This window comes from Botryllus schlosseri, chromosome 15, assembly GCF_051294905.1.
Source record: "Botryllus schlosseri isolate E-star chromosome 15, Bs_hap1, whole genome shotgun sequence".
NCBI classification, from domain to species: Eukaryota; Metazoa; Chordata; class Ascidiacea; order Stolidobranchia; family Styelidae; genus Botryllus; species Botryllus schlosseri.
Window position 1 is genome coordinate 15450471 of NC_137250.1, and position 102534 is coordinate 15553004.

At 40.7% G+C, this 102534-nt stretch overlaps 6 protein-coding genes and 2 long non-coding RNA genes across 13 annotated transcripts; 6 read left to right on the plus strand and 2 right to left on the minus strand.

Moving 5' to 3' along the window:
- Positions 1-17887: 17887 nt before the first annotated feature.
- On the plus strand, positions 17888-43339 carry LOC145457306 (uncharacterized). Of its 3 annotated transcripts, none has more exons than XR_013920832.1 (13): positions 17888-18191; positions 18541-18762; positions 20840-21085; positions 25212-25257; positions 25319-25404; positions 25463-25601; positions 35717-35795; positions 36235-36406; positions 38808-38948; positions 39031-39128; positions 39195-39310; positions 40238-42906; positions 43094-43339. XR_013920832.1 is itself a non-coding variant. In XM_080335499.1 (12 exons), exons 1-12 carry the CDS (start codon positions 18095-18097, stop codon positions 40338-40340), a joined length of 1545 nt encoding a protein of 514 aa, XP_080191625.1. In that variant the 5' UTR covers positions 17888-18094; the 3' UTR covers positions 40341-43339. The 3 variants fall into 3 exon arrangements, 1 of the variants encoding a protein (XP_080191625.1); XR_013920833.1 differs by having other exon boundaries at positions 40238-40509; positions 41512-43339; XM_080335499.1 differs by having other exon boundaries at positions 40238-43339.
- Positions 22195-24760, minus strand: LOC145457309 (uncharacterized). The gene is made up of 6 exons (XR_013920834.1): positions 24042-24760; positions 23637-23714; positions 23167-23253; positions 22916-23004; positions 22792-22855; positions 22195-22664 (listed from the first exon to the last, which is right to left on the minus strand). It is a non-coding gene; the product is annotated as an uncharacterized LOC145457309 (long non-coding RNA).
- LOC145457311 (uncharacterized) lies at positions 27556-28005 on the minus strand. Its single transcript, XR_013920835.1, has 2 exons — positions 27723-28005; positions 27556-27674 (listed from the first exon to the last, which is right to left on the minus strand). It is a non-coding gene; the product is annotated as an uncharacterized LOC145457311 (long non-coding RNA).
- Positions 43340-62935: 19596 nt separating the features above from the next.
- On the plus strand, positions 62936-64615 carry LOC145457307 (interleukin-1 receptor-associated kinase 1-binding protein 1 homolog). The gene has a single exon (XM_080335500.1). It carries the CDS (start codon positions 63058-63060, stop codon positions 63820-63822), a length of 765 nt encoding a protein of 254 aa, XP_080191626.1. The 5' UTR covers positions 62936-63057; the 3' UTR covers positions 63823-64615.
- A 54-nt stretch (positions 64616-64669) lies between these two features.
- Positions 64670-78099, plus strand: LOC145457304 (MFS-type transporter SLC18B1-like). 2 transcript variants are annotated; one of them, XM_080335494.1, is made up of 11 exons: positions 64670-65005; positions 65146-65274; positions 65648-65743; positions 66081-66154; positions 66974-67187; positions 67252-67342; positions 67887-68026; positions 73252-73349; positions 74848-75051; positions 75648-75819; positions 75926-78099. In XM_080335494.1, exons 1-11 carry the CDS (start codon positions 64670-64672, stop codon positions 76061-76063), a joined length of 1692 nt encoding a protein of 563 aa, XP_080191620.1. In that variant the 3' UTR covers positions 76064-78099. The 2 variants fall into 2 exon arrangements, with proteins under 2 accessions (XP_080191620.1, XP_080191621.1); XM_080335495.1 differs by having other exon boundaries at positions 75648-75744.
- Positions 78100-78246: 147 nt separating this feature from the next.
- On the plus strand, positions 78247-86053 carry LOC145457305 (MFS-type transporter SLC18B1-like). 2 transcript variants are annotated; one of them, XM_080335498.1, is made up of 11 exons: positions 78247-79220; positions 79986-80114; positions 80476-80571; positions 81160-81233; positions 81288-81501; positions 81562-81652; positions 82283-82422; positions 82487-82584; positions 83123-83326; positions 83852-84023; positions 85935-86053. In XM_080335498.1, exons 1-11 carry the CDS (start codon positions 78906-78908, stop codon positions 85980-85982), a joined length of 1581 nt encoding a protein of 526 aa, XP_080191624.1. In that variant the 5' UTR covers positions 78247-78905; the 3' UTR covers positions 85983-86053. The 2 variants fall into 2 exon arrangements, with proteins under 2 accessions (XP_080191624.1, XP_080191623.1); XM_080335497.1 differs by lacking the exon at positions 85935-86053 and adding an exon at positions 84760-85865.
- On the plus strand, positions 84916-91713 carry LOC145457301 (MFS-type transporter SLC18B1-like). Its single transcript, XM_080335491.1, has 11 exons — positions 84916-86256; positions 86544-86672; positions 86892-86987; positions 87075-87148; positions 87857-88070; positions 88151-88241; positions 88895-89034; positions 89104-89201; positions 90134-90337; positions 90593-90764; positions 91484-91713. The coding sequence occupies exons 1-11, from the start codon at positions 85777-85779 to the stop codon at positions 91625-91627; spliced, it is 1842 nt and encodes a 613-aa protein (XP_080191617.1). The 5' UTR covers positions 84916-85776; the 3' UTR covers positions 91628-91713.
- Positions 91714-91866: 153 nt separating this feature from the next.
- On the plus strand, positions 91867-101173 carry LOC145457303 (MFS-type transporter SLC18B1-like). 2 transcript variants are annotated; one of them, XM_080335492.1, is made up of 12 exons: positions 91867-92096; positions 94687-95043; positions 95537-95665; positions 95912-96007; positions 96095-96168; positions 96644-96857; positions 96915-97005; positions 97603-97742; positions 97808-97905; positions 98376-98579; positions 99455-99626; positions 100925-101173. In XM_080335492.1, exons 2-12 carry the CDS (start codon positions 94708-94710, stop codon positions 101060-101062), a joined length of 1692 nt encoding a protein of 563 aa, XP_080191618.1. In that variant the 5' UTR covers positions 91867-92096; positions 94687-94707; the 3' UTR covers positions 101063-101173. The 2 variants fall into 2 exon arrangements, with proteins under 2 accessions (XP_080191618.1, XP_080191619.1); XM_080335493.1 differs by lacking the exon at positions 91867-92096 and having other exon boundaries at positions 92115-95043; positions 100872-101026.
- The last annotated feature ends 1361 nt before the right edge of the window (positions 101174-102534 follow it).

The following is a 102534-nucleotide window of genomic DNA, read 5'->3' on the forward strand; positions in this document are numbered from 1 at the left end:
AGGATGTTGGCGGTTCATGCCATCAGTGTCATTAGATTTTTGTCAGCTGATGTTGCTGGTAGATGGGTTGCCATAAATATTCCCCATCTGTGTTGGGATCAAGTCACTATACCTTCGAGTCACAAGCCATCTCGAGTTATTGGACAATTTGACTCGAGTCAAGTCAAGTCGATCAATTTTTGAAGATGACTCGAGTCAAGTCAAGTTTCTCGATTTTTGGATGTGACTCGAGTCCAGCCGAGTCAAGTCAAGTCAAGTCACGATTCAAGTCAAGTTGTCTTTTTGAAGTACGAGAGGTGATTGAGTTATTGAGTTTTGAAAGATGTTTGATGTGCAGATTGAGTCGTCGTTTATTTTTAATCGGGGAGCGAAAAAAGAGTTAAATACACATACAAAAAACAGTTGTATACTCATTACTCACGCTAAACTACGTACGTAACTGTATAGCCTTAGTATATAATTATCAGTTAAAATAGAGAATAGAGTAGGCTACAAAACCTCAGAAAGTTGAATATTTCTTAGCCCTCAAATTTACCGGACCACGACCTGATATATCGATTTCGCCTTCCGTCGCGTGCCACCTCATTTAGTCGCGTGTTCTTTTATTTATCTTTTTTTACTTTCAATTCTGTGTGCACGCAGCCTCTTTATATCGCCCAGGCCCAGATGGTTGTCTGATTTCAAATATTACTCCAAGTCGTTTCGACACCTTCCTATCGTTTTCTTGTATCGCAGTCTTGTGATGTTTTTAAATGATGAAATTATTAATAAACTGATGCTACGAATTGACATGATGCTATAGACAGTGTTCTTCAACCTTTCTCGTCGTGGTACACCCTTTTAACATTTACTCGAAACTCGTACATCCCTAACAACATAACTCACTGATTCCGCATAGTAAGCCTAGTCAGGGGAGTGTTCAACCTCCTTGCTACTCACGGCCGTGCTTCGATTCCATATATATCATACAGCCGCATTCCGGCGGTGAGTCGTCACTGGTCATGGTCCAGATGGGCGTCATATACTAATGTTAAATTGGCTACTGGAAACTTAGCACCGCGGAGAGACCTGGTGGTGCCCTCTGCCACCACCGATATCTTGAGATATCCCTTGCGTATAATTTGTTTTAATTGTAGCAGCACAACACCCCCGCAGGCTTACTATCTATTCACCAAAATCGTGAGTAGAAATGTTAGAGAAAGCTAACCGGAAAGCCTTTCGAGTTGCGCAGGGCGCAAAAAGTTCATATGGAAAATTGAGTTGGTTGTTTCATATATTACTGCCAAATATTTATCCATTCTTAGCCCATATGAACAGGTTAACCGATGGAGCTGATGGAGGGGGTGTGTTCGAAATTTTGGTCACAAAATTATTGATGATGAATTTTCCAGTTTTTATTAATCACTTTGTTGCATGTTATTATTTTTTTTACCTCCACTCAGGATTGTATAGGCATAGTTGAAATAAATATTGGCATACTCCAAACGTACGAGAAAAACCTTCATTCATGAGACGCACACGATTCCAACTTAGTATTTCTTTATGGCAGGGGCGGGCAACGTCTACTGTCGGCGGGGCCGGATATAGGAAAATTAAGTAGGGCCTACTTGGCGGGCCGGATTTGCTGAATCGATACATTATTCGCCCATTTATCCACATATACAAGGAATAAATCGTATATAATGCATGTATTTGAACGATAGCAATGTCAGCTCAAAGCCATATCTCGCCGATAATGACGAAAACAATGTGGATTTGAGAACAGCATTGTCATACAGGCGCCGCCATATCTTCTTCTCTCTGATCAATTAACACACGGTGCAATCCTTAATTAAGATTTCAAGGCGTTCGATAAGCGCGGTACCCCAAATTTACCAATATATCAATTCGTTAGGGTTCAGTACATGGTAAATGTCGATAATGCAAGTCTTTTCGCTTCGACGAACTTACACGTAAGCTCTACTCTCGCACGCTGCGCACACATACGTATATAATGACATACAGTCAATGTTCCCTATAATTTTTGACGAGTCTGCGCACGCTCACCAACTCACTGCGCAGACCCTTGGAAAACAGTGCGTAACGACCAAAAAAGGGTCACCACTTCGGATTCTTTGTGCGCAACTTGGATTTTCTGTGCGCAGAGACCGAGAAAACACTGCGCATTTGCGCACGTGCGCAGCTTAGAGGGAACATTGCATACAGTCACTAAAATTTGACGTTTAAGCAAGTAGCGGGGAATCTCCACGGACTAGGGCCGCGGGCCACATGATCATGTAAGACGGGAAACTATCCGCGGGCCGAATGCGGCCCGCTGACGTATATTGCCCGTCCCTGCTTTATGGGGTGTTTCACTTTTCTCTGCAGTTCGCGTTTGTATGGCGGGACTCAGATGACACTGCTATATTAAAAACGAAAAATCCAAGTCACCCTGAATCACGCCAAGCGTGAATGAAAAGTTCAAAATCCTTTGAAGAGATGAGAACCAATTCGTTGATTCAAGTTGCATATTGACGGTCGCCAACACACGCTAATTTAATTATGTGTAGGTAGGGTTACCATATTTTTGTGAAGCAAATTCCGGACACTTTTTAGCGCCCACTAGCGGGTTTAAAAATGAGGTATAACACATTGAATGACAATATGACGTCACACTAGCAAAGCGTTGTCAAACGACTGTATACAGGAATGGAGTGAAACATAGGTCATGAATTGGGCCCTCTGTAATGTGAGCTCTGGTGATTGCTACTTGCTATGGCGTGCAATAGATTTCTCCACTGGTCTGGCGGGCCGTGTTTGGCCTGTCGGGATTGTGTTTGACAGCCCTGCTATACTGTTAGTTTGGCGCGGCTATCTCATTGTGTCCAAAAAAAGCACTGATATCTAACACACCACAAGGTAATCGATGTAACTTCTTGCGCAATTACTATATGCTTTTGGCTGTGAAAGTTTATGAATGAATTCTTCAATAATATTGATTCTTCCATTAGGCCACTATAAAATGCACCAGCAGGTTGCACATCCGGTGATTTCCAACCTTTAATAGTGGCGACCTCATTTCAAACTTGAAAATATTCCGTGGCCCAGCTAAAAACTTGATAAGCTGATTACTAAAAAAAATCAACTTTCCCAAACTTACTCCCGGCATAGGACGGTGATTACGTCCAACATCATCGCGATCCCCAGATAAAGGTAAACGACCCCAAGATTTGGAACCACTATCTGTGACTAAGCATCCAATCGGCCTTGACCAACTCTATTATTATACCGTTTGCATATAATTTCGATTACCATTAGACTTATTTCAGTAAATGATGGTAATTTATTTTGATTGCATTTTTTGGCGAATGTGGTGCCTGGTGCCTATACTAATATCAATATACATTACATAACCTCGCGCGCGGCGCGAAGAAGAATTTCGAATATCATAAATCTGCTTGGAAAAAATATTGTTTATGTTGATTTACGAAAAACTTTTGAGCCTACTTCAACCCTTCAAAATTCTGGACATTTAGGCATATTTTAGAAATTCCTTCCGGACGCAGATTTTTCAGTGAAATTCCGGACTAGTCCGGGAAATTCCGGACGTATGGCAACCCTAAGAGCAGAGGTCTCAAACTCAAATGCGCTCGCGGGCCAGTTTTCCAGTTTTGACAACGCCACGGGCCGCAGCATTTATAGGGGTATTATATGTCTTTCCAAGTAGGCCTTATTTGGCGGGAGTGAATTGTCCTATTGAAAGTGAGCCGATCCAGCAGACTGACAGTAAACACACATCGTCAAAATGTGATTTACTCTTGTATCAATTCAGGCCTGGCACAAAAAGAATCATCGCATTTTTAACTATTTGAATAGAATTGTTGTTGTACTTGATATATATTAATTATAAGATATAGACACCATATGGGCGGACAAATGTATGATGCCATCATAAAAGCTATCGGGTTATAATTTTGAAGCTAGTATGAATATTTTGAATTTACCAGATTGATTATAGAGACTATGATCTGATAGCAAATTTTTTTTAGGTTGAGCATTTTAATTCCAATCCAGGAATTGGGTATGCTTCTGAAAAGTAAGCTATTATTCTCATGGCCAAATATCTTCAAATAGGAGCAGAAAAAAAACATAAATATATTAATGAATGTGTCCTAGTGATTGAAATGTCGGAACGCCGAACGGCCCATTTTTGTTACATCGTTGGTGCGTACCACTACGGTACTTGGTACCTTTAAATGGCCTTAATAACATGGTTTAGCGACCAAAGATGTAACTAACAGATTGCCAATGGTTGTCATAACTACTTGCTTAGTTCGCGAAATACCAAGCTGCGACTTTCTCATCTATTACTATTCCCCTGATACGCGTTTATTTTGTTGCGTTCTTGGTTCTAACAAATTCACGGTATCCTGCGAGTCACTCTGAGTCCACTCGAGTCATTTCATTTTGCCATCGAGTTATCCCGAGTGTGAGTAATTCTAAAAAAGGTCGCGTCCAAGTCCAACTAACAAATATCAGTCACGAATCGTCTAAGGGTCAGGTTTTGTCATCATGATGTGGAAATGTGGCGAAATAGTGAATCTTCCACTGGATGGTAGCGTCTGCAATTGATGTGATAGTGAAGTTTGATGAATAATTTCAGGCTTTCGGAGCAATTTAAGAGGGAATTTTCACTTTATAACCTGAAAAGATATATGTGACACTGATATATTGTCAAATTAACAAAAATCTAAAATGTCGTCGCGGGCCGCACAAAATGCTCTGGCGGACCGCGTGTTTGAGACCTCTGGTGTAGAGGGACCCATAATTATCGCTTAACGGCTGCATGCGACCGTATGGCCACCTCTTGCCTGTTTAAATAAGGATGAACAAGCCTGCAACGTACTTGAAATGCTAAATACTAATCAGAGCTTTAGGTTACCGGACCACCATCTAGCACAGTGGTTCTCAAACTCGACCCAGTGAGACGTTCTGGCTATGCCCCTGCAATTATGCACACTGCGCTATTTATAAGCATCTCGCAGACAGCACCAATTCAACTCGATCCTGTGCTACACCAAAGGGAACCAAAAAAAAGTTCATTACCAACTTTAAATTATGAAAAGCATTTGCTTATGACATCACAAAAGGAATGTGACTTACAAGCAATGTACAGTCGATAAGAACATTGTACGATATTGCACACCCGGTCAACATGTTCTGAAGAATAAACTTGCAGGTTTATTGTAATAGCTAGTCATTGGTCCATGGTAATGCGGATCACCCTGGGGTGTACGATACATCCGGTTGAGAAGCCCTGCGATAGACAACCCACCTACATAACCATGAGATACAATTTAATTATACACCAATGGTTGACAAGTAATATAGACTTGTATACTATATTAGAATTCGATTGAAATCATGCATGAGTTTGGGTTAAGGTGCGCAGCGATCACAATGTGTGGTCTATAGAACAGACATAGATACTTTGCTATTATCATATTTTAGTTTGCGACAACGTATGCTGTATGCTCTGATCACCTCGTTTGCGGTCACTTTATTTGTGATAGGACAACGGAGACTCAGTAAAACGCAAAATTATTGAATGACTCAGCAACAGCATATCGCGAACAATCCGACCATATGCAAAATATAGCGATTTTTATCGACTCCGATTACATGGTGACTCGTAAGTTTGCTCCGAGTCACGAGTCAAACCACATTTCTGAGACGCCGAGTCAAGTCAAGTCTGGTCATTTTTGCAAAGTGACTCGAGTCAAGTCAAGTCATACGAAAAAGGTGACTCGAGTGATCCCAACACCGCCATATATATATATATATATATATATGAGATTTTCGAAATTGCAAATTCTCGCTTATTATAACGTACCTACTGGCTTTCTATTTGTGACACACTACTATCCATTTTCTAAACCTGACATCTACCGGATCAAGCAGACTTGGACAACTAGATAATTCTAGTTGCCTAATTTCACTAAATTAGAACGAAATGCCAGTAATCTAATTCTAATGTAATTTGGAAAAGCTGAAAATTTTCTAGTTGTCCAAGTCTGGATACAAGGCGAATGGATTAAGGCCGCAGAGTGATTTTGTTCGCTCCATGCATATGTTCAACTGACTCGGTATTCGTTTTATTCGAGCTATTATGTCTGACGCTATATTTTGCTATATCTATCTTGCGATGCCACTCACAACGCTGACAGATAAGTTCCTCTTTAATCAGTTCGGTAACTGATATGGCTCCATACACTCTACATAAAATAAGTAGCGGCGCTGTCATATTCCGTCCGCATTTGGGCAGTGGCTATTGACTAATTCGAAATGATGCTGATATACCGTGCTCCAGAAGATCATTGTGATTGAATACTAACACATCAGCCGTCACCATCGTTTGTCTTGTGTATGCCCAAACAACCCATCCTGAAATAAGAGCAACGGAGAGGTCTCAACCCAAATCATATAATTGTAGCATGTAATCATTGGCTGAACACTGAACAGCTTGACAAACATCAACATTCACTAAACTTGAATTAGATGATTGTTTGTATTCTAAAATGGCATTTTATCGGTTAAGTATAAGAAATCTTTTCTAAATTTGACTTTGGGTTGTCGTGGCATTAGACCTGAACAGCATATCATATGTTAGATTTACGTCATTATGAGGCAATACAAATCGGCTCACATCATATCATATCGAATCTCGCGGTCTTTACCATATGCAATGTATGTTAGGCAATTATAAATAATTATCTCATTGATGGATCGAATGGTTGTGAATATTGCATATTGTATTTCATGCGAATAAAAGAAATCTCTCTCAATTAGTGAATAATATTATTATGCTGAGTTTTCTATATCGTATATACAAGGCGATAGTCCTGTTGCGCATGTTCAAAGTACTGCTGGGCTTAAAAGCGTACATTCGAAATCAATTTATTTGCAAAACCATATGTATAGTTGTAGTTGTATATTCCACAGCTACAACACGAATGGGTTGCGGGTTCGAGTCCGACCGAGGTCGACTCCAGAATTTCTACCTAAGTGTTGGAGGTTTATCCAAGCTCCTCCTCGCCATCTCACCCGCGCAAGCGGTGTCTTACAAAATGTCTAGAAGTGGGCCGTGCTACAAGTCGGCAGATACGGAATCAAAAATAAGGAATATCGGCCTGGTGTAAATGACCATTGTAGTCGACAAACACCATGAATACCACAAACACCAGCAACAACAACAACAACAACAACAAAACCTTAAATTGGTGATTCGCATCTGACCTTTAACAATACAGACCAGGACACGCCATACATGAGCTTACTGGTAGAATCGCATCCGACGTAGGGCGTGTGATATCGTGGGTCTCCAAGGTAAGAGGATGTCCCCCATTCATTCCCAGCAACTGTGAAAATGATTTATATTGTTAAATTGGGTTTCACTTTGCTCTGATGCAATCGAAATTCCAACGTACATTTCGCAATCGCTTTTGCGTCGATTCTCCCATATTGATCTTGAGTTACGGCTACGATTTCGCCTCCTTTTTCATAAATATAATGAGATACTATTAGAAAGAAATAATTTAGTAAATGAAATATCACAGTTATTGATTGCATTTATTCATATCACATATCACAAATCGGGTGGAATGGAGTCGTTGCCGATCGAAAATATAAGGGACACGTGACAGTTAATCAGTGGTCTGAGTCGCAGTGGTTTGATTATTGCTATTGGCAACCATTAAGTTCCTCGAGTATACACTATAGTGAGTCAATATGCACTTGCTTGGCATAGGGGAAGAAGGCCTCGTTCGTAACCAGACGCCCTCCGGACAAGTGCGAAATAATAAAGATCCCGAAACCAATCACTTTACCTTCGATCACCAATATAGTACCAGGTCTTTCATGATATGACCACGATAAACGGAGCGGACGCGAAAAAACAGCTGCATGGTAACCCTGGCTGAATGATGGAAAGGGATCGCGATTGTGTGTTCGTCGGTTCAAAGGCAGAGCGAACTGGTGACGATTAAACTACGAATAGATGGAATAGTATTATTTTAACAGTGATTTTATTTTAATTTGTTCGGAGCACTATACCTCAGTTCTCCCTAATCAGTTGACTAAAGATGAAATCCAACCGGATGATTAGGACTCGCTTGAAATTTCATTTCGACTGTTTAAGATGAGACAGACATTGGATGAAGTAATGTTTGATCCGTGAACGTGACTGCTGTTGCCATAAATCACAACTTGAAATGGGTACGTAAACATTTTAGAAAGTGGTCAACAGATTAATGGTCCAAAAGTATTTATTGGAGTGTAAACCAGCCTGGATTCCCAGCCAAAATTTCGTCACTGAATTCCATATACGTTCCACATATCCCTGTTGATAATAGACATCGTCGACGTGGCTAACATGTCCGTCGTAAGAAGTCTTTTACCCACTAAATAGAAATGCACCAGCTTTACTCATCTCATAAATCTCCGACAGGGGATGAACAATCAAAATGAAAATATGAATCGACGAGTTTTCATGTTGAAATGAAACTGACGTACTTCTATCTTTCGTTGTGAAAATAAACTGACCGATGTTATATCGGCGTTTAACAAAGTCCAACGCAAGCGCGCAGGTCTGCACACTCTGCGGTACGCGAGTCATAGTAAATCGGAAAATTAGGGAAAATCAAATTCTAAAGAAACTATGATGGTTTCTTTCTCAAGCAACTGTGGGACTGGTCCCTTAAACAATAGCAAAGGCGTCACATACTACGTTGCTGGGCGAATTTAAGCAATATCTAAGATATGAGAGTAAGATCTGTCATCTGAGCGTGAATGTGTGGTTAGGGAATAATAATAATAGGGACATTATAGCGCGTTACTGCTCCAAACTTCTGCAAAAAAGCTACCCAAGAGCCCTGAGCGATCTAGGGTATCTTCAGAAATAAAAAGTAAGCAGAAAAATCATAAATCGCTCTTCGGCAAGTTCACGCCTAACACGGGGCTTGAACGAAACTTCAAAACTATACTTCCTGTTACGGTGCACTACGTTACTACACACTACATTTCTAGATGCAGCGGTCGAACAATGGACGGCGGGTAATTTCTAATTTCAGCGTCCTGAGTTACCAACAACGCTGTATCGCGGGGAAGTTTGAAAAGCAATACCGTTTTTAAAAAGTTTGCTGACAATTTCGAAATCTAGCACGCCTAGAATTATTTTGTCAACGCCTCCAAAATGTCCTGGAACATGTCGGCATTCAAAAACAATCACGTTTAAATTTGAATTATCGGCGCCAGCGGAAATTTCAGTGTTTCCTGTTTGCGACATGCATGCACAGTTGCATACGTCGCGTTCGTTATTGTGGGCAGGGCATGGTATGATATGGTTTGGAAGTATGGAATGCTATGGAACGAAATTTCGGTATGGAATATGGAAATGTGCAAGTATGGTATGGAAATTTCCAAATATAGTGCGGACATTTTTTTCCAAACTTCCATACTTTTTCCATATTTGACAGTTTTTCCAGAACCCCGACAATGATCCTACTTTTGATTTGTCAAATTGATTGCATACCTCAGAAATCGCTCACAGTCTATGTTCATGTCTCAAATTGCGATTCATGACTCACCCTCCACGATCGACATGTATTTGCAGGCAACAAAGTTGCGCGTCGCGCATATGAAGGAAAATAATATTTATGATTATTTTTCCAATCGGAATATCATAAACACGAATGATATTCGATTGCTGTCGCGTTACAACCTGCATTTCGCTTATCGTCACTTCCACTCCGTAAACTACCGAGGGAGTTTTAGAATTGCATACTCTGAGAATGTTGCAGGCACATGAATGCTGGCGTACACAATTGCATCTGCAATAGGCCTGGTCTGAAAGATATCACTAGGGCAATTTTTTTTTGACCTAAAAAACGGAAGATTTTGACCTAAAAAATCTAAATTTTGACTTTTTTTGACCTAAAAATACTGAAATTTGACCAAATTTTGACCTCACGTATGCAAATTAGGTGTTTTCGCATATAATGTTAAAATTGTACTACTTATCTTCATTTCTGGTTGGAGCTGTCTGTCCTTACAAAGTAGATTGGCCTGAAAAAACTTTTTGGCTCAAAAACTGACAGATTTTTACATGAAAAACTAGTATTTTAACGAAATCTGGCCCTATGAAGAATTCCAGTAGTTACATTACGTATTCTGGTAGAAATAATTAAAATTTGTTGTAGTACAACGAAAGATCCTTTCCTACATTCTCGGGTAGAAAGTGTCTGTCCTTACTACGTAGCTTGCCAAGAACGGAGAAAGAACGTTCAACAGCAGCATTTGTTGGCTGACAACACTCAAGTTGTGTGCACACTGCTGGTGACAAACCGTGTTGCTTCATTCTGACAATGTTGTCTATATATCACAATTTTTCAGCTTGCGCTTCTTGATATAAGAACCATGCAATGTCCAAGCAGTCTTGCTTCAGCTAGGATATTGCGGTACGTTGACCATAAAACCATGTCACTATTTGTTTCATTTGACCATTTATGATTCACAATGAGCAGACGATGGTCCGTTTACAACGGTAGGCCTATAAAGTAGGCTACAAGCTGTAAAATATCAAATGATAAGTTCACCGACAGCGCAAAATCTACGATACAAACGAAATGCAGAGGTCAAAAAATGTTTGACTTTGTAAACAATTTTGACAAATTTTGACCTAACGCTACAATTTTGACCTAATTTTGACTTTTTTTGACATGTCAAAAAAAAATTGCCCTAGATATCACTATTGGCCACTTATATCAATTTGGTGAACTCAAGAAATAATTTCCTCCGCCGGCCTCCAACACGAATTGTAACTTCCTGAAATGTGGTTATCTGATGAAGGTTGGTTGGCTAACGAAGCTAATGAATGCGACCCACAGATTGACGGGGAAATTGAACATTTAATCCACTGTCGGAAAAATGATTGAAGCGATGTAAAAATTATATTCTAAGATATTTTCTAATACAATGGTTTACAACCGGTGTGAAATTCCCCACACATTATTAACCTCGTTTATTAAATGCCTGACAATCGTATGTATAATATTGATGCTATCTCGCTTCGTTTTGAAAAATTCCAAAACCTTACCATTTTTCTGACGGCTTACATATACAATTATACATTTACGGTGGCGCAAGATTGCGTTTGCGGTTACCAGTTCACTGCGTGCTATTCAAGTCTGGGGGTCTTAACTTTCACCAATAGCAAGTCTTTGCAAAACAAAACGTCAGAAAATGTCAAATTATCACCAACTGGCGTGCAAAACATTTTTAATTTTGTCATATTTACCGTTTCAAGCAAGGAATTCCACCAACCTCTTATTTGCAACTGGCATGGATTACGCCTGTCATTCTTAAGGTGTTGGTCGCGAGGGGCATGAACTTTGGTCGCTACCGCATCATACCTATCGTTTAAAGTACGTAATATCTGCATCATTTATTTCTAGTCGCGCTATGATCGATCTTCTCTCGTAACTTTTGTCGTTTCCAATTTTGTTACAATGATATGGCATGATGATCAAAAATGTGCCTAGCCCTGTGTCATACAAATCGGTTTGATGTCACATTAAAGTAGGTCTGACACTAGATTGATCTGCAAAGCGGTAAAGTGGTAAAGGTTTTCGTTGTTGCAAACGTATTGGAATCGCTTATACACGTACCAGACGAAACTGAAAGAATATATCTCATTTCCTGACACGAACACGATTTCAAATTCGCATTTGGAAATGGACACGGGGCTCATTATTTCCCTCGGTTGGTCTCATTTGATTCGTGCGGGTGAAGCAGCGGGCACTGGATAGCTCGGCGTTGGTCATTTTGCCGTCTGAACACTGAACAGAGGACATATCAATGTCGAACATTGTGTCCAACATGCGGCGGTTATTTTATTTCAAAGTGTTATCACCGCCAATAATTTTGGCTACGCCTAAACCGCACGGAATCGCATGGCCTCATGTTGCTAAGAAACTTTATGCCTAGGTCGTATGTCTCCTAGCATGAAAACGCCCAACGCCGAAATACCGGTTCATACAATAGTCGCGCTCCCCCAGGCTGCACACTCCACACGCCTAGACTAAAGCATCCAAACGGTTTCATACGATATTAAGTCGCCGTTCTTTCATAATTGGTAACACGGTTGGGCTCATTCTGTACATCAGTGGTTCTTAACCTCGCCCCCAGCGCCCCCCAGGGGGCGCTGGCGATTTTGAAGGGGGCGGAAACGCTCAGGGGCGATATGGGGGGCACTGGGCTCAGGGGGGCGGTATGAGGGGCGCTGGAGAAAAATGGCTTCATAATAGATGATGTGGTGGTAGGACATATCCTTGATCAGTATTCAGAGCAAATCAACACCGAAAACTTCGTTAGATATAGCCTACAAAAGACATGTAGCTTGAATTGTCCATCGGCGCCTAAATGACTGGCACCGAATGTTCCTGTCTTGGCAATATGAACTCCAGAAGATTAATTCCACCTGGCAGGGAAAAATTATATGCCAGTGAAGAAATACCAATTTGAAATCGTGTGCGTCTTTTAGTTTAGTACGATTGGGCAAGAGGGATATCTAAAACTAGATATTCCTGTTAGGCGATATCCCTGTTGAGCGATTCTATATTTTTTGATATAGCAGACAGGAGGTCACGAAATAACATCATACAATGAAGTCATGCCAACGCGTTCGCCCGCTCGAATATGTTGAATTATTAGTTACGGGCCCTGCAGGGCCAAAACACCTCACAATGTTCGCTCTAAGTTTTGATGAGTCTGCGCACACTCAACAACTCACTACGCTGACCCTTGGACATTGCGTAACGACTAAAAAAGGTCATAACTTCGGATTTGTTATGCGCAACGTAGATGTTCCGTGCGCAGAGACCGTGTCATCACTGCGCACGTTCGCAGCTTAGAGGGAACGTTGCACCTCACTCAGCTCTACCGGTAAATCTGGTAACGTGAGCAGAGAGGACAAGAAATTGATAGCAATATATATGCAGTTCCCGATCTTACTGACCGATTTTTATCATGAATTATCGAAAGTTTTCGCGCTTCGCACTGTCTCGCTAAACAGTACAGCTGATTCCGTGGCAAAAGCGAACAACGTGATGGGGGCGGTCGGTTAATCACCCTATGAGAGCCCAAGACCCAAGTTGTTGTTTTTTGGGGGGTGGGGCTGACGAAGTGCCGTTCAGTTCCTGCCAACGGGTATACGCCCGAAAATGTATAATTATTATTGAAGGGTCCTACCTTTACAATCACACATCACTCAGCTCTACCGGTAAATCTGTTTACGTGAGCTGGGAGAGGATAAAATTTGATCTCAATATGCATGCAATTCCCGATCATATTGACCAATTCAATCATTAATAAGTGAAATTTTTAGCGCTTCGCGCGTCTAGGCGAGTATAGCTATCTTTGGTAATGGACACCCAATGTAGATGACCAGTATCAGCAAATATCGCGGATAGCCGAGGGGGGGTGTGGGGGCGAAGCCCAGCGGAAGTTTGGTTTATCACCCGATGGGGGGCCCAAGACCAACGTTGTTTTGGGGGGCTGACGAAGTGCTGTAACGAATTAATTGTACCTACGGGCTCGCCCGAAAATGTTTAATTATTAATTACGTGCCCTTTATTTTCCCATACAACAGCTCACTCAGCGCTACTGGTAAATCTGATTACGTGGGCTGAGAGGATAAAAAGTTTATAGCGACTTATATATGAAATTACCACCTATCCATTCATGCATTATAGAAAATGTTGGTACCTAGCGCGACCAGGCCACACAAACTTTGCTGACCATCGAAATCACGCTACGGGGTTCCTGGGGAGAAGCCCGTAGAAGTTTGGCTTATCACGCTATGGGTGCGCAAGGCAATCGTTTTTAGGGGGGTGGACGAAGTGCTGTTACGGTCCTCCCTCTTACTCATTGTCTTTATTACATTCCTTACAATATGAGGTTGGGGGGCGCTAGAGCACGATAGTTTTTGAAAGGGGGCGCTGGAGGAAAAAAGGTTAAGAACCACTGCTGCACATTATGAATATATTTTTAAAAATATTATCATTCTCTATATATTTGAGAATCCCACATCATAATCAAAGAACCAGGTTCCAGTAAATCACGCAAAGCGCAGAAAAATTATTCAATATCAATAAAATTGACGAAATAATTTTGACCTATGAGCTTGTAGATTTTAAAAACTTTTGTTTCACTTTTTGCAAAACATGGTTATAATATGTACTTCAAGTCGTTTGGCGTGGCGTGGAAAATCATCTCGCGTGCCACCGTATCGGGGTTTGCCTACCCCCATCATAGATTCTCTCGAACCATGGCGTTTTATACTAGAAGTAAATTACGCCAGGATGTAATCATCGATTGCCAGAGTATGGCGCGATAAATATTATACGAGATATAAATTTCATGGCAGGACGATAACAGGAATCCCCTGCACTATAGTCACCACCATCAGAATCTGTGACTGAACAGAACACTGTGACGTTGGTTATGATGACCTCTTTTCAGTCGTTAGCTCCCTAACCACTCAGCACTCAGCATACGCGGAGGGCCATAGGGTGCCGTGAACGATTTTACCCTTTCAGAGGGTGCCGCGAGCTCGAAAAATTGAGAACCACTGGCGTAGGAAGACGTTACCTATTTTGATTCTCAGGTCGTTTCATAGGCAGTCGTTTCACAGTCGTAGATAAATGAATGCGTCAATCATAACCAATGACTAGATTATGATAGGCATGGTCACGGCAAGAAGCAGATGCGATTACGTAAACTTTGGCGGCAAGGATATGGGAGTTCCATATTTGTCGAGATAGTCGCCATTCCTTTTACATACTGCATTTACCTGAGCAAAATCCGCAGATTATAAAACTCCTTGCCATTGTCACGTTACCAGCAGATGACTGTCAATGCGCACTGCGCTCGAGACTTTTAAGAAGGAACCGTCGCCACGAACAGATAACAAAGTGAATCACAATGTCAACGTCGATTAGCGGCGCGGTTTCAGAGGCCTCATGTGATATGGTTTAGAAAGAAATGGATTGTTAAGTTACGTTATAGAAGTATAAGCCTCACCGTCGCATGGATATTGCATCTTTCATGAGGAGGCCAAGGTGCTTGGCGAGAGACGAGCTATTCACTATATTTATAGTGATTATGAGTTGCAGCTGAAGTCAAACGGATATGTAGCCCACCAGATTAACTGAATTAGTCGGGTGCAGTGAAATTTGGTGGGAATAAAAAGGGCGCGAAAATATTTTCAATCTTTTACATTTGGACTGGTCAGCCTCTATCAGATCACGATATAGACCAGCAGTCGTTCATTCCACGGTTAGTCTATATTCAGAAAGAAATCCGGGTTCTGCAGTTCAAAGAAATTATCTAGGTTAAGGCCACAAAAGTGTGTCTACGCAACTACCCATGAATAATTTTGTGGTTTAAAAAGGTTACACACCCTTAAAGTGAACAAATAACAAAAATTACGGATACCGGAAGCACCAGTAGCATTTGGGAGGCTGAGTTTCATAAATTGTTATAGCTGCCGAATGTGACACGGTTAAATTCAGATACTGGCCACTAGTTTGTATAGTGCAGGATAATTCTTGGATCTCAGTTGAAAACGCAAGATTAGGCATCCGATTCGGAAATATGGGTATATGAGCTCTGCATAGCCTATAATAATATTATGTTAGTAATTGGTACATAATTGCATACTGTGGATTGTGCGACAAGTAATAAGATTCTGCAATGCCATGTCGCGTTGATGAATGTAATCGTAACGGCAACACCCGTAGTTATACTTGTCGACAGTTCTGTGAATAACGCTACTTGTGTGTTTATGTCATTAGATTTCGTATCGACCAATTAGATTACTCTGAAATCGAACATTACACGGAACGTAAAACTCGAATTGATATGATGCGTAGATAACCATGCGTCATAAAAGCGATATTGTTGGAATGATTTCATACTCATGGTCGTTGTTTTTATGGAATGACAGAAGATATCGCAAAAGCGCACCCATCAACGACAACCATACCGGAACTCTTTATTCGTAGTTCGCGGCATATTTGAGTCTTATCTGGCGAGGATTCAGTTATCAACGAACAATATCTTCGAACAATTTTGATATTCGTTGCAATCGAAAAATATCATTAGGCTTTCTGTTTGGTCTATCTATTTCAAAAAAAAAGCGAAGGCAATCGAAATTATTGGTCGGGCCTGCAATAGTGACTTGCAAGTCAGATGCATACAAGAAAACTTTCGAAACTTCGGCAGAGTTAGATTGCATTTCACGGTTTCACAAAGTCATGACCACCAATACCACTGCGAATTGTGACTCAAATGTCTGTGACAGCGTAGAGTTCTTTGCTCTCAAGAGACACCCACAGGCTGGTACGACTTCCTCCTTAGTCCTACTTACTAATAGACATCGTTTTGAGTGTGTGTATTGTGCATTCGTGTCAGTACGGTTCAAACTTGACATTCCTACGTGATAGCGTAACACAAGTGCTCTTGTCAACATTAGGTTAATACTGTCTCGATAAACGTCAGACACCGAGCGAATGATGGAAAAGCCTATTGCTATCTGTACCTATACAGTCAATATATGTCGACATTGTACCATCGCTGAATAATGTGACACTGTGACAGACTGATATAATCTATAGCGTACTTGAATTACAAGGATTCTGGAAAAGTAATATTTGCTCGCGATTTATATCCGTGACGTCAAGTGTAGGCTATTGTTTCAATAGCGGCAAGCCTCTGCGACATTTGCCGGCTAAACTTGGGCAGCGTCATTAAATCAAAATTACGGACGCCGAAATGTCAAGACGAGTTGCTAGAATATGTAGTTACGCCTGCGTGGATCTTGAAATGTACTTTACGAGCGTATAAGTGGTCTATTGTTAGACGATGTAAGAGTGTATTCATAAGCGTTTCCCTGATATGAGACCTCGATATAAAGCATCAGGGTCTCGCCGTCTATATTTGCAGATTGCTGCATTTCGACCATATCGGCGTAATTTTAGCAAGAGCATTCATATCAACAACGACGTGATATCCACTTGGAATTCTTTGCAGTAGCACTTGTCAACTGAGTGATACGGAGGACTAATCATAATTGCAATCACCAGTAATAGTCGCTGTAATGATTATAGCGCAGTACGGTGATTTGTAACTATCCTGAATCATTGAATATTATGAGAGAAATATCGTATATACTGTATGCGTATTTATAAATGCATGTGGCCGTGCCCGCATATTTTTAAGTCAGAAAATTGTTTTTATAGTGTACACTGCGCAGTTACCTTCAGCCCGGTTCCACAGATACATAAAAACGCGTCTAGTAATGTTTGGGGATAATCTACGAAATGCGTACTGCTTAATGTAGGAGAGCCCCCGCCAGTCAGTGTTAAAGACTAATCCAATGAAATGCTAGCAAAGATACCAATACTTTTGATGTGATATTTATGAACTATATGCATGGGTTTATTGATCATAAAATCGTGCTAAGCGGGCGGTATAATTTAATCGTAATTGCATTTTAGAGTTTTTTAGTTAACGAATCTATTTTCCATGTTTAGAGTTTCCTTCGATATAAATTCCCCGATTCCCATATGTACGGGTATGCATACCGAACATAATATTATAACCAGGGCTTTCATACCGTCATTAATTTCAAGATTTGTTCTATATTTGCAGGACATCAACTTATGAACACTAATCCTGCGTATTTATTTATGCGGTTCGTCTATATTTTACCGCGACTCTTTATTTTGTATATTTATATATATATTTTGTATATATATTAGCCACAGGGTAGACTGTAAGTGTAAGGCCACTGCAAGTCATGTTAATACCCGAGACCACAAGAAATACGCCATATTTATTATAAAAATTAAATTTTTCGGTGGTCCGATTTAGGATCCATGTCTATTGTAATCCTGATTGTAATTAAAATGCAAAGCTCTTCACTGTGTTCAGTATATTGTAATTGAGACATAAAGTGGGAACTTCAATTCGCCGATATTGGCCGAGACAAATTATCATGGGAACTATCAGTGCAACCCTCCTAACAGCAAAATTGACCTTGTTACTCTGGAACCTAGCCGACAATAGTGATGCCACAGGATTGACATCGAAAGGTAATGGTGTAAGATTCGTGTTTGTGACAAATATATATTTGGTATTTTCAGTGTAAACCCAAATTCCAAACTTCATTGTAATTCGTCACGTTTAAATATGTGGATTGTACGCCTATAGTCCATTGAAAGTTTAAGCACATATTGTGAAGCTTCGGTACGTAATGCTCAGTGAATGACTTTAGTCAGTCGTCACGAGCAAGAGCAATGAGTCTATGTCATTTCATAAATATGGCCTAATTGCCGGGGATTCTGTTCGGATGGGTAATAATTTACCACTGGTGACATGCACTGTACAGTACATGCATTGGCATGCAACATAGTTTATATTCAATTTTAACTTTTTCGACAGGGACGCAAACGTGTGCCACATTATCGTGCTTCTTCAATGCCATGTGTGTGGAGGACCCCGACACCGGAGAAGCTTATTGCCACTGTCCTACTGATGAGTGCGATTCCGCCCAATACAGCCCAATATGTTCCGAAGGGATCACCTTCAAATCACCGTGCCACTTTCACATGCATAAGTGCAAACTGCAGAGAAAAATCGAAGGACCACACCTGGGAGTTTGTGGTTAGTTATATGAGAAACGCAATTGACTTTTAAGATCCAAAAAGATCACAAAGTGACAAAGATACATTGATATGATCAGCCCAATGCGAACTGGTTGAATAGATTGACCACAGTCTGGATAAATAGTATATATAATGATATCTCTCAGTAGCAGTGGTCAATGTGGAAATATTCAAGGATATAGGTAGGAAGTTAGCAAGGTCAAAGCGGGGTTCAGCAATCAAAACCTCGCATCCGAATTTGAGTTTGCTTTGCGTATTACGTGATACCGAATCGATAAATTTCGTATTTGGACGTAAAATAGTGATAATGTAGTTTGGTTACGGAAATATACTTAAACACAGACGTTTAAAACAAGAACCTTGTTTGTAACATGTTTTTATGGTGTTTGTGGGTTTGGTTTTGAACCATGACAACGTGTATATGGAAAATAACATATAAAATCACACATGTGGCCCATATCGTATAGATGTGAACGACATCTAATTATCGAAAGATATGGTACGGCAGACTGCATTGAGCAGCAATTGCTCGACCTTAGCAAATTATCTTTATCGTTCTGCATAAACAGGTCATCTTGCGCCATGACCGGATTTTGCAACTGCAAGCATAATATGAAAAATGAAAAATGTGTTATAATAACATAACAATAATACATTTGCCCGAGATCACAGGTGCATCAGAAATGGGCCGAGTCTAATTCTGCGCAATTTATTACAAATCGGTGCGTGTCTTAGGTTTGAGTGATACGGGCCCAATTCTAATGCGACTATAATTGAATCCGATGATCAAACTCAATGTCAGGGAATAGATTCCGTCACATTAACAGATGGTTGTGTTTAACCAGCTCCTCAAATACCGTAAACGTTTTTAAACGGCTTTTGTTATTAAACAGGCGTGTCTTAAATGGAACCCTAGTTACGCCACTGCGTGTAACTGGAAATTATCTGAACTATTACATTTCAATGAAAAATAAAACGGTTTATTTCCAATTCCACGCAACATGCTAAAGCATTGGTTGACTGAATTTCGGCGAAGAAGGGTAAATAGGTCGGGTGGCCCCCATATCAGAACGAACAGTATATATACTAACTATTTGACGTTGAAGTCAAGCGGCACGGCGAACCCAGCTTAACCCGAGAGTACGTTCTCATCCCTGAGAGATTTGTAATGACGTACAGATCTTTCATTACGCGATTCAATGGATACCGAATAGATCACGGTAGCATGTCTCCTGGAAATTATGTGTGTTAGTTATTCCACGGAAATGTCTCGAAGTTCTAGGTAAATCTTTAGTTCCTACTGACAATTTACTTCTATGAGCATTGAGCATTGGCATAAGGGGCGGCGAATTATGACCACTGCGCCACGCCCACAAATTATAATAATGAATATTGTATACTGGTGTGGAATGGTAAATCCGTATATGCACCGGGCAAACTGCTAAGTGCAAAAACTTGAATATTGAATGTATGAAAGAATACAAATGTCCATCTCCACATACCAGATGTGAGCACTGCATGTCGCTGTGTCGTCAAATAAGTTCAATGGCACCATTCCCAATGTTAATGAAGTATATTTTGGGTATTCATGGTACTTTTGTCTACTACTATGGTCATTTACACCAGGCCGATATTCTTCATTTTTATTCTGTAACGGCCGACTTATAGCACGGGCCGCTTCTAGGCATTTTGTAAGACACCGCTTACGTGGAGGAGGTGGCGAGGAGCCTAGATACACCTCCAAGGAATTCTCAACTCGACCTCGGTCGGACTCGAACCCGTAACCCATTGGTATTGCAGCCGCGGATTATAGCCTACCATTGCGCTATCTCGCCACCGTGTTAATGAAGTATTTTCTCGGTTGCACTTTCATCATTAGATATAGGCATAGGAACATAGGTAGCATGAAATAGTTAATAAAATAGGAATTTACTGAATGTTCAAATTGGCGAATCGTTTTCAATTTCCTTGCAATTCGGACACGGGTATGGCCTTACTTCCGGAATTCGTGTCATGCCATGCACAATTGACTTACATCACACAGACTTACATTACAGTACAGTTACATTCAACAGACGACACTGACTGTGGACCGACCGTCCCATGTCCGTTCTACGGATCATGCGAAAGTGGGAAATGTGTCTGCAAGCACTGCGACAACTCCACCACAACAGCCTACGACGTCGACAGTGTATTAGAGCCTACGAAGCCGGTTTGCGGCTCAAATGGCGTTCGTTATGAGTCGGAATGTTTGATGAAATACGAGTCATGCTCAACGAAAACAAAGTTAACGGTCAATGCGGACAGAGACTGCTCCGGAGGTAAACGTGACTTAGGGTGGATTGCACAGATGCCGATTGAAAAGTAATCACCGATTGCCTTAATCGGCGATAATTTAATCAGCGAGCAAGGTCACCTGGTGACTCTGTGGTACAGATACGGATTCGCCTGTGAGTTATCTTATCGCGGATTACTGACGCAAATCGACGCAAACGACGTACGTTAGCAATCAGCTGTTTTCGGTCGGTGGCGATATGAACTGTGTCGTCATAAGGGAGAGATGCGCTCTTCATAGATATGAATGTTTAGTTGATGTCATGTGCGTAAAGCAGCTAACTAAACTGTTGCTACTGCACAGTGTAAGGTTATGAACGTCAGAACAAACGTTTTGAGGTTATGAAAAGAGGTATTGTAGGAATAGCGTACCAAAATCATCGCCTTATACCGGTATTGCTATGCCAGAAACTCTACTACAAATTTCGTATATTGCAGGACATTTATCTCATTACTCAGGGATATCTAGAACTAGATAGATACTTTCAGATATAATTTTATTTTCCGTTTATTGGTGCATTAGTCATGATAGCCGCTTCACCAATGTGATTATATACAAATTGAGCTCATACACAAACATTTGCATACGATTTTGATTTCTCCAAACCTATGACAATTGGCTCTGCAGGAGTGTAGAAGTAAATTTCAGCCATTGCAAGGATCTAACTGTTGTGCAATGTGACGATGTTATCATATAATAAGTCATATGCATACATGTGCTCAAGTGCTGTACAAACAGTTATGCATTTATGTTACAATTTTGCAATGCAAAGTTATCTGCTGTTACCCAGTTGAGTAATCTTGTTTGTTGACAGCCAAACCCCACTTCAGTTTATCAAGTATTTGGTCAACCATAAAATTCAATACAACCTGTTTTATAGAGAGCTACATGAATATAGTGCAATATCGACTGAGAATACCAATGGATCCATACCTCGATGTTCTTGCTACCCTCCAGATGTTAGAGAGCCTAGCAGAAGAGAGAGTGCCAAGAAGATTGGTCAAAGACAGAGCAAATCCATTGAAATAACCGAGCACGACTTCAGCGCTGACAGATTATTCAAAATCACTTCTCTGGAATGTCTTGAGTATTTATTTCACCACGTGTTTGAACACAATAACCACACATTCAATTCCTCGTCAATTATTTTTATTACGAGATCCAGTAACCTATGCTGCAGTCAGAATTGGACAACTAGAAAATCAGCTTTTCAAAATTAGACTATGATGATAATTATGGCTGCATATTTTTACAAATTAGAATAGAATTATAGACACGGTAGTTATTTTTCAATTAAATCAGAATAGGGATTACTGAATATGTGAAAATTTGGAAATTGAATCTGCACAACTCGCTTAGTATTGTAGAGTGCTACTGTAGAATCTTCAGCAAAACCAGAAATTAAGTTAGAAATATATTACTGGCATTTTGCACTTACTATTCTAATTATACAGCCAATTAACTAGTTGTCCAAGTCTGGTTTTTGTGCTATTTCGATTCGTTGCTGTATCTTCTCAATTTTGCAGTTCTTTTTCCATTTCCAGTTTCTGGTACTTGATATGCATCTGTAAGTCAAAATATTTCATTCTGATATCATGCTGCTCCTTTGCCATTTCCAGGACGCTCATTTCTGAACACCACATTTTGACCACCAACATTATAGTTAAAATATGATTTTTTTCATCAACACACCTGGCTCTCTTTTTTGAGACAATTGGCGTTGAGCTTTTTGTGTTCTCTGTTTCATCTTGCATATCTGAATGTAGTAATGAATAAACTGTGGGTTGCATCACCATCATTGTATGCTAACACTTACCGGTCTGGTGTTTCATCCTGAAGTCTGTCGAGGGAACTGAAGGAAGCGTCACATCCCCATCAACAACGAAAAGGCAGCAATTTCATTTGCTGCAAGAAAACTATGGTTAACAACAGTGGTATTGATTCAATAGAGTTCAAATTCTGTTAATGTCAATCAAAACAACCCGCAATGTTCTATTTGAAGTATTCGTGTGGCTATGTTAGTACCAACACGATTCATATGGATTTCAAATTAGTACCTCAACTTACCATCGCTGTTGTGACATGAAGAACCAGCCTCTGTGTTCACATCCTCGTCGATGATGAAGGTGCAAACTGAATCTTCGGAATATGCATCTGAATAAACATTTTATTTAAAAATTTTAGTTAGAAATACATTAGAAAAGTTACTTTCAAATTATTTTTTCACGGTTTATCTTAACCTCGTGAAACATGGGAAGGATGGATGACTAAAATCATGACTTGACTCGAGTTGGAATAGGATGAATGGATTCGACTCGAGTCACTGCTTCAATATGACATACGGTATGAGAAATCCTGACTCGAAGTCAAATCTTCAAGTCAAGTTGCAAGCCTAACAATAATATGGCCAACGATACTTCTCAGGCACCTGCACTGCACAGTAGCAAAGCCAGACTGTTGGAAGTTAAAATTGGATGCAAGTTCCTCTGCCGTTGGTTGTAACATATTAAAAAAGTTTATGTTCTAAATGCACTCACCATTGTTCGTGTGACTATCGAATACGCAATCGTAGTCATACCGATGTTTCAAACATTCAATTTGAGATGGAATAAGGTCTGAAAAGTGATAATAAATATACCAGTGTTATGAAAAACAATTGCAGATTAATCAAGGAGCGGTTCACAGTCGAATATGCCGAACAGTGTTCCCCATGTGTCGTTTTCGTATAGCTGATGACGTGCAGCAGTCTCTGGATATGGTTAGTTTGTTGGGCATTACAAAAAGACAATAAATCCATGTTTTTCATGATCATCAAAATTTGTCTATTCAGTTCAAAACGAGCGTGAAAACGTGAGTATGAAGCACGCAGAGAGTCACGATAAACACAGATGGAAATAATACATCTCCTACTGCGAATTTTAAAGAATTGCCAGTAAAATTACCTATCGAAAACCTTTTCCAAGGAGTTCGTCAACTGGAGGTCCGGGCCAGTTTTGGCCCGTTCAACGCGTCGTGATGCATATATCTTTTTTGCTTTTCGTTTCAAATTTTTCGATACATTCTGGATTTGGCCAGTTGTACGGCTGCACGCGCAGGACCAGTATTCATAGCTGCATATTTCTTACTGATTACATCTCAGGCCGCTTCTTTTTGTTTTGCCATCAGTCTTTTTGTCTTCCTTGGTTTCAATATATTCTTCTATCAATTCAATAATTCTAAACTTTTCCTGTCTGTTGCAATTTTCCGTCCTCGTATTTTATTTCCAAAGTATACTATCGTACAGTGTACAGTCTGTAAAAAATGTCATACCGGTAATCATAGCATAAGGTACTATCGGCTGTGGTAGGCCTACGCCCATAATATGCGCCAACAGTTGTAGTAGTGTCTGAGTACAATATTTTCAGCTAATACTGCAACTGCGCGTCAGAACATCCAGTTAACATCATCTCAATACCAAATACTAGTATACCTGTAGCCAGCCCGGACCGCAGTCAACGCGAAGCACACAGCCGATTAACTTTCTAGACACCTCGCTCGGCGGATAACATTTGGCCGATTAAAATTCACCGATTAGTGGCAGATCGGTATCTGTGCCACGGAAGCCCGCCGATTACTGACGTTTAATCGGCGATTAGGGATTAATCGACATCTGTGCAATCCACCCTTAATGGGCCAATCGTGCGATCACGCTTGTGTAACTTTCCACGTCAATTACACAAAAGCAACATAATCTGCAGTTGAATTACACGCAACGCTGATAAGCTTGCGGATAACAAGGCGCTTTATGACGTGTGTGTGAGGTTTTTGTTGTGGATAACACCTGTGCCACACGCGTATCTTTATATGCTGTATTGAATGCGAACATGGTATATCTATCACTATGACATTTACAGTCACTCCATAGGCTGCATAACACTTTGTCATAACATGATATGTCTAAAACTGCATATTTCTAGACCCGGAAGAAAGCTGTTTGTACTGGAAACGGAAAGATGTATGTATTAGCGATGCTAAAAACCTATTGAAAGATACAATATGACCTTTAACAGAATAAAAGCCGATTTGCGGATCTATTTTTAAGTTTATGCTTCAATGCAGTTAAATATTTCCAGGGCCTTCGGATCTTATAGACTCCGCCCAAACGGAAGACCACTTAAGGTAGTAATGGAAACTTGACCTTCACGGTTATGTATGATAACGGTCTATCTGCAATCTACAGACATTGGATACGTGATATCGAGTCGAAAGATAAGCAGAAACTGACAGCCAGTGAAGGGATATCATCGCGGCAGACGAGAGGAACAGGTGAACAACTTTGACGACGCGGAACCCTCCCGTGTGTTAGCAAGATGAAAATTCCTAGAGCAAACCTGTCAAATCTTGGAAGTACTTGGCTGTCTCTCATCGAACCATCCGCGTGCGCGATATCTGGGAACCTACTTCATAGATTCTACTTTGACCGAATTTGATTCTCCAGTGTATCGGATGATAAACAATGTCAGGTACAATATACATAGTCCTTTTAACTAGGGATGGTGCGAACCCTGGAAAGGTTCTGGTTCGTGTGTACGCGAACCTTTGTGAAAGGTTCTGTATCACGGGTCGACAACCTTTTGCTAGTCACGGGCCAAATTTCGAGTGCACAACATTTTGGCGGGCCGGAATTTTTCTTAATACTATATTTATCGATCACGTCGGTATATTACCCTACAATGCTGCAGTCTCAATCATACAAATCACAAAAATAGCAAAACACACGCATTTACACTTCAACAACGCAGGATAAATGTGACACTTGGCGCAGCTTGCTTTGTGAAAAGTTTTCAACTTCTGGTAACAAGTCAGATGATTCAAGAATCAGACCATATTCCAAATGGGCGTTGGAATACGTGATCTTAGCTTGCTCTTCGTGAATTTCATTGTTGAAAACAAACGTCGATGCCATTTCTTTTGCATTGTTTGTTGGTCAAGTTGGGATGAAGACCGATTTCAAGAACGTACTCTTTGTCAAAGTCATTCAGCGATATGCTCTTTGTATGAAATTTGTCATTCAATTCAACTGCATCTCATTTCAAATGGGTCCATTTGAAATTTTCTGGCAATGGTTTTGGCGTTCACATCAAACGGGGTACTGAGTAGTCAGAATTTATTTTGTACAGAATGAATGTCGGAAAAGCGGGTGGAAATTCAGTAATTAAATTTCGTATATCACCGTTACAAATGTATCGTGCTGGTACTAGGTTTACTCTCCTCCAGAGGAAAGTGAGCATAATTTTCTTTGTACTGTTGGCATTCCCAGAGTCGCAGTTTTGTTTCGAATGCGTCTCAACATGTCATGTATTTAGTTTTTTTTCCCTGAAGTTGCAAATTCAATTTGTTTAGATGTGACGTTAAATGTACTACGAAAGCTAGATTAGATAGGCTACCCATTTTCGATGACAAGATTATGAGTCGGCGATGTTTGTATTTTCAAGGAAAGTTGCTATTTCATTTCTCAGTTTATACACTCGTGCAAGCATAGCTTCTCGACTTAATGCGCGAACATGGCAGATATACAAGACATCGCCATATTGATGCTCTGCTTCTAGTAATATCAGAGGTAGGCTAACTGTCGGTCATTCAGTTTGTGAGACAAAATCAGCTTTCACCATTGTGTCCAAAACACTATTCAGGTTTGTTGTCTTGGCGTAAAATGTCATCCGGTGAATTAAACTACAGATGACTAACCTACGGATGCTATTTATCTATAATGAAACAGGGAAAGTTTGAGATTTTGTCATTGCGTCTGAGCAGAGGAACGGCACCTTTATTGTCGCACCCTATCTGAGAGGCAAACCCTTAAAAAAGTATGGTATACCCTCGGTTGCGCGATACACCCCCTTGATAAGCACTGGTCTAGTCTACTCCACAAACATTATCCATCTCGTAATTTCAGTACGAGATAGGCTACTAGAGCAGTGCTCTTCAACCTTTTTCGACGTGGTACACCCTTTTAACGTTTGCTCAAAACTCGTATACCCCTGTTCATTAGGGGTCTTCAAAAATGACTTTTTTCTCAAATCATACTGGCTACTTGATAAAATTGTTAGGTTACCTAACTTAAGCCTACACACCAAATTTGGTTTAATTCCAACCAGTAGCTGCATTGCTACGGGAGAAGAAAGTTTCTATTTATTATATAAAATAAATAACGAAAAATTTGAAATTTTCTGTTCACCCATGAAAGTATTAGGTTGTCTGTAAAAACGATGTTCTTCAAATTTGATTCAATTCCAACCAGTAGAAGCGGAGTTATTGCCGACAAAAAATTTGGATTTGAATAAAATAGTATTTGGTCACAGAGTCTATTCGCAGCCTGTTGAGCCGCCCGCCACGCAAATTGGAATTTATTTCGTGTCAGCCCCATAACAGCATGACATTACGAACGATAATCAACCTAAATGTAACAGTATTGGGGAGAGAGTATAGGTAAAGTTACTACTGCAGAAGCGGTAATTCAGATCAGCGGTGATAGCAGGCGCACCAGCCTATTGCGTATCAGGCCTGCCCCACACCACACACAGTCGATAGTAGAACTTGGGCTGCAAGAGATGTCAGTAACGTCAGATCATATGCCGCTATACACAGTCTATTGTCGCTAATTTGCATCACTAATAACACAATACTGAATTGCAAATGTATGGCGAAATATTGGACATAAAATCGGCATTTTAAAACAAAAGGGTTTCGATTTCAACATGGAAGCTGTTTCGACCCTGGCTGGCTACGTCACTTCATTTATGTGCATTGCGGTATTTATTAACGTCGGGTAGGAAGTACCGATTCAGGAAGTCTGAGCTATCGCGGCGGTTCCCTAAAAAATAACTAAAAGACAAATGACTAGCTGAACACATGTTTGTTAACTGCATACTTCCAACACCAAACTAAACCATTGGTCTATTGCCGACGGCTAATTAAATGAATAGGAGAAATATTTGCTTATGACATCACAATCAAGCGGTGTACAGTATTACACTTGAGATAACATCGTACCAAACTGCTCATTAACCTGTGCGTCAACCTGTACTGGCCCATAAACCTGCCTTTGTGATAGCTAGCCATCGGCTCATTGTAATTCGGATCTGGTACACCCCTGTACACCCCATCCGAGTGGTACACCCTTTTCAAATTCTGGTACACCCTAGGGTGTACTACAACCCCGGTTGAAGAGCACTGTACTAGAGTACTAGTCGATCGCCTTCGCAACAGTTTTATGGCGTAACAATAGACTAATACGGCGTAGGATACTTTATATCGGAGCAATGCCGCATTCTTTCCAAGCAGTGCTACACTGCAGATTGGAACTCATTACGAAACGGCGGGCCGTATTCTCGTGGGAACTAGTTATTTCGTCGCGGGCCGGACGATTTCGCTTGGCGGGCCGTAGGTTGCCGACCCTTGTTCTATATGAACGTGAACGTGAATACGAACCTATAACGTCATGTGACGTAATATTGCTAATTCCAACCTTACATTTCCGTAAAGAGATATAGGCCTATTATTGTACATTGTAATGTACATATGTAGCCTACATGTACAATTGCACCTGTACACGTACATAGTGGAAAGATATTGGAATCGCCCAAACGTATGAAACAAATTTCTTTCTTGAGGAGCACACGATTCCAAGTTGATATTTCCATATGGTATGGCATTTCTATACGGGGCGCAAAGAAAATTTCAGGAGTCAATTCATAAATTCAATTTACATGCCGACGGTCGCCAATACATACTAATTGAATTATTTGTCGATAGCCGCACAAATAATTTCCTTCTATGGCCGCAAGTTGGCTATATCCGATCTATGATATAACTTGGATTTCCACTTGATATCCACGAGGAAAATAGTGTTGTCATATATTCTGCTGATATTGATGATTTTGCTTGAAATAATACGCTATTCATTTCTGAATATGACTATACTGTGATTGGCATTGGCAGATATTGCTTTATATATACATTAGTGGCTTAGTTATTCATGCCCATGTTATCTAACCCTGCCCATTGCACATTGTACCTGGTTAACACCCGTGTATCTGGTATTGAGGACATTAATATGTCAGGATTGCTTAGCACATGTTCCATATCGCACTATATAATGGCTACCTGATACTACTTACACCAGTGATTCCCAGTCGCGGCTCTCAGAGCCGCATGCGGCTCCGAGGTAGCCTTCTTGCGGCTCTGATTTACCTCTACATACGAAAATATAATAGACGACAGTTGTTGTTGTTTGTTTCTATGAATATTGAATAGTTATAGTCAATTTCTGCAGATTGATGCTAAAATTAGGGATTTAGTTATGTCTAAAGCCGTCCTAGGCCGATTCTGAAAACCGGGACAGAGAATTATTGCAGACTAGCATCAACCGCATGGACGAATACCCGTCACACAAGGATAGATCTTGAGTTCTGCTGGTCATAGGTCATCATAGCTGGTCATCGTCTATGTCAGGGGCGGGCATCATACGGCCCGCGAAGGGATTTTGACCGGCCCGCCGTGAGTTTTTACTCTGAAAGTGAAATTTTATTCTCAAAGTATTGACAATAAATTAGATTCGTCGCGTAATGAATCCAAGTTTGCCAACCTGCGAAAGATGAACATTAAACTACTTGCTATGTTCGGGTCTACATTTTCGATCACGAACCAATGTTGGGATGACTCGAGCCACCTTGGGGATATGACTTAACTTGACTTGACTCGACGCTTCAGAAATGCAGTTGACTCGTCACTCGAAGCAAAATTTACGAGTCAATTTCAAGTCATCAAGTAATTGATGTCGACTAAATCGTTGTGTCTTATATAAGTTCGGATTGCCAACCAATGAATCAATGATTGTACGTTTTACCGAACCTCCATTGATATATCACAAATAAATTGATCGAAAACGCAGTGATCGGAGCTTATACAGCAGCTTTCGTTCTCGTAAACTTGCTCACCTCAACCAACCCTCTTGTATATAATTTAAATCAAACGAATATCGCTCATACGTTTATAATTGTATATCATGGATATGTAGGTGGGTACGGTATTGAACTATAACATTTTTAAACTTTCTGAATTCTGAGGTTTCGTATGTTATCCTGTATTTTGGCTGATATTTAAAGACTTGAGGCTGTACCGCTATACTGGCGAAGTTGAGCAGATCTACGTATGCGTGAGCGATAAAGCGCCTTTCGCGCGCATAATCAACTCTTTATTCGTTCATCGATTCAGAATAAATGGGTACTTCATCTGTATTTAAAACAGTCAGCAAAATGTAATGACTTTGAAACAATGTTTGTTTGTTCGTTTTGGGGTATTCGTGGTGTTTGTCGACTACAATGGTCATTTACACCAGGCCGATATTCTTATTTTCCGTAACTGCCGACTTATAGCACGGCCCATGACCTCTATAGGCTTTTGTAAGACACCGTTGACGCGGATTAGGTGGCGAGGAGGAGCCTAGGTAAACCTCCAACACTTAGGTATCGGAATTCGGAAGTCGACCTCGGTCGGACTCGAACCAGCGCCCCTTGGTGTAGCAGACGCGGATTATACCACTGCGCTATCCCGCCACACTTTGAAGCATGTGTGGTACTTTGAAATTTCAACTTGACTTGACTCGTGACTTCACTTGACTTTGACTCGAATTGACTCGAGTCACCTCCAAAAATCGAGTGACTTGACTTGACTCGACTCGAGTCAAAATGTGGAATGACTCGAGATGACTTGTGACTCGAAGGTAGTGACGTGATCCCAACACTGCCACGAACATTAACGAGGAAGGCTGCGTTCCAATATAACTGATGTTCGCGTGCAGTCTTTACCAAGGGTTTCCGCATACGACATGCAACCAGAGTTCAAAAAACTGGTTGACAATATTCAACGACCACAGATGTCTGATTGACTTCTGATGTAAAAAAAATCATTATATACTGTTTTTGGTCTCTATGCTTTAACCGTGAAGTTTACATTAAATGCAATTGATTCCTTGTATAGGTGGATCAATACGCGAATAAGGTATAATGTTTATATTCTGCAATCCGACCCGCCAAGTGCTTCATTTTCCCATATCCGGCCCGCCGACGGGAGAAGTTGTCCGCCCCTGACGTACACGATACCTTAGCGACGACTCGGGCCATATTCTGCCACAATGCTGAAGTATAGGCTGACTTTCTAAGCATCACCAAATGTATCACCTGGAACAATCAAATGCTATAATTATTCCCTAAAGTAATTATCATCCGTCACTTTTCCAACAATTTCGCCGAGGACTTGCAAGGGGATAGGATATAAGCTTCCACCAAAGTGAAAACCGGTTGCTATACTTGCTACGCAAATAGTACCCCATTAACTAGTTATACAGTAGCCAACACCCCAATCGGGCGGATTTGTTTTTTACCATACACTAAAGATATCAAATCAACATATCCCGTACGCTTGCTAGATAATTTGCATTAGACAACGATGCATTCTTCATACCAATTTCGTTGATGTCAATAATATAGTAATTGATTGGTTGAATAAGCACAATTCGCTGACTACCTACAGTCCTTCATGTAGTCTATTTCATTCTTGATGTTGTGTGATGCAGAGAGTATATTCCGAAGTTTCGGTGGATAGAACTTCAACCAAATATGTTACAATGACGTGAAAAATTGTAATGAATGAAAAAGATTCACAGCGCAGAGCCTACCAAGGCTCGTATGCAAACGCGAACCCTCCAAATTTCTGCGGTTCACACACCGAAAGCGAATGTTAACCTCACGGTCACACCATCCCTATTTTTTACTCGATATAGTCCAGGGCTGGCCAACCTTTTTGGCCTAAGGGCCACATTTGATTTACGAACTTTTGCGCGGGCCACTAACCGCGCGAAGCGCGAAAATTTTTTGAAGTTCAATGGTCAATAATATTGTCACTTGACTGTATTGCGGGCCTGCTGTATATCGCTGGGCTAAGTTTGCAAGGACTGGGCTATTCGGCGCATGGACATATCGATATCGAAAGCTGTGACCAACATGCGCCAACCATTTCCTGCCTAGGTTACATGGTCGACGGTCTTACTGCGAGCGCAAACGCAAGGTCGCATATGTTGAACGACACTTTGTCTCGTAATCGCGAGTATAGTTATACTCAATCTGATACATTAGGTGTTCTTCCATTTTCACAAAAGGGCAACAATATTAAAAACAAGAAATCGAGTGACAACATATTGCGCTAAGCTTGTAGGAATTTTCACCTTTGATAAGTCTATCGCAAATTATTCTGCTTTATTGTAGTGTACGAAGATATACCAATATGTGAATGGCTGATGGATCTGTCAATGCGTCGGAACTGATATTCTAGTCATCACATCTCAAGTATTGCGGCCAGACTAATCAAATTTTTGGTTGGCCTTGCAAGCTCAAAATCTGTGCAATCCATTTTTGATAATATTAGAAATTTCGGAAATTACCTCGCGGGCCACTCAAAACCTTCTCGCGGGCCACATGTGGCCCGTGGGCCACGGGTTGGCCGGCCCTGATATAGTCAGTGATTTTCAGAGTTTGCAGAGTTGTTCATAAGTTATATTCACTGTTGGATTATGGTTGATTCTTGCCCAGACTTGCGCCAACAAACTGTGGGTTTGTACGTGCGTTATTGTTAGATCCTTTTCTTTATGACACGAATTATAGATCCGACCTCCTCGCTTCGTCATATTAGGTTTGAGTTTTGATAAGAACAATATAATTCTGAAATCTCCAGCCTCCACGTACCGTGCTGTCAAGTCGGTTTCTGTTGAGAGAGTCAGAAACTTTGTCACGGCACTGAAAACACGTCCTATCAAATATGAGCGAGGAGGGGCAACGACGAAAAAGTCAACCCGACTCTAGTGGGAGTATTTTTAGTTGATTTAATTATGTGTCCAGAACGATTGATTGGAGATATTGAACTTTGGTTTGAACTTAAAATTGTTCTATAATGTATCCTGGTCCTTAATCATTTCATGCTCCGAAACTTTACGGAATGGATTGATTATCCGGTAAGGAAATATATCCTGGAATCAAATCATCAGGGTTGTAATGACTCGAGTCATGACTCGACTCGAGTTTCAATTGTCTGATGACTCAACTTGACTCGTGTCTTTTTCTCAAAATAAGGAAATGACTTGACTCTATACTCGGGTCAATCCGTGCATTGACTCGACTTCGACTCGAGTCATTGCGCATGACTCGAGACTCAGATGGCCAAAACCGACATTTCATTGTAATTTCGACGAATAGTAAAGTAACCACACCATTGGGATTTAGTCTATTGCTACTGGTACTTGAAAATGCGACCAGAAACTGCTGAAATTGAGCAAAATTCGTATATTATAAATGCGAACCATTCGATATCACCAAACAGAGTTATGAAACGTGGGTTTAACAAGACTTTAATTGGAAACTGAGCAGTCAACACAACGTCTTGGACTCGGACTCGGACTCGAGTCATAATACCATGACTCGGACTCGAACCTCTGATCGCTGACTTGGACTCGGTGGTGAATTGAAAATGACCCGACTTGACTTGAGTCAAAACTACAAAAGGGAGATTGACTTGTGGCTCGGAGCCTTGTGACTTGGTTACAACCCTGCAAATCATCATTGTGTAGTTTTCCGAGATGATTGATTTATGCTTCTCCATCAAAATCGGATGTGCGAGCTGGACATGGACAGGTAGCTCGGGCAAGCTTGATAATTTTCACAGTTCACGTCTCGCAAACTTTCGGTGATATATCACTGGCTTATCACTGAATGCGAACAGTGCCATTTTCACTTTGCTCAGGTTTCATCATTACTGAGAACGGATATATCTTCTACCAATAAAATTTGGAGAATATGCCCGTCAAGTATATCGTTTCTCGCAACCAGAACGCCGTGTCGCAGCACTGTGGAAAATTCACGATCGTTTGAAACAGAGAATAAAGTCACACAAGACAGTTTATCTTAAAAAGCCATCACACCTCGCATTGAGCAATAACTGCTCAAATACTTCGTAATTCTCACTGCACACACTGAAGCACGCTTTCTAGGATTCAGTCGACTGTTGTATTGATGGGCAGGATCAACATTGTCGAGTAACAATGGACCTTTCTGATACAGCTGATTAAATAGACGGAATACGCTAAATTGCCCTGACCGAATCGGTTTTGCATTTTTAGTTTGTATTTAGCTGCTTTATTCATCAATCGTTTCAACACTACACAGCATCAGTTGCCTTCTAAACCTACACCACCCCATTTGCTCTCAGCGCTCCCATACCGTCCAATTTTTGAGCCACCGCCACTAATCGCCCATTTCATAACCAGCGCCCCTTCGCGCTCGCGAACGCCCCCAGGGAGGGGTGGCGACCACTTCGGGAACCACTGTTCTAGTGTGTAGCCAACGGTTCACTGGAAGATAATATTCTGTTCAAGAAGGCTTACTCATACTCAATGAATGCGTGATCAATGTTTGAATCAGCGAGGCCCATTTTGGAGCTACAACGAGACATCGTAGAACGCAAAATACATAGATCATAGCAACTTCTCGCCGGGAGTACACGTATCAAACAATCAAAATAGCAAAATATGATCCTACATTCTTAGCGAAAAGAGTACGTATTTCCACCCGTGTACCACCCTGATATTCGGGTGTGAATATACACCCGTGACACATGAGTCAGTGCCTACCTTAGACTTATGCCGCGTGTATATTAGGGTAACCATATTTTTGTGACCAAAATTCCGGACACTCGTTAGCGCCCACTAGTGGATTTCAAAAGGAGTTATGACGTCACGCTAGCAAATCTTTGCTCATAAACCAGAGGCGGTCACGATCTGGTTCCGGAGTATGTGGCTGTGTGTTGTGTAACCGGGGCCGGGAGGACGATGAGTTCGAAAATACAGGGAGCGTAATTGTACACCGCTAAGTCGTGTTCATGTCCCATCGATAAGATTGTTTATCAGCCTTATGCTGGTGCGCACCATTGAGCTTTATAAACACCCCACATCCAGTGGTTTCCAACCTTTTATGGTCGCCACTCCATATCCAATTTGAAAATGTTCCGCGACCCAGATCAAAATTTGACGAGCTGATTACTAAAAGAAGTCAGCACCTTTGCCCAGACTTACTCACGGGCTATTTTGGACGCTGATTACGTTCAACATATTCGCGAACCCCAGAATAAAGGCAAACGACCGCCACGTTTGGAACCATCATCTTTGAATAAAGCATTTAAGCGGCCTTAACGATCTCTAGGGAAATATCGTTCTCCTATAATTGCGATTACGGTTAGGCTTATTCCAGTGAATGAAGGTTGTTTTTATTTGTGTTTTATTGCAGTTTTTTCGAGGGGGGTAGTCAACTTATTAAAAAATCAATAAATGTGATAGTAAATCGCGCGCATCGCGAAGAAAAATATCATGCATCAGCATAAATATTCCCAAAAATAATGTTGGATAATTTGGATTGGATTGGATAATTTGAAATCTTTTTCAGATTACAAATAATGGGATGGCTCTTTGCTTAGAAACCCTATGACTTTTGACGATCACGCAACGTTATGCCAATCTAATTACTCTATTGTTCAGAGCTGGACAGAAATCAGTTTTTCTCTCCCGTTTCAAGTCACCGAAAGTTTACAACGGCAGCTGGATTATCGGATCGCAGGTTGGTAAGCACTTTTAGATATGAATTTTAATATTGGTTTAGTGAGATAGGGTATATTCAAACAAAAGAGGATAATATTCTATGAAGTGTGATATTAACATAAATTATGACTATCAGCATACGGCTGGTCGGCTACGCCATTATTCACCGCGGAGCAAACATACGCACGCACACCTATGGTACGCCTACTATATTTAAAAAGTATGATACGAGTTGTCAGTATATGCTAACAGTTATGGTTATGCGGGTATTTGCTCACTATGTATATGCTGATTTGTATGTTTTTGAACATGTAATGATATGTCACAAACGCTCAGCTAAAATAATTTCAAATATGGCAGTGGACAAATATTTATTTGGGTCGTAATTGCTGAGCGGAGCATTCTGTCTCTGCTTGATAATACATCGACCCGATAACATTTGATTGATTTCTACCAAGGTTGGAAGCGGGCGCGGCTGGTTTGGAGTGTACGACCCTGCGTCTGATCCGAGAAATATTTCATCCACCTGGTATTCGACGACAGGCACTAGCAAGCGTCCTTGGCGAATGGAGCCCACGATCACTTTGCATTGCATTGGGGAAAAGCAAAAACGGAGATACCCTTTACATGGTATATATATTTTTACAATTTTTAACGACAAAAGCGCTATATCCACTAAACTTTATACGCCACTATTTACCCTTATGGGATGTATCTGGATTGGTGTGTTTGACTCATTTTCACCTGTTGGAAAGGTGTGAAAGCATAAATTCGGTACCTGAAAGTGTTGTTCGCTTGATTTATACCTGATGATCTATATCTGATGAATGCACCTATGTTTACACTCAGTATATACTACCTATACCACCTTGCAGTATAGCGTATCCAGCCTATGCTAAAGTCAACTTCAACTTTGGAAAATTGCGAAATTCTGAGTTGAATTTGATCTGAATAGAAAAAAAGCAGCCAAGTTTGCGAGAATGCGGAAATGTGGATATAGCGCGTCCAGTTCCAGTGAATTACAAACTGTTTCGAAATTATCAAAACTGACCAACTGATAAGGTCAAAAGAAGCTCTATTAAGAATATATATAGTATATACTTCCCTCTGTTGTTATCAGGCCTACGCGATTAGTTCATGTCATTATCTACATTCCATTTGCCTGCGTAACGTGTCACGACTCTTTTCGAGGTGTGTATTCCATAATTTTACTCTAATTTCCACTTGAGTCATCTTCGCTCGGAGCACTTCCATGTGCGCCAGCAGCGTGAACTCTTATAGACAGCATCCTGTGAATCTACTTATCCCAATCCATAAAGTATTCAAACATATCATTGATATAGTTTTATATGTTGCTCATCACGGTAAAGTTTGACTACAACAAGTGAGTATGGCCATGAGTGATGAATATGGTTCGCGCAAACTCCCATTTTGGAGGATAAAAAGTAGTAATAAGCCTGAAGCGAGAAGAGCACGAATCGCATAAAATTTAGGGTTATAATAAATTTAGAATCAAAATAATCGGAACACTTTTAAAGTTTTGGATATCGAAACTTCGAATTTCTACGATACATATTGAATGTAGCTGATGTCTATGTCTTATTTTATCGTGCGATGGGCCGGCGCGGGGCGGATCGACAAATTATCTGGTCCGACTCCAACCCTGTTTCTTCGATTCTCTGGTCCAACTCTGATTCGAAGGACCGTAACTGCCGCACCTCAAACATCCCAATTTAGAGGGGGCTGAGATCGAGTGGGTCCAAAATTATTTCCAGAATGAACATAAATTATAGAGTATTTTTTGAAAATTTGCGCAACGTTGTTAGAATTTCTTTTAGCGCTACGCGCGATTTAGTACTTAAGGATTTGTAGAAATAGGCATTTCGACGTCGGTAATTACCGCGCCACGACGCACCAAGACATATACAGTTTAGGCCAACACGGGGCACCCAGAAGTGTGCCAGAAAGTTCTGCAGCGAAAAACCCTTGGCCGTAAAAGACTGCCCTTATGTTTACCGAAAACTTCGATGTATGCATGTCTATTGGCGCCTAAATGGCTGGTGCCGAATCTTCCTGTCCTGGCAATCCGAACCCCACAGGACAAATGCCATCCCACGGAGAAAAGTTTGCAGTGAAGAAATACCAATTTGGAATCGTGTTCGTCTTTTAGTTTAGTACGTAAGGACGATTTAAATATCTTTTTCACATAGCAGACAGGAGGTCATGAAATAACAACATGTAAAGAAGTATTTATGCCAACGGGCCTTAAAGTTTCCGAGACAACACCGCATAGTCAACTCTGCGGTTAATCTGACTACGTGGGCTGAGAGAGAATAAAAAAAGTTCTAGCAAAATACATTTGCAAATACCAATATTGTTGACCGCTTTAATCACGCTTTATTGATTTTTTTCGTGTTTCACGCGATTAGGCCAGATAAAGTAACGAACTACTTGATATAATAAATCCCGCTGACCAGAACTGTATAGCGAAGCCACCCAGAATTTTGGCTGGACACCCTATATGGGGGTCCCAAGAGCAATGTTGAGGGGGGGGGCTGACGAACTGCTGTTACGGTACTGATCCGAATCCATGGCCTAATTCTTGAAATGACCGAGATCCGATCAGAAAAAAATCCTATAATAATCATCTACGAGTATACCTATCTATAGTAAACTACAAAAACGTTAGGTCCTATACGGTAAGGGTTTCGGGCTATTTATTGAATATTGCAACAAAAGAAGTATCACAATAAAAAGTCACAGGTTTGTAATGGCGGCTACTGGCGTGTGGTTGGTCGTTACAACAGTCATGCTCATCACAGCCCTCAATGGCGATTCTGACCTACGAAAAAGTACGAATCCGGCCCCTAGCTGACTCCGGCCGTATCAGAACGAATATGAATCAGGCTCCGATGGCGGCTCCGGCAAAAAGTTAATGTAAAAATCAGCCGGCTATATCCAGTCCGGTTCCGGTCCATGCTCCATCACTATAGTGACCCACCCGGAAGTAACAGATACACTTACAATTTAGAATGCATAGACACGGCAGTACCTGGTAGATACGAGCTGAACACGCGTAATAACACCGGCGACATGCCTTTGTTCGCAATGAATGTGACGGACATGTGGGACAGAAATCTGACATCGTACCAACCTGGACAACGTATAAAAGGTTTCCTTGACCACTTCTATATTGCTTACGTATGTTTCGCGTCAGCGCAATTGTAATAGTAAAATGGGTTGAAATTCTCTAGTGAAGGTACAGAACTACGCACGGATCGACCGATTCGACACTATTTATCTCGTAATGCAAAATGAAGTTGACGAATGCGGAGTACCGCATCTTAAGAGGGTAAGCGATTATTTTGCAATTCGATGTTCTAGTTTTACAGTAGTTTAGAAGAATATGATTTCGCAGGGCATGAAAAAATATCAATCCAAATGTCACAGTCAGATGTTGTCCCGTAATGCCCGAAGAATGGGCAAAACGAAACTACATTTCACCATGCCAACGAGAGGATGCGTCACATTTTAGTGAGTATCTTACTATCTTATATATGTCAGGTGTTGCTATTATGTAAGCACCGATACCCAACTCCACGTCTGCTGAATGCTGCCATCGCGTGATCAACAACTCGATTAAGAGCTGAATTAGTGACAGAGAATCTAGATAAGAAGGCATGTAATGTCTCCTTATACGGCTATGATTCCTTTAATGCAGAGGTGGCCAACCTTTTCGGCTAAAGGGCCACATAAAACTGACTAGCCAGGGCGCGGGCCTTTAGCCGCGCGGAACGCGATTTTTTTTAAAGATGAGCTAGGTAAATAATATTATTACTTGAGTATATGGAGGGTCCACTGTATACCACCCGATGGGCTCAGTTTGCGAGGACTGGACTATTCGGCACTGGGACATAACGATATCGAAGGTTTCCGCTAACATACGCCAATCCTTTTGTGCCTATAGGTTTCATCGTCGACGGTCTTTCTGCGAGCGTAAACGCGAGGAGACTCTCTCTCGTAATTGCGAACAGAGTTAGACAGAATCGGATAAATTAGGCGTTTTTTTCATTTTCAGAAGGGGGCACCAACACTGAAAGCAAGAAATGGAGTGACAATTAAATCACGCAAAGCGTGAAGAAAAATTTTACTACTATTCTACTTTATTGTATTGCACGACGATTTACTAAAAATGTAACTGGACCCTGGACCTGCTTCGGAACTGATATTTTAGTCATCAACATGCCAAGTGTCGCGGCCAGACTAATCAATTTTTGGTTGGCCTGGCAAGTTCACAATTGGAGCAATTCATTTTCGATAATATAACTACTTTCGAAAATTACCTCGCGGGCCACTCATAACCTTTTCTCGGGCCACGGGTTGGTCGCCTCTGCTTTAATGTCTTTAATGCCAGAAATATTATTATAAATTATCTCATTTTGTCAAATTCTACAATTTCAGTGTCCTCCTGAAATCACCCAGAGACGAAGTATACTACGATTTCAGCTCCAACGAATATGTGATTTCAAGACATTTGACGAAAACAATATGCCACCGGAGCTAGGAATTGGAATTAGAAACTTGACTTGAAGTTTCCGCTTCACTCGCTCGTGTTACTGTGTATCCGGATTCAATCCAAGTTCCAAATTCATATAAGCGCATCACGGGCATCTCATTGACCAAGACAATGAACTTCTTTCCGCCAGCCTTGCAATCAGCACGGCTCTGAACCAGTGTTGGGATGACTCGAGTCATGACTTGACTCGAGTCAGACTCGAGTCACCTTTTTCGTATGACTTGACTTGACTCGAGTCACTTTGCTAAAATGACTTGACTTGACTTGACTCGGCGCATCAGAAATGTGGATTGACTCGTGATTCGGAGCAAAATTCACGAGTCAATTTCAAGTCATCAAGTAAAAATCACCTTATCTTGCATCATTGCATCTTGTTCGGATTGTTCGCCAAACTTTTGTGTAACCCATGAGAACAACCGATCATTAAATGATCGTGCGTTTTACTGAGCCCCCAATATTCTCTCACAAATATATTGACCACAAACGAAGTGATCGAAGCTACAGCTTACGTTGTCGTAAACTAGTAGTAAAGTAATTTAATAGCAAAATATAAATTTGTGTTCTCTGTTCTTACCTTAACCGAACCTTTATTGTTTTATTGAAATTGTAATCAAATATAGTTTATATACTCAATGAGTATTACTCATCAACCATTGGCGCAGACTCGAATTGTATCATAATATGTATAAATGATGGGTACTGTATTGCATCTTCTCAATTCGTTTTTCGATTCTCTATCTTGGCTGGTAACTATATAAAATGAGGCTATGCAACTACTTACGTAGTTCAACAGTTCTACGTTTATGTGAGCGATACAGCCCCTTATTGCATGTATATTCAACTCTATATTCGTTTATCAGCTCAGAATCAATGACCAATCAATCTGTTATTCAGACACCTAGCGAATTGCAATGACGTAATCATGCTTCATACTTCTAAAAGGCAACTTGACTTGAATTTTGACTTGACTCGTGACTTGACTTGACTTGACTCGACTTGACTCGAGTCACCTCCAAAAATTGACTGACTTGACTTGACTCGAGTCACCATCGAAAATCGATTGACTTGACTTGACTCGAGTCAAAATGTGCAATGACTCGAAATGACTCGTGACTCGGAGGTAGTGACTTGATCCCAACACTGCTCTGAACGCCGATAGTGAACATGAACAATAAACATGCATCGCGCATGTCTATTCCGTTGGACGTATACATATATGTGGTAGATGCATGAACATTAACACCCACGCATAATGCTGTTTTACCCTTTTGAGTTTTATCAAGCAATTGCGTAGACTATGGTTGACCTTTTGTTAAACAATAATATTTCCCGACCTTCTTATAAGAGACTATAAGTGTGCAACTGTGCATGCCTCTACTCTACTTCGCCTACAGGCCACGGTGGGTGTCTGATTTCGAAGACTACTCGAAGTCCTTTCGACACCTTCCTATCTTTTCATTGTATATCGCAGTTTTGTGGTGCTTTTAAACGATGAAAATAGTAATAAACTGATACTGATACCACATATACAATACAAAACTTACATTATTTTGATGCAATAGCCTACACCCTGCATCGCTGGAGTAGGCCTAACCAGTACATAGAGTTTGCTACAGCATTGAAAGTAAATGTTTCAAATAATCCCTTACTGACCACAGTAACGTGGGGAAGGTAATCGTACAGACTGTGTAAACCAGTGGCTCTCAACCTTTTTTAGCCACGCCCCCCTTTATGATTGTTAAAAATTTCGCGCCCCCTTATCGTCATATCACAAAATCCAACCAGGATGCTAGCAACCCCAACTGATTGTTTGATGGGATGGAAGGTTATAACTGTTGATGAGAGAATTCAAAAAATATGAAAATCGGTCCATATAGAGAGGAACACGCGTGAACTGGATATAAATCCCGCAGAGCGCGAATTTTTTTTCAGTTGACCGTTTCTTCGCGCCCCCTTCAGATGCTTTCACGCCCCCCGCCGCCAGGTTGAGAACCACTGGTGTTAACAGATTTTGCTATATGTTCTGTTCGTGCAGTGCTCGTCATCCTTTCCATGGTCGCAACGCAATTTCCGATTTGAAAATGCTCGGCAACCATCTCTATATTTGGAAAAAACGGTTGGGACCTTCGCCCGGACCTTACTTACGGCCTTTTGGTGATCTGATTACATAATAAATAACAACAAAAACAGATCAGCATCTTCGCCTAGACCTTCCAGATCTCCTCATGTGGGTCTCTATGGTTACTCACAAAATATGCGGGAGGCTTTTCGACCCCCCAGGAAAAATGGCAAATGAATCCGTCACAAACCCAGGTTGAAAATCACTGTTCCAGAGTTCAAGGCAGGGGTTCTATAAGTATGGGTCGGGAAGGGTATAAATGTGGGTCGTGGCCGTTCAAGAGCGATCCTTTATGTAAATAGTAATTTAAGAATTTCTTTTACAAAAACTTTCGAAAACTTTCAAACTTTCAAAAACGTTGTCTTCGCGAACACTGGCGTACATGATACAGGAATAAGACGTATTGGCAGACGTATATATCAATTAACAACGAGGGTGAACTCACAGTGGTCGGTACCCCGTCCGATAAGTTGGCATTCAAGTGACCGATGCCATGCTTTAAACACAGGAAATAGCCAGCATAGCTGTTATTTACGATTATTTTCTGGAATTTCAATCGTCGTACGAGAGATAACCCGTTCATTGACGTAGCCAGGGGGTGAAAGGGGACATGCCCCCCGAGAAAACTTTTCGTGAAATCTTAAAAATCAATATAAAATAGGATATTTGTGGGTAGATGAATTCAACCTTAATTTTTTTTACTGTTACTATACATATTTTCTAATTATATTATGGGAACCCCTCCCGAATCAAAATATTTTCAAAAGTATTCGCAGAATTTTGTTTAGCTGTATTCGCAATGGTTTGTTTGTTTTATTCGTATAATTGGCGCTTATCAACACTTGGGTCATTTGCGCCCGCACAATAATTTCATACGTTCGTGTCTTTTGAGGTCGTGCCGCTTTGTTGCGTACTTTTTCTGGTCTCTGCCGCCAACTTTCTTGAGTTCGGCTCTCTCTTCCTCCGTGCTGTTGAAGGCGATGTATTTACAGCGGGATCGGCGATGAGGAGTATTCGCAATTATGAGAGAACGAAGAATCTTCCTAATATCGCCAGAGGCAGTTGAGATTCTTTGGTATAGCTAGCTAGGGTGTTGCAGTCGTCGTGGACTATTAGGTCCCGCGTGGCCATTAGGGTTGTTCAGAATTGACCGACTTTCAAAAAGTCCAGGTTTTCAGTCCGATTCCCTTAAAAACATATTCTGGCTACTTTTTTTTGTAACTCGTCCCCTGCATCCGTGTGCACATTGAGCTGGAAGAATATCAGCTGAAAATAGGGGATTCCGCTAAAATCTGAGTGTCACGATTTTACCTAGCCTAGTTAAAGTGACATATAACATGGATTTATGCAGCTGTTGCGGTTTGGAGTGCTACAAAACCCCACTATATAAGGCATTCCTAGTTCAGGATATCATTTCCACTGCCTTAGAACTGCTCAAAACTACCTAAAACTGATAGTCATTTTGTTGGATCACATATCCTACACCCCTCAAACCTACCCGGCACTGTTCATTAATTTCCTGGATCCCCATGTGCAAGAATACAACTGTAAATGTAACATCCACTCACAGCCACATAATAAACATCACAGGAAACGAAAAAATAAGACAAAGAAAGAGATCAACTTGGCATAATATTACATAAATCAGGTGGATGAAATGGTTGATTTCGAGAAATCTGCATATCTGTTCCGGTGATCTTCCATAGCTTGTAGGAGGCTCGCTCGCTGTTTTTTTTGTCATCCGTTACGAACGCAGCATAGTCGGTATTCAATTTTACCATACGCTCTGCTGCATCATTAAAGTGCTACAGGAAAAGCACAGGCTGATGCATCATTTGAACTGCTGGAACTTTGGAATTTAACAAAATCTGTTAGAGCTCTTGTGTTTGACACAACATCCTCAAACACTGGTAAAAACAAAGGTGCGGTTCCGTTACTTGAAGAATTGATTAACAGGAAAGTTTTCTACAATGCCTGTCGCCATCATATTTATGAACTGGTCATTCGAGAGGTTTGGAAGTGTTTGTTTGGATCGACAACCACAGGCCCTGAAAACACGGATTTTAATACCTTCAAGAAGAAGTGGAAACATATTGATAAATCAAGAAGCTATAAAACGCTGCAGTTTATTGATTGCAGCTGGTTGGCGATGAAAGCTGATGAAGCAAAGCAAGAAGTAATTCCACTGATGAAACCCAATGATGGAAAGCAGAAAGAAGTCTTGATAAGAGATGGCTACAGAGAATGTGCAACAGGCACCTTGGCGATTTTGGATGACAAATATGTTGATCATCGTTTTCGCAAGCCTGGTGATACTCATAGCGCTAGATGGATGAGTCAAGTCCTGTACTGTCAAAAAATGTTCATGTGGAGTGAGCAAATGGACTATTCTGAATAGTTCATTGAAAAGTTGATCGAATCAATACATTCATTGCTTTGTTTTATGTTCCAGCTTGGTTGAAAACTGGTATTGCATGTGACGCACCTTGGAATGATCTCAAATTCCTTCATGACATGAAAAACTTTTCATTATGCGGTATTTACCGTGTTCTCGGCTAATCCAAAGATTCCTGACAAACTGAAGGAAGCGATGGCTGCTAAGTTGCCGAAAATGCCAATCCCAGAAAAATTTCGCAGAGGTAGCCCATGCCTCTCAGTCTGATCTCTTACTCTGTCTCTGAGTCAATGAGTATGGTCGATTTGATTGGGCCAGAATCGTGGTTTCTAATTGATGCTAGACATGTGGAACATGATTGGTTGAGTCTTCCAGTTTCGGAATGGCATACTGGTCCGGATTTCGTGACTATTCAAGAATTTGTGAATACTGGTTGAAGTAGTTAATGATGCAGCAGAGCGTATGGTAAAATTGAATACCGACTATGCTGCGTTCATAACGGATGACAAAAAACAGCGAGCGAGCCTCCTACAAGCTGTGGAAGATCACCGGAACAGATATGCAGATTTCTCGAAATCAACCATTTCATCCACCTGATTTATGTAATATTTAGCCAAGTTGATCTCTTTCTTTGCCTTATTTTTTCGTTTCCTGTGATGCTTATTATGTGGCTGTGAGTGGATGTCACATTTACAGTTGTATTCTTGCACATGGGGATCCAGGAAATTGATGAACAGTGCCGGGTAGGTTTGAGGGGTGTAGGATATGTGATCCAACAAAATGACTATCAGTTTTGGGTAGTTTTGAGCAGTTCTAAGGCAGTGTGGGACATGGAAATGATATCCTGAACTAGGAATGCCTTATATAGTGGGGTTTTGTAGCACTCCAAACCGCAACAGCTGCATAAATCCATGTTATATGTCACTTTAACTAGGCTAGGTTAAATCGTGACACTCAGATTTTAGGGGAATCCCCTATTTTCAGCTGCTATTCTTCCAGCTCGATGTGCACACGGATGCGGGGGACGAGTTAAAAAAGGTATAAGGCATGGGAATCGGACTGAAAACCTGGACTTTTTGAAAGTCGGTCAATTCTGAACCGTCGAAATTCGACTCCAAGACGTGCGCCTCCAGAATGATTGGCAGAGATAAGTCCGACGCATGTATGCCGAAGTCTCTCATAAAAATTTAGACACCTCAATTTTTTTTCTGGCTACGCCCTCGAATTTGTTATCGCACTATAGTGACTCTACCATCTGATAGACATGATCCTGCGTGATTACTGCGAGGACCGTAACACTTCGAAATGATCCAAAGTTATTCAATTCTTAGAATGGGAGGGTTTTCTTGACTTTCCAATCAGGCGAATAAATATCCTCATTCTCAAGCATCTATTCCGAGCTGTAGTCTAAATCAGGAAATGCTATTGTCAACACTCAAGAAAGCTAGGAGAAAGTTCGTAGCGAGTTCATAGTCTTTTCCATCATGTTTCATCGTTAATTCAAAATGTCAACAATACCACATGGCCGTAATAGAAAGAAACTGTAGCATCGATGTCATGCGTCGGGTACATGCTGCGTTACGGTGTTTGCTATAGACATAGATAACTCCACATCGGAAATGATGGCTCTTGCAGTCATAATTGATATAATGCGCGGCATACAATGGACATGCATTTGGTAGTATGGCAGAATGTTGTATAATTGTCTTATGCTGAGTGTATCCCGAAATCGCAATTTTAGTGTGTGGCAGTGAGATGCATAACATACCGCCTTATGTAATTTGGAGAGTTTATTGCTATGAAAGACCAAGGATATCTCGAAACGACTGAAACAGACGTATATTAGGCTATTACTCAGTCTACGAAGATACGCTGGAAATAAAGGTATGCGCAATTAATGTTGAATGAGGAATATAATCATAGTCAGCGGTTCTCAACCGGGGGTACGCGGACCCCTGGGGGTCCGCGAAGCCTCTAAATTTACAAAATGGGTGATAACCTCAATTTTATTTATTTTTCAGTAAGGAAATCACGAGAGACTGTTTCGCTTCATCACTAGTAGAACTCACATAAGCAGAATGACCGTCTGAGATGAAATATCCTACTGTGCAAGACTCATTTAAATTGCCAATAGCTTACTGATACGAATATTTTGCTGCATGTAGGTGTTTTGTTGGGGATTGTGTAAAAATAAAAAGTTGGATTTGTCAATCACGGTGACTTCAAAATGTTTATAAAAATCCGTTTCGTCTGTGATATACATAACCGTTTTTCCATAATAACTTCAACATGAGCTGCGAGATAAAAATGACAAGACTTAACGTTATATGTTCAATAACAAAATTAGTCTGTCAATTTTGGTGACGTATTTGTTGCGATCACACCCAGATGTGTCATCGGAAGCGTTACGCGTTATTATTACATTCGCCACAACCTCTCTTTGTGAAAACGGATTTTCAACACTCGTTTGTAGCAAATCGAAGACGCGTATTTTCAAGACACGACCACATATTCCAAAACATTCAGCTTCAGAATTTGGTTTGAATTAATAAAACTCTTCCCAATTTCTTCATGATGTTATGATGTTATTCTCAAGAATGGTCAGTGGTCACTTCGTTGCTGTTTATTACCATCCTACAGTTGTTATTTGCACAAGACAGAAAACGGTCGCACGATAAAAGAGCTAAATTTTATGTGAGACTTTGGGGCAGTTGCAGAATTCGCTCTCAAATATTAAAAGTCAACCCAATTCTTACAGTATTCGTAATCCTTATAGTATTCCTATGATTTATTTTTAAGAAAAGTCATTTTGTTACTATGTTTATCACTAGCGTGCCGTTATCATTTGCATAAGACATGATGACGATTGCACGATAATTGAGCTAAATTTGAACGAACACTTCGGGGGTCCGCGGGGGTCCGTGACGGTCCAAAAGGTGTCCGCGAAGACAAAAAGGCTGAGAACCACTGCTCTAAGTTATGCTTTGTAGAGGGCAGACGAATCCCAGATATCAGATATCAGGCACGTTATCGGTTAACGTATGCCTGTATCTATCCAGTATAGCGCGTACTTAGATTTCGTTTTGTTATTGACTGCATGCTCGAAGTCCGCGTGGCCACATGAAGAAGTTTGTTATATGTAATTCATATGAATAACACGAATTTAATTCAATGTATTGTTCTCCCGCCATTTCCGTTAATCGGGGTACAAGGATCGATTAGGAAGTATTTAGTGATATTAGTCACATTACCTATCTAGAACGGGATATTTCTTGAATATGGAGGCAATGTTAGCGGATTTCTTCGAATTGCATCCAGGCAATCGTAAAGCTGTCTCGTGGTATGTTCGTTAATTGGATTCTGCGGAGCATTGTTCGCACAACCGAATCTCCGGAAGTTTCTTACAATTCGGCGCAAGACAATCGGGGGTTTTATTTTTATTCTCATCCGCTCAAGACACACAATCTACAATGCGATGTATTGAATACCTAGAAATATGTCTAGAGCAGGGGTGGCCAACCATTTATTGCTATTCACGGCCGTATTTCGAATAGGTCTACTCATGAAGCCAACAGCTGCATTCCAGGGCATAGTTGTGATGAGCTGACTGGACGCCAAATACCGATGGCAAACTGTCCACATTTATTTCCGACTAATCTGTTTATTAATATCAGCTTACGATACGCACCGATAAATGGCGAGTGGTCGCTGGTCATGATCATGAATATAGTTGCTGGGGTTAGTCACGGTCGCACGAGGCGCGAAAAATTTTTAGATTCACGAATGAATTTCGTCATTAGTAGTAGTAGTTTCACATATTCCTATCAAAAATTTATCATTTCTTAGCCCATCTGATTAGATTCCCCGGCAGAGTTGATGGAGGAGGGGGGGGAGGTGTTTTCGAAAATTTAGGCCAAGTTATAAAAGATGATGGATTTTCGCGTGGACCAATTGTTATTAGTCACTTTGTTGCATGTTGTTATTTCTTGAGATCTCATCAGGATTTTTGGTAAAGTGTAAAGATCTTGGAATTTGTAATCGCCCAAATGTAGAAACAAATTTCTTTCGTGAGGAACACACACTTCCAATTTGGTATTTCTATATGGGGCGCATCATTTTATTCTTTTGTTCACATCTGTAGGCCTACTGTGGTGTTCAGATTTGTAAGGGCGCTACTCTAACAAAATCGAAAAATTAATTAGCATAAAATCGGTTCCAGCGCGAAGAAAATTTCAAGATTAATGAAAATCTCTCAAAAATTCGGGAGTCGATTCGTAAATTCAATTTGCATGTCGCACCGGTCGTCAACACATACTAAAGGAATTAGTAGTCCACGGCCTCAGGCTGGCTACCCCTGGTCTAGATGACCAAGTGTGGTCAATAACATCCATCTGGAACATGGAAAAATATTTATGATTGCTTACGTGAACGCATATTCGAAAACAATGTAGCGATTGAGCCATCATGTACCAATATATTGGAAATTTTGACGTCATCCACTTAGTTTCGTCACATGGAAAAATCATCATCGCCCATCATCGCGATTTATCAACCCATCTCTACGAATAACAGCTTGCTGGGCAGTAGATAAAATCAATGCGCATTGCTATATACTAGAAGTATGGACCGATGAGCAGTGAAGTTCACAAATCCGACGTTTCTACCATCATATAAAAAGGCCTACCATTCAGCGTCCGAGATTACAGGACCACGATCTGATATATCGATCTTGCCTTCCGACACAGCACTTCATCTTTCTGCGGGTGTGATCAGACTAGTTGAACTTCACGATCGTATCGATCATTCCTATATTACCGAATACTATGTGCAACGTGCATACATATCTTCTGTACCCCCATCATTGCCGACTGTTTTTCATGTATTTTGGTTGGATGAAAATAAATAAGACGCTCTCTATATATATGCCAATCACATCTTTGAAACCGCGTCATTACCACATTGTTCGCTAAGTTACAATCATTGAGCTATATAAACCCAATACGCATTTCGTTGCCGATGTGCTGCCTGCTAGATTTAAATTGACACTGCAAAACAGCTTCTTGGAGGTAGAGAACTTCAATATACAATTGAATAGTATATTCATATATTGAAATGAACCCGAATATTTTCGGCTGACACTCGTCAGGGGTAGTCGTCAGCAACTAGTAGAGAATTCAAAAGAACAGCGTATATTATAGCGTGCTCTGTCGTGGGCGCGCGTTCTTCTAGGTCCGCGGCTCGGTAAGACAAAAGTAGACACGTCAACATTACCTTTTTATTAAAACAACTAAAACACGACGATGCTCGTCCGACGGAGACTATAAGACGACTGCACCTCCGGCGGTGACTAAAAGCCGACTGCACCCCCGACGGTGACTAAAAGCCGACTGACACGACATAGGTTCGCAAACAGCAACAAATAGCAGCATGATTGATGATCAGTGCGGTCGGTAATCAACGTAATCAGGGAACGGTTACGCTACAATATCAATAATCGTAACACAAAATATCACGTCACCAGCACGAAATGTCGAATACGAGAGCGTTCAATGTACTATTTTTAGATGATACTCGAACTCTTTTTGTTGACACAGCCTTGGATCGTGTATTTTGATAAAAATGCACCACTGCAAAACTATAACATCGGATTCTCCGTATCATTACCAAGACCCCCATGGGCCTGGGATGTGCAACTGATTAATCTGCCCTGTGAAGACAGTGCGAGGTACACTTTCCACTGGCGCCTGAGTGGTTCCGATATTGAAAGTATGACCGCGTGGTCGCGCTATATACCTTTGTATTAAACTGTGCTGTCACTCAAGTTCGCGAATGAGAGAGAATTTGATTTGTTTATGTACATTGTACAATCTCTCGTTTTCTCAGTTATGAAATGGGTATTTTCCTACAGGGTTGGTTCGATTGGTTTGAAATAAGGACAAATATGTTAGAAATGAGGTGAGTCTCATGTCAGAAATGAGGATAGTCATGTCAGAAATGAGGATAGTCATGTCAGAAATAAGGATAGTCGCTATATTCACTATAAAGTCAGTTACAGTACCAGGCACGACTTTCTAGTGCTGCTAACCCAGTCCGAACACATCCCAGACATGATGTCCAAACACGCCCCAGACACGATGTCCGGGTATCAACACAGGCCGAACACGCCCAAGACACCATGTCCGAATGGCAACACAGGCCGAAAACACCCCAGACATGATGTCTGAACACGCCCCAGATACGATGTCCGGGTATCAACACGGGCCGAACACGCCCAAAAGACACCATGTCCGAATGGCAACACAGACCGAACACGCCCCAGACACGATGTCCGAGTGTCAACTCAGATCCGAAAACAACCCAGACACCATGCTTGAATGGCCGAACATGTCCCAGACACGATGTCCGATTGGCAGCACAGGCCGAACACACCACAGACATGATGTCCAAACACGCCCCAGATACGATGTCCGGGTATCAACACAGGCCGAACACGCCCTAGACATCATGTGTGAATGGCAGTACAGGCCGAACACCCCCCCCCCAGACATGATGTCCGAACACGCCCCAGATACGTTGTCCGGGTATCAACACGGCCGAACACACCCAAGACACCATGTCCGAATGGCAGCTCAGATCCGAAAACAACCCAGACACCATGCTTGAATGGCCGAACATGCCCCAGACACGATGTCCGATTGGCAGCACAGGCCGAACACACCACAGACATGATGTCCAAACACGCCCCAGATACGATGTCCGGGTATCAACACAGGCCGAACACGCCCTAGACATCATGTGTGAATGGCAGTACAGGCCGAACACCCCCCCCCCACCCAGACATGATGTCCGAACACGCCCCAGATACGTTGTCCGGGTATCAACACGGCCGAACACACCCAAGACACCATGTCCGAATGGCAGCACAGGCCGAACACACCCCAGACATAATGTGTGAATGGCATCATAGGCCGCAGACACAATGTCCGAACACAGCCGAGACACCATGTTTGAATGGCCGAACATGCCCCAGACACGATGTCCGATTGGCAGCACAGGCCGAACACACCCCAGACATGATGTCCAAACACGCCCCAGATACGATGCCCGGGTATCAACACAGGCCGAACACGCCCAAGACACCATGTCCGAATGGCAACACAGGCCGATAACACCCCAGACATGATGTCCGAATACGCCCCAGATACGAAGTCCGGGTATCAACACGGGCCGAACACGCCCAAGACACCATGTCCGAATGGCAACACAGGCCGAACACACCCCAGACACGATGTCCAAGTATCAACACAGGCCGAACACGCCCAAGACACCATGTCCGAATGGCAACACGGACCGAACACGCCCCAGACACGATGTCCGAGTGTCAACTCAGATCCGAAAACAACCCAGACACCATGCTTGAATGGCCGAGCATGCCCCAGACACGATGTCCGATTGGCAGCACAGGCCGAACACAACCCATACATGGTGTCGGAACGCCCCAGACACGATGTGCTATTGGCAACACAGTCCCAACACCCCCCAGACACGATGTTAATAAGGTTGGTCGTGTTTGAAATAAGGTCAGTCTAGTGTTTGAAATAAGGATAGTCATGTTAGAAATAAGGATAGCCATGTTTGATATAGGGATAGTCATGTTTGAAATAAGGATAGTCTCATGTCAGAAATGAGGATAGTCATGTCAGAAATGAGGATAGTCATGTCAGAAATAAGGATAGTCGCTATATTCACTATAAAGTCAGTTACAGTACCAGGCACGACTTTCTAGTGCTGCTAACCCAGTCCGAACACATCCCAGACATGATGTCCGAACACGCCCCAGATACGATGTCCGGGTATCAATACAGGCCGAACACGCCCGAGACATCATGTCCGAATGGCATCACAGGCCGAACACACCCCAGACATAATGTGTGAATGGCATCATAGGCCGACCACATCCCAGACATGATGTCCGAAGTCGCCGCAGACACAATGTCCGAACACAGCCGAGACACCATGTTTGAATGGCCGAACATGCCCCAGACACGATGTCCGATTGGCAGCACAGGCCGAACACACCCCAGACATGATGTCCGAACTCGCCGCAGACACGATGTCTGAGTGTCAACTCAGGCCGACACGCCCCAGATATAATGTCTGAATGGCATCATAGGCCGAACACGCCCAAATAACTTCGCTATCTCGTGTCGCAAATTTATAAGGTTGAACTTACTTAATACAGCCATAATGCACATTTTACCTCATTTTGACGTGTCGCAAGCAATAAAGCACAAGTATGTTTTGGAATGTAATCAAATGTATTGCAAACAAGAATATTCATGAATGCTAGCTAGGAGAAATCTCAAGATCATGCGTTGTCATGCAAATATTTGTGTAGTCCAGTGGTTCCCAACGTGGGCGATATCGCCCCCCGGGGGGCGATTTGTCGGTCCAGGGGGGCGAAAATAGCCAAGGGGGCGATAGGGGGCGAAAACGGACGAAGAGGGCGATAGGGGGCGATGGCGCGTTGAAATGGCTATATTGGCGTCCATGACCGTAACTGCCACACCCAAACCCCAATTGGGATGGGGGCCCGAGATCGAAGGAGGCCCACAATTCTTTCGTGAATTAACAATAATTATTGTGGAAATTTAGGCAACTTTTTCAAAAAAATTCCGCGCTGCGCGCCTTTTCTTGGTCTCATATTTCTTACTTAATGGATACCCTTCCTCCAAGAAATAATATGCATGAGTTATATAAATGGGCATCTCGGCATCAGTCACACCATGTCGCACCAAGAGATATGTATAGTCTCAGGCCATGTAACATGCGACTCCGAGAAGTGGGCCAGAACGCGAAAACCTTAGGGAAAAGGCCTGCCTTTATGCTGACCGACTTCGATATATATACGATAGACATATATATTTAATTGTATATATGCGCCTAAATGGCTGGCGCCAAATGTTCCTGTCCTGGCAATCAGAACCCCACAAAATTATGCCATCTCGCAGAGAAAAATTAATTGCCTGTGCAGACATACCAATTTCAACTCGTGTGAATCTTTTAGTTTAGTACGTATGGGCGATTTGAATATCTTTTGGCATAGCAGACAGGCCACAAAATGTCATTACGTAACGAAGTCATTATACCCACGGGTTCGCCCGAATATGTTAAATTATTATTTACGGGCCCTACATTTTCCAAGACACCTAACTCAGCTTTACCGGTAAATCTGAATACATGAGCAGAGAGAGGATAAGAAATTGATAGAAATATATATGCAATTCCCGATCATATTGACCGATTCAATCATACCGATGGAAATTTTTCGCGCTTCGCACGAATTAAGCCGACTAACTAATGAGTCCAACAATTTGTGCTGAGAAGTAGCGGTGAAGAGGTATCGGGGGAGTTGGGTATGAGGGGTGCAGAAGTTTGCTTTATCGCCCTATGGAGGGGGGGGGTCAAGACCAACGTATTGGGGGCTGACGAAGTGCTGTTATGGTCCTTTTGGAATCAAGTCGGAGAAATCACCTTCTTTGTTACTCAGCTCACCAAAATTTAGCTGGGAAAGTGAAATTTCGCGGTCGAGCCGAAAAGTTAACCTTTTTTCTTAGTCAACTCGCCGGTGATTTCAGTCTGTATGCCCATTCTTCGGTTCCCCATATTTGGGGGGCGATGATCGGCGTGGAGTTTGAAAAGGGGGCGATGAGCCAAAAAAGGTTGGGAACCACTGGTGTAGTCTGTAGGAGTCGACACCATGCGAGTGCGTTCAACGCTTCCATTTGAAGTATTTCATCAAATTCAGCTCCATCTTCCTCGTCTGAATTGATAGATTGTGAAGGCAGAGGCAGGCTATTGTCACAATTATATTCTGAGGTTCTTCCTTGAATATAGGCAATGCGCGAGATATTTTTTCAACACCCAAAGCACTGTGCTCTATGCCAGAAAGGGTAACATTATGTATGAAAACAATAGTGACATTTTTCGGTCAATGTTCTTGGCCATAATAGTGGCGTGAATAAGTAAGTCCTCAGTGGATAGTCAGCATCTCCAAAAGCATAATCTTCATCATTTAATATTAATATGCCAAAATGCTGGACAGTTGTGTCTTCAAAAATCGGAATCACAGTCGCACTCTTTCTTCGAATACTTTGCGATAACGTACTGAACATCTGCCAGATACTTCCTCGGGGTTCTATTCTGATCACCCGTCCGTAAATTTCAACAACTATAGCAATTTCATATTCCTTCACTGCATCGCTTTACTATACAGCATCAGCAAGCAACTAAAAACAATAACTATCTGGCCACAAATATCCTGCGTTGTAAACCAGGGCTGTCAAACTCAAAATTACGTCGCGGGCCGGATTCAAACATTCGAAATGCTCGCGGGCCACCGGCTTTGCTTTTCACTTGAACATATTGTTACCAAGCTAGCAAGAATAAGTAGAGCAACACTTTGATCGCGAACAATGAAATTGACGATGATGATTGGTTGGTTCAATGCACTTATGAACCGCTGCTAAAACAGTCGCGGTAACGACGATACAAGTTCACTTATTTCTATGCTCCATTTACTTGAGTCGTAATATATCGTTAACCGTATGTATGCGTTGTGAGGATTGATGAATTCCAGAGATTCAACTGTAAACGCGGACTTTTCAATTTGTTGTATTTTATTTGTATTATTAAATCACGATTCAGGTTTCTCTACATTACGGGGACCTTTTGAGTCAGAAATGATACAGCACCGCGACCATGCACTGATATTTGTGTAAGAGTCGTATGAATTGATTTTATCATTGGATTAAAGCTGAAATCGCAGATACTTTGCTGTATAGTACCCCATTCACCAATGTATTGTTCGAAGCTGGTCCAGAATGATCATTATTCCACACAACAGTGGAACTAAAGTCCCAATTACACAGTGGATGCCGGGATCTGATCATCGTGTTTCGCGATGCGAATGGAGCAGCGGGCGATCAGAATAATATTCAGGACTTCTAGCCTATGATCTACGAGGGCTGTAACTGCCACACCGAAACCCCCAATTGGGAGCTCGAAGGGGTCCAATATTATTTTGTTGGTCGTTTGTTAGTGGATATTTATTCAACTTGGAAAATTCTGTCACGCTTCGCGCGATTTCATGCCCCATTATGCCTAGATTTTAATATCATCACTCATCAGTAAAGAAATATGCGCATATTTTAGAGAAATATGCATATCGGCGCTGTCGATTACCACGCAATCAACAGGATTATAACTCTAAGATAAGAGGTGGGCCACAACACATTTTCAAACCGGAAAAGGCCTACGACCAAGAATAGGCTGAGAGCCCGCAGAATTATTTGCGGTAGATTTATCATAGGTAAAATTTCTACAAGCTTGGCGCAACATGTTGTCACTCGATTTATTGTTTTTAATATTGTTGCCCTTTTGTGAAAATGGAAGAACACCTAATGCAGTGGTTCTCAACCGGGGGTCCGCGAAGCATTTTCAGGGGGTCCGCGAAGCCTCGAAATAGTTGATAACCTAATTTGTATTGCTTTTTTAATTCGGAAAATCACGAGGCAGTTTCGCTTCCTTAATACTAAAACTTTAGAGCTCACATCAATAGAATGGCCATCAGAGATGAAATATCCTACTATGCAGACTAATTTTATTGGTCATAATTGTTAAATAGCCAATGGCCTACTGATACAAACATTTTGCTGTTTAGAGATGGAAAGTTGGATGAGTAAGGTCAATCACGATTTTTTCGAAATGTTTACAAAAACCCATTTTCTCCTGTGACATACTTAACCATTTTCCATAATAACTTCAAGATAAGCTGCTAAATAGAAATGGCCAGGCTTGACGTTATATGTTCATTAAATACGTTGTTTGATAATTTAGGTGCTATATCAGTTACATTCGCCACCACCTATATTTGTGGTAATGAATTTTCGGCGCTCATTCATATATCAAATTGAATGCGCGGAATTTCAAGGCACGACCAGGTACTTCAGGAAATGCAGTTGCATAATTTGCTTTGAAATAATAGAAGTCAACCCAATTTCTACATGAAATAGTATGATCTTATTTTCAGGAAAGGTCATTTTGTAGCTGTTTATCACCAAGCCTACAGTTGTCATTTGCACAAGACATATGACAATTGTACGATAATTGAGCTAAATTTGAACTAAAACTCGTGGGGGTCCGCGGGGGTCCGTGACTGTCCGAAAGGGGTCCGCGAAGACTAAAAGGTTGAGAACCACTGACCTAATGTATCAGATTGAGTCTAACTATATTTGCGATTACGAGACAAAGCGTCGTTCAACATTGCGGTTGCGCTCGCAGCAAGACCGTCGACTATGAAACCTAGGCACGAAATGATTGATGCATGTTGGTCGCGTCTTTCGATATTGATTTGTCCATGCGCCGAATAGCCCTGTCCTCGCAAAATTAGCCCAGCGATGTACAACAGGCCCGCAATATAGTCAAATGACAATATTATTGGCCTATGAACTTCAAAAAAATTTCGCGCGGCTAGTGGCCCGCGCGATAATTCGTCAATCGAATGTGGCCCGTTAGCTGAAAAGGTTGGCCAGCCCTGATCTAGATGAAACAATTCTGTGTTTCAAAATGAGTCCAATCTGAAATGCAGTCACACTTGATGCCACAATCGACTTGGTGTGTGTCTCGTTTTATTCCACTCCAGTCTTGTTGCTTGATGGTGTGTAATGTATTGAAATTGTTGAGAGCAATATATATTCAATAACGAGATGAATGGTTGAAATTGGTAGCGGTGATACGTTGCATGAGTCGGACGAGTACACCTTGACAGGTGCCTGCACAGCAGTATTGCTCTGTAAAATAAACATATTATATATTTTGTGCAGGCTTGATGGATTTCTTTTATGAAGCTGCAGAAAGAGGAAGTCGATGGATTAAACGCAAGAAAATCAAATTTCTGGAAGAAGTATAGAAGCACAAAACAGGAAACTCGTCCAGGAAAATTACAAATTGACGGACAATTATTGCTAGTGAAGTTCAGTTCTCAGAGGAGCATCATAATGCCAAAAGATGCGGAGAAGCTGAAATTTTATGCTAGACTACATTAAATTCTTTCTGAATTGTCCGACTTATCCTACTGACGTCAAATTTATAGTATTGCTGTAAGCATAGTATTAAACCATTGGGTCAGCCACATGTAACTGCTTCATTAAATCGCGATTTGGCCATGTAGATATGTGGTTCTTAAAAATGCACCATTTGCATTCATTCATGATTTCTCAAATCTAGAATGATTACTGACTGTCAATAAATGACATACAACTTTGAAAGGATTGATGGATTGGATTGTGGTACACTTACTTTTGTGCAGGAACTATTCACAGGGATCATTTCAGATCGAAATACTAGTTAAATATGTGGATTCGACAAGGAATGCAAGAAAATGATGGAGTTCAGCTATGGTGAGCCAGGCAATGCTATCATGGCAGAAAAGAGATTCACCATTGAGTCTGAAATCAAGAAATTGAATCTAGATTTAAATATTCCTTCACATGATTTACACAACGTCAAATGCCTGAGCCAGACTGTTCCACAACAAGAAAGATGGCGAGAGAACGTATTCATATTGAACAGCTGATCGGAAGAATCAAGGAGTATAAAATTTTGTCCGGTGTCATACTATGCAGCATTGTGTATCACAACCAGAGGTGGTCAAAGTAGTCAAGAAATCTACTCAAGTAGAAGTAGAAGTAGCGACGAAAAAATCTACTCAAGTACGAGTAGAAGTACTTCTTCCATGAGCAACCTAAAACTACTTGAAGGTGAAGTAGAATTGACTGACTTTAAAAGTACTCAAGTAAGTAAGTAGTTGTGAAAATGATCCTAATTCGTTCACGTGGATTGTGAACAGGTGACGAGCTTGATTCATATTAATGCATACCAACAGGCAACAGGTATCCAATTTTCGATAGCATAAGCATTCATTCTCATTATGATAGTATTGATATGGAAATGCTATACTAATCCTCTGTTTTCTCGAACAGCACGTTTTAGAAAATAGCATGGTACGGCGCCATCCCCCATATTATAAGGCCCGTAGTTTAGTCGAAGAGTAATACGGAGAAGTTATATAGAATACGGTGTAAACACTTTGCGCAATTAGTAAGAGATCAAGATCAAGAGATCGAGAACACGCAAGGTCGTAGCCAGAAAAACAATTTTTTTTTGGGGGGGGGGGGGATTATGGCTTTAGGGGAGCTCTCCCGTGGGAACATCTCGCAGAACCGTACATCCTGCCATAGGCAATTTCATCACTACCCTTTATACATACGATTCTTAGACGCACACAGACACATACCCTATGGAAGCTTCCAGTTGCCAACTATAGCTTATCTATATCGAAGGCTTCGGAATACATGGGTCGGATTTATGGTGGTCAATCATTTCGGGAGCGCACTTTGCGGAGTAGCATGTAGCATACTTTATATATCTTCGTGTGTCCCGAAACGGTAGCCTTGTTGCCGGAGCTAACAGTTCCCAACCGCCATACGGAACTGACACTCCTACAGACTCAATCAACCCAACGACCTCGGGCTACACTAGTGTATCTACTGGTCCTGTTGTATTCTCATAATTGAGAATGCAGCTAAATTCAATAATGGGTATTTGCGGAATAATTTTTTTTCGTGACACCGATAACAAAATCAAGACATGAACGGACACCAAATCGCGCCAAGCGCGAAGAAAAATTTTAGGTTGCATACTTTTGCCCCAAAATACTCTAATATCTATTGATTTTACGAAAATTTTCAATAAATTTGGGGGGGGCAACCGCCCCTTTCGTCCCCCCTGGCTACGCCAGTGCGTCCAACATCCAACTTCGCATCGGCATTTGAAATTATAGACGTGTAACCAGGAGTCTTCGATATTTATATGTGTGAGCCCCAAATATTCCTGTCCTTGTCAAATAAACCCAGCGGCAAACACAGGCGACCCGCAATAAATGCAAGGGACATTAGTATCGGCCGAACTCATAAATTAACTTTGAATGAAACTACAATTTACCAATACCGATCTTGATCGAAAGCTATTTCGCAAATACAATTTTAAAGCTGGCAGGTCAACGGAACCACCAATAAATATAGCCGTCCAAGTCTGAAATCTGGAAATCGGCATTGTTCCGAATGATCGCTCGATAAAATTCCATTATCCTGGTCAATTATTCATTCGGACATCGTGTCTTAAGCGTATTCGGCCTGTGTTGATACTCGGACATCGTGTCTGGGGCGTGTTCGGTCCGTGTTGCCATTCGGACATGGTGTCTTGGGTGTGTTCGGCCTGTATTGATACTTGGACATCGTGTCTGGGGCGTGCTTGGACATCATGTCTGGGGTGTGTTCGGCCTGTGATGCCATTCGGACATGGTGTCTCGGGCGTGTTCGGCCTGTATTGATACCCGGACATCGTATCTGGGGCGTATTCGGACATCATGTCTGGGGTGTTATCGGCCTGTGTTGCCATTCGGACATGGTGTCTTGGGCGTGTTCGGCCTGTGTTGATACCCGATCATCGTATCTGGAGCGTGTTTGGACATCATGTCTGGGGTGTGTTCGGCCTGTGCTGCCAATCGGACATCGTGTCTGGGGCATGTTCGGCCATTCAAACATGGTGTCTCGGCTGTGTTCGGACATTGTGTCTGCGGCGACTTCGGACATCATGTCTGGGATGTGGTCGGCCTAATGCCATTCACACATTATGTCTGGGGTGTGTTCGGCCTGTGCTGCCATTCGGACATGGTGTCTTGGGTGTGTTCGGCCGTGTTGATACCCGGACATCGTATCTGGCGCGTGTTCGGACATCATGTGTGGGATGTGTTCGGACTGGGTTAGCACTAGAAAGTCGTGCCTGGTACTGTAACTGACTTTATAGTGAATATAGCGACTATCCTTATTTCTGACATGACTATCCTCATTTCTGACATGACTATCCTCATTTCTGACATGAGACTATCCTTATTTCAAACATGACTATCCCTATATCAAACATGGCTATCCTTATTTCTAACATGACTATCCTTATTTCAAACACTAGACTGACCTTATTTCAAACACGACCAACCTTATTAACATCGTGTCTGGGGGGTGTTGGGACTGTGTTGCCAATAGCACATCGTGTCTGGGGCGTTCCGACACCATGTATGGGTTGTGTTCGGCCTGTGCTGCCAATCGGACATCGTGTCTGGGGCATGCTCGGCCATTCAAGCATGGTGTCTGGGTTGTTTTCGGATCTGAGTTGACACTCGGACATCGTGTCTGGGGTGTGTTCGGCCTGTGTTGCCATTCGGACATGGTGTCTTGGGCGTGTTCGGCCCGTGTTGATACCCGGACTTCGTATCTGGGGCGTATTCGGACATCATGTCTGGGGTGTTATCGGCCTGTGTTGCCATTCGGACATGGTGTCTTGGGCGTGTTCGGCCCGTGTTGATACCCGGACTTCGTATCTGGGGCGTATTCGGACATCATGTCTGGGGTGTTATCGGCCTGTGTTGCCATTCGGACATGGTGTCTTGGGCGTGTTCGGCCTGTGTTGATACCCGATCATCGTATCTGGAGCGTGTTTGGACATCATGTCTGGGGTGTGTTCGGCCTGTGCTGCCAATCGGACATCGTGTCTGGGGCATGTTCGGCCATTCAAACATGGTGTCTCGGCTGTGTTCGGACATTGTGTCTGCGGCGACTTCGGACATCATGTCTGGGATGTGGTCGGCCTAATGCCATTCACACATTATGTCTGGGGTGTGTTCGGCCTGTGCTGCCATTCGGACATGGTGTCTTGGGTGTGTTCGGCCGTGTTGATACCCGGACAACGTATCTGGGGCGTGTTCGGACATCATGTCTGTGGGGGGGGTGTTCGGCCTGTACTGCCATTCAAACATGGTGTCTCGGCTGTGTTCGGACATTGTGTCTGCGGCGACTTTGGACATCATGTCTGGGATGTGGTCGGCCTATGATGCCATTCACACATTATGTCTGGGGTGTGTTCGGCCTGTGCTGCCATTCGGACATGGTGTCTTGGGTGTGTTCGGCCGTGTTGATACCCGGACAACGTATCTGGGGCGTGTTCGGACATCATGTCTGGGGGGGGGGGTGTTCGGCCTGTACTGCCATTCACACATGATGTCTAGGGCGTGTTCGGCCTGTGTTGATACCCGGACATCGTATCTGGGGCGTGTTTGGACATCATGTCTGTGGTGTGTTCGGCCTGTGCTGCCAATCGGACATCGTGTCTGGGGCATGTTCGGCCATTCAAGCATGGTGTCTGGGTTGTTTTCGGATCTGAGCTGCCATTCGGACATGGTGTCTTGGGTGTGTTCGGCCGTGTTGATACCCGGACAACGTATCTGGGGCGTGTTCGGACATCATGTCTGGGGGGGGGGTGTTCGGCCTGTACTGCCATTCACACATGATGTCTAGGGCGTGTTCGGCCTGTGTTGATACCCGGACATCGTATCTGGGGCGCGTTTGGACATCATGTCTGTGGTGTGTTCGGCCTGTGCTGCCAATCGGACATCGTGTCTGGGACATGTTCGGCCATTCAAGCATGGTGTCTGGGTTGTTTTCGGATCTGAGTTGACACTCGGACATCGTGTCTGGGGCGTGTTCGGTCCGTGTTGCCATTCGGACATGGTGTCTTTTGGGCGTGTTCGGCCCGTGTTGATACCCGGACATCGTATCTGGGGCGTGTTCAGACATCATGTCTGGGGTGTTTTCGGCCTGTGTTGCCATTCGGACATGGTGTCTTGGGCGTGTTCGGCCTGTGTTGATACCCGGACATCGTGTCTGGGGCGTGTTTGGACATCATGTCTGGGATGTGTTCGGACTGGGTTAGCAGCACTAGAAAGTCGTGCCTGGTACTGTAACTGACTTTATAGTGAATATAGCGACTATCCTTATTTCTGACATGACTATCCTCATTTCTGACATGACTATCCTCATTTCTGACATGAGACTCACCTCATTTCTAACATATTTGTCCTTATTTCAAACCAATCGAACCAACCTTCCTCGTATTTTCCCTTAGCGGCTATTAGAGGCAGGTCTGGACAGTCGTGCTCGTTGTATTTCGAATTTGGTCAAGGGAAGCTACCAACTTGCTTGCGAAGCGCCGTTGTAGTGCATTGTAACTGTATAAATATGTCTGGCCGCAATATACTTGAACCGAGTCACATATTCGCCTCCTTGAAGCCGGACAGGACCGCTCAAGAAAATGAACATAGCGATTGCAGACGAGCGCCTAGACGGGAAGTCCAAGTCACTGGCACAGCTGAGATATCTGCCGCACCCAGCATGTGCGTACTCACGGTAGTGATAAGGAGTGAAAAGGCCCAAGCAGAAGAAGCCAAGAATAGCGTATTGAGGCGTCTGGAATACGTGCAGCAGACATTCAGAAATCATGGTGTTCAAGATGGCGACATGATATCTGTGAAGAATTTATCCAGAGTTCCCGAGAAGCCATTATATCTAATGGAGGCACAAGTGGATGGAACGTTTAGAAATAGTGTTCACAAATGCCTACAATTACATAATCTCTTGGTTGAAAAACTTGACGAAACAGTTAGGATTTTGCCTCCAAAATTACATCATGATAAGCAGAAATTGGAAAGCATAAGAAAGCAAACATGCTTGGCCGCTCTAGCAAACGCTAAACAAAAAGCTATTGAGGTGTGTCGCATGCTTGGTCAAGGTATAGGTCGACCTATATATGTAAAAGAGGACGCTCTGCAAGAATTGTCTGGTGATTTCAATTCTATAACATCGTCATCTGAACAAGACCATACACTAATTGGCACTCCAAAGGCTCTTGACATACAACAACGAATCAATGCAAACACAATCACTATAAAGGCTCAGGTATCAGCTGCATTTGAACTGCGAGGATTGACAAAGAACAAAAAATGACTGGTCAATCTTGTTTGTATGATGTATAGGCAAGCAGTAAATAAATATTTCCAAAATGTTTTCTGATACCTTCACTGTTCATAGTGGTTGATGTGGTACGAATGCCAAATCTCTGATTGTATTGTCACCAATCAATTTATTATCATAGTGCACATTTAGACCAGTTCTTTTTATACTTTTTGGGGTGTGGTATACTTTCGAACCCTGATGTATTTCTCTAACAAATGCCTTACATTCACATTTTTCAAGAGCCTTTTTTCAAATTCAGTATCCGAAACTCTATACTAATGAATTCTCTATCATTTACGATGGTTGTATCTTATGGATAATTGAATTTTAGCTATTCAATATAATCGGTCTCTTTTCGCTTCATCACTTGTAATATTGTCTTTTTGAATGTGATTAATTTTTTGGATCACTGGGTAATTTGGGTTTAGCCTTCTGCTAGTGCTTCTCCTATTTGGGAAATTCCAATATTATTACAGTGCTTGACGCCCCCCCCCCAATCCAATCCTGTATCGAAGAATGAAAAGTTGCCTGTCGATATCACCACTGTGGAAAGCAGGCTGTCTTTAGATTGTCATCCTGCAACCCATTTGTGATGTTGTATTGTATAATCGAGCTCTGTCGCGATGGGATGGAGAGATGGAATGGAGAGATTTTGAACTCAAAGATTTCCATACCTTCATGTAGGCCTATACACTTTATACTGTGCTTTTATTTCGAAAAATACCACATTTACTACATATTTCTTAGCTTATTGTATGTGTAATCAATAAAAGTTATTTTTAGATGCTGGCTTTATATATTCTTCTGGAACTTTAAAAGACACTTACACACATCGTTTATGATGCAAGAATACGATTCGTCGGGTGATTCAAAATTGAGCCAATCGTATCAATGCTCCAATCAATATGAAGATTGTGATCGATCAAATCTGAATATAACCGATCGAAACATGGACTATAGCACATTCAAGGATTTCTCCTGTAATGCAAACCGCGTCCGAAATCATTCGGCGTCGCTGCCTTACATTCCGCACGCCCATCACAGTACCGTTGGTCCCGCTTCATCCCTTCGTTCAATTGCATCGCTGGAATGGGTGTCATCGAATAGAAATGATCAGAATGCAAACAACAATTCTTTTCTTGAAGAATCTGAAAATGCACTTCCATCAGAAGGGGTAGGATACTAGGCTCATAATGCTATGTTGGCGTCACTTGACACCGTTTCTAATAAACGTCAAACCTCTACGTGCATCTCTAATGCATATTGTTCAATTCAATAAACTTGCTCAAACACTAAAACTGTTGTGCATTTCAGGACAAGCGACCAAGTGACAGATTTTGGGGCTTTAGTATACGGCAATTGAAATGCGGTGTAGCCTTGTCTTTACTCTCAACTGTGGATGTGATGGGCTTTTCAATATTTTCACCGTTTTTCCCAGTGGTGGTAAGTGCAAAAAGTATTCTATTCTATCATTTTCGTACTTATTTTTGTACATGTTTTGTCAATTGTCATATACATTCATGTGCGTCTAGTCTATAGGTTGTGTGTTTTATCCACTGTTGGACATTCAAATATTATGGACGCTCTTTGGTGTTTAGCTACTTTAAATCATCAGTTTGAAAACACTATGTTAATTACCATGTCAACGTGTCCAATTGCAGGACATTTATTTGATATGGGGCTGGAAATCATGCCTATCTCGGTGGTAATCCTGCATAGACTGTATAGTACAAATAATAGATTGCAAGCATGGTAGTTTGTCTGTAGAACTGGGTAGTAGCCTATACCATGGTTGACTGCATGATCTTTATTACAGGCAGAGAAAAAAGAAATGTCAGAATTTCAGATTGGCTTGGTTTTTGCAACATTTTCGATAGCAGGCATTTTGGCGTCCATCTTTACTGGCACTTTGGTGAGTCATTTATTAACACTGTCCGTATTCTGGTTTGTATATATTCGTTCGTATTCAGTATAATATATGCCTAATGCTTGTGTATTTGCTATTTTGCAGTGATAGCCTATGTTTGTTGGTTTAGCGATTGTTACGTTCTATTTTGAATGCCCGCCACTTTATTTTGATTATCTAGACTTGCACAGCCCGAGGTTTGTCAATATTTGAAATAATTATGCTCTTGAAGTTTTGCTTGTACATGTGCACCGTGCATTAATAAAACCTGTTCGGCTGTAGCAATTAGTAGTTCCTATGTACCTTGTAGGTTGTGATGGTGGTGTTGAAAATTCTTTTCCAGTTGGTTCGCTTGGGAGCAAAATTCATCATTCTGTGCGGTTTGTTTTGGTCTGCTGGGGCTACCATCTGTTTTGGGTTAGTAACATGCAGAATTTTCAGCAAATTTGTGGTGGATTTAATCTCTTTTGTGATGCATCACTTCACTGATGCTGTCAACGTCATCGATCTTTTATGGTATCTGTGTTTGCGGTGTTCTGCACATTGAACAAGGAAGAATAATTGAAGGATCTTTTTAAATTTTGGAACCCAGAATGTTAGTGCAGAATCGGCAATAGCAAATAACATAGAAAATGTGTTGAACATGTTTCATTAATTTTATGTAGTTTGGTTGATCCTATCGAAGGGAAGTTCGGAATCTAAGGGCAAGCCCAATTAGGTGAGCTTATTGGAATCATTGGCACCCATCCAAATGATAACTATGCCCCAATATGATGAAAAATGCACTATGCTCAAAGTTAGGCCTACAATCATGGCAGTGACGGACATGGTCATTGATCACCAGTGACTATGTAGACTGAAGAGGCATACCTTATACCTGTATCATTGTGCTCACGCAATAAGTTGACGAACTTTTTTCCAAATTTTGGCTTACCGGTACTGTTTTTATTTATCTATTAGCTACTGTCCTACTATTTTAGTGGTGCTAGGCCAAGAGAAGATGATATTAGGGATTCATGACAAGTGAAAGTCATGGCAAGGCCCTTCAAAAAAATTGAAAAATTTACGGTAAAATTCGAGAATATACTGTCATTAACAAGGTTCATCCTGCTCGATATGTCGATACAATGATGTCTAGCCTGTATCAGTAAAAATGTAAGCCAGTTGATGACTTTCACGCTTGAAAATGTATACACCGCAGCATGCAGTAGTAATACTTTGCCTACTCATCTCTAGATTGTTAGACCGTGTTCCGAATGACTACTTCTTCTGGCTATGCCTCGCCTGTCGAGTCTTTATGGGTGTGGGAAGCCTGTCAGCGTTCACTGCTATGTTCGCGGTTATTTTTCAAGAGTTCCAGGACCGTGCCCTCACCGTGATCGGGATAACCGAATCACTCTGTTCAATTGGCGGTATCGTTGGACCGTTGATTGGCGGTGGATTGTACGATGTGAGTGTTTTGTATTCCACTATTTATGCTAAGCCATTGATTTTACATTTTTCATTCTCTGCAGCTTGGCGGATACGTGCTTCCTTTCGCCTTTCTCGGTGGCATACAGATACTGGTGCTGGTGGCATGCGCTGTTCTGATACCTCATTCTGCAGGTATGTTTTTGTGCTGTCTGCTCCTTATACTTTGAAACTGTTGGATCCTGGATTATCTACTGCTTGTGACGTGTGTGATATTATCTGTGTCAAATTTTTCTGTTTAAAAATTCTTACCAATGCATTTAATATTCGTTGTTTGAAATATTTTTGCCCGTCAATCTGTTCTGCACATCTTAGTCATTATGATGTCAGCGATTGAAAATATATTTTTTTAATTCCTAAATACACTCCTTCTAATCAACGACTATGTAATGTTTAGTACGGCGATTTTAGTCATCAATGTTTGCAGTTTTGTGTAGCGATCATAAGCTAGCTGGATTGTGGATGCATATATTTTGTACACCTCGGTGAATTTTAGTAGGCCTACATAGACAGCATATGTTCAATTGTGCTTTTGTGAAATCAGGCTAACCCTCAGTGTATGGGAAATAAATTGGTAACACCTGTCAACTTATTACTCTCGCCCTTTGCTTTTCTTGTGGAATATGAGGTTTTCTTCTGTGGAATTATTATGAGAATACCGTACTCGCCTTGTTTTCAGTTGAGCGGCATGCAAGCGCCGTGAGCCCGGCGTGGCTGTTGTTGAACGCACACGGCTTATTTTCTGCAGTGTTTGTCGTCATGTCTTTCGCTGTGAACGCTTTCATCACTGCCAACTTATCATTGTTTCTGATGCATTCGGTTAGTATATTACAATGTATTACTTGACATTAGGGTTGTTCAGAATTGACCGACTTTCAAAAAGTCCAGGTTTTCAGTCCGATTCCCATGCCTTATACCTTAAAAACAAATTCTGGCAACTTTTTTTTGTAACTCGTCCCCTGCATCCGTGTGGACATTGAGCTGGAAGAATAGCAGCTGAAAATAGGGGATTCCCCTAAAATGTGAGTGTCACGATTTTACCTAGCCTAGTTAAAGTGACATATAACATGGATTTATGCAGCTGTTGCGGTTTGGAGTGCTACAAAACCCCACTATATAAGGCATTGCTAGTTCAGGATATCATTTCCATGTCCCCCACTGCCTCAGAACTGCTCAAAACTACCTAAAACAGATAGTCATTTTGTTGGATCACATATCCTACACCCCTCAAACCTACCCGGCACTATTCATCAATTTCCTGGATCCCCATGTGCAAGAATACAACTGTAAATGTAACATCCACTCACAGCCACATAATAAACATCACAGGAAACGAAAAAATAAGGCAAAGAAAGAAATCAACTTGGCAAAATATTACATAAATCAGGTGGATGAAATGGTTGCTTTCGAGAAATCTGCATATCTGTTCCGGTGATCTTCCACAGCTTGTAGGAGGGTCGCTCGCTGTTTTTTGTCATCCGTTATGAACGCAGCATAGTCGGAAAGTGCTACAGGAAAAGCACAGGCTGATGCATCATTTGAACTGCTGGAACTTTTGAATTTAACAAAATCTGTTAGAGCTCTTGTGTTTGACACAACATCCTCAAACACTGGTAAAAACAAAGGTGCGGTTTCGTTACTTGAAGAATTGATTAACAGGAAAGTTTTCTACAATGCCTGTCGCCATCATATTTATGAACTGGTCATTCGAGAGGTTTGGAAGTGTTTGTTTGGATCGACAACCACAGGCCCTGAAAACAGGATTTTAATACCTTCAAGAAGAAGTGGAAACATATTGATAAATCAAGAAGCTATAAAACGCTGAAGTTTATTAAAGGCAGCTGGTTGGCGATGAAAGCTGATGAAGCAAAGCAAGAAATAATTTCACTGATGAAACCCAATGATGGAAAGCAGAAAGAAGTCTTGATAAGAGATGACTACAGAGAATGTGCAACAGGCACCTTGGCGATTTTGGATGACAAATGTTGATCATCGTTTTCGCAAGCCTGGTGCTACTCATAGCGCTAGATGGATGAGTCAAGTCCTGTACTGTCAAAAAATGTTCATGTGGAGTGAGCAAATGGACTATTCTGAAGAGTTCATTGAAAAGTTGGAACGAATCAATACATTCATTGCTTTGTTTTATGTTCCAGCTTGGTTGAAAACTGGTATTGCATGTGACGCACCTTGGAATGATCTCAAATTCCTTCATGACATGAAAAACTTTTCATTATGCGATCTCACTGTTGCTGATGTGGCATACAAGAAATTGCGAAAACATCATTGGTATCTAACTGAGGAAATGGTGTTATTTACCATGTTCTCGGCTAATCCAAAGATTCCTGACAAACTGAAGGAAGCGATGGCTGCTAAATTGCTGAAAATGCCAATCCCTGAAAAATTTCGCAGAGGTATGCCTCTCAGTCTGATCTCTGACTCTGTCTCTGAGTCAATGAGTATGGTCGATTTGATTGGGCCAGAATCGTGGTTTCTATTTGATGCTATACATGTGGAACATGATTGGTTGAGTCTTGCAGTTTCGGAATGGCATACTGATCCGGATTTCGTGACTATTCAAGAATTTGTGAATACTGTTGAAGTAGTTAATGATGCAGCAGAGCGTATGGTAAAATTGAATACCGACTATGCTGCGTTCATAACGGATGACAAAAAACAGCGAGCGAGCCTCCTACAAGCTGTGGAAGATCACCGGAACAGATGTGCAGATTTCTCGAAAGCAACCATTTCATCCACCTGATTTATGTAATATTTTGCCAAGTTAATCTCTTTCTTTGCCTTATTTTTTCGTTTCCTGTGATGTTTATTATGTGGCTGTGAGTGGATGTTACATTTACAGTTGTATTCTAGCACATGGGGATCCAGGAAATTGATGAACAGTGCCGGGTAGGTTTGAGGGGTGTAGGATATGTGATCCAACAAAATGACTATCTGTTTTAGGAAGTTTTGAGCAGTTCCGAGGCAGTGGGGACATGGAAATGATATCCTGAACTAGCAATGCCTTATATAGTGGGGTTTTGTAGCACTCCAAACCGCAACAGCTGCATAAATCCATGTTATATGTCACTTTAACCAGGCTAGGTAAAATCGTGACACTCAGATTTTAGGGGAATCCCCTATTTTCAGCTGCTATTCTTCCAGCTCAATGTGCACACGGATGCAGGGGACGAGTTACAAAAAAAAGTAGCCAGAATATGTTTTTAAGGTATAAGGCATGGGAATCGGACTGAAAACCTGGACTTTTTGAAAGTCGGTCAATTCTGAACAACCCTACTTGACATGCTACATTATGATCCAGTCCATTAGCTGTTTTTAGTTTTCAATTAGTTAGTTGATAATTTCTTTTTTAATCCATACATCCCTTCATCCGATTTTCGATGCCAGATTTAAGCATATACAACTAGTCTCGGTCATACTCAACAATTCTTGATTCGGAACATCACTGGTGCAATGTTGTGATATGATAGTGACATCTACGGCAGTTTTTTTTTCGCTGAATGTCTGATACCTCAAAGTGTGCCCATTTTGATTGTATTACCTGCTCCGTTTGTGTGAAAGTACGAAGGTTTCAATTTTTCGTAGCACAGCAGTTCCCAACGTTTTTGTCTTCATTCCCCACTTCAGATTTATTCCGAGTCTTCATTTCCCACTACCCAAACTATTTGCTTGTTCAAGTACACAAGACAGACAACCACACCAGAACGCAAGGCAATCACCTATAACTGCAAGATAAAACGTATCGTGAACCAAATCCGGTAACCCTCAAAATTTAGCAAAAGCGTTATTTTACATGCTGGATGCGTTTGTGACGCCATGATTGGTTATCCAGAGTTAAAAATGAGTTTTTGTGAACAACACGCAATATAATTTTTGATACATTCATTCCAGAGCAGTTAACTGGTAATGGTAATCGCGCTCCGTAAATATGTAGACTATTCTGTAACAAATGTGTTTATTCCCTGCCAGAAACCATTGAATTCCCAACCTTTTTCGTCTCCTGCCCCCCTTGGCCGATATTTGAGCTAAAATTTCCCCCCCTATGAAAAAGTTGCCTGTGACTAAAAAATGTGCTTTTCAACGCGCAACTATTTGTTGACTGAGCAATTAATGGCCAAACATATTCAGATATGTCCGAACTATGGCGAATGCGGACCGCACTGAACTTTGGTAAAGTACAGTCAAATTTGACCTGTTTTTGACTGCTGGTCAGGTAGCTGCTGACGAAAAATAAATCACCAAGTCCGCTTGCTATGGACTTGAGTTGAATCGATGAATTTGGTACAGTAAGTTTTTCACGTTAGCTCACATATTGGCTTAAAAAGTTAAACAATTTCACCTGCGGCCTTGTGCTGAATTCGGCTTGACGAGTTCCTCCTTAGTAGCAATTTTATCGAGAGGCTGTCGCGGACCCAACGAGATCGTCTCGTGAGCCTTACTTTATCAGGGGGTGTAATATCTACGGAAGGCATTTAAACATACACCTAGTTTGAAATCCGCCAAAGAAACATACAATTGTAAAGAAATAATTTCTACTTAACAGTTCTATACCATAAAAATATAAAACCACGTGAACCCAGTGTATCTTCCGATACAATGCCAAAGCCAGATTCCCCCCTAAAGATTTCAAAATTCCCCCCAAGGGGGGAATCCCCCCCGGTTGGGAACCACTGTCTAGGACAGGGGTGGGCAATTATTTTCATCTGCGGGCCAAATCAAATGTAGAAAATACGTTGGCGGGCCGAGTGAAAATTTTACCTATCTTTTCCAGCGTATTTTATTTCTATTTCTAAATTATATTGTTTTTAATGCTGCTCAATGAATGTGTTGATGTTAGATAATGAAAAAGTGGCGGTTAATTAAAAAAATATCTATTTGTTGTCATGACTCGAAACAATATTAAACATGATACATTTTCAACTCTATTTAAACCCCTATCCACGTTCTTATGTTAAGACACTAAAACAGTGGTTCCCAAACTTTTTTGGGCACGCTTTCATTTCGACCCCTCTATCATGATATCACAAAATATTAAAAAGAGCAACGAGAATTGTAGCAATCTCAATGGATGGTTTGGTAGCATGGAAGATTAAGGCTGATGATGAGATAATTCTGAAATATCAGAGTCGGACAATACACAGAGCCATAATCATACTACCATAATCACGGGGTAAATCGCGCCACGCGCGAAAAAAAATCATTTAACTTCGACTTCGCGACCCTCTTCAGATGCTTTCACGCCTGCAGCTCGAGAGCCACTGTACTGAAATGTATATGGCACAGTACAAAGTTTATTATCTCGGTCGCTGCCTTCCGAGCAGTGTTCACCTCAAATAGCCTTGATGTTGAGCGAAGCTTGCAGTTTTTCTGAAATTCGCCCTACATCGACTGAGTGTTCCGTGTTTTTGCCATAACTAAAATCCTTATAATCTCGGCGACATGCTCGGCAAAAACTAAAAGTACGGGTTTACTCCTAACTCGAGTATACAAATATTTAGTGCTCTAGCCTTCTTTGAATTTCAGCTTTCGGCTTATTTTTTTGACATGGCCGTTCATCATTTATGGGTGATATATATGATGAGTCATATAGTAATCGCGAGCACTGATTGACTTGTTTTACGAATTAGTGATTTGGAAACGCCCCACGTAGCAATTTGAAACACTATTTGGAAAGAGTGATTTCTTATGACTTTAATTCCTACTCATACTTCGCCACATTGCCTTATTTTGAATCTGAATTATGCATGGGAGATGCATAGGCAGCGTAATCCTGGCATAATAATGAACAAGCTTCGAAGTAAACGAATTTCCTGTTTAGTTGATACAGCCTATGGTTTTAGTCCGCAGGTCAACATTCGAAAGGTAGGATTTATGTTATGAATTCCAAACAACCTTTGGCGGGCCGCACAGAATGGCTTCGCGGGCCGCATTTGGCCAGCGGGCCGCACTTTGCCCAGGTCTGGTCTAGGAGCTTTCAATGCAATGCAAATCGATGCTTCGAAATGGTTCTAACATGCGTCGTTTTTCAGTTCAAATTGACTGCCTTCATGGTTGGCGTGTACATGCTGATTTTCAGCATCTTTTACGGCATCTCAACTCCGATTTGGGGGTACATCTCAGAATCAAGGTATATCTTGTTTAACTCTGACATAGCTGTGAGTTTTGAGCAGGGATAGGATGTTGTTTCCTAGGTAGCGCGGCAAGGTGCCATAGTCATCTTGTGTTTGACCCTGATGGATATTCCTTGGAAGGCTAAGAAATCAATATTTTGTAGAACATCAAGCTTATTCTTATCTGTAATCTCAATCGATGACTTGAAATGTAATCTTTTGCTCTTTCAATTACTCATAAACCACAATTCCGCTGTATCAGCTAGTGGCTTGTGTGGAAGGGGTTCATCAGTATCTTATAAGCAGACAAAATCAGATTATTTTTAGTGTAACGGAAAGATGGTCATGGCATAGTTTATAGTTCAAAGAAAGCTAACCTACCATTGTTGCTTCAAGCTAAATTCTATTGTTTAATTGTCATTATCTGATCGGGATGATTTGATTTCGCAGTACCGGCATCCTTCCTTTTAACATCACAATTTCCTGTCGACGTAGACTGTATACAGAAATAAGATCTAAGCAATGTTTAGGCTATTTGGTTGCACAAATATATTAGAAATTCGATATTCCATGGAGTTCATGCCATATTTCTGGTTAACGTGGATGATTAGAAAGTATGCTATTGATCAGGTTGTTAATACTGCATTTATGAAAATACTTGGTCAAAATCAGATGAAATAAAGATTGTTACATACCCTATGTGCTATTTTTAGTTGGATTGATGACTCGTCTTAGCAATTGGACTGTTTCATTTCAAGTATAAGCTCTCTGGTGAAGTTACTTGGTGTCTGTGATGCAGTAAACTTGGTTTATGACGATACTTTTATCAGATTAGGTGTTCTTATGAGTCACTGCCCAGGCGACTTCTGTAGGCGTTATCTTGATTATATTGAATATGTATTTGTCTTAGCTGTTGTTCCGCTCCTTCGCTGCAACTGTGTTTGATTAGGATAGACGATAGGGCATAAACTTACATGCCTGTGGTAACTAGTCCTGTAATTGCACTCTCTTTGAAACTGTGATTTGTAGTTTTATCGGCAGAACAGCAACAGAAATTGCTCTAAGTCTTGGCTTTTGTATGGTTTTATGGTCATGTTCTGCAGCAGACATTAACAAAAGTATAGTCCTGTTATCGATTTCCTGAGTTCAACAGCTGTGGACTATGGTCCTTAATATCGTAAATCTAATAAATGACAATGCAATAGCGGCATGTATTTGTTGTACATTGTGTGACTGGTTTTTTCTTGGCTTAGGTTAGAGGTAAGACCGTATTTATTGAAATATGTCGCTCGAAACAACTTTGAATATCTGGCACTCAAACGATAAAAACCCCACATTGAAATGTACCACTCAAACTCGCATTCTCCGAAAGATTAAAGCAGCTATGACATATTATGTTAATTTTGAGTTTGAGAACCACTGTGCTAGGCAGAGTGAAATATGGATTGCATTTGAAAACCAATGGAATTTGCGTTTTGAGAAACACTCACACATTCTACGCTTCTGTTTTCTCAGGAAGATCGGAGCACACATAATGGCAACGTGCTGCTTTCTCGGCGGTTTTGTCCTGTCACTGTTTGGTCCGGCCGATTTCTGGATGACGTGGCTCGCCTGGGACGGACCCCGGGAATGGCTGGTCATCGTGTGCATCGGCATCCTGGGGATACTCATGGGAGGATTTATCATGCCGACTTTCGGAGAGATGATCGTTGCCACTAAGTATGATGCCTTGGCGACGCCAAGATGGTTTCTAGCAATTGAAATGTGGCCGTGTTGGTGTAGTTGAGCCTACTTCTTTCTCTGATTCAACGTTTGTTAGTAACATTGTTTATTGCCATCATTGTAGCATGATAGTCCAGTTATTAACTGTGTTTATACACTGAAAGGGCATTTGAGCATGACAGTTTAACCTATGTCCTGTCCATACAAGCCCAAAACTAACTGTAACCACAACTCTAGCCCCTATACTATCCCTTCCTCCATTATTGCTGACCCCAAAATTAACCCTAAATCTAACCAACACTCCCAAAGTATCACATGCTATCGTTGAAGTCCGGTGTCCATGTCTCACTGAAAGTTACTAGTTTATGAGGATTAATTAGCCTACCATAAAATTACTGCATGAACCTTGTTCCATTACACGCTTTGTTATTGTATCGTCAAACTCAGAGATATTTCATGTTCGGAGCTGATTTGTGGTAGATATTGTATTCATTCATGCGGTACCTATCTACGCGGCACGCTTCCTGCTAACATCACCGACACACACAAATTTGACTCGTCTGCACACGCAGTGATTCATAGTTCATTTACAGGCAGATGAAATTACAAGATAGCGAGCTGGCGCAATATGGATTGGTATCGGGCCTTTGGAATACGATGTTCTCCATCGGTGACATTATCGGTCCTACGGTGGGCGGCGCCATGATCGCTAAATACCATTTCAACAATACGCTGGCCATTTTCGGAGCGGTTCTAATCGGATTGGTAGGTCGCGAGAGGCTGTAGTGCATTTCGCTGTCAACTGTTTGGCTCAATTTGTTGAATTTGGATAACTACTGGACTATAATTGTGTTTGCATATTTTTGTACAGGCTACGATGAAAGCTTTTCACCTGATATATCTTTACCGCAAAGGCGCCGCCTCTCAGAACAGTGATCAAGTCGAGCAAAACTGGGGATGCGCAGAAGAAAGGGAAGTTTTGCTGAACTCGTCCAATCCGAATGTGTGAATTTGCGCTGATGATCGCGTTGTATCACCTGATTGTGTTAAATTTGATTTCGACCCCGATGTTCAACCGATTGCGAAAATTGAATGTCTTTTATCCTGCTGGGAAGCTGTGAGATTCACATTGTGATGTTTTTATCAAGTTTCAGTTGTTCGTAGGTACAACTACTGTGGGACTTAACAATTTTCTTAAATACCGGTACCTCGTTCCCAGCGCTGATCGTAAGCTGTCGAATTCAACTCGCGTGACCAACTTCATAACACAATTTCCGGTTCTGGCCGATAGTTTACCGTTGCTGGGAATTCGTAAAATTGTTCCACACACCCTCATTTTTATTGTATTTATTGATTTTGTACATTGTGTAAGCTACTGTGACCTTCGGGACGATTAATCTGCCAGCTTTCTGCACATCACAAGAGATTATCTGCTACAGCTGTGCAATTGTGCATGTAACAGAAGCATGCAGCGAACTGTTCGACTTGGATTTATTTGACCTTTCTGGTAAGCTACAACGTCGATGGAAAAAAGTAGCCTTAAAATGACATCACAGCTTGATGGAGCTGTTCCAAGAATACAATGATGTCACAATATAAGAAATGGCTACATTTCCCACTTGCCACGTTACTATATTGGCCAGCCCTAACTTATATTTCAGATATATGTCACAACTGTAATAACACTATTGTATGCCGGTATGTAGCTTTACATTCGTAACACCGTTCTTGACTAAGCCATCAAGTGCTTTATGGCAATTCTCATACTCATTAGCAATTGCCCAAATCCTTGCCATTGATGGGAAGTCATCAGCTAATACTAATAATATTGCAATGAAACACAAAGATAGATCCTTTGCCATTGTAGATGAATTCGATGTCAGGTATCTAAACACTGCCGTTATTACAAGCTTGCTTATATATAATTTGGTATTTGTTTAGCTGATACTTATGATTTTGCTTATATTTATTCTATTGCTGATGATGAGCATATTATGTCATACAACATCCATATCAATTACTCCGACGTATTCCCAACGTATGGTTCAGGATTGTCAATGTGGAATAATTTGAGATTCGGATTCTTTTCTAATCTCCAAGTTTGAATATATGTGCTGTCTTTTAATTACCAGCAGGTGAATCAGGAATGAGTTACGTCCTATAGTCCTACAAGGAAATAGAGTCACTCAATACCATTGCTCACACATCCTTTTAAATACCTTTGAAAATGATTGTTCAATTTAGTCCATGATATTACATCACACAATGTCAATGCCGTTGGTCATTGAAATTCCGGTAGCGGTTATTTGAGATGCATGTAACAGTTGCACTCGGTAGGCTTCTCCCCTAATTACATTTAGTGGAAATTACGTCATCATTGCACATCATCGTATCAACACTGTATTCGGATCGAATTCAATTCCGCAAAGCTTTTCAGAATTGTACCATGTATTTTCCCAAGTTTTCCTTGTGATATCATATTGACAGATAAATGACTTGGAACTGTATATGACATTTCCATTGTTTTATCCTACTCTTCCAGTTGATTATTCTTTGATTTTAAATTGCAATTTTCAAAATTGAGATTCTTACAATGAATTAATTCGTCCATTGCACTGGTAAATTTGCATAGCAGCATGCACTTGATAATGAATATATGGAGGGATCATTTTTGTCTGTGAGGGTATATTCTGATTGTTTCGTATACCCTATTTGGATAAATGATCCACTGTCTACACGTTCCGCCTGGTATCATCCTGTAATGGGTGAAACCTTGTTGAAGATATGCACCACACCACAACTAATCAATCTTCGTTGCAATGACAATATGGACTTGTGATTAATTAAATATTTGTGGTAGCACTTTGTTTCCTAAGCATGTGTTATCGATCTGTGTTGTCCTTGCAGTTCCCTCCGTGAAGACAATATTGTACAACTGAGATTTGGTTGTTTCTGTTTCAATCTGTAATGTCAGTGCTTTCTTCCGATTGCTCTCATGAATCTGAAAAATGGATTTAATTGAAATAAATGAACATTTGCAATGACGACGACTCGTTTTTGTACAGATGGACGCTGAAGGATCTTATTCCTTGGGTATGAAGTAACAATCATTACGTTGCAGTAAACGAAGCAGCAATGTGACATGTTTGAATCTAATTTGCATGCCTGTGTTTCATTTTGATTTCATTATTTTCAGTCTGATTTTGCATGTGATATTTTTTGTGATGGATTTGACTGTTACGCCTTCATTCAGCAATGAGAATGGTTACTGTACAGAATGAAATGATTTGAATAAGATAGTTGTATTAATTTCATCTCTAGCTTTTTTCTGTTATAGTTGTAGTTTAAGTTGCGAACCTATTGTATTGTATATGATGTGATTAGCACTGAGAAATACAACAGACTTGTTGAAATGATGGAGTAAAATGAGAATGTGAAATTTTGCTTCATTTTCACTAACTCAATTCGCAATGCCTGTGCTTTTGATTTGTTTCAAATCGACAGTAATATCTTCTTCATTTATAAGATCCTTTTTGCAGGCCTGGTCTGTCATAAAAGCCATAAATCTTAGCAGAACTATCGCATATTAAGGAAAGAAAGTCGATATTGTTTAGCCACTAAATGCAGCATTATAAACAAGCATTTTGTCAAGTAACCTGTTGAAAATTCAAGTGCAAAAGCAAAAAATGTGTGACATTTACATATTTTTGATTGCTGTATGATGCATGCAAAATTTCCAAGTGACTGACCTAATTTCATTAATATTTTTATATAATTTGATATTTTTTTAGATATATTTTTATTATATCTGCTCCAATGTGATAATCTCTGCAATAGTAGTGTGCAAGACAATGGATTATGACAACTCTACAGCTCCTACGCCTTCTCCATTGAGTCAGTCTTATGATCATCCTAATCATTTTGAGAGGGCTGGATTTTCTGACTTGACAGTAGGCAACAGCAGAGTAACACAACATGGCGGCACCAATGGACAACGAAGTCACCAAGAAAATACCCATAGTCGTTCAGTTTCATTATCCTTCATACGCTGTGGTCCGAGAACGGGCAGGACTGTATCCTTGTCACGTTCGACTGAAAAAGAGTTGAAGAAAAGTGGAAGTGACAATGGCTCAAGTTCCTCTGAAATGTGTTCTCTGTCTGATGAGGTATGCATGGAGTTTGGATTGGATTAGACTAAGTTTGTATGATTTAACATCGTAGTTGACATTTCTGCGTTTATAATACACATTTTGCTTCTAAATGGCACGAGGTAGTTGAAAGAATTCTCAATTCCTTGATCCAAAAAACTAGTGAAATAGTACCATTGTTTTCAATCCTATCAATTACATGGGAGAAACTCTGCTAAAGTGACTTCTGAAGTCTTGTAGCTTGTCACGTCTCAACTATTCTAACATTATTTTAACTTGATGGTTGGAATGATGGTTGAGAATTTTATTACATATAAGAGATTACCATCAATCACTGTTGAAATGCCAACAGTTTTCAAAGCATTTTTGATAATTGCCAGGAGTAGCAATACTTGGTAGTAGGGATAGTAAATGCTCAACACTAGACTATTATTAATGCCCAAGGACATAAATATATGTTGAAAGTGATTAGTCTACTCTAATTAGTAAAAGTTGTCAGAGAAATTTAACTTGAAAAAATGCAGCCCAATTCTTGGTATTGCTGAAATTTCAAGAGATTGCCAGTGATGATAAACATCAGGTTCATTTCTTGGCCTACATTTACTGTTTTAGCTCTCAACTACACTGGTGTTGGTCTACCTAATGGATAATTACCTGTAATTTCAATGATTTGGAAAGCAAATTTTGCATTGGCATTACTAGATTCTCAATGCGGTTTCTTCCACTTTCCCCAGGTTTCCAATCTATTTCTATCCACACTTCAGAACAGGCTTTCTGTTTTAGGATTCACTGTTGGTTAAGAGATATTTCGGGTTCACAAAGGTTCAATTCAGATGCGGAATTGCGTTAGTGCTCTTATCCATTATCGACATGATGGGGTTCGGAATATTTGCACCGTTCTTTCCAGTTGTGGTGAGTAACTCAGTTTGTGAGTAATTTGCCACTCGAGCGCTGACTTCATAAATACTCGAGTTACAATAGTGAGAAGCCAGCAGAATGCCCGGGAAATTTGTCTCGGAGCAAGGTATTTCTGCTTGTTATAAATTCCTACATGTTCGGTGGCACTGCTTCAAAAATTACAAAACACATTTCAATGACAAATCCAAAATAGCTGAAAAGACATGTAATTTCAGATGAGCGAGGAATTTATGTCTTTCTCAGTAATGAAGATACTTTGATTGCTGATCGCTGTACCTTTTCCGGAAGTCTCTTTGTGTACTTAATGAAGATACGTTGGTCTTCATAGCGATTAAGGTGACATTTTTAATTACAGGCAGAGAAAAAGAACTTGTCAGAGCTCCAAATCGGTTTTATCTTCGCTGCATATCCTATGGCAGGGACATTTGGTTCTGTTTTTACTGGGAGTCTGGTGAGTTGTGATCTTATTTCAGATGTAATGGTGGCGTTCATGTTAATGATTCTGTAATGCTTTGTCTAACATATGTGCCAAGTGTGGTCAAAGTAGTCAGTTTTGATACTCAAGTAGTAGTAAAAGTAACTTGAACTTATACTCAATGTCCAAGACAATGTCCAAGACATGACGAAACTACTTGAAGACGATGAAAAAAATGAAGGTCGTCTGAAAAGTACCAGAGTAAATCGCCTCAAAAGTAGATTTTCTTGATGCATCACATACTATTGGCAGCGAATCGGAAAAGGGTATGCCTACTTTCCAAATTACAAGATTCATCTTTGTCACTAATGCGAAATGACAAATCACGCTGCCACTTTCTGAAAATTTTTCAGATACAGTGATACGGGTGCTATTTCGCACGAGTTCTACGACAATTTCACCAGTAAAAGGTGATGGAAACATATCTTCAAACTACTTTACAAAATGTAAAAAGTCGTTAATTTTCCTTAAAAAAAGTAGCAGTGGACGTAGTTCTCGTGTTTTATTAGTATTGTAGTCGTGGTAGATGAACAGGGTTTAACTTGTGATTTATTTTCGGTGCAGCTGGTAAAAGTGGGAGCGAAGTTCATAATTTTGGCCGGGATGTTCTGGTCTGCTGGCGGCACCGTATGTTTAGGGTGAGTGGATATTTCCGACTCATCTCTGATGGTTTCAGTCTATTCTCTTCACAGACTCCTCGATAAATCGCCAGAGGAATATTTCTTTTGGCTCTGCTGCGCTTGTCGCGTCCTTATGGGCATAGGAAGCTCTTCGGCATTCACTGCGATGTTTGCAGTGATATTTAGAGAGTTTGGGGATCGGGCGTTGACTGCTATCGGAATTTCGGAGTCACTTTGCACCATTGGCGGTATCGTGGGTCCTTTGCTGGGCGGTGGTCTGTATAGTGTATGAATCTGTGTAGATTGAAATGAAATACGCTTATTTACTGTTCTATTTGGTATGCAGGTCGGAGGATACTATTTACCTTTTGCTGTCTTGGGAGGCATGTCGATGATCGTTCTCTTTGTATGCGCGGCCCTAATTCCACATTCTCAAGGTAGGAAGTTGCTGAATGCATTCCTTTATATGGTATTCATTTTTGTTCAATTCTGAGTAGTTTACTAGTCAATCAGAATGACCACCTTGCGTTACATTATGAATGAGAATAGGTTGTGATTGTCGGAACAACAATTCTTATGTATAAATATTGGAAATTTCCCAGCTTGTTACCGTAAAATTCATCGGTGACTTCAGTATCTACACTTCAGGGCAAGCACGGAGATCTGTATCTAAAATGTCTTCGAGTTAATTAAATTATACTGCAATGAATATAGCCCTGAAAGCAATATTCAATATTAGCATCGCCATTCACCTATTAGAATTTGTCTGGTAAGTCATTCCACCGTTAGAATTGTATCTTCATATTCTGTCATTCCCAAAATCCTCCATAAAGATATACGAAAGAAGATCATTGGTACTCAAGTTGCATTGCGATTACCAAAAATATGTCACAAATGTGGCTGAAAATCAATGCAACTTTTACATTACCGATGAATCTCCCGGTCTCAAGGAAAAGTGTTGTGGAGCACTTGGCATACCTAGGAGGGGGGGGGCACTGTTGACAATCAGCAATCTAGGTTTTTGAAGATTCAGTTATACTGGAACAAGATTCATATGAATTTCTCAGTTGAAAGACAAGTGAATGCCGTCAATCCGGCTTGGCTATTGTTGAATCTCCACGCGTTGTTTTCATCACTGTTTGTCATCGTCTCATTCATAGTAATTTCCTTCATATCGGCCGACGGAGCTTTGTTTTTAACTCACTCGGTAGGTAAATAGGATTTGTGAACCAGTCCTTCACAAATGCAACCGTGCATCTTTTTCATCACAGTTTGGACTATCCGCATTCATGATCGGTGTTTTTATGTTGGTATTCACACTAACTTATGGACTCTCCACGCCTATATTCGGTTGGATTGCGGACTCCAAGTATGATTGATTATTATTATGACATAACTGTGTCTGGTGTTGTACAGATTGGGTAGTGCATGCTTCGTGGGGAGATGTTATTACGAAATAAATCAAGCAGAAGTAATCATAATAGTCATTGTTGGTACTCAAGTAGAAGAAGTATATGATTGCGTAGAAGTAATGATTACCAAGAAAAAACGTTCCAGGCGTAGCTATGTCCAAAATACATTAACGAAAAGATAGTCTAAAATCAAACAACTCAACTAAATAGTGCCAGTAGGCAAAACCTACTTGAGTATTCTAGAAAAGTAGAAGTTCTTCGTTACTGAACACCTGTGAAATCGAGTAGAGATTGCATATACAGTCTGACACAATGACTTGCCCTTGAAAAAGAGTGGTGACAATTTCTTTTCAAAAGCTAGCTGATATGATATTTTCTTAGATAGTCTACTTGCATCACATATACTTTTGTGTTTTGAAAATTGGGCGTTATGAAAATTTTGAAGGAAGACATTTTCTCGATTGTTCAAACGTGATGTTTCACAAGCTGAACAAGAAATATCGGGGCGCATGTTATGACGGCGTGCTGCTTCTTCGGTGGTGTTGCAATGTCACTTTTGGGTCCCGCGGATGTATGGATGAACTGTTTTGGTTGGGAGCAGCGTCAGCAATGGCTCAGCTTTGTATCTATTGGAATAGTTGGGATGATGCTTGGAGGAATTATTATGCCTACGTTCGGAGAAATGATTATAGCAGCTAAGTATGCATGAATGATTGAACATGTACTCGGTGATTGTTTTGGTGATAATTTATATTCCTTTCAACTACGGACTACTGTAATAATTTTGTCCTTTGAAGACACCCGGTTAAATGCCGAATGATGATATCTGCTATGATATACTAATAGTGCTGAGAAAATAGCTGTATTTACATTCTGAGTGGAATGAGAGAGAATCTTCATTTGTCAATCATGCAAATAATTAACATTTCATTACATCCAATTCGGTAAAATGCCATGTACAGATAAGCAAGGTATAAACTGGAGGCTTGATATAACAAAGTCATCAAAGCCGAGGAACCTGGAATGGTCACTATCACAGATTTTTCTTTTCTGAGCTCACATACCTTGATTTGAAATCTGTATTTTGGTGTGACCTGATTGTACTGCAGACTCTTATGTTAAAGAGGTTGAGGTGGTATGTAATACTTGCATAAATATGAAGACATCTGCCTCGTGGCTTGAGAACCTTGGAACTTGTATTCATTGAAACTTTTTGTACCCGAGGCACATGAAGCTCCAGGAGAACGAACTTGCGCAGTACGGTCTTGTGTCTGGTCTCTGGAACTTGTCGTATGCCGTTGGTGACATCGCCGGACCAACAGTAGGTGGTGCAGTTTCCTCGAAATGTGGCTTCAGCAATACATCCGCGATTATAGGCGCTATCATGCTCGGTCTGGTGAGTGATGTCTTATTTAAATTTTCGAATACCTGTCATGATGTAATTTAACTTGCATGTTCGATAACATACGTAGATCGGGTTCAAATATTGAGAAGTAACACGACCTTTCAAGCATATGCTCTTTCTTTTACCTAAACAGCCGGTTTGCAACCTTCAACGTTCCATGGCCCCGTTGTCCTATATTTGAACCAAAAGCCCAAGGATTGGTCATTTTTCCCCTTCAACCTGCCTGTTGACAAAAAATAGGTCGTCTGCAAGCCTGCAGGATACCACTGCCTCAAAACTCTATCACAGACCATATCCGACTCGCCAAATTCCCTCCTGGTTGGGAATCTCCGCCATAGGCTACCCAGTTCATACATTATTCTTTTACTGCAGCTCTTGAATGTTCTTTGTGGAATGTTTGCAACTAATTACAGTAGTTAGTTTTAGTATGGTTGGGTTTTTAAATGCAGGTGTTTGTTCGACCCACTTATCTTGCAATTTATTGTTTGTAGGTAATTATTTTGATATTCATTGCGCTTATACCGATTTTGCTTCAAAATATGGGTCTATTCCTTTGTGAGTAATTTGTTCCAAAGTTGTGTTCTGTTTGAATAGTTGTGTGGTTTTCTGTTGAGAAACTTGAGTATTGACTGCCCTGTGTGTCTGTACAGAGTGGTATTTCGAATTTCTTGACAGAATAATACCAGCTTGATTGTCGACCAACATGTCTCGTTGATCGCAATTTTAGGCATTGCTGAAGACGGCTCATCTTTTATACCTTGGTCGTCAAACACGCGAAAATACCGATGATGATTCTTCGAGTGCTTTTGATGGCGACGACGATGAAAGACAAAAGTTGTTAGGGACAGATCAACCATCTGTGCAAGCTTGAAATATTGCCCGACTTGCCATTCCACAAGGCGTATCTCTTATTGCCAACCAGAGATATTATTTTTCTTGCCCGGATTCTTCAAGGCTTGTGATTTTACACTGCCTCTGTTTTACACTTCCATGGGATCGAGACCAATTGCTGCAGCACTCGGTCGCCCATTCACTGTTTCTGAACATGAATTTCCTGACAGACATTCCTAAATGCGCTTTTGTGTTGCTGTTATAAAAATCTCTGTATGTGTACATACAGATTGCAGATCCGCTGAATGAATGCTAGCCTGCTGATAGCCTGCTTGATAACATCTTAATGCTTTGATTTGATGTTATCCATTCCGTGTGCAACAAAGTAACTAAAATTATTGTAATCGTTATCGGCATGTATTTGTTTTATTTCTAAGTTGTCTCTTACTTTACTATATTTCTAGTCTCACACTGTTCTTGTGCAGACGATCGTATTTTCAGTTCAATTTTGATATCAGTATTCATTTTGGTCAAGTTTTTGAGCTACATCGACATGAAATGCTACTCATAATAAGTTTAGTTTCTTTGTGATGATTTATTTAACCCTGATTCTTAGTTCTAAGATTGAATCTATAAGAATATCTATCCTTGTGGATGAATCTAATTTATCGATATTGGCATGGCTAGTTTCCACAATATTGGACGTGTTATAACTTCAATATAGATCGTAGCGTGGTCAACAATGTAGTCCACACTACAATTAGCAGTCAACCTAGCATGTCCTTCACACTACCTTGACGGAGATACAAAGCCAAAATTACTGTAACATAAAATGACGTGACAAAATATCTAACGAATAGTTGATGAATATCGATTTTCTGTTTTCGCACGTTGCTATCTTCTGGTGATTCAAATGCATGGATTTCTTGTACTAGCTTGCATTGGCATGTGCACGCTTTTTAACAAAACCTCATGCTTTATCCAAGCATTTTCCGTTCTCAGTTCATGTATTTACTTTTCATACTGTGTCTTGCGCAAAATCTTTGATGCGATGGACGATCTGCAATCAAGTCATCAGACTGGGCTCAGTCGTTCCTGCAACCCACCCACTTATATTAATCGACACGGATCGCGTGTCAGAGCGAGTACAGTTTCGGAAAGTGAGGGCAAACGCGGATATGATGCTTTCGCCGAGTTTCCAAGCAACTCGCAGGAGATACGATCCAGATCTGTTTCCATGACATTTACCACGTGCGGTCCCAGAGCCGTGAAACGAACTTCCTTAGCTTTACTATCCAACGGATTTGAGCCACATACATTAAATCACCATCATATCACCGATCGAGATGGACGAAGTTCGTGTTCTTCCAACGATTCTGCCTCGATCGATGAGGTACGAATTTTTAGTTAAATTCTACTAGAACACTGGATCGCTTAGGAAGTGTGTGAGTTTTTGACACATAAAACACCATCCTACTTTACCTTCCATAAGCTGATTTTGAAAATCGCCCCCTACCCTGGGCTGTTGAAATCGCTGGCATATGAACACACTAGTTCTAATAGAGCTCAAAATTCTGATGCAATCCCCAATCACAACACATTGCATATGTTGAAATCGAGATAAGTTGCACTTGACTCCGTATTTTTGTAGCATTTACATGAACGATTACGCTCCTTCAGGAAGCAGGTACAGAAAAAAGATACTTTGGCTTCACACGGGCTCAATGCAAATGTGCTGTTGCACTCGCCCTTCTATCGCTAGTAGACACTATGGGATTTGGAATATTTTCACCTTTCTTTCCAATTGTGGTGAGTTTAAAATATTTGTTACATGTTTAGATATCTCTGACTTAAGTTAAGTAAGCTGCAGGTATTATTTGGTCACGGTACAAAAATCAGATGCATACAATAGCATAAGACTTATAACAGTAACGAGCATATTTCCAACCCTTCATGTAATTGAGAGTTGAAAATTGCAGCCAGTATGTAATAAATGTATTGGTTCAGTAACTTAGATTCAAATTCTAGGCGAAAGAGAAGAACTTGTCCGAAGTGCAAATTGGTTTCATATTCGCGTCCTTCTCAATGGCGGGGATATTCGGTTCTATATTTACAGGCACCCTGGTAAGCTTCGTATCGCATATAGCTTTTCGAGCAAGCGTTACCGCCAAATTGTTTCGCGCTTTCAACGTGTAATTTTGAACTTTGCAGCTTGTGCAAGTGGGTGCGAAATTTATAATTTTAGCCGGGATGTTCTGGTGCGGTGGTGCGACAATTTGTTTCGGGTGAGCTATCCTATGATGATAAGAAATGTAGTATACGGCCTACCAGATTATTTTGCACCCTACTGGAATCTTGCTTGTTATTTTCTGTAGTGAGAATTGTCTGCTTCATTGTTTGATGTATAATTTGCAGGATCGTTCTCACAATGCATACATTATTGCTCGAATGGGTTTAGTTCATTATTTTGTTGCAATTCTATTTCAATTTTATGAGGTTCTCCAGTGCTGGTTGTGATAACCTGCATATGGCCATTGTGGTGAATAATTGGTTTTGAACATGACAGCGTTTCAAGGTCTGTAGTCGCTATACAGCATCGGGGTAAAACCATCATCCCCTTGTTGATAATGTTGCTATTCATGTAAAGAATTTCACTGAGTGCCTAAGCTTGTCACTTAGGGAGCTGTAAGTATGCTACAAAACAATGTGGTGGATTTGCACGAGTTCAATTTTTTATTCTCCTACAGATTATTCCAGCTTCAGGATTTGGATCCAGTAGCCTACAATGTCCTCTGGAACCTATTTCATACACCATACATCTATATGTATTCGAGTGATTTGGTTGGAAACCACTACTACTCCTATTACTAATCGTGTATCACCTTTCAAGAATTTGTCAATGTGGTTAAAACCCCTTTAGAGAAATAGCTTTTCCGCACCTTGACACCGACGAAATCTGGAAACATATCATTCTCTTCGTTTTGTCTATGTAGACTTCTCGATAAAGTTCCGGAGGAATACTTTTTTTGGTTGTGCTGCGCTTGCCGGGTATTCATGGGACTGGGAAGCTCTTCAGCCTTCACTGCCCTTTTCGCTGTGATATTCCAAGAATTTGGCGACCGATCGTTAACCGTTATCGGGATATCGGAGTCGCTGTGCAGCATCGGCGGTATCACCGCGCCGCTGCTAGGCGGTGGCCTGTACAGTGTAAGTTTGTGAATCAATCCCATTTATGTACAGTCGTACACCTTTCTCGTAATCTCTTTTTCTTTCTGTCGTGATTTTAGCTCGGTGGATATTACTTACCATTCGCGGTATTGGGATGTATGACGTTTACCGTTCTGCTTGTGTGCGCTATATTGATACCTCCTGTAAAAGGTTCGTGCATTGTTGATACTAGATGCACGGGTTTTACGATAGTCGTGTGCTAAAATTCGTTCTCTTACACGCATGTCCTGCTGGTCAACCTTGAGGCCAAACAAAGCGCGAAGTAATAGTGGAAAGCAGATTTCAAATGATAAAGTTGCAACAAACACTCAACTTGCTCTCAGGCATTAGTAATTTATGAAGAAAAAAAAAAGATTGAATGCAATCAGCTCTAATGCACCACTTTCTGCACAAAGTTTATTGATTTATATACGTTATACAGGAATAATTCTAAAATATGATTTTATTAGAATACTACAAATCAAAATCACTGTTTTTAGGAATCAACAATTCAAAAAATAGGTTGATTCACTTGGAAACAAAAATAATTAAATTCAAGAAATGTATAATTTCCGAGTAGATTTACAGGAATATGGGAGTTGGAGTTGTGTGAAGAAAATTTCTTGAGTCAGAGTTTCAGTTAGTGGTAAAGTGAACCAACTCCACAGCCCTGCTGCCAACAGGGACTACTTTAACCACCTTGGGTGGTATGGCAGTCGTTCAGTTAGCTTACCAGCTATGTGAACTATGAGTTGCTAATGTTACTGCTACTGTTGTGCAAACAGAAGTGAACCTAAAGTGCTAAAATTATTTCCTATTTACAGTTGATAGGCAACTGAATGCTGTCAGTCCTGCGAGACTGCTTCTAAACCTCCATGGCTTGTTTTCCGCGCTGTATGTCATGATTTGTTTCATCATCTGCTCATTTATAACCGCAAACTATGCTATATTTCTAACGGACTCGGTAAGAGCATTTGTGTGAATATTTACGTAGCTAGGTTGTCGCACTAATTGCTTCATACTTATTTTACAGTTTGGCTTGTCTTCGGTAATGGTCGGTGTGTATTTTCTGGTTTTCAGTATGTTTTATGGGATTTCAACGCCCATATTCGGTCGTTTTGCTGACTCCAGGTATGAATACAGCTTATATTAATCTAATTACTCACACACTCGTTGCCTGTGGAACCAAAAAAGCAATTATACCTTGCTGTCATATCCAACGTAGCACGGACATGACTTTTCGAAAGCAAATTGAAATCCACTGTAATCAATATGGTATATAGTCTAAATCAGTACTTCGCAACCAGTTTGCGGCGCACTCTGATTGCATGTTTTGTTGTACGTCCCACAATGAGATATGACCGAATGTATCAAAAGTAAATTGTTGAGAAAAGAAACAATGTATTGTATACACAGGCAATTTACTTTTAATGCAAAAGTTGAGCTTGCGTATTAGATATTATCAAATCTAGGCTTGACTGATCACAAGCTAACATGCAGTGTAGCTACAGTTGAGAACCTGAACTCACAAAGGTAGGCGTAGTGGTGAATAGCAAGAGAAATTTCATGGCGCCCTGCAACCCTATGGTCGTTACCCGCTGGTTGGGAAGCGCTTGGCCTAGGCATAATTGGTTTGTTATTACCAAAATAATACTACACATTGTTTTAATGCGAAATAAGAAGCTTTTTTTCACAAATTGCAATAGCTTCGGAGAATCTGATGAAACTACAAATAAATTAAGCATTTTTCGTGTTTAATATATGGAAAAGAATCTGTTTATACATCACTTCGTCATTTAGGAATATTATTTTGTCTTTACATTTTGCTCATTTCTGTAGTTTTAGTGCTGATAAGCTTACTAAAACATTTAATATAGGCTATTCCTTGAGATAAAATGCAACCTATCTTAAAATTTAGAGGGTACCAAAATTACATAAATTCGCCTATATCTCAAGAACTGAAGCCAATTTGCAAAAAACTGATGGTATTTTTTAGCTTTGCACCACTTATATACTCCAACTGTTCTTACCTTACCTCAATTGAACCATTAGCATTGCTTCAGAGATATCGGAGCTCACATCATGACGGGCTGTTGCTTCCTATTCGGTATCACCCTGACATTGTTCTGCCCTGCCGACGTGTGGATGTCCTGGTTCGGTTGGAATCATCCTCGCAAGTGGCTGGTCCTCATGAGTTCAGCTCTTTCCGGGATATTCATCGGTGGAATGGTCATGCCCACGTTTGGGGAGATGATCATAGCGGCCAAGTAAGTCACTAGGCTGTAATTTTCAAACTTCAATCGATGGCGTATGCGAAACGAAGGATCTGAAGTTGACGGTACTCTATTGTCAGTACCGATAAATTCAGACAGAGTTTATCTCTCACTGCTGAACTCAAAAATCATAACAATTAATACTCAATTAAGATTGTGCTCTGCCCTAATCTGTACTAAACCTTTGTATATGGTTACTATATATGACCAATTCTACAGAACAAAATAACAATATTCAATCAATTCCAGACAGATGAAGCTCCAGGAGAATGAACTGGCTCAGTACGGCATGGTATCTGGTCTTTGGAACACAATGTTCTCTGCTGGTGACATCCTGGGGCCAACGATGGGTGGCGCGATAGCAGCGAAATATAGTTTCAACAACACATTAGCGATATTTGGATTGTGTGCTTCAGCCCTAGTGAGTAGATCATACTTTTTGAATGCTTAGTAGTATGATAGCAGGGAAATCGAGTGCCTGCCAGATCAGATTCTTAGCAAACGTTTTCCTTTTCATCTTTCAAGTACCGGACATAACCATCGTAGTTTGAAACGTTCCTTTCAATTCAATTCCAATGCTGGCAAATAACATTTTGATAACTTCCCATCAATATGAAACAGCACAACCCTTGATAAATCTGTCATTACTGCCAGTCAGTTGCCTTACTTGGAATGATGATGCGATCCACCCACGCCATGTGTCTTATAAAAAGCCTAGAAGTGGGCCGTGCTACAAGTCAGTAAATACGGACTAAAAAATAGAGCGTATCTGCCTGGTGTAAAATGACCAATGACCATGTAGTCGAAACACCATGAATATCAAGCAGACAACAAACAAACATTTCAAGTACAATTCTACGGTATTTTTAGTTTGCCATTTCCATTCAAAAAGACACAGTATGGAATCCTACAATTTTTTTCATGAACAGCACTATTCACATCGGAACACATGTCGTAGTCATGTCGTTATTATAATGTTGTAGAATCAAATCTTTTTAGGTACACAAACACATTTGACTACTATACACTGCAATTTTTCACATCATTAACTGTTCACCTGTCTGTTTGGTATTCAAATTTCACCAAGAACATAACAATTGTCGATATGCTACAATGATAACACGCTGATGTTGTTGCCAGGCAATATCAAAGGCCGTCCATCTGGTGTACCTTGGCTGTAAGCGGACTAAAAATGAACACTCCTCCGACAATGATGAATGTAGCGATTATGACGATGAAAGAGAAGCATTATTGGGGAACAATCAAACGTCTATACAAACTTGATTTTCATGTAGCACCTTGCGATTGGCTGATTGATTCAGCATTTTCACATGATATTATATTTCTAAACACGAGACGAAATGTTCGTACGTGTGAATTATGGAGCCTTGCATTGTGGCAAAGTGTTTTTGTCTTAGTTAGGCAGTGAGTTCTTTCCTTAACGGGATGTTGCTATAAAACCGAATCTCAACTATTATTACCAGTGTCGCAAACGGGTTTTCTTCTTTAAAAGCAGAAGTCAGCCCCCAGCAAAGGGAATTACTGGGAGAAGCAGATGCGGCTGTATACTCAGTAGATCAGTTCTCATCTATATAACTATCAATCTATAATCCGCCGCACACGACGTTGAATTTTTACAGCAGTATGAAGGATACTGTTACGGAGAGCAATCTTTAGTTGTAACGAAGAGGACCAAACAAAGTACAAATTGCAACTTCCTTTCGGAAGGAATGTTCCTAAAGATGTAATCCAGGTATGTATAGCTTGACAAAATGTAGCATACTCTTTACATAATAATGCTGATATTTTAAACTTTCTTTGTTATTGGTAGTTTCTAGACATCAATACTCTTTAGATCACAGCCAAACGACCCATGGCACTCAGCTTGTGAGGGCTCTGACTGACCCGAGTGTCAAAATTTTGTATTTAGGTATGTTATTAAGCCGTGTCTTAGTTACCCCCGGCTCTTTTTTCGCTCTCTACCAAGGCAATATATGTCTATTCAATAGCTATGATTATGAGTGAAAATTTTGCAGTGGTATTATATTTACAAATTTGTATGGGCTTTTCTTAGATGGGGGTCTAAGCTATTCCGATGCATGTATTGATGGACATTTTATAATAGTGTAGTTACGGCCATAGTTTCAGCTTACAGCAGCATGCCCTCCGTGTTTTAGGAATCACCACGTGTTTAGAAATATTTAGGGTTCAAGATGATCGAAATCCGATGTGGAATTGTGCTAATGCTCTTGGCACTTATCAACATGATGTGACTTTCAATATTTGCCCACTTTTCCCTGTTATAGTGAGTAGCCGTGTCTTCAAGGATTAGGCTACTAGAGAGTTGACATCTTAAAGCATGAGGTACAGTAGTAGCAACTAACAAGCATGTCATATTAATTTGTGTACACAAGAAATGTAACACAGTTTTGCATGATGTAATTGTCAGAAATGATTGGTTAGCATCATATCGTTCGCCAATAGCTTCGAAAACATATAGTGTATTCCAATGACAATGACATGATAGATGATACTGCAACAAAGAAGCGCAATCTCAAATGGCGGTAAAATTTACATTCTCGGGAGTCTTGAACATAAATTTCTCAGGAGCAGGATAAGCACTTGACCGAGCTTCAAAAGAATTTGATAGTCACTGCATTTCCAATGTCAAGGATATTTGGTTTCAACTTGCAGTCTGGTTAGTTGCAATCTCATTCCAGCTGCAGTGCTGGTGTATGTGTATTGTGGGAACTTGCAAGTCTCTTATCACCAGATTACTTCATGAAAGTCCCCAGATATTCGATCAGCATACCTGATTGTTCATGGAATAATAGTAAGTAGATCCGATTCAAATAAAATAAGTAACACCAACGCGACCTCGTCCTATCTAGCATGTTGTTTTATGTTCTTTTGTTCTGATTAGAATAGTTGGTTTTTGTAGAGTTCGGTTGGGGTAGTGGCATACCTCGCTAGGTCGATTTTAGGAATACATGCACTGCCATTTTCGAATTTCCCCAACATAATTAATTGTAATCTACCAGTTGTGAGTAGCCAGTGGCTCAGGACTACTTAAAATTGCATTTAATCGTTTTGTTACTGTTTCTAAACTTGAACTTTAATTCTGATGATAATATGGAATGTGCCTTTGCGGTTGAACCTTCACAAAAACCTTTAGGCCTGTATGTATAGCTGTATAAGTTTGTAGTGATAAATAAACTTACACTGACAGACAGCAAGTGTATTGAAATCATAATTCACTTTACCTGCACACAATATTGCCGTATGATAACAGTTTTATTTTGTAGTGGATTTATGCAGAATGTATCTTCACATCAGTATAGAATACCGACCGAAAGTCAATATGGTCAACTTTGCAAGAATAATGCTGTTGATTTATTAGTCGTTCTATGCAACTGTTTTGTTTCCAATTTATCGGTTATTTTGCTATCTTTCTAGATCCGCATTGTTTTGTGCAGTTATTCGTATCTTCAGTTTCCAGTCTTATATCAATTTCAAAATGGTTTTGTTCGAAGTTTTATAACTACATACAAATAAAGTGTACCTTCACGTTAAGTTATAGTTCTGATTTTGACCATTTGCTCATCACTGTTTCTTGGTTCCACTGATTTGTTTTAAGAGAGAATAGCTCTCTGTCAATGAATCGAATTATCATGCTTAGTATTCTGTGTGTTTACTGTTTTGCAATGCAAATGTTGATCAAAGCTTGGTTAAGGACTTGAAGTTGCACGTTTTCCCTAGCATGCCTTTCACACTTCTTTGACAAAAATGTACGCCCATCAACAACATCAGGCTGCTTGTGATAAAAGGCTCATTGAAAGTTCTTTGTATTCTTCAAACTTTCCGATTGACCCTCTTCAGCAAGAATCATTAATGTAAATGCTAATGATGTGATTAAACGAAGTAGTGAAATATACGGTGTCTGATTACTGAATGTGGAGTCATAACATGTTACACATCACTACTCAATGTTATCATTTGTATTTCCATTTGTATTACTTCCTGACAAGAGTCAATTGTATAGCTGTTGGAAAAGTATATTGCGGTGGCCGGTGACCATTTTACTACAAGTCACCTTCCAGTTCTTTACTACAAATAAGCCTATATTTGAAATGAGTAGACAAATTACTTAGTCGCTTGCGATTAATGAATTGCTATTTTCGTGTGCAGTCATCTTTTGGTAAAAGGAATGCATCGATTCCTCATAGTAGATTGCAATTAGTATTCGCAAAACCAAGATGACCCTTGTCATGCATGTCTTTTGCTTTATTGAAACACTTTTCATTCTCAGTTATTGCCTCATGTATTTACTTTTGATGCTGTAGCTATTCAAAATCTCTGATGCAATGGATGATCTTCAATCAAGCAATCAAACTAGACTCAGCCGCTCTTGCAATCCGCCCAGTTATATCCATCAGCACAGATCGCGGCTCAGGGAAAGTGCAGTTTCGGAATGCGAAGGCAAACGTGGATATGATACTTTTGCCGAGTTTCCAGGCAACTCGCCGGGGACGCGGTCCAGGTCTGTCTCCGTGACGTTTGCCACATACGGTCCGAGAGCTTTGAAACGGATGTCGTTGGCTTTACCAACGAAAGGGTTTGACCCGTCAGCACTCCAACGCATTCATGATCCGGCAGACAGACACTCTTGTTCTACTGATGATTCTGCCTCAGTTGATGAGGTATGATATATTTTGCTTGCAGTCTAGTTCTACGGGAACACTGAATAGTTAAAGAGGTGCTATTATATCTCCTTTGAAATCTGTTAAATTACAATTAGCATATTGATAGACTGCACATTGCACATTAATCCTTTCACTGCAAGTCGCAGCTTGGGGCAATCTTATTCTATGTATGATCACACCAGTCACACGATGTATATGATTCCTTGCCGAGTAAAAGCATAGTACTGACGGATTTGCAACGATGACTAAGAGAATAATGAATACAGCAACTGTTTCATTTAACTCACACGATAGTGAACTTGACGACTTGAAATCTGGCACCTGCAGTATAATTATACGTTTTTACACCAAGTTCTTTCTGAAGAAATAGCCCTCAAATTTTTACTGCTAAACAACAATGTACTACAAGGATAACGGGGCTGATAAGAGTTGCATGGCTGCAATAACTGGTTTCATTAGCTAAGACCAAGACATGTTTACACTCTTCCAGGAATCTGATTCGGAAAAAAGATACTGGGGTTTCACACGGGCTCAATGCAAATGTGCCGTGGCACTTGCCTTTCTGTCTATTGTAGACACCATGGGGTTTGGAATATTTTCACCTTTCTTTCCAATTGTGGTGAGTCTTAAAATCATCATCAGAATTATAGACTGATGTAAACTAAGCTGCCTTTAGTATTTGGTTCCAAACATTAAATTAGTAAAATAGCATAAGACACAATGATAATCTACTACTCATGGTTGACAGTAATGAGCATATTATACTATCCTCCATGCTCTGTGATTTTAAACTCGAAGCCTGTACGCAACGAATGTGTGTGTGTGATTTTCCCGTATCCGCAGAATAACATAGATTCTATTCTAGGCGCAAGAAAAGAACATGTCCGAAGTACAAATTGGTTTCATATTCGCATCCTTCTCAATGGCGGGGATATTCGGTTCTATATTTACAGGTTCTCTGGTAAGCTCTGTGTTCTGATTAGTTTTATCAAGCAAGCAGTGCTTGAAATCGTTTCGCCCGTTCAAGGCGTTTCTTTGAACTTTGCAGCTTGTGCAAGTGGGTCCCAAATTTATAATTCTGGCCGGAATGTTCTGGTGCGCTGGTGCAACAATTTGTTTCGGGTGAGCTATGGTGAAGTCTGCGGTGATTTTATGCATTCCTACAGCATTAAGAAAAGTTCTTTCTTATAATTTAGTTCAGTTCATTATGTCGTTAAGGTGAAATCACAGTTGTTTTTTCAAGTATACGTGGGTCTCTAGTGGTGACTGTGATTCCTACTTTTGACCAAAAACAATTTGCATTTGAACCTTGACAGCCTTTTAGTTTGCGGCCCCATAATTTTCAAAATTATTTGTGGTTTGAGAACTGTCCGGTGAGCACTGAAAGCTGTATAAATCATTCGATTTGTTTAAAACTGTGGGGCTTAGAATTTTTATATTTGTTTAGTAGAATTTCTTATACATGTCTAAACTGCAGAAGTTGAATTTCTTATCTCTGTCAAAACTTCTGGAGAAATTCCTTGCAAATCTTACGTTAACAAAATTAGTATTGTAACTGTGTTTTTACAAACACTGTTGTATTCTCTGGGCTGTTTAGATTTCTTGATCAAGTTCCGGAAGAATACTTCTTTTGGTTGTGCTGCGCTTGCCGGGTATTCATGGGAGTTGGAAGTTCCTCGGCCTTCACTGCCCTTTTCGCTGTGATCTTTCAAGAATTTGGCGACCGCTCTCTAACAGTTATCGGGATATCTGAGTCGCTGTGCAGCATTGGCGGTATCACAGCGCCCTTATTGGGTGGTGGCCTGTACAGTGTAAGTTAGTGAAATTATTCCATTACACATTCCTGATGACACTGTTTTATATTCTAGCTGGGCGGATTTTACTTGCCATTTGCGGTATTGGGTTCTCTATCACTGCTTGTTGTACTTGTATGCGCATTATTGTTACCTTCCGTGAAAGGTTAGTGTATAAGCTGATATTGTTTTGCATAATTTACATGGTGGTTGTGTTACTAGTGTCGCTTTGTACCAGTGACAAGAACCTGAAGTAAAAATATGGTGGTATGGAAAGTAATCAGTAGGCTTGACAGGAAATAACGGAAGAAACTTTAAACAAGCCTTTTACCATAGTTGTAACCAAGTCACAAGTCAATCTCCCTTTTATAGCTTTGACTCGAGTCATTTTGTATTCACCATCGAGTCAAGTTCGAGTCATAGTATTGAGACTCGAACCACAGTCCAAGCTATAGTGTTCACTGTTCAGGTGATGTTCATCTCACTTTTTTACAACTCTTGGGTTATGTCGAATGCCGCATATGTCATAATATACTAATTTATCTCACTTTTAAGCTGCTTATACAGCTAAAAGACCCTACAAGCAAGAAAGGTTATCAAAATATATCACTTGCATCAAGTACAAGTCGAGACATTTTCTATATTTAAGAAAATGAGACGAGTCCAATTACCAATAAATTGCAGCTAGAGTCATTAGAACCCTGCCTTCTACCCACAGGCCTTCACAGCCTGGCGAATTACTAACATGAGTTTCTATTTGCAGTCGATAGGCAACTCAATGCTGTCAGCCCGGCTTGGCTGCTTCTTAACTTTCACGGCTTATTTGCTTCCCTGTATGTGATGCTTTGTTTCTTGATCAGCTCGTTCTTAACTGCAAACTTTGCCATATTTCTGACCGACTCGGTAAGAACGTTTGCTTCAACATTGAGCTTGGTGGATTTACTGATTGCTTCATGCTGATTTTACAGTTTAATTTGTCGTCGGTGATGGTCGGTGTGTACTTTCTGATATTCAGCTTATTATACGGTATTGCCACACCCATATTTGGACATTTCGCTGACTCCAGGTATGAAATTGATATATCCTACTTATCGCAATCAATTGTTTATAAGAGTTGACTAAGAACATGTTGATTTTTGTGCTTTTTCTGCGTTCTATAGCTCGCATTGCTCGAAGTAACAATGTTTGTCTTGACTTTGGGAAGAGAGGTTCACTGTACCATTCAAGACTTATTCCTTGCAAAAAATCTTGTATAAACTATTGGCAAATTCATGTTTTACAATCAATTGCAGTATCATATCAGCTGACGGATGAAGTACGCAAAGAATGCTGTTACTCGATGTCACAGTTTCATCCGCTTACTTCCCATTCATATCAGGAGACTACTGAAATTTCTCATTGGCCACAATTTAAAATATGAATTTGCTGGATAGTAATATATATTTAATGAGTTCATGACATTCTGAAAACTGTGACTTCTGTTTTTATCTGCTATGCATAGAGATTCACACCTTGAAATAATTTACCTCTGCTTAGAGATATCGGCGCTCACATCATGACGGGGTGTTGCTTCATACTGGGCATTGTTCTGACACTGTACTGCCCGGCTGACGTTTGGATGTCCTGGTTTGGCTGGGATCACCCACGCAAGTGGCTGGTCATCGCGTCTTCGGCTATTTCCGGGATATGCATCGGAGGAATGATCATGCCCACCTTTGGAGAGATGATAATAGCAGCTAAGTGAGTGGTTTTGCTATAATTTTCGAACTTCAATAAATGACACGTGAAACTAAGAGTTTGATAGTTTTCATACTTTGCTGATCCAAGCAAGTTATATAAAGCTATGTCTTTTTTACTCTCCAAACGCTAGTCCTTGTCGTTCTACGAAAGCCAACTAAATCAGGGTGGAAAAGCACTGTTTTTGTATGTGATTCTTGACAAATCGCTTCTACCCTTGGAAATTTATCGTACTTATTATGATCAGTGTGAAAGAATGTTTATTGTTATGGATGTGTCTCCCCTGTCTTTTGTCAATGCTTGCAATCACCATTCACCAGAGGTGGTCAAAGTAGTGGCGTTGGTACCCACGTAAAAATAGCATTAATGCAGTAAATTTCTTCTTATTTAAAAATTAGTGATTTTAAAGATTTGTCAACACTACTTCAAGTAGACATAGAAAATGAAGGTCTGTAAATAACTCGAGCAGTTTCAAAATACAAACTGACCATCCGTCAATGACACAAGCTCTAATGTGAGAATGCATGTGAAGTGTTGTTGGCATGGTGGTTTACCATCCTTGGAGCCATTCCCATTAGCAGAATTATTTCACCCGCGAGCAAATAGGTCCAATATAAAGTAAAATAGTTTTCAAAGATCGCACCTTCTTGTTGGGCTATTTATGATTTTGTACTGTCAAGTTGTTAGTGCTTTTGTGATGATTAATGAAGACACGTCACCTCGCACTAGAACTGAGCAAGGCACCCATTTTCAGTCATATGCAAGACAATTTTCATCAGAAGCAGATATTTCTTCTGTAAATTTGTCTTATCTTCCTTAACTCTTACCTGCAATTGGTATGTGCGACCCATTCATATTATTATTCAATCAAATTCCAGACAGATGAAGCTCCAGGAGAACGAGCTCGCGCAGTACGGCATGGTGTCAGGTCTCTGGAATACAATGTTTTCTGTCGGCGACATCCTTGGACCGACGATGGGGGGAGCGTTGGTCGCAAAATTTAGTTTCAACAACGCCTTAGCGATGTTGGGATTGTTTGCTTCGACCCTAGTGAGTATATCACTCTGCATAGCTTTTGAATACTTTGTAAAATAAAAGCCATGAATCCATTTTCCAACAAATCCGATTTTTGCTAAAACGTTAGATTTTTTGTTTTGGTGTCCAACAGCTGTTTGCACTTGTGGTCTGTACTTTTTATGACTAATGTAATTGTAACAACGGCTCATCAGTAGGGCAATTTTTTTTTACCTAAAAACGGCAGATTTTGATCTAAAAAAATCAAAATTTTGACATTTTTTGACCTTAAAAACTTAATTTTGACCAAATTTTGAGCTAAGTTATGCAAATTAGGTGTTTTCCAACATATCGTTAGAATTGTACTACTTATCTTCATTTCTGGTTCGAACTGTCTGTCCTTATGAAGTAGTTTGACCATAAAATTCTTTTAGATTTAAAAACTGACAAAATTTTTACATGCAAGCTAAAAAAAATTCAACTTTGTTTACAATTTTGACATTTTGTGACCTAACGCTACAATTTGGACCTAATTTTGACTTTTTTTAACATGTCAAAAAAGATGCCCTACTTATCTTCATTTCTGGTTCGAACTGTATGTCCTTATGACGTAGTTTGGCCATAAAATTCTTTTAGATTTAAAAACTGACAAAATTTTTACAGGCAAGCTAAAAAAAATATTCAACTTTGTTTACAATTTTGACATTTTGTGACCTAACGCTACAATTTGGACCTAATTTTGACTTTTTTTAACATGTCAAAAAAGATGCCCTACTCATCAGTAAGACTTGCTGATCGTGGTTAATCTAAAGCTGCTAGACGAATAGTGAATAGTGATTTGATTCCATCTTTCCATGATGGCGAGACAGCAGTATGGATTATACTTTCTACCAATCTAACTTTGTTCGTAGGTATAAGGGAAGAGCCCGGTCGAGATTTTCAGCCATTGTGGTAATTTCAAGATAGCAGAGTAGCTCATTACTTCTATGGGTATAGAATTCACCATTTCTATTAGAAAACGTCAGTTGGCAATCCCATTTTGCATTCAAGAGATGAGCAAAGCTTTTCAGCTGTGTGAACACTCAAGTGCTAATGTTTCAAATGATCAAAATTAAAATTTTGTTGGCATGTCGTACTTTGCCATATTGGTTTTATTTATGTTGTAATTCCTTTGGTGCACGATAACTCTTGATAAGAAGCGTCCATAGTAATTTACACCCCAATACACCACTTTGCGCTATCACTTTTTCGCTGCCTGTCTGGTTTTTCAATTTCATTAAGAACAGAACGGTTGTCAAGATGCTACGATGATGACAAACTCGTGTTGTTACCAGGCAGTATCAAAGGCCATCCATCTTACGTACCTCGGCTGTAAGCGGACTGGGAATGAACAAGCATCCGACAATGATGAATGTAGCGACGAGGAAAGAGAAGCATTATTGGGGAACAACCGATCGTCTATACAGACTTGATATTTTTTTTAGCACTTTGCGATCAACTGATTGATTCAGTGTTTTAGCAAGATCCGAAAATGTGAATGCAAAATGTTTTTATTTGAAAGTAAATGATGAGCCCTCCAGTAAGCAGTGCCTTCATGCATCGTGATTTGAGGTTTATCTGGGCTCGTCCCCTAAGTCGCTGTTCTTACACCACCTTCATCAAAAAAATGCAGTGAAGAAGAATGTAGATGTTACAAAACCTGTCTGAAAATACAACAATAGTGAAAATATCAGGATTGAGCACTGCTACATCGGGCATTAGGCTGAGGTTGATAAAATGTACTTGGTCGTTTCGAAATCTTATGTTCAATACATAGCATTTTGTCCAGAGGTGGTCAGTAATAAAGTACTTATACTTTTTTGAAGTACCCAAGCGGTTTTCCGCTACTTGCACCCACTTACTCAAGTAAATCAAATTTCAGCTACTTTTACTTCGTCATATTTTGTGATCTACTTAACTTACTTTTCGCTGTTTTCAATTTGTCAAGTAGAAGTAGTTTAATCCTCCAATCAGAAAGATAGCCTGAGGAATTTCGGGGCTCTGTTTACGGAGTACCAATATTTGATTTCATAAAAGTTTCACGAAAGTATCGGTGAATATGATTTAGATAGTGGGTTGTTTGGTTCCGTTAACACCGCATTTTCGCCCATATGAAATCACAGTAAATATGTCCTATCTCCTATCATAACGTTTCGAACTACGGTTTAACACTCTAGCAGTCTAGCAATTACCTATCATATCGTAATCTAGCATCCGACGGCGTGAAATTTTTTAGCGTTAGACTTGTTTTAGCTGACGTAGGTCGAAACTTTCTGGAAAAAAGACATGAAATATATTTCCCGCTTTTTAGAGGTAGTATTTGCATTTCTCTCTCGATTCAGGGAGTATCATACTTTGAGTTCTTATTAGTTTCAGTTCTTTTGTCTGGAGAACATACATGTTGAAGTGTAAAGGCAAGGAACCAGCAAGGTTGCCTTTTCCGAAAATAAAGCTACACCATATGGCCTTTTTACGGTCTGGCATATTTTTTATTAACGTATACTAATCGCACTAAGTGTTAACACCGCATCCGATACAATATCTTGGTATTGCCCTTCGACGAAACTATGGTCCTTATAATATGGGGAGGGTAGCGATGCCACAATATTTTCTAAAACAGGGTTTTCGAGTAAACAAAGGATTAGTATCGCATTTCCATGATACGAACAAATGCTTATTCTGTTGAAAATTTATACCTGGGGTGCACCAATACGAACCAAGCTCTCTAGACCTTCCGCATAGCTCAATTTGCAGCTTTTGACAGTCCATGCGAACAAATTACGACCTTTTTCAAAACTACTTAGTTGACTTGAGTAGCTTTCTCGACTACTTTGACCACCTCTGATTGCGTCATACGTTGCATTGCGGATCAAAGTAAAATAAAATCGCTGATTAGAAAGTGAGT

Coding starts and splice junctions, on each gene's coding strand:
- LOC145457306 (XM_080335499.1), top strand. CDS start 18,095: ATGGGAACTATCAGTGCAACCCTCCTAACAGCAAAATTGACCTTGTTA. Junction 25,258..25,318: donor CAAACGGAAGACCACTTAAG/GTAGTAATGGAA, acceptor TGCAATCTACAG/ACATTGGATACGTGATATCG. Junction 39,311..40,237: donor AGAGGATGCGTCACATTTTA/GTGAGTATCTTA, acceptor CTACAATTTCAG/TGTCCTCCTGAAATCACCCA.
- LOC145457307 (XM_080335500.1), top strand. CDS start 63,058: ATGTCTGGCCGCAATATACTTGAACCGAGTCACATATTCGCCTCCTTG.
- LOC145457304 (XM_080335494.1), top strand. CDS start 64,670: ATGATGCAAGAATACGATTCGTCGGGTGATTCAAAATTGAGCCAATCG. Junction 65,006..65,145: donor ATGCACTTCCATCAGAAGGG/GTAGGATACTAG, acceptor TGTGCATTTCAG/GACAAGCGACCAAGTGACAG. Junction 65,744..66,080: donor CCATCTTTACTGGCACTTTG/GTGAGTCATTTA, acceptor ATTCTTTTCCAG/TTGGTTCGCTTGGGAGCAAA.
- LOC145457305 (XM_080335497.1), top strand. CDS start 78,906: ATGGATTATGACAACTCTACAGCTCCTACGCCTTCTCCATTGAGTCAG. Junction 79,221..79,985: donor TGTGTTCTCTGTCTGATGAG/GTATGCATGGAG, acceptor TTTCTGTTTTAG/GATTCACTGTTGGTTAAGAG. Junction 81,653..82,282: donor CCTAATTCCACATTCTCAAG/GTAGGAAGTTGC, acceptor TGAATTTCTCAG/TTGAAAGACAAGTGAATGCC.
- LOC145457301 (XM_080335491.1), top strand. CDS start 85,777: ATGCATGGATTTCTTGTACTAGCTTGCATTGGCATGTGCACGCTTTTT. Junction 86,988..87,074: donor CTATATTTACAGGCACCCTG/GTAAGCTTCGTA, acceptor TGAACTTTGCAG/CTTGTGCAAGTGGGTGCGAA. Junction 88,071..88,150: donor TAGGCGGTGGCCTGTACAGT/GTAAGTTTGTGA, acceptor TCGTGATTTTAG/CTCGGTGGATATTACTTACC.
- LOC145457303 (XM_080335492.1), top strand. CDS start 94,708: ATGGATGATCTTCAATCAAGCAATCAAACTAGACTCAGCCGCTCTTGC. Junction 95,666..95,911: donor CACCTTTCTTTCCAATTGTG/GTGAGTCTTAAA, acceptor ATTCTATTCTAG/GCGCAAGAAAAGAACATGTC. Junction 98,580..99,454: donor GAGATGATAATAGCAGCTAA/GTGAGTGGTTTT, acceptor ATCAAATTCCAG/ACAGATGAAGCTCCAGGAGA.